Below are 124,695 nucleotides of genomic sequence, written 5' to 3'. Positions count from 1 at the left end.
ATATATATATATATATAAATTTTACTGGAAACTGATGTATTTCACTGGAATTTAAAAATTTACCAGGCTAGAATTTTAAAAGAGTATTCTTCTCCAAAGTTGTACCAGTAAGTCTCTTGGCTGTTCATAAATTTATAAATTTGTATGCATTTCTCTTTTATCATTCAATGTTCCTTTTTTGTTTTAGTAATAACAGCAACAAATAGCATTTGAGTTCATCAGCTGCACTGTTTTTGTATTTTCTGAAAATAATGAAAAAATAAAATTTTTTAAATGTTTATTCATTTTTGAGAGACAGAGCATGAGTGGGGGATGGGCAGAGAGAAGGGGAGATACAGACTCAGAAGCAGGCTCCAGGCTTTGAGCTGTCAGCACAGAGCCAGACATAGGGCTTAAACTCGTGAAAAGCAAGATCATGACCTGAGCTGAAATCAGATGCTTAACCGACTGAGCCACCCAGGCACCCCATTAACATTCATTTTTGAGGGAGAGAGAGAGCAAGGGGGACAGAGGATATGAAGCAGGCTCTTCCCTGTTAGCTCAGAGCCCAAAGTAGGCCTTGAGCTCGTGAAATGGACATTCATGACCTGAGTTGAAGTCAGGTGCTTAACAGATTTAGCCCCTCAAGCGTAGATTTTTAAATAATCCTCGTTACATAGGAGAAAATGGACATATCTAGGGACCTGGAGGGCAACATCCAGTCAGCAAGGACCCCATGGGGCACTGACTCTTTCTTCTTTTATGTACTTTTGAAAGAGAGAGCGAGCAGGGGAGGGGCAGAGGGAGAGGGGGACAGAAACTCTGAAGCACGCTCCACCCTGAAAACAGAGAGCCCCCTTTGGGGCTGGAACCCAGAAACTGCGAGATGATGACCCGAGCTGAAGTCAGATGCTTAATGGACCGAGCCACCCAGGCACCCTGGGGTGCTCTGTCTTTTAAACCACACTGATGACAAGCAGATGTGACAGGACTTCTGGCTGACAGGGGGACCTCCACCACACCTCTTGGTTATTGTGGTAGTCTTCCTGTTTAATCTTACTAGGGGCTTGTTTGATATCATCAGTCAGGGCCAGTGTAGTAATCCAGCAGCCTGAGGACAGTGAGACCCAGGGCCACGATGGCCCATTCCTGAGAGCTTTCTTGTTTGTATTACGAGACGTTGTGTACTGAAAGTTGATTTTCTCTCGGGCTCAGCCTCTATGGCAAGGACGGAACTTTCTGGTACCTTTCCAGGGCATTTGTGAGATGCCCCACTGCATCTGGGTCTGCTTCCAGTGCTGGGGTGGCCGCACTGGGTGGTCTTTTCTGAATACTCTTTGTATCCAGCAAAAACGGATCCCAGTGCTGTACTCTGGCCTACCTCCACTGTCTCATCTCCAGATGCAAATTGTGGGGCAGGTAAGTGGAAGTCTTTCACAGTCTCCTGGGATTTTTTTCCTTGGAGTATTGGTTGCAAGCTGACCTTTGAAAGCTTCCTTTAATCTTGTCCCAAGTAAACTATAGCTTGATTGTTTTTTAAAGTGTCACCATGTGGATGGTATCCTTCCTTAGTTTCCTACTGTGATGCAGACCTTTCCTATTTTCATTTCTTTGGTCATTTCTGGGCAGATCTGATAGACCATAGAGAAAGAAAGCCTTTGCTCCAGTGGTGTGTTTGGGGTGTTTTTTATTTTTCTTTTTGAACACGAGTCTGAGTCTGACTTTCTGCATTTAACGTATCTGTAGGACTTACAAAGAGAAACACTATGAAAATTAGTGGTTGAATATTTGGATTTGAGGCTTCGGGAGATGTGGGTGAAAAATACAAAGTTGCGAGACATCAGCCTGTGGTAGCAGTCAGGTCACAGAGATAGGAGAGACTGCCTAGAGCAGGTTCCAAAATCTTACAGATCATCAGTCCCCCCCCACCCCCCCCCAGATTCTAGTTTAGTAGGCCTATAGTAGTCCCCAAGAATCTACAATCTTTTTTTTTAAGCTTCCAAATAAAGATTTCTAGAATTGAGTATTAAGAAAAGAACTTGTAAGACAATGCTCCCAGAAGGGTCCTATTTAGGTAAGAAAGGTTTGTGTCTATTGCACGCAGATATGTTGTAGGGATGGTGGCAGGGTCATCAACTGAAAAAGCAATGAAGATTTTGAGAAGCCATCATGAGGAAGAAGTGGGGAGGCAGAGGAGAAACAAGACAAAGCAAGAGGACTGGGAAAGTTTGACACTGATGCAGGTGGTCCTGCACCTTTCTCCTTCCTGCTCAGAAAGTTGAGTGTAGACAGGGAGATGGGTGAGGCATGGAAGGTACAGGGCCATAAGAGCTACCACAGTCTGCTGGTGTCTGACCACTGCCCCCATCCGTTCAATTTTCTGCTGTCTTCACCTAACCTACTCTGGATCTCAAAACCTCAGTCCCTACTGCCACTTGACCATTTCTCTCCGTCCACGTACCCTTCTTTGTTAACCTGGAACCCAGGGATATCCTCACTATTTTGCCAGGAGCCCTCAGAAAATTAAACAACTAGTTTAAGGTCAAACTACTATAAATGGTGAGATGAAAATTTGAACTCAGGCCAGTCCACATTTTGTTTTGTTTTAAGACCACTATTTTATAGGACCCCTGTGATGGACATGGTCATGTCCCACCAGACCCTGCTTAATGAGGGACTTACTGCCCCAGTGGGAGTGCAGTCAGCAGGTAGACTTAGACTTCAGCTCTCAGGCCCCTCAGGGATGCCTTGGCTGCAGAGAACTGCCTCACCGAGCATCACACTCCTTCCTGGGCAGCACACGTCCAGTGATGAATCAATGCAGAAATATAAAGACCTGGCCCTTGCAGCCCTGCTTGGGACTACTCTGAAGGAACTTGCTGTCTCCAGAGCTCCCTGTGGGGTCGGCTGAGGCTGTCCTTGGGCCTGCCCCACAGCCCACCTTTTCCTTCACCCTTCTTGCTTCCTCCTGCCCCCTCCCTTCCACAGGTGTTGATCCCCAAAACACTCCTTAATAAACACGCTCCATGCCAAACGCTCTTTCAGAGTCTGTTTTCCAGGGAACCCAGGGTGCAACAGCCTCTTAAGGATACAAGTGCCAGCCTATTATTTCTCACTTTCCCCAGATACCCTTTCTGAAGTGTTTCCAAGAATTGTCAGGTCCAGATGGAGCTGCATGCTCCCACCCCTGGTCACAGGGATCCCACCTGGTACAGTCTTTGGATCTCAGGTATGTAGGGTTCAAGAGAGACAGTTAACCTGGCGCTGAGTTAGGCAAATGGTCCTGGATTTGGAGTGCGGCTAGCCTGCTGCCTAAACTTTGCTGACTGTTCCTCCCTTTTCCTCCCTAGTCATCCTCCTGAGCTGAGTATGGGCTCTGGGCTCGGAATTCCTAATCGATTCCCAGTTTCAAACAAGCTTCCGACGAGGCAAGTGGTTGAATGTTTACATTTATTTATTTTGAGAGAAAGACAGCGAGAGAGAGAGGGTGAGCTGGGGAGGGGCAGAGAGGGAGAGACAGAATCCCAAGCAGGCTCTGTGCTGTCAGTGTGGAAGTCTGATGCGGGGCTCAAACTCACCAACCCATGAGATCATGACCTGAGCCAAGACAGAGTCAGACACTCAACTGAGTAGCCAAGTACCCCACAACTGATTGAATTTTTAATGCTGACATTTGATATGCCATTGTACTGTGATCTTAGTGACTGAAAAGTAAAAACATGACCTAGGCCAGAGCAAACAAATTTCAGTGCTTTTATTTCAGGTTTCATTATTTTCCTAGTATTTTACCAGTTAGAATAAACAGTCAAAACATGTCAGAAAAAAAAAATCAAGACATCCATCAGAAAAAAAAATTATCGGGTTGTCAATGTGATTAAGTATAATAGGAATACTAACAAAAATGGAAAAAATCAACACTTGCATGTTATATACAACATACAATTTTGTTACTTTATAAGTTTGTCCACATTACATTTTTAATTGTTCTTTTTTAATCAACACAATCACTGTATGGAGTAGCTAACTATATGATTCAGGATATATTTCTTTCTAATGGTTTGAAAATTTGTATTATTTGGTTTTCAATTAGACATCTATGAAGATTTCATCAGTGCTAACCACGTAATCAGAAAAAAATATGCAACGTAATATTATGATGGAGATTTCAAAATATTTAGTAGATGAAACAATTAAAGTTTATGTATTAAAATGGAGTCTAGTTTATTTAATTGGAATATCGTTGCCTTCTAATCCAGCCAACATGCTCTTCAGTCAGCAGAAAATTGAAGCCATATGTTATCAATGATTGCTCAGATCACGGTAAGTATATAAGCTATGTTACATTAAATAACCGTATTTAGGTAACTGCTTTAAACATTTTGTAGACTCAAGTACTTCTTAAAGTCTTCAGTTATTGATTTTCAAATCTTCTTTGTAGGTATAAGTCTCTCAGAAGGCCAAGCATACTCAGGGTTCTTGCCCAGCCCGTCTTTTCCTTTGATAACTACCCATCGTTACTATGCCAGACTGTCAGTAAGCATTTAATGAAAACCTGCTGTAGGGCTGAGGCCTCCACTGGGGCCTAGAAGCAAACACAAGATTAAGTTTGCCTGGAGGAGCTAACAATCAGGTTGGAGGCTTTCATAAGCATAAGCCAGTATGGTTTCCTTGGTTTTCTTGTTTATCAACAGCAACAATAAAGATATTTTTCTAGGGGTAGCATTGTCTTGGACATGCTCTTAAGCTGACAGAAGAAAAAAAATAGCCCCCAGTAACTAAGAAAAAAAATGACATAATTTACGTGGAATCCTGTATGATTGTCTCCAGACGTTTGCATACCCATAGGTCAGATTTATAACAAAAAGTACCACAACATGTTTCTTAATTATCTGTACATTAAGTTAAGATGTATTCTTATCCTTCATGTATTAAGAGTAAAATGTCAGCACATTTTTGTGGTTTCCTCTAACTAGTAAAACAGGAGGGAGGTTCTTCGTGAGGATTTCCAACCAAGCCATGTACAACCAATCTGATATAGATCCTTTTCTTGCTACTGGAAGGCTCCTGACAGCATGGAAGAAAAATTTAAAAAGTGACAATTACTACAGGCAGTAACATCACCAGTCATCTGAGCTATTTAATAACCAGTGGCCTGAAACTTTTATAACCATCCCCCCCCCCCCAAATGAAAGCACTGACATTATTTTGAATACAGGTATTAAACTGATGTATTTTTCAGATAATACAAATATCTATAAACTGGAAAAATAGGTATCAGCATTGTAGAGTTGCAACAAAACAAAACTATAAATTTTCTCTCCTTTTTAAGTAGAAAATTTGATCAAGCAATACCTCTCCTTTTTTGATGGAAATGATATTCCCAGTAGTTTAAAGCTCTTAAATTTGGCAGAAATCTCAGAAAACAGCTATCTGAACCCTCTCACCCAACTTGGGAGACTGTTCTAGGTCTCAGGTGGATAGTTCTCCAGAGTAGACCTTCAAGTCATATTAATCTTCACACACAGGAATCAGATCATGAGGTATAAACGTAAAATAGTTGGTTTTTCATGTTTAGCTATCAATGTTTGAGTAAATACTCATATTTATAACAGGTACCCCTCTAACATTTGTGGAGTGAAGGGTAAGAGTGGAAACGGGAAAGTCCCCTGCCTTTTTCTCCCACCCTGACCTCTTCCAACATAGCAAGGAGCTTCCTGCACATGCTGTAGACTCTATATCAGGAGCACTCCCAGAGAAGAAGCCCATAAGCCTCAGGGGCTGACTTAAGGCCTGTTAGGCAGGGAGTTCCGGGGTCAGGTTCTTGGAACATGGTCTGAAGAGGGAGTTGGGGTTCCACGTGGGACCCCACAGGACCTGGCCCCATGGGTAGGGCAGGCCAGATGGAATCTCCAAGTGGGGCCCTCTAAAGCCCATGGGCTCCAGTTGGCAGGGTGTCAGGGTAGCATTTATTTTCCTTCACTGTTTAAAATCCCACACATTCTAAAGTTTTTTAAACTTTCCATCTGAATAGTGATGACTTTTTAGTTGATTAACCAATTTACTACTGAAGATTTCCCTGTAACCTTCTTACATGTCTGCAGCGATACTTACAGGACAATGAGATTAGCAGCTCTTGAGTGTTCCTGTAAGAGTTCATTCAGGCGAACTTGGCGGTAACTCTGTGGACAACATTCAGATTTTGTGGAGGGCAGTTCTACCAGAATTATGAATGAGAATATAGCTTCTTCCCTCAAATTGAGGAGAAAGACAAAAGCCTCACTTTAAAAAATTACAATTATTTCATCCATATTTGGAAACTAATGATGTTTTAAAAACTCATGAGAACTTTTGGAAATACAAAGAATAAGACAAGGTTGTCATTGTGCAATAGTGGCTTATTAACTTCTAAGGTAAAAAACAAGCAAGGAGAAGACATGGATAATAATAGTAAAGAGAAGATGAGAATGGCCAGATCTGGGAACAGGTTTGAGGTAGAAGAAAACTAACTGAATCTTGATACCTAAGAACATAAATTATATCCTCATCTACATTGTTTAGGCTCTTCGAATATTTTATCAGCACAGGGGACTAGTTTCTACTAAAAAGTCAACCAAAGTCTCACTCAGAAAAATAACTATGTTGGTGACTTTGCATTGATTAGAGTAATATTTTTTATTATATTTCATTTGTTCAGAAATCAAGGCTTAGATGTATGATTTGCTCAATTATATGAAAAACCTTTGAGGCGCCTGGTTGGCTCAGTCGGCTAAGCCTCCAACTTCAGCTAGGGTCATAATCTCATGTTCGTGGGTTCAAGCCCCGAATCGGGCTCTGTGCTGACAGCTCAGAGCCTGGAACCTGCTTCTGATTCTGTGTCTCCTTCTCTCTCTCTGCCCCTTCCCAGATCATTCTCTGTCTCTCCCTGTCTCAAAAATATATAAACATTAAAAAAAATTTTTTTAAAGAAAAATCTTTGTTAGATCTGGGCAATTTATTATATACAGTTTATAAATTTTAGCTCAGAGGCTCCTGGGTGGCTCAGTTGGTTAAGCATCTGACTTCAGCTCATGTCATGATCTCACAGTTTGTGAATTTGAGCCCAGCATTAGGCTCTGTGCTAACAGCTCAGAGCCTGAAGTCTGCTTCAGATTCTGTGTCTCCTTCTCTCTCTGTGCCCCTCCCCCAACTTGTGCTCGCTCACTCTCTCTCTCTCTCTCACATTCTCTCTCGCTCTCAAAAGTAAGTAAATAAACATTAGGGGGAAAAATAGCTCAGTATTTTTTCTACTAAATTTGAAAGGCTTTAGTATCTCTTATTCTAATTTGTTTCAAGTTCAGCTCCTAATGTAGTTTATTTAAATTCTATAGTTTAGAGGTTTCTGCAATCCTTTTCCTTGAATGTCCAATGCAATTCAAATGTCAGTTCTTCTACTTAATTCTCTTGTCCCAGCCCTTTTCACTATCCTCACTATCACAACTTCATTCAGCTCAGGCCACATGGGGTAACTTCCATCTTCTGGGTTCTGCAGAAAAGTTCTCCGCTTTATATCCATCCTACAACATATACCTGATTTAACTTTCACAATCCATGTTCCAATTATATATTTTCTCAGATCCCTTTGTTAGTTTCCATAGCCTCATCAGGTTAAAATTTCTTTCTTACTGTGTTAAATTATGAGTCAACTACCTTGATCTGCTTTGCACACATATTGACTTAAATTATTTTAGACTGATGGGTATGTCTCGTGTTCTATAAAAATGAATTTGAAAGGAGACTTTATAATATATATCAATAATCTGGGTTTTTAAAAATCTTTTTTTAAAAAGAATTGATTTCATATTAAGAATGGAAACTACTTTCTAAATTCTCGTATCTAGTAATATGATTGAAAAACACTTGAAAAATGCAGAAACCCTGGATCTTGAATAATGAAATTCTATAACAGATACTGTTACTTCTTGATCATTAAGTCAACCGCTGTTTTCTTTTTCAGCTCGTTAGACAGTAAAGCAAAAATTAAGGAAGACAAGTCCTTACCTTTTCCTTGACTGCTTCCAGTTCTGCATCTGTAATTTTCCACGGGGTTTCTCTCTTTAATTTCTCAGCAGTTGTTAAATCTTTGCAGCTTTCATGGAGACGATATGGTTCAATCATCTCTTCAAAGACTTTCCAGCTGAAATTGGAATTATAAAGGAGGGCTCACAGTGGGAAACTAACTCATTATTTCACAGATACTCCAGGTATGACTGGCTCTGCTGGCTGCAGACTCAGAGCTGAATGTCATGCAAATCTTTTAAGAATTATCTTTGCAGGGGACTTACTGTGAGGAAGGCCATGGATATGGTACTGCCTCCCTACCCCAGGCAAGGCCTCAACATGTCTGAGGCCTTGTTAGCCTACTGGGTATTAGATCCTCAATATAAACGCACCAACACACAGATAGTAATTATTCTACAAAGTTGTAATGGAGACACGTTAGCCCATAAATAAGTTTCCATCTGCTTAACTGAGTCTCCATCTGCTTATTGTACAGACCGTATGGGAGACATGTATGGATTAATGCAGGAGATGAGCCAGGTTCCTTGGGGTGGGAGTGGGCGAGGAGGCCTGCCCTCACCTTCCGTCCATGCGGCCCTCCCCCTGCTGGCAGGGGGCCGTGCACAGCTAGAAGAAGAGTAGATTTAATGGTTACAGAGCAATGTGGATGTTTGCTGCACATAATGGAGCTTTTGTCCTTCTGATGTCTGCTGTTGCTCTCTGAGATTTTTCAAGGATTATTTTTTAGGTGCATGTTAGGGAAAAGAAAACAAAAATCAATAATATTTTAATGTCTAAAAATCCAAGGCCTTTTGAGAGCAATTAAGACAATGTTATTGAGCAGAAAAGTAGCAGTGGTGTCTCACAGCTGTGGACCGTTTTAAAACTTGCTGGAAAATCTCATTCTTGGCTTTTGTAAGAACTTCATAAGATTTTTTAAAATTTTTGTAAATGTTTTATTTATTTTTGAGACAGAAAGAGATAGCATAAGAGGGGGAGGGGCTGAGAGAGAGGAGACACAGAATCGGAAGCAGGCTCCAGGCTCTGAGCTGTCAGCACAGAGCCCGATGCAGGGCTTGAACCCGCAAACGTGAGATCATGACCTGAGCTGGAGTTGGAGGCTTAACCAACTGAGCCACCCAAGGGCCCCACATAAGATTTTTTAAAACAGTAGTACAAAACAAAGCTTGTAATTTACGAGAGTAGTTGTCCTCAGGTTGCTACTTTAAGGTGATCCCTAATATAAACAATGTCTTTTGATTTTCTACAATGTAGCTCACTTATAATTTAGTACTTTTGGAATGAGGGGTAACTAAAATCAAAGTGCTATTAGGTTAAAGAATTAAAATACGAAGGGTTGAGTTCAATGATCTCATCAGTTGCCCTGATTTAGGATTTGCAGATGAAAGTGCAGAGATTACAAAGGAAAATGTACCTGTGTGCTTTTGTTAGGGATTGAAGAGCTACTTAATGTAGTAGATTTCTGACACTTTGACTTATTTAGAATGGTAGACAACAATAGAGAATGACTGATACGCCTTATTATTCTTTCAACTACACAATACTTTTATTTACTATTCCTTTCAACAGTGCCATGCCTTCAGAGAACTTTGGCAGTAAGCTGTGCAATGGAAAGATCCTGGCCTGACAGAGAAGAGTCTGAGTTCTTAGTCCCACTCTTCCATTGTCCTCCTGGACCTGGATAACCTTGCCTATAAAAGGAGGTAATGATGGCTGCCCAGAGCTGGCGAGGAGGATTGGTGTGATAGCTAGATGTGATCTAGAGGACAGTGCTCTGAAAAGTGTACAGTGCCCTGTAAAACCATGGCATTCATTTTACTGAACAGTCACAGGACTGAGGTTAGCAACTGACTCTCTGCTTACACCCTCCATTTACTTATTTTGATCAGGATAAGTTTCTTTGCATCTCAGCCCTCGTGCTTACTAGAAAGACCAGTTTCAAAATAGTTTCCTAAGAAATGGAAGTGGAGTAGAGGTTGCTTGTTATCTTCCTGGTATTCATACTATGCCTCCCCCCTTGCTCCCAAATGTAGTTTGGATGGGAGTGACTCCATCCTCTGCATCGGCTAATCAGAACAATTCTATTCCTTCTACTAGAGCATTTGGCCAGGGTAGAAACATAACCCAGGCAAGGTTGATCAAGAGGTACCTAACATTCCATTGACCAGAGTAAGTGGCTCAGTGGCCCAGGCTGGTACAATCTGAATGGAGTCTATGATCTGAGTTCAATGACTGGAGAAGAGACAAACTTTCTCTCTCACTGAACATAAATGAGCAAGTATGCAGTCCTGGTTGCTACTGGCTGTCATCCTGTTTTTATGAGCTACGTCATTTTGATTGATGATTTTATAATGGAAGGTAGAGTAGAGATTATGGAAGAGAATTTGTCCTTGATTATAAAATTAAACTTATCGATCAAACTTTTCTTGAAAGCCAAAACATAGTTGGATTTTTCACTTATGTTTGCCAATAATTTCCATTATTCAAGTCACTATATTCAAGTCATTATTCAAGTCACTTGCACTGAAACATGCTAAGTGACATAATAGGTTATAGTGGGACTATATTTGCCCATTTATTTTGTCTGAACTCTTATGGTTCTTCATCTATGTTCATCTTTGACTTCTTCATCCTAAGGGTCATCCCTGAGCTGGCCATTCCCATCCTCCTCACTAGGTGATGCAAAGGTGTCTCAAGATTTCTATTCTGATTCTCATTAAATCTAATTTCTCTTATAAATGCTTTTTTGACTCTAGAATAGGCCAAGATTTACATGCTATTGTTTGTAAATGGCAATGAATTCAATTTTAAAAATTAACTTATACCTGCCCTGCCTTCTCCATCCTATTCTTCACAATAACAAAGTTTAAAATTTTTTTAATTGCAAAAGAAAAAATGTTTCCCTAAGTTCATAGAAGATTTCTTTTCTCAAATTAATATACCAGTTGTTTTGTGACCACTCTAGTAGCTTTAAACTAAATTATCCAGTTAATTGCTTCTACTTTCTCTTTAATTTCTATATAAAGATTGTTGTCTTCTTGGTCTATGGCTTTTAATTCAGTATATTCAATAAAAAATAAATTTAACCACAAGAGATTTTCAGTTTCTCTAGGCTCAATTATTTTCTCATTAACTTTGCTTTTATTTTCCCTCTCACCCTTTCCCAGCCATATTTATAATGTTTCTATGATGAAATATTTCAATCAAGACTTACTGATCCTTTATGAGTAGTTGAAAGGTAACTTAAGGCATTGAATATTAGCTTCCACCATGGGAATCATTGAAAAACTATTTTTGACATTGTGTGTCACCTGGTGATCACAAAAGCCCAGTGATGGAGAAATGATTATTAATGGTAGATAGGGGCTGCCTAGTTAAGAAAAGCTGAAGTTGAGCTGGTGCTCTAAGTGTTGGGCCCAGGAATCAGGGCTGCATCAACCTAGAGGAAGAGTTTTCTCAGAGGAGATGCCTTTTAAAAATGACAAAGGCCTCCACAAAGTAGGTTTAGAGGAAACATACCTCAACATACTACAGGCCATAAGTGAAAAACACAACTAATCATAAACTATTGTGAAAAACTGTAAGCTTTCCCTCTAAGATCAGGAATAAGATGAGGATGTCTACTCTCACCATGCTTATGAAACACGGTACTAGACATCTTAGCCACAGCAATCAGACAAGAAAAAGGAATAAAAGGTATCCAAATTGGTAGGAAGAAGTAAACTTTACTATTTGCAGATAACATGATACTTCATATCAAAAACTATAAAGATTCCACTAAAAATGACTAGAACTGATAAATTAATTCAGTAAAGTTACAGGACACAAAATCAATGTACTGAAATCCATTGCATTTCTATACACTCATAATGAAGGAACAGAAAGAGAAGTTAAGAAAGAAATCCCATTTAAAATTACACCAAAAATAATAAAGTATCTAGGAATAAATGTAACCAGGAGGTGAAAGACTTGCACTTTGAAAACTTTTAAACCATTAATGAAAGAAATTGAAGATGACACAAACAAATAAAACAATATTCCATGCTTATAGCATAAAAATGGACACATAGATCAATGGAACAGTATAAAAAGCCCAATACAAACCTATGATTATACAGTCAATTAATCTTTAACAAAAGAGGCAAAGATATGCAAAGACTCCCTTTTCAGCAAATGGTGCTGGGAAAACTGGACAACTATATACAAAAGAATGAAACTAGACCACTTTCTTATACCATACACAAAAATAAACTCAAAATGGATTAGAGATGTATATGTGAGATCTGAAACTATAAAAATCCTAGAAGAGGGACGCCTGGGTGACTCCATCGGTTAACGGTCCAACTTCGGCTCAGGTCATGATCTCGTGGTTCATGGGTTTGAGCCCTGCATCAGGTTCTGTGCTGACAGCTCAGAGCCTGGAGCCTGTTTTGGATTCTGTGCCTCTCTCTCTCTCTGCCCCTCCCCCACTCATGCTCTGTCTCAAAAATAAATAAACTATATTAAAAACTTTTAAAAAATGCTAGAAGAAAGCACAGGCAGTAATTTCTCTGACATCAGCCATGGCAATATTTTTCTAGATATGTCTCCTGAGGCAAGGGAAATAAATGCAAAAATAAACTATTGGGACTACATCAAAATAAAAATCCTCTGCACACTGAAGGAAACAATCAACAAAATTAAATGGGAACCTAGTGAATGAAAGATGATATTTGTAAATGATATATCCGCTAAACTGTTAGTATCCAAAACATATAAAGAACTTACACAACTCCACACCCAAAAAGTAAATAATCCTGATGGGTGGAAGACATGAACAGACATTTCTCCAAAGAAGACATACAGATGGCCAATAGACACATGAAAAGATGCTCAATATAACACATCATCAAGAAAATCCAAATCAAAACTCAATGAGATATTACCTCACACCTATAAGAATGGCTAAAATAAAAAACACATGAAACAGTAAGTGTGGTGAGGACAGGGAGAAAAAGAGATGCTGTGAACTGTTGGTGGGAATTAAAACTGGTGCAGCCGCTCTGGAAACGTATGGAGATTCCCCAATAAGTTAAAAATAGAACTACTCTGTGATCTAACAATCACGCCACTGGGTATTTTACCCAAAGAATACAAAAACACTAATTTGAAAGAATATATGCATCCCTCTGTTGATTGCAGCATTATTTACAATAGTCAAATTATGGAAGCAGCCCAGTGTCCATCAACTGATGAATGGATAAAGAAGAGGTGTATATATACACAGCAACATGGATGAAGCTAGAAAGTATAATGCTAAGTGAAATAAGCCGGTCAGAGAAAGACAAATACTGTATGAATTCACTCCTATCTGGAATTTAAGAAACAAACCAAACAAAAGGAAAGAGAGAGAGAGACAAACCAATAAACTGACTCTTAACTATAGAGAATAACCTGATGACGACCAGAGGCGAGGTGGATGGGGGATGGGTGAAATAGGTGAAGGAGGCTAAAGGTACCCGTATCATGATGAGTACTGAGTAATACATAGGGTTGTTGAATTACTGTATTGTATCCCTGAAACTAATATTACACTGTTAACTATACTGGAATTAAAATAACAAATTATCACAAAGGTACCAGGTGTGCTACCAGTTGCCATCTGTGATATTTACTGGATGATCATTCTCTGTTTTAAGAGAGGGTTACCTTTATGTATTTGAACAGATTTGCCAAAACCAGATACATGACTGTTTTACAAAGCAATATGGCATCAGTTATGGTGGAAGGCTGACGAGAGGAAAACAGCACTCCCAGCACCCCTCTTTTTGGTGGTGTTTTGTCTTCATACCAAAAGACATTAGTTGCAAAGACTCTTTTATTCCAAAATAAAGTGGATTTTGGTGTTTGCATCTTCCTCAAGACCTTGAAATATCAGAGAAAAGATCTCCAAAATTGTGAAATCTAATTCCTTTTTTTTTTTTTCCTGAGAAAGGGAAATAGATCTCTTCATTGAAGGATGGTGAGGATATGTAAGAAACACCAAATTAAAATGGCATCTAAAATCAAATTTAAGATCCAGAACAAAAGCAAAAATTCCTGGTCCTTTGTGTTTTACTACTCTCCATAATGCTTGCTGTCTGAAAAGAGAAAAAACGTGGCACAAAGTTCTGGGTTTGGTAAAATAAATTGTGTCTAGACTATGATGAGTACTCGAAGAATGGAAGGCATTAGTGGGAGAGGTACATTGATATTCTTCATGGTAGGACACGTATGCAGGGGTGACCACAGCAGCTGGGCAGAGACTAGCATGAAAGAAAGGGAAAGAAATAAGAACTTGAGTAGAGAAAACCAGACTGACGGGTATAGAGGCAAAGGATGTAGGAACAAATTAACCAGTAAGCACAGATAGTCCTTAGCTATGCTAAGACAAACAACAGCAAGAGGAATTTGGCTACAAGAAATAGATGACTAATTTTTGCCCAGCATTGAGCCAGAGTCTCTGGAAAATCCAAAGGCAGTAGGGGACACTGTGACTACCCTCCAGACAAGAGTAAATGGCCCTGTGCTTGCAGAGCTCTGGCAGGCTCTGGGCTGTTGCAAAGTCGCACATGCTAGGAAATCACTGTATCTGCTGTGTTATGAAATAGAATGCATCTCCACCAATCAGAGACATAAAGTGAGCCTGTTTGATCACATCACTGCAAATGCCAAGATGCAATGACTTAGGAATTAAAATTCTTCAAATGAAATGTGGGAGGCTACCAGAGATTACTACATGACAACCCAGTTCATATCAGAAAGTTAATTATATTTACCAAGGAGAATTATAACCTCTATTCTTAATTTTTCTTAAGTATTTAAAGCTGTAGTAACATAAGATTATAAGGCATTTAGTATATATATGATATGAAGACATATTCCATGGTAATGATCAAAATGAAGTCTGTCTATTATAGCTTTCTTATCACAATTAAGACGTTTTGGGGTGGCCTGGGTGGCTCAGTCAGGTAATTGTCAGACTCTTGGTTTTGGCTTCAAGTCATGATCTCGAGATTCATGTGTTTGAGCCCCACATTGGGCTCTGTGCTGGCAGTCTAGAGCCTGCTTGGGATTCTCTCTCCCTCTCTAACTGCCCTCCCTATTTCTCTCTCTCTCTCTCTCTCTCTCTCTCTCTCTCAATCTCTCAAAAAACAATTTTTTAAAGGTATTTTGTAAAACCATTTTAATTGACCCATAACCTTGGAGGAATCATGAATAGACTCAAATAACAGGAAGTTCAAGGTTGTTGTTTAGTCAATAAGAATGCATCTTATCTCTGGATGTTTTTCTGTTTGTTATTAAGCTCATCTAGGATAACAATAAATCAAAAGAAGGGAAGGGCAATAAGACTGGAGTGCAGAACGGGAACCCATCAAGAACTGCAGGTGAATGGAGAAATGACTGATGGTCAACAGAAATGAGAAGAGGTCCAACAGGCCACCGAGAACCTAAGCTATGCTGAGATCCTTGTGTCCCTTTGTAGTCTCAACCTTGAAGGCTCCACTCTGCACCAAATCAAATGTGTCAAAGTGCATCCAAATATTGATGTTGGGGTGCCTGGGTGGCTCTGTCAGTTGAGAATCTGACTCTCGATTCTGGCTCCTGTCATGACCTTGCAGTTTGTGGGTTTAAGCCCCACATCATTGCCCTGAGCTGAGCCTGCTTGGGATTCTCTCTCTCCTCTCTCTCTCTGCCCCTCCCCTCTGTGTATGCGCATGTGCTTTCAATCTTTCTCTCTCAAAATAAATAAATAAACTTAAAAAAATTTAAGTTGCATCCAGATGTAATCATAAATATGATTTTGGACTGTGAACAGTTGAAAACTTCCTATAACTGCTGAATTATCACCAGGTAGTTTATTCAGTATCAGCTATAATTTCCAGGCAATTTTCTTGCACCTCTGGGAACTCCTGTGAGAATATAACCTACAAACTTTTCAAATCCCATGGACTTGACACATTCAACAATTAACGAGGGTTGAAATAATGTCATGATCTGAAGATATTTAAATAACTATTTCAATTTTATCATTTAAAAATTTTAGAGCCAATACATTTCCTTGCCAGGCTTAAGTTTTAGGGGACCCCCTCCCCCAACCAAATTTCAGAGCTCAATGTGTTAGATCCTTAGTGCCTAAAAGTGAAAATGGCCAGGGAGGGTCGGTTCTGTCATTGTGCCAAGAAGACTCAAACTGTTTCCATCTTTTCTATCAGAGCCCCCGCCCCCCCCCCGCAGGATGCCCCACCAGGAACTTTACACGATGAAAGCTTGCCAACGACTGCTCCATCTAAAATAGTCTGAGCCTCTGCTTCCTGCTATTCTTGCACCACAGAAAGCAAAACAGGAAGGGCAGTTCTAAAATGCTACCTGACCCGTGTTTCAATAGGTCTCCCTCTCAAGCTCAACTTTACCATAAAACCTTTTTCTTCTGTCAGAGTTTATTTGATAGTGCGGCATGATTATCTGAAGTCCTTTTTTATTATATCTTATTTGGCAGTCACCACAGTGAATAGATAACATTTCTACCCCTTAATAATCAATACAGAAGAAAATGAGAGAGTAGCAGGGGTAAACAACGGATCTTGTTAAATGTTTCATACCTCTCTTTGTTTGGCTTAATGTTGATGTCACCGATGATATGGATATCTGCAAATTTTATCCTAAATTTGCTCAGAAGGGAAGCTATTCTGAAAATATAAGAGAAAAATAGTTTAACTGTTTTCGATCAAAGACGTTTGTGTGTAAGATATCACAAGCAGTCATGTCTTATTTCAGCCTCACTTTGAGACAAAGGCTGTGGTCAGTGTTTGATTTTCAATGCAGTGTGGTAAATGTGGACCAAGCAAAGGCCAAGAGAAATTCATGCAGGTGCAAACCCTGGAAAAAGAAAATCCAACTCTGCATTCTTGTTCTAAGTACGACAACACAGAGCTGTACATGTTTCCTCATCATTTGGAAAAAAGAGGGACAAGTTTTAATATTTCTGGTTATTATCTTGCTGATTCTTATAGAGTTACTGACCATGTACCGATGAACCAACAATTATATCATGTATATTGTAGGTTCTTTCCCAGGCAACTGAAATTTTTTAAATATAATTTCAAAGTTACAGAAAAATTGTAAGGACAGCATAAAAAAATCCCAGATCCACCAGCTATTTATCTCTTGCCCTATTTTATTTAACACTTTCCCCCCCTTATATATAGCTACCTCTGTCTACAAGCTTCATTCCTTATTTCTTGCCTTCTACCCACCCACCCACCTGCCCATCGGCCATTTAGAGTAAACTGCAGCTCTCAGGTCCCTTTCCCTCTAAGTACATGGATGGGTATTTCCTAAGAATGAGGACATTCTCTTATACAAACTGAGTACAATTTTTGAAAGCAGGACATTTAACACTGATGCCAAACTATCATCTAATCCACCGACCAGTTTTAAATTTCATTACTTGTCCCAATAAGTTAGTGGAGGCTTTAAGAAATAAAAATTATTATACAGAAATTATTGTAGCTATCATGTTACTTTCCATTTTAATATGACTCTCTTTAAGAGGAATTAAGTCTATGTCTATATCTATCTCTATATCTATATAATATCCTCCCAGAATGGAGGAAAAAACATGAAAAATTACTGAATAAAAGCCCGTCACTATTTTGTGATTTCTGTAGGGGCTCAGGACATAGTCCTACCATAAGGGACCAAGGGCTGCTCAAGGTCACTCTGCAGATTTCCACCAGAGACCTTTGGATGCACCACATTCTCAATATGCTTGCTGCCTCCTCAGCCACATGGCCGCTCCCTATGACAAATTAATGACTGTGAACTTACATGGTGGGCACTTATTTGTTTTTTAATGAAAAGAGCTTTCATAATGGAGGAGGGCACTTGTGGGGAAGAGCACTGGGTGTTATATGGAAGCCAATTTGACAATAAACTATTAAAAAAATTGCCAAACTGTTTTCCAAAAATTGAAAAAATTAAAAAAATAAAGAGTTTTCAACAATTATTCATTTACACTCTTTCAAACAACAGGCAAGAAATGGGGGACCCAGATATGTGCAGTGACCGTGACAAAGTCTTGCAGCTTTCTGCTGGCAGGGCTGGGACAAGGATTGGGTTCAGTCCTTTAGTTCTATTTTAAGTGTACTGTGCTACATGACCACCACAAATCAACAGGTCTGACCCACCCCCAAAGAAACTACTGAACACAAATTCCTTCGGACTTTTCGTTTCTTGGATACGTTTATTAGTCAAACCAAAACAAACATTATACAAGATAATGATACTCTCGCTCAAGACTTGAGATGAGACTTGTGTGTCAGATTCCCTTTTGAAAGCACATGGGGGCTCTCAGCATAAATCCACTGTGCTGGTAAAGTCTGTGAGCCCAAGCCTAAACTTGCAATAAAGCCCTTTGCTTTTGCATGGGGAAAAAAAAAAAAGAAAGCATTTGTAGCGGGGGATCAAGGGACATGAAGACAGTGACTATAAAATGTATGCAATTTATTGACCAGAAAACCAAGCAGACAGGAGGCCTATCACAGTGGCTTTACCTTTAAATCTGTTGCGCCTCAAAAGCACTTAAAGTTCTTAAAATTAAAGCATTAAAACAAAAAAACACCCCTAGTGTTCTAACACAAGAGTGATGAGTTACTTACGCAATTTTTTCTTCTTCAATGCGGTTGATCTTCCCTCCAACATAGATCCTTAATTTACAGTCTTTCCATTTTTTTCTGAGAGTCAAGATATAGGGGATAAGGAGTGTTAACCCTGAAGAAAGAGTAAATTATGACAGAAAGTATGAGCATATCTCACTGAAAGGAAATGAATACCCTTACATATTTATTCATTCCCACATTTGTTCCTCCTAAATAATTTAAAGCCTCTGGAAAACACAGAAATATTATTCTTAAACTGATACCGTTTTTATATACCTTCCCATGCAGTTTGTTAAATTTATCAACACAGTAATTCTGCTCCCTACTGTATATTCTGCAACTGTTTTTACCTCCATCATCAAACAGCCACCACACATCAATTGTGCCTTTTCCTTGCTTCTTTTTGAATTGGGTGCTGGCTTCCACCAGTTTCTGGTTGAACTCTCCCACATGCATCGACTGGATTGCGCCCATGCTGCTGTCTGTCATGAAAGAAAAAGTAGTACACCTATTGGTCTTTGGAAGAAAGAAACAAAATAACTTGCCGATAAATCTGTTGAGGAAAAGAGAGAAAGGGTCATGAATATGTAAGTGTTTGTGATACTTCCGGGTAAATGGCCAGCTATGAAAAGGGGAGCTAAAGGTGAAGTCCTACAGTAATTTAGATCATCTTCAGTAGTTCAAAAAAGATGGTTTTGGTTTTATGATTACAGTTTTCATTATAAAGCAGTGGATTATTTTCAAGTTCTCAGTAATCTCCAGGGTGGAATTCATTAGACGGGGAACAATGCTAAGTTATCTGATACAATAGCCAAAAGATCCCCATTTTTCAAGATTTCGGATAGAACACAACCATATTTTCAAATTTACTTGAAAGTAGAAAATGTGGTGATTGGTTCTCTGGAGATAAGCAATAGAATCAGAAGTATTTCTTCATCAGAGCATTCAGTGAGTACAGTTGGTATAAATTCCAGGAACGTCTGCATTATGACGGTGACTAGGGACCAAATGCATCTTAACTCTGACGCTTTGGACCTAATGTCGGCCTGACTTGCTCCTCTGTTTTCAAGGAGACTTGTGAAGCTAAGGAAAAAGCCATGGAGCTCTCTGAATCTTTATGAATGAGATGAAAAGGCCAGGGAACACAGAAAGACAAAATTCCTTTACTGGAATTATAGATAAGGGTGTGCCTAAAATACTTAAAATTTTTTTGATGCACTTTCCACTCTCCCAAGGATATATTGAAAGTCTACTAGGAAGGAGGCCAGTGTTTGAGCAGGAACCTCACTCCTGTTTGCCAGGAGAGGTTTTCATTGCTACACTGTATATATTATTTCTCATTTCTACCTCTTTTAAAGTTGTGACTTTATTGCTCTCTTTCAAAGAGATGATGTCAGCCAAGTGCTTAGAGTAAGGCTGACAGCCACTTCCGAGCCTCCTCTCTGATCTGAGAGGTTCTGAAGATGCTTTGTTCTGTCTTTCACACTTCCAGGTTTGGGGCCTGTCAGTTCTGAGGCCATTATCTTACATTGCTTCTATCTCCCTAGGACTGCGGAGGAAGAAAGTAAATATCTTTACAAAATGGACCAAACTCTGCCCCCACTTACATGCAAATCAAAGCATCATACAATAGTGCCTGGAGGTAGGGTTTGTCCTGATCTAGAACTCAAAAGAGTTGTCAACCAGCAAGAGTCCAGAGCAGTGAAGGGGCCTACTTATAAGCTGCGTTTGAAATTTTAGGTGTTGGAAATAAAACATAATATTGTTTTGCTTTTCTGAGCAATGAGACATGTTGACTTTCAGAGGAGTACCTCTTTGCCAAAAGATTTGTGATGCAGAAACAGGCTGCCAGAATAAATAATAAGCCGCTTCTCATAAATAAGAACATTGATGCTTCCCTCCTCTCCCATCAGCTGAAGAATAGTATTGGGCTATGACTTTTGAATTTTCCATTGCTTTTCCAGACGGTAACTAACATTGAAAAACTGAATGGTAGAGCAGCTTCAATGAATAGTTAACACATCTCATGAATAAACCAAATAATTGAAAAGGAAAGAAGATAGCATCTGGATGGTTAGATTCAAACACAATATTTTCCTAGACAATGTCATGTGAAGGTGCACAACATATAGTAGGCTTTGCTATAGCCCATGGAATATTACAGAAACCTAAGGGTACTTCTAGTCTTTGAAGGGGGGCAATGTTTACGTTTCATGTTATTCTATGTAAATATATGAAAATATTGTGTTATGGGTAAAATTCTGTCCTTAGGCTATAGTAGGAAAACAAGCAAACAGGACCAAACTTTTTCCAGGGTATTAGGAGGCCTCATTGAAGGACCTCTTTGAAAGAGTTCAAAATAACCCACAAGCCTGCTAAGTCACAATGTGGATGTTGCTATTTGATTTGAAAAGCCTCCCAGATAAATGATTTTTTTCTGGGCCTCATACCAAGCTATTTCAGTTAAGTATACGATTATTTGTGTACGTTAACATTTTAACTTTCTACCAGCAGAGGCCGCTGTGGACCTCATTAAACTCAAACCCACAGTGTTTCTGGAAAGAAAGCAATTTTCTATTTTTAAACAAGTCATAGAGTTGGATCACCTGTTTATAAATTTTACAAAAAGCTCTCATTCTGTGGTCTTCCATTCCTGGGGTGCATACCGGACATTCAGAGGTGAGTGTACTTCTCAGCTGAAATCTACAGGTAATTGGTATATTAAGGAAGTTCCTAGCCCAGAATTCTGGTTTGTGATAAAGATAGTTGCTTTTTTGAAATTAGGGTTCTAGCTGGATCCCTCATTTACCTGTACTTGTCATCCTTCAGTCTCCTTAAATGTCTGCAAGGTGTGCGTACGTGTGCGCGCGCCTGTGTGTACGGATAAACCCATTTGCGTATTGGTTCTTAAGTTTCTCTCCTCCTTTTCATTTTAACTAAGAAACATCTATTGTATGGCACTCAAATCTGCTTCAGCACGTTAGGACTCCCAAACCAAATATTATTATTTTAAAATTAAGGTTTTACAGTTGGATGGTACAAAGGGCTTAATGTTATTGATAAAGCACAACAGCGTCTACTTTTTATATGCACTATCGTCTCAAAAGAAATGCCTTTCAATTCTTAGCTACACTCAATGCCCCCAACACCTTAGATGCTGACTTCTGACCCCTATAGATACTTAAGCAGTGGCTCATTTCATAATCTTTCATGTAAATTTTAAAAGTACTTACCTTTCTTAGGCGTTGGCTTAGTAATGTTCAACTTGCTAGCTTTTTTAAACAAGCCTCGGATGCCTCCACTTCCTTCTTCACACTCGTTATCTTTGATAGTGGCTTCCAAAGCCAGCCTCTCCTGCTCTAATTTCTCTAATTCATCTAATGAGAGAAGACAAAAATCACTTACTTCACTCAGTGACAAAGTTTCTAGGAGCAATATTATAGCTCTTTTTAGCTTATTTTAATATAAAAATAGTGTATATGCCATAAAGTTAACATCATATGATTTTCCAAATGATTATTAAAATGTAATATATATCAGTAAATTATATTCAGAGAGTAATAACTAGCTTGGAAAAATAGCTCTATGTGTTGTTATAATGCGTGAAGTCACTACGTTTTTATTTGTAAAGGCAAGGGAGGTTATTTAATGACATCTTTATTCACTTCTGGCAAAACCAAAAAGCCTGATCCACTGTACATAAGATATTGTACACTGTACACCACTGATTTACTGACCTAAACTACTGCGTCAGGTATTTTACAAGTAGAGGTGACAAAATTACCAAACTGTGCTGGTATATAGCAGGCACACGACAATGCCTCCTGAATTGCAATGTAAAACTAGACGGCAAGAGTTAAGGGAAGGTAACCAAACCCTATAAAGGCTTATATGGGCTCTGAATAGAAACTACAGTGAAAAATATCCACTAACAAGTCTTTCTGATAGGTAAAACACTTTCCGGAGTGAGTGACCAAATGAAAGAAAGAACCGCTGAAGTTTCGATGTGCCTGAGTTCAAATTGCTAAGAAGGGTCTCACAACACTCAAGTCCGGAACAGGAGTCAAGCTGTGCAGCTTCATGTCCAGGGCTTTGACCGGCTATCCAAGCTTTGATGTTGCATCTGACTGCCTTTTACCTTTTTTGGATTCTGATTGGGATGAAAAATTCCTAGCTCCCGTGTAATGCCCTGCCTCCCTCTTTGACCTCAACTTACATCAGGTCAGGGTAAGTACAACTTTAATAGCAGTCCTGGGACACAGTGCTTAAAGAATGATCAACATTCTTGCTTACAGTGGTCAAGGTGGCCTCTTGTCAGATCCGCTCATCTTCTAGCTTGCTGAGAACAGAGCCTTAGAAAATGAGCAACGTTCCGAGGAACAGAGTAGAAAACCTAGATTCGGTGTTACAAAACACTGGTAGGGCTTCTGTAAATGTCAACCCTTGGAGCCTGTTGCCTTATCTATCTGGGAAGCGAAGCTATACAAACTCTAGATTTATCAATTATGTACTAACTAAATCTGTCAGGATGGTCACATCCCTAGACGGTGCTGTTATTCAGCTACACAGAATTGTCTGGCCTCTTTCCAGGTCTTAGCAATTAATCTTTTGCCAGTGGCATGAGATTTAAGGTCAAATCACCCATGTGATTTCCCCAAAGCTTAAAAGGTTCTCAAGATCAGCAGCTATAGAAAATCTGAGAAATTAGACTGATGGTATTAAAGCTCAGACAGGAGTTGCTTACCCCTGACTTTGGAAAGGTGAACACAGGCCACATTGCACTGGAGGTCATGACCGATTACAGCTGTGCTGCTGGCTTTATGTGACATTAAGCAAGTCATTGACTTTTCCTATGCCTCTGATTTCCTATCTGTGAAATGGAAAATTGTAACCCTTCCCCTTTCCCACTCTTGCAGCTTTGTGAAAAGAATAAACAATGGTTTCTGCATGGTGCTTTGTTGCTCCTTAAAGACCAAAGCAATGAGCATGCTCTATAGGCAGTGTATTTAATGCAACTTCTGGAAATGGGCTTAGTCATGCAAAGCAAATTGAGTATTTTGAGAAGCCTGGGAGTTATTTTAGCAGTTACCATTTATTGCACAGTCTTTGGGTGCCAGGGATTGTGCTTCACATTATTCCTTCCCAAATGCCTCTTGAGATAGTTGGTGCTATTATTATCCTCGTTTTGTAAATGAAGAGACTGAGGCTCAGGAAAGTTAAGTGATTTGTCTCATGTCACCCAGAAAATAACAGGGTTCCAATTCAAAGAGGTCTGCTGGACTCCAGAAATGCATGCTTCCCTCTATGACGACCTCTTGTTTTTTGCTCATTACTATTATTTCAGACGTGTTCCTTTAACCTCCAACTCTTCATCGTCAGGCGGACCCAAACACTCTCAGGCACGTGGTGTGATGACAGGCTAACTGCCCTACGCTATCCCTCAAATGTACCATTTAAAGGGAGGACCCTGCAGATGCAGCTATAGCTGACAGGCTGCCCCAGACCAGCGGCAATGGCAGCCATCACTGCCCTGGGTCATGGCCCCCTGGCTATTGTCTGCCATTTAAGGTGCTGTAGGGGTCAGCTGCAGGGTCACCTACCCTTTGTAGTCACCCAGAAGGTGCATATTTGTGAGCATCTTTGGGGGCAACTACCCGGGCCATGCTGGGGAACGGTTTCTTTTGCTTTACTTTTTTGGCAGGCTCCAGCACACCCAGCGATTAGATGCTAGCTGCCACGTTCTTTGTCCTCTAGTTTGGACAAAGGAGGAAAGAAGATAAATCCTCCTTTGTAAGAGTCAGCTGGCTGAGTGAACTGGGAGCCGCTCCAACTATTTGCTCAAAGGTATGTACACAGCCCATCCTGGACGGAGCAAACTGCAAAATCCCAGGCCCCAGAGACAAAATCAGACTTTGCTTGAATGCATCAGATTCAGCAGTCCTCTCGAAGACAACAGAGGCCGACAGAGTCTGTTCTGAGGGCTAAAATCTGCTTGCTTGGCCATCTTGGATTTTCAGATGCACGTAGTGGTCGGCTCACTTGCATGAGTGACAGTGACTTTGCAAACTCTTATTAGAGTTAATTCTTAATTATTCACTTTGTAGGTGATCTAAGGCCGCCTCCTGTGTGGGCCATCCCTTTCTAATTTCAGTGCTAAGCAGAAGTGACAGTTTGCTTATCTGTTCTGAATTATCTATCTGGTGTACAGCTTGCCTCTGTTTGCATGCGAGTCGAAAGTTGACTTTGTCAAAACATTTTAACAAGAATACTGGCCAGCTGACTTGTGGAAGGGAACCATTGTACCATTGGCCACAAGGGAGTGAGCCAAGGGACGATGAATGGAGAGATATAAACGGATTTCCACGAGCACGACAATAAAAATTACTCCTTCCCTCACAACTGCTTCCGTCGTGTTCAGGATTCACAAAGCCCTTTCCACATTGTCTTTTATTTGATCCCAACACCAGTACGGGGATGTAGGCAGAGCTACTGGCATTCTCCCCATTTTACTGGGAGGGAAACTTGCACACAGTTCAAGTTCAAGGTTGCACACGGGTGATGTGAGCCCCCTGCTTCCAATTCTAGCTCCCTTGTTACCATCCTTCCTCAGCAACAGGCCCTGACCGCCAATAGCTGCCTGTTAAAGAAATTCACAGTCTGCGTTTTTTTAGAGAAGCCATCCCTAAATCTCTCAATTAAAGAAATTTTTATGATGCTCTATATTTCCATGATACTCTGCTTCAAACTTTATTCCAGTAGCCATAACTGTGTGACCTGGAATAGAGTTTTAAGATGCACTTGTTTTTTATGCCCTGGAGACTGCAAATTCCTGGAGGGTAGCTTATTTCATACTTCATCACCTCCATTTATTGAGGGTTTATTTTGTGCCAGGTACAATGCCAACCACAATATCCTTTAATATAAAACAATACATCTGTGAGCTAGGTGCTGTAATTATTTCCATCTGAAAATGTGAAAAGTGGGACACCGAGAAGATGAGTCATTTGACTGAGGTTACACAGCCAGAAACTGTCAAGCTGGGATCTGAACCTGAGCCCAACTGGTTTCAAAGTCTATGCTTAGACTTCCTCTACTGCCTCTCACATTCTTAGTGTGCCCAATCCTCCCTGCCAGTGCCTACCACCATGGTTTACACTCAAGAATAGTTCGCTTGAATAAAAGAACAAGTCAGTGCTATTCAACACAGTTCAATACAGCTGAAAGTGTCTCTAAATTTTTTTTACAGTTTTCCATATAACACCTAAAAAAATCTAGATCGCTTCACAAATTTGCATGTCATCCTTGCGCTGGGGCCATTCTAGTCTTCTCTGTATTGTTCCAATTTTAGTGTATGTGTTGCCGAAGCAAGCACTCTAATTTTTTTTGTTTTATTTATTTTTGAGACACAGCGTGAGCAGGGGAGGGTGAGAGAGAGAGGGAGGGAGGGAGGGAGGGAGGGAGACACAGAAACTGAAGACAGGCTCCAGGCTCTGTGCTAGCTGCCAGCACAGAGCCCGACATGGGGCTCAAACCCACGAAACATGAGATCATGACCTGAACCAAAGTCAGACACTTAACTAACTGAGCCACCCAAGCACCGCTGAAAGCATCTCTATGATGGAAGGAAAACAAGTGAATAGTGGTCAGAGATGAGCAGGTGTAAAGAACTGTTTGTGTGTGGAGGGGGCTATAAAAGACAATGTTGAAAAGAAGTGGGGTTAATGCCATATACAGAGTCACAGAAAGAGGGCCTAATAGGGGCTGTTGGCACAAACCAGGCTGGAATGTCACAGATGGTAGGGCAGGCGGGACGGATCAGAAGAATGAGAGGCAAGGAAAAGGATTTTTCCTTGGAAAGGAAGTTTCCCTGGAAACAGGATTTGAATCTCCATAATAGATAATTCTATAGTCTATTACAATTTATAAAACCATAATGTGCAGGCCCGCGTGGGCAAGAGAAAGATTAAGAGTCTGCCTTTCTAATGTTCTAATGATGTTCTAATGATGGAAGAAAAACTTAGGCCTTTCTGTTCTCTCACTTGAGTGGGTTTCTAACCAATTCCTCAGACATAGTCCCAAACAATTCTCATGGAGAGAACAAAGAGTGACCCTCTGTTCCATGTCTTCATGCAAATGTCAAAACCCCTTGAACAGTAGTTACCCATTTTCAAGTTCTTTATGAACTGATTGTATGATAACCAACCGGACAGACTGTAGTTTGAAATCCAGTTGTCAGATTCCCTCAAATGTTCTATCCCCAGTCTTTTTTTTTTATAAAAATGTTTTCAGAAATAGGCATGAGTCTACACATTATGATTCACTTTGAATCTCAAGGATGGAGAACAGTCAATTATCTGACAGCAGAAAAGGGGGCAGGGAAACCCACTAAGGAATCGCATCACCTCCCACTTTACAGCATCTTTCTCTTTATTAATTATTAAACTACGATTCTTTCCTTGGTCAATCAACTCAAAGCCGTAAATGCTCACATGAATCAACGTGACTTACCCGAGATGAGGTCTCATTGAATTGAAGGCAGGAAGCAATCCTGCAGTGGTAGTCTTCCAATCAAGTAATTATTTACTACCCTGCCATCTGTCTTTATTTTGCTTAGCTACTCCATCAGACACAGCAGAATCCCCATGCTCTGAGATGGTCATAAATCGTGTAGTACTTACATGGAGCACTTGACCGCAATATATTGTGAATCACGTTTCATCATTTTATTCCTACCAGTACAATTTGGACTCTTTGTTGTAGTTGGCAAACTTGCTAAATACCCCTGGGAAGTAGACAGTATGAAATATTGCATTTTTTTGTGTTGTCAGGCAGTAAATTAATTTATTAAGAGAAGCTATCAGCTATCAGTATTGGATGAGTTGCTGCAGTGTACACGTTGGAATGCTATGAGCATCGATCTTATTTATATAAAAAAGTTATTCTCCTCACATAAGCCTGTGACACTGTATAGAAATAATTGTCATTAGCTGGTAAATTACCTATAAAGCTGATTTCTATTCACTGCTTTATTAACTACAGTATATGGGCACTCTGAATTGCTAATATTTCCTTTAAATTATAATCTGTGATGACACTGTGGTGCCTGTGTTGGAAAAGCTATGATGATAATCATTAACATAGTGTAATGCAATACTTAAGATTTATCAGGCTCTTATTAAGCCCTATATTACAGTATAATATAATGAAACGCAAGCTTATTTCTTCCAATTCAAAATCTAATATGAGGGTGGTGTCATAAATTACATAAACTTCAAAACAATGCATGGAAATGTGGCATAAAGTTAATTTCTATCATTAGGCTGTTGTTTTTCTGCATGTTCTTCATGTATTTGTATAACACTTTTTTGTTTACCCTAGATAATTGGTACTTATAATTATTTTATTAGCATCCAACTGTATTTTTCCCTTCTTGACTAAGAAACAAATATTTCAAACATCAAAGTTGATATAATTGGATACATCCCTTGGGAAATTAAAAGGGGATGTAGTTCACTGCCAGGATTTTTTCAGAAATACTACAAAATTTGCTTGCTGTATTGCCTTACAGGACTGAATTGATGGTGCATTTTGGTGGATGCGGCAGGAAGGGATGGGAGTGATATTTTCCAGCTACATCATGTCTTTCAGCTTGAGGTGATCAACATAACATACAAAGCAGATGTGTAATCTTAGGCATTGTCCTCTCTAGATCTCCTTCTTAAAAGGTAGACTGGCAGTTTCAAACAGATACAGGTTTGAATCTTACCTCTATCAATTGACAGCCTGGTGAATCTTAAGTAAACCTCAATTTATTAGCTGTTTGGGGGCAGGGGCAAAGATAGTACTTTCTTCATAGGGTAGTGAGGATGACAAATGTTATAATACATGTGAACATGAAGCATAACATGCTAAAGATGGTTAGGGGCACCTGGCTGACTCAGTAGAGCATGCAACTCTTGATCTCAGGGTTGTGAGTTCAATCTCTATGTTGGGCATGGAGCCTACTTTTAAAAATGTTGGCTCTTATTGCTGCTAATGTATTAAATTCTACTAGAAAAAAATATATAAATTAATTATGAACACTAAGAATTAGTATATCCTTCTGCAGTAAAAGATCCATAAAAGAGAATAGGGGCATAAAAAAGGAAGCCCGAAGGCATCAAAGATCTCTCTGCTACAGTTTTGCATAGGACAGAGTCTCAGTTGTATCTTTTAAAGCTCTTCATACATAATCATAGAGTATATATATCACATAGAGGTTATCTATACTATATAAATGCTTATCTTCAACTTCTTTTTCTTTCTCCTATCCCTTCTAATACACCAGAATGGCTGCATCAGAAGTTCACCTAATCCTCTTACATTGCCTTCTGTTATGAGGAAGACAGTCATACATGGCCAAATAGAATCTGAACCATCCGGCCCTGGCACTCTCAAATCCTTTGCAGCTTTTCTTTCCTGCTGAATCAACCCAACAAAATCCTGATCCTTCTCTACCTGGAGACCAAATGTCATGAGAGAAAAATGGGACTAGAGAGCTTGCTCCACCTTCAAAGAGAATTGAAACCATGGTACACAATCTTTCTCAATTTATCACTCTACCCTTACAAATCTACATACCTAATAATCATTCCTCAACCCTGTTTACTCTAATTTTAGAAGATGAAGGTTTTTTTTGTTTTGTTTCAGACCAATTCTTCCATCCATGGCCTTCCCTTGATTCATCCTATTCCTCCAGAATCTTACTCCATGGGTCATCCCTTTTTTTCACTTCCCATTATCTTGAGCCCATTTCCTCAGTCTGAAAATAAGACCCTCTCTTCCATCGTAAGGTTGATGGGTCTTCCTCTGGTAAGTCTCAATCTCATTCCTCTCCTTCTCGAAGTGGTGGGCCACATCCATATTCTCTGCTCTGTCATCTCAGATTCTCTTCTCAACCCATTCCAACCCAGATCCTGCCAACACCACTCTACAGATATTATTTTCACTCGGATTATCTGTACTGCGACAATTGCATTTCATTCATAATCTCACTGGTATTTCCAGCTGTATTTGACAATGTTGAGGATTCTTATTTTGAGCACCCTGTTCCCATGGCCTGACACCACAGAATCCTGGTGCCTTTATCTTCCTGAGTGCTCCTTTCCTGCTTCTTCTTCAGGAGCTTTTTCCCTGTACCTCAAGGCTCTTGACTACACACACTATTTGGATATTTTTCAGTGTCACTGTTTCAAGTTCTACCTGAACTATGATGTCTCCCACATCAATCCCCTCAGGTTGCCACAACATATACCACAGACTAGTGTTTAAACAATAGACATTTACTTTCTCATAGTTCTGGAGACTAGAAGTCCAAGCTAAAGGTTTTGGCAGGGTGGTTTCATTCTGAGACCTCACTTCCTGAATTATAGATGACTGTCTTCTTCCTTTTCTCTGTGTTTGTCTGTGTCCTAATCTCTTTTCATAAGGACACCAGCCACATTGGATTAAGGCCCAACCTAGTGATCTTATTTTATCTGACTTATCTCCTATCTCTAAATGCAGTCACATCCTGAGAAATCAATTCACCACGGAACTCTGGGGGAACATAATTTGGCCCATAACATCTCCTAAATCTGCATCTCAAGCTCACACTTCTCCTTTAAAACCAGGACTATCTAACTGCCTATTGGGCATTTCTGGTAGAATTTCCCACAGGAGTGTGTTTAAAACTGAACCAGGATATTGACTTCATTAAATCCACTCTTCCTTTTGTGTTTCCCATTTCCAGAGGCAGTACCACCATGCATGCAGTCAGCCACAGGGCCACTCTTCACTCCTCCCTTTTTCACAGCCAACCAACCCCCAAATATTGCTCTCTGTGTCTTCAAAGTACTCCTGTCCTTTCCTCTCCATCCCTAGCTCCAGTTCAGGCTGTTTCCTTCTCTGCCTTTGATTATTACAAAAATCTTTTTGTTTCTGTTTCCATTCTAGCCCCTGTAACCGAAAGAATATGAGATGTAAATCCAATTTGACCACATTATTCCATCACTTAAATCTCTTCAATGGTTCTGCACTTTCTGCAGAATATTTTCACACTTTTTAATATGAAAAATGAGGCTTTTAAAATCAGGATCTTATATCAGCAGCCTCAAATTTCACTATTATCTGCTTCATACTTCCTACTTCAGTAACCTGAATCCACTTTGGGTAGCCCATATACCCCATTCTTCCAGAATCCTGTGTATTCACACCTGTAATTGATGCTCTCCTCTTTGCCAGGAATGCTGTTTCCCAAACTCACTTCTCTCTCACCCAATGTTGCCTAGTTAACTCTACTCGTCCACTAGATCTCAAATCTAAGAAAGACCTCTTGGACTAAGATGCCCCTATCTCTTCCCCATTATATTCTACTAATATACTTATTAGCACACTAATTAGTTTTGGTCTACCCAGCACATCCTTTACACCATGCCTGGTACACAAGAGACACTCACAAAGTATCTCTTTGTTTAAGTGTTGGTCATCAGTGGACTCTATTTTGAAGTTCTTCTGAAGAGATAAGTCATGAATTAGTGCCCTGTCCTAATATTTCAATGACTATGTAGATGTGCCCTTTATTTCATTCATAAGTTTAAACATAAGTTATAACATAAACAAGTTTAAACATAAGAGGGTATGTTTAACATCTTAAGCTTACACAAGTGTACTGGGGACCTGGGGACCTCAGGCAGTTGAGCGTCCACCTTCACCTCAGATCATGATCTCGTGGTTTGTGCGTTCAAGCCCTGCATCAGGCTCTGTGCTTGACAGCTCAGGGCCTGGAGCCTGTTTTGGATTCTGTGTCTCCCTCTCTCTCTCTCTGTCCTTCCCTCGGTCACACTCTGTCTCTCTCAAAAATAAATAAACATTAAAAAAAATACCAACGTATACCAAATCTTCTAAAGGGAAAAAACAGAGTTACTAATCTGAATTAGTGTTTCTGCCTCGGACTTAGATTAGTGGTTCACAGCATGATACATTCAGGCTAATTTCCATGTTGGCTGCAAACCAGATCATAGGCTCTTAAAAACAAAATACATGGTTTTTTAAGGAAAGAATTAATCTCTATTTTCTCAAACATCTTGCAGAAATTAATTCCACACTTTCTTTTACCAAAGGTGTTTATTTTCAGTGATGCTGGCTTTGTGGTTTTGGGATAAGAAGAATAATTTATGACTGCCCTGGATTATTCTATACTTCTGCTTAGCAGGACAAAGGCCATTTGTGTTAGCAATGGCAAAAACACTGGGGAAGTGTATACACCTAAAGTCAGCACAAGAACGTAAGCTCCATCATTAGGGGGTTTTGTCTGTATTTGTGCACTGCTCTACCCTCTGCACCTAGAAAAATTCCAGGCATGCCGTAGGTGCTCAATAAATATTTGTGGCTTGAATAAAGAAAGTACATACCTTGCACTTGAAGAACCTGAGAGATGTCAAACCCTTGGCTGATTCTGACTATGACCACACCAATCTCAAAATCAAACGCATCGCTGAAAGTGGAAGCAAAGTGGTTAGTGATTTAAATGACTCTTTTAATCCTGAGGTTTTGCACTAATAATAGGAGAGTCTAAGATTCTCAATTCTAAGTTTTTAACATAACTAAACTATGAAAATTCACTTTAGAATACAGACAAGAGCTGATTCATTTTCTGTTAGTTTGTTTTTCTCCCTTTATGCCTTTTATAAATGTATTCTGGATAAAGGTAACCAATCCATTTACTCTGGAACCAATTATTCAAATAATACTGTCACCTAGAATTTTGATTAAGAGCTTGTTACATGCTTTAAAAATAATTGTTTCTTTTCTAATGTAAACAAAACTGAAATATTTAGAACAGAGTTTCCAGGCTTCAAAAACCCTTTGAAATTATCAGCCAAATCCCTACTAATGGAGAAAGAATCCTACAACATTTCTGACATCACGTGCCCAGTTAAAAATATCTCCAGTTCCTCTGAGGAACTTTCACCATTGACTTTGGGGAGACTGTTTGAAGCCATGCTTTTACATGACAACCCAATGCGGTTGGCTGTTGTGACTTCTCTACACTCAATCCAGTAGAATTATATTATCTAGAAGGAAAAGAAAGGCTCTTTCTTTTATCTTTGTTCTTGTAGAATATTTTTCTTTCTACTCCTAAAAATGGACCAACCCAATTAGTACTTTGAGTTCATTAAAAATTTTCTCCTTGGGGATTCCTTTGTTCAGTCTCAAATGGATGTGAAACCTAAGACCCTTTCCGTTTATGGTCACCCTCTACCAGAAATCATGCAGTTTGTGATTGTCTTCCCATAGCAAGCAGATTTCTAATAGCCAAAGTGAACCTGAATTTTCAAAAAGTGATATGAATAAATTCATTGTAATATCAGTATCCATCCAAAATTCAATCTGTAAATGATCTTCACTTAGCAACATAGACCTGCAAAAGTTGCCACAAAATAAATTCCTGATAAATCTGGTTTCTAATTGTCCTTCATTGTAAAAAGGAGACAATGTGTTCCACAAAAAATATTTAAGTTATTTGCTAGGCAGAATAATTTTAGACACCCCTCCCTAAGGCCCCCAAGACATTCCATTCTAATCCCTGGAACCTGTGAATATGTTACATTTCATGGCAAAAGGGACTTTGTGGATATGATTAGCTTAAAGACTTTGAGATGAGAAGATTAACCTGGATTATCTGCAAGGGTCCAGTGTAATCACCAGGGTCCTTAAAGTGCATTTAAGAAGCAGAAGAGGAGGTCAAGGCAATGTGGTACAACCCATGAAGAGCTTTGAAGATGGAGGAAGAGGGCCATGAGCAGTGGACTGCTCTACAACCTAGAAAGGGCAAGGTGAGGGATTCTCTTCTAGAGCTTCCAGAAGGGAAGACAACCTAGCCTACACCTCAATTTTAGCCCAAAGAAAGTGTCAGACTTCTAGCTTACACATCTGTAGGCTATTAAATTTGTGTTATTTTAAGCCACTAAGTTTGAGGTGGTTTTTTTATGGCAGCCAATGAAAATTAATACAGATTTGTATTAAAATTAAGCCATACCTAAGAATATTATAAACATTTAAAATCTTTTATCCAAAGAAAAATGATAAAGCTCTGTATTATTGTAATAATGCCCCCCATGTTAACAATACTACTATGGCTTACTCTAACTCACAAAACCAAACAAAATAGTTAGAAAGGGAAATATAATACAATATGGCTGTCTGTCTTCCCTTCTATATTGGCCTCACTGCTGTGGTAGTAAGGTCATTTAACTTTACTAAGTCAGCTAAGTTTTATACTAGTACAAATTTGAGCCACCTTAACACCGAACTTTACTACCAAGAAGGCCAATTATTAACTTGATATAAAATCCAGAAGCCTCCTTGGCCTAATATTACTGGGTTTGATTATTTTGGTTCCTTTGGATTTCTAGAATGCTTGGGATGGTAGGTACATTGGAAGGTGACCCCAGATAATTTCATATCAATTAATAGACACTTAATGACTGATGGTTTACATATGTCTTCTATTTGCTTCAACACTTTTCTTCCCAAAGATGAAGATTAAATTTCTTTCCTCTCCATCTCCCTTTTTCCCCCAGTGGTAAAGATGAAATTTTACTTTAGAATCTGGATAACAGAAAGCAGATCTAATCTATTTCCAAGAATGGTCAGCAACTGTGTTTCTAAATATATCAAAATGCTGGTTGGTGAACATGGTAAAACTCTACCCTGATCACCTGCTTTAGCCTTAACCTACTGAACTTAGGGTAACACCAGGGGCTATGTGGCAGCATGTGGCATCCAGGCTTTATGCCTCTGGAAAACACAGTTCAGGAGAATGCATTTAATACACAAGTTCCCCATGTTAGGAGGACTGTTAAGTGAATTTGGTCAGTAAATGCATAAACATTTCAGAAGATAAAAATTATTTTCTTATGCTTCTTTTCAATACACTACAACTAGAATGCCTTTATAATGTTCCTTAAATCTCCCCCAAATAATGATAAATACAATGCTCATTCTAGCAGGGGCCAGGACATAGCCTGGTATAAGAAGCACTGTGTATATATGTGCTTGTTTTGAAGAGCTGAGGATTTTGTTCCTTTGTATTACAGACTTTTAAAGTTCAGCCAGACTTCTCAAGGCATATTCTTTACCCTGTTGCATGGAATCAGAGCAAAGTCAGACTCCAGACAGGATGTCTTCCATTTTCAAAGCTGTTGACAAAAGATGGCTGGTAGCATAGCTAACATTGCCATCCTTGAGACAAATCTGGCTAAACATTTTCAAGACTGGAAGAAAGGCTTAGGTTTCTAGCATGGTTACTAAGCATACTCTGAGCCTTTCCGTATGTGTAGAATTCATTTCACTTATGCAGAAGAAGGAACCACGCCAGGTAATCCTTCCGCTATATGTGTACTATTGAAGACAGCATAGCTTTGTGGTCATGAGCTTAAACTTTGAATTTGAATAGTCCTGGGCCGAAATTCCAGCTGTGTCACAACTGTCATTTTCTGCATGTTCCTTAATTTTTAATGTCTGCATCTCTACTTATAAAATGGGAACAGTATCAGCACTTACTTGAAATTCTTGTGGGAATTAAATGGGATAATTTGTGTTAAGGACATTAGCCTGGTGCCTACTTAGTCTTTTAAAGACTATCATTATTACCTTTGTCCCAAGACTTTTCCAATGTGTAGATATTGGATGTCAGGTCTCATTTAAAACTCACTTTTTGTCCTTAAACCAACCCAGAGACACTGATACATGAAAGTCTCATGTCAGCAAAGAGGGATCTGAGGCTCAGCGGTAGCAAACTCCTTATCCAGCGCTCAGAGGAGACAACGGCTGAACTGGACACACCAGCCAATCCAGGATTCCAGGTGTTTTGAAGGAACACTTCCTTCCTTACCTAGATGTCCTTTGCTGTTAATCTTATGAATACGTTTTAAGGCTGCAACTCTTAATAATTACCTTTTCCTTTGACACCAAGTTTCCTCCACCCTGCTTCCTCTGACCCTATTATTGGCAGTGTTTCTTTCACTTTGGTAAAGAATTCAGAATACCAGGGGAACGTCTTCTTCTCTGGCAATTTAATCTGGTACAACAGCACCTGTTATGTACTGCCCTGGTTAGTGGTTTGTAAACAAGAACACGTCCTGAAAGCCATCACTTACTGTATGATTCCCACATAGTTCTCAATCTCTGTCAAGGGAGCTTTCCTCCAGTTTTTTTTATATCCGATCACCAGAGTGTTGGGTTTCATTCTTCCTAAGCCCGAGGCCTAAACAGAGGAGATAAACACATGGGCAAGCCTTTCCATGCCAGGAAACTACCACCGCAAATGAAAAATAATGTCCAAAAGAGCACTGAAGTAATGTTCTGAAGATTCTGAAGATTAGATTACATTTTAGTGCATGTCCTTCATGCCCGTACCCAAGCATAAAATAGAAAGATTAGTTCTAAATCATCTCAGCCATAAATGGATTTTAGATGACAGAAATGTAGCTTTTCTAAATTAGCAGTCATTTGCATTTCTTCTGACATACTCATTAAAATGGTTCAATAATTTAAAATCAAGTGAGGGTCGGCTTAACTGTTGGCATGCGTGTTGTAACTTAGTGGTTCAAAGCTCATTTCCACCTGTTTTATCCATAATGTCATTAGCAATAAAATCCATGTTTGGAAAATTCTTAGGTAAAAGATCACTGAAACTTGTACTTGTATTACTTATTGAAGAGTAACGGAGCTATGTCTCCAGGACCTAATCCTCTTACATGACAGTATCATTAATAGCCATCTTCCATATCAGGTTTCACTCCCCCCCTTTAGATGACAGGATATGGCTTCCAGTTAATTAAACTTAATTTGGCAATATTATTGAGCACCTATTAATTGCAAAGTGTTATGTCAGGTGCTGTGGAAGAGCAGTGAAGCATATTCTTTGCTTTAAGGAGCTTGGAATAAGGTGAAGGAGGCAAGGTACACACAAGTAATTTTAATTCAAGTGCACACGCAGTAGGAACTCCTATGGAAGCCTAAAGGAAGAAAACTTGAATTCTAGCTGCATCTTCACGGATGGCTTCAAAGGAAAGGGACATTCATTCCAGATCTTGCAGGTCAGTTACAGGTTGACAAGCATGGAAAAGAGAGCAGTGGGAGGGAAGGAAGAACAGTCTGGGTCACAGGAAGAGTGAAATCAATGACCAGAGTGGAACACGTTAAAGGCGACAATGGTGAGTAGGAGGAGACAGGCATTGATGGAGGGTTTCTGAAATAGGCTTTGCCTCCACATCTGTTGTGTTTCTCCTAGAAATGTCCAGCTGACAGGACAACACCTTAGAGCCAACGCTTGATGCTCAGCAGATACATGGAAAGATGGAGGTTGTCTTTTCTGGGACTAGAGTTTGGGAATATGGTCACTTGTACCATAAATTCTTAGATGCAAAGAAGGCTTCATCCAAAATGGCACAATGGTCAGTGCTTTCCTTTAATACCACACTGTCTTGCCCTTTGTACCCCACTTTCCTTTAAGGAAATTTGAACAACTTTCCACATTGTCAAATGTTTTGTGGTTTCTTATAGATTAATTTAAGATTGTTTCCCAGGCCTGTATCTTTCTCTCCCTGTTTATTCCATGTCAGACCACCATTCCTTACTGAAAATTTTATTATTTCACCAATCTTCCATGATAATTTTAAGGTGCTCATTGTGGGTAATAGGTCTTTCAGAAATGGTTTCTCTGCATGTGTAGCTACTTTGCAAGAGTTCTTCCAGAATATTAGGGACAGGAATGTACCAAATAGTCCTAATCTCCAAAATAGTACAATTTTTTTTTTCCTGCCTGCGTAGGCATCAGTGTCACCTGGATGCCATCCTGAATTTTGACATTCCTGTAAATGGTAACTCTGAAAGCAAATAGATCATTTGGTACATATAGAATTAGGGCTTTTCAACCATATTAAAGCCAAAATAATTAGAGAGTCAAGCCCTACACTTTCTTAGGGTCTCTTGGATTGTTTTAAGAATACTTCACCATTCTGGTATGATCAGAACTCAGGAAAGATTCTGTGTACTTATTATGGAAAGGGAAAAAAGAAGGAATGAATAAGGGAGAAAAAGATAAGAGAACCAAGGGCTTCTGTGTTGAGCCACATAGTTTATTACATTTTATTCAACATTCTGGAAATAATTTAGGTGGATAGGGAGATTTTACGCCCAGATCAGCATGCATTTATTTAGTTGAATCTAGCAGCTTGCCCTCATGCCATTCGCAGAAGAAAAAAGGAGCAGAATGCCTGACTTGAGCACTGCTATATGCCGTATGAGATGCAAAAATAGTTTGAAGTTTTAATAGGATCCTGAATGTCGTCAACTATCAGTACAAATTTGCATTTCAATAAGTGTGGGGACAGAATGTATGCTGGTGGCCAAAGGCAACCTCATTTTCCATTTCCAGTGTATCATCCATAGTTCATTGTAATAGAACCTCTCTGCTTTTGTTTTAGTTTTGCCTCTCCTCCGGAATTCACAATGAATTCCTTAACCATCTGCATTGATCTCTGATGCTGGGTTGCTTAACTGGAGCCATTCACTTTGAGAGCCTCATTAACAGGGAGTGCTAATTGTCTTTTGCCTCTGTACTCCTCTCCTCAATGCCAGGCTTACCTGAAGGAGACTTCGGACACCGTCTCTGAAACAGTCTGCTGCTACTGCAGCATAAAAAGCCTTGATTTTGTTCTTGATAAGCCAGGCCTGCTTTTTTGCCATGCCACTGTTCATCTCTTTAACACACAGCTTGCGTGGTCCCTGTACGACATGATGAAATATTGGTTAGAAGCCTTGCTATTATCCATTGTGCTGCTGTTGTTTTCTAAAGGACAAAAATAGCCAGCAATGCCCCATTGAGTTAAGAAGTGGGAAAGAGGGAGAAACACCTCACTAAACAGGGTTCATGCAGACTCAACCTTTTGGAGCAGGCCTAAGCTGCTCCCATCATTCACTTTCCACCCAGAATGTCCAGCTGCATTAACACCTGCTTAATTAACTGCCTCATGCCAATGAAAGAAAGAGCTGAGGGCATCATGGCACAGGAGTAAAGTACTGAAAATGCGACTGAAGAAATTCAGGACAAATACATAATCAACCTCTGACTCAATAGCAGGAGGTATGTTTAGGAACATTAAGGAAATCTCGCTAGATCCTAATCTGAAGAAATGGGTAGAGCTCTTGGGAGCCAGAACATGGCGGGTGGCCGCTTTCCTAGTTTAATGGTGACATACTCCCATCCAAATAAATTATGATTTCGCCCTCACTCAATGAATTTTGTGGGAACAGAAGTTCACATACGGTGGCATACGAAGAATAGGGGAGCTTAAGGAAGAAGAAGGCAGGCACTGTGGCAGATGAAGCATTTCACAGTTTTAAGATTTGAGTTCTGGAAATTCATTTTAACTAAAACTTTATTCTTTGTCTTCTTCCTTAAAGGTGCAAGTCAAGTCTTTTCCTTGCAAGTTTCAAATCGATCCCAAAGTATTTCTGATGATCTATAATGTACCTGATAGGATATGAATCTATTTTCCTAGGAAATTCTTTCAGCCCATGGACAGATTAGGTATGTTGGTGAATCGTCTTAGGTTTCTTACAGGCCACCTAGGATCTGGATGAAGTGCAGTGTGTAGGTCCGGAATGAGGCTTAAGATTCTGCATTTCTAACCAACCCGCAGGTGACATGGTGCTGTTGGTCCTCAGGCCGTGCTTGGAGTCCCAGTCTTAGAGGGTCTTGGATTAGAGAGAAAGGACTTTGGATAGATGAAAAAGATATCAGATTTTGTGGTCTGCGGAAGTGGTTTCAAATCTAAATTTGGCCATTTGGAAGAAATTAATTATTTCTGAGTTTTACCATTTCTTTTCTGAAAACAAGACAAAATCCCTATCCTGCAAGGGTGTTTTGAGCAGTAATGATAAAGTGCCTACTCTGATGTCTGGAATATAGTAGGTGCTCATTCAAAGTTGGATGCTTTCTGTAATCTTAAATGAGTTCTCACAATCTTTTTGGAGCTCCAGACCTATTTCTACCCCTGTGTTTGTTCTAGGACAGAGTGCTGAACTGGAACCTGGCTCTGGCACTGACTGGCTGACCCTCCAGTGTGCCATGCACCCTTTCCTTGTGTGGGTCCTACATTTATAAAAATAAGGGAATTGTCTAGTTCCTCACTGTCCAGTATGATAACCCTTGCCCATTTGCTGTTGAATATATGCAATGTATCTGTTCCATATTGAGATGTGCTAAAAATGTAAAATACACACTAGATCTTGAAGCCTTAGGATGGAAAAAAAGAATGCAAAATATCTCATTAATACTTTTTATATTGTGCATACCGAAATACTAATATTTAGGATGCAGTACATTAAATGAAATATGTTAAACAACTTTTCTTGTCTCCTTTTACTTTTTTGAGGGCTACTAGAAAATTTTAAATTACATATGTGGCACATATTATGTTTCTATTATGCAATACTAGGTGACCTCCGGTCACTTCCATTTTTGGTATTCTATTTGAATTGGATCAGATTCTTTATGTACTAATTTTAGGGTTTTTTCTAGAACCTGCCAACTTCTCAGGAGACTTGTCAAGAACTTTTCAAAACGATTTGGATGACTTACATTAAAGTTAAAAAACAAGAGCCTTAAAAGATGGTGGGTAAGTAAAGATAGAGGAAGGGTAGTTTCATTAAACCAGAAGACCTGAACTACAGAAAGATACACCATTATGGATAAAATTCTGCCTAGTGTTCTAGAATGTCCATGCATTTTGAACCATTAGTTCTCCCTGAGCATTCTAGACTCCGTCAACTGCAAAGAAAGAAGAACTATTTTTTCAGGGACGCTCGATAGTAACAATATCCATGTGACAGAAGAACAACCAACAGCTAGAAAAGGTATTGGGCCATCAGTATATTGAGTTGTACCACAATGACTATGACCCCTGGGGAAAGTGGCATTGATTTAAATAAATACAGTCTAATGTATGTCTATTATTGTTACAAAAATCCAGATTAAGCATTAATTGTGACAGAAAGATTTACTTTAATGCCTAAATTTGCCATATTGAGAAGTCATAAAAATATTTCAGACAGAATCTCTCTTTGCTAAAAGCAATTATAATATCATTGTAGCACACTTACTAATGTGAGGCAAGGCTACAATACAAATGTAGTAAGGAAAAATAAGCTAACAAAGAGAGAAGACATACTGGAACATAATTATTCAATATTCCAATATGTCATAGTCACAAAAATGGATTTTACCACTCAACTAAAATATTATAGAGATTAGCTCAGTTAAGATCCAAAATATGAATGCATAAATTAATTCAGGGTTTGAACAAAGAAGCCCTAAAAGTCTTGTATATAACTTTGACATTGATTGAGAAAAGGGTAAAGAAATTCTAATTATTTAGTCTGGAGAAATAGTTGATGGGATGCTACTTCAAATAAATGAATATTAAGAAAAGAATTTGCGAATGAGTTCTAACATCATTAGGAACAAATAGGGAAATTTAGGCCAAAAGCAATGTTCTTTCCAACTTTCATTTTTCAAAACTCTGAGGGTCTTACTGCTCTGTCTTTGCTTTCATTGCCGCTCTGGTTGGAACTGTGGGAAAGAGAATTTTTCCTTTCTGATTTGGTCCATATTTCATCTCACCATGTGCCTCGTGCCCATTCTCGGGTCATTTCATTTTTCCTGCATTGTGCCATGTCACTCTCTTATGAACATCATCACAGAGACTCGATGACTAAAGAATAATAGATGCATCTATAAAAAGGCATCAGCTTGGTGGTTGTGAACGTTGAGATGAAGAAGAGGTTGAAGACACAAGAAAAAAACAAAAACTTTAGTTTCTGCTGGCTCATCTGGGCTTGAATTGCCCTTTACTGTGCCAGAGTTAGGAGTTGGTTGTGTTTCCTGAGTTTTCTGAAGAGGGTCTTTGAGTTCTAATAGAGCTTTAGGTTTTACTAAGATGTTTTCTAAATTTTAAGGGGAAAAAAAGAGAAAGGGAAACAGCAAGGGTGAAATTTTGTTAAAAGGGAATCTACATAAGGACGCTGGTCAAAAGCTATCTGTCATCTCCTTCACCATGAGAGGAGAGAACAGGACAATCAAGGTTTAAAGAATGTGAAAGAGTAGGCAAACATTCATCAAAATAGATCCACATCTTCGCATGCTTATGTGAAATGAGTATAAGAATACCAACACACCTCAAGTAACATTGCCTTTGGAGAGGGAGACAGCCATGAACTAAGTGGTTTTAAGAGGGACTTCAGATCAAGGTGTGGTTTATTTCATTTTAAAAATGAGTAGAAACATTCTTGACAAAAATGCTAACAGTCATTAATTAAAGGAAGTAGAATATGGGTGTCATTTTATTTTATATAATCTAATCATATGAAATTGTCTGTATTCCACAGTTTTGACTGACAAAAATGTAAATTTCATGTGCTTCAACCTAATATTTTTCTTAATGTTTCAAAACGAAAAATAGAAGCAATCTATAAAAAATACTTTCTTATTCAGCCACCAGAACAGCACAATGTACTTAATAAAAGATGTCACTGTACACTTGAAAGCCTTTTGCAGGTTCAAGACAAACAAAATTTAGAGAAGACCTAAGTATTGCATTTGGGGGGCATTTATCTGATTTGCATGCTAAATCCCAGATCAATTGGATCAAGTTTCCATCTTTAAAGTATATTTGTCTTGGATTTGTTTTAATAAAAAATACCCTGCCTTTAAACTAAAGTGGAGAAGTAGGAGTGAGTGACTGTTGCAGCATGCATGGTGCCTTCTCCCATATGGAAGGGAAATGTGAGCTGGCAGCATCTGATTTTTAGAACTGCACATAGTATACCCAGAGAACTACGGGTACATAAATCCAAACTAAGTTATTATAATGACTGATTCTATTATCGCTCTAACTCCTATGAATAAGTGAGGAGACTAATTGACAAAGAAGGGCAGTATGTTTTTATGTCAGGCACACAGGGTAGAATTAGTGGAGACTGCAACCCCAGACTTAATACTTGCCCATCGCTGAACTCACTGAAGTAGATTATACTTGTCAATATGAGAAGATTCTAGAAGGTGGAGTCCGACCCCCTCTGAACTTTCTTTGGTGATAAGAATGAAGCACAGAAGAAGAGAATTATTTTTGTTCAATGTAAAGCCTCCTGGGATAGAAGTATGTCAATGATTCATCACGTGGTAATTCAAAGGAGAAGAATAGCCACTATTTTAAGTTACCAAGTTGGATTCCTTAAAGTAGATGCCTATATTTGTCTTGATGAAGGTACCTCTGAAATCTTAAGTCTTCATAGGAAAGAGGCAAGAAGGAGAAGAGGCTCTAATGGATGAGTGTAAGAGTTAGTTGAGTATTTGGAAGAATACATTGGAGGCTTGGGGTCCAGCAATAAGAATAACTCTTTTGATTCAATTTCAACAGCTTTGAGGGCTATGATATCTAGTCCTTTAAAAATGTTTCTGTTGTAGGGCTGCCTGGGTGGCTGTTTTGGTTAAGTGTCACACTTCGGCTCAGGTCATGATCTCACAGTTCATGAGTTCAAGCCTGGCATCCGGCTCTGTACTGATAGCTCAGAGCCTGAAGCTGCTTTGGATTATGTGTCTTCCTCTCTCTCTGCCCCTCCCCCACTCATACTTTCTCTCTCTCAAAAATAATTAACATTAAGGAAATTAAGAATGTCTCTGTTGTAGAAAATGGCAGCTGGGACCACATGCTTTCCATCAACCCACCGGCATCAAAATACCAGTAAGCTTTGAGTCTTGCTCCTTCCTTGTAGTATAAGTAACCACATTTCAAGTTAACTCTTAAATAACTGAAGGCCAGCAGAGGGATGGAGCACAGAGCCCACTGTCCTATGATTAGCCGGAGGGAATACATACCTCACTGTTCTATCATGTCATGTTGGATACCTAAAAAATCCAAAAACTCAGTGTCTGGATCTGGTTCCCCTAAGAAAGGATGCTTCCAGTTTTTTTTGAAAGGGATATATTTTTGGAATGAAATGGCAACTATGGTATACCAAAAATAATGATGATGAAAATAACAATACCAACAGTAACAATTACAGTTAATTGAGTATTTACTATTTGACAGACGCTGAGCTGAGCACTGGAAAGCTCATCTGATAGAATTCTCACAACAGCTCTGCAACATGGGTGCTAGGTGCTATTATTTTTATTATTATTCTCATTTTCTACAAAAAGAGAACATCGAGGCACTGTAAGACTAAATTATGCACCTAAGGGACTCATAGCTAAGAGGTGGCAAAACAATAATTCAGAACTTGACCATGTGTCTCAATAGCCCATGAGCACCACCTTCCTATTTGACCAACATCATCTTTCCTATTTGACCTTTCCCATAGGCTGGCCTAACCGCCAATAATTGTGCTTTTGGAAGACGTTTTGTAATGGTATGCTGACTTCCCCCATACCCCCTTCAGTCTGTTTCTTGCAAAGATGATCGACGACTGAGTCTAGAGTTGAAAAATGCTGACAGCATCAGCAGCCCCAGGAGCTCACAGAGAGTAACTAACTGGAAAGTCATTAGCTGATGCAGTAATTATTTTCTGTCCCTGAGAGAAACTCAGGACCTAGGAGCCTGACATCCCGGGCCCTCCTCAGAGAGACCAGCACAGTGATACATAATGTGGTCCAATATACCTGTCAGACAACAAGGCCATTGGAGGCGCAGACATGGGTGCCTGCTTCGCATGATGCTCCACATTCACATTCATTTATTAGTGTGAAAGCAGCAAAGGGTTAATTAAAAGCAATATCTTTCGTCTCTATTAGAAGACCTTTCCTCCCTTGCCACTATAGGACTGTTTATACTCTCAGTTCATTTCTCCTGTCCTCAAGATATTTTATTGCCTGCTAAACGAAGTTTTCTCGAAATTGCTGGAGAAGAGAAACACCCCAAACTGCTTATTCCATCAAAACCAGTGCCTGTATTATATTGAACAAAATGGAATTCAGTAATCCAGAGCACCAAAGTTGATAATATGAGAGAAGGGTGCTTGATAAGATTTTTTTAAAGTCCTCTGGAGTCACAGTTGGTCATTACTTAATCTGTCAATCTTCTGTAATCGGTAGGGTACCTTCCATTCCCCTTCTGGATAATTGCATTGAGTTATATTGTGTCAGTTACTAGCATATGAGCACTTAGAGGGAGGAGAATGTGACCAACTGGCTTCATATAGCAAGTACTAGAGTATTGCAGGTATAAAAAGATGCCTAAGTGCTGGTCATCATGGCATGTGGTAAATTTGTCCCTGCATCATGGCACAGCCGTCTGGCCTCAGAGTGACACAGCTTCCTGACAGTCCTATTCCCTGGCAAGTCCTGGAGGTTTGGGTAGTGGCACTTGATTCTATCAGCACTTCCAGGGACACGAGTCTATTAAGGCTTTGTCCTCATGAGGTAACACAGAGCACGATCAGGTGGCCTGGACTGACACCCTGGTTCTGCCACTTTGTCATGTGACCCTATGCAATAATTCCGTTTTCTTGAATCTCACTTTTCCAACCAATAAAATGAAAACAGGGATTCTTTTTTCCTATCCACCTCACTAGGCTGTTATATAGATCAAATAAGAAAAACTGTAGGAAAATGTTAAGTAGCTAAGAATTTTGAGTGGGGTGGGGTGTGTGTGTGTGTGTGTGTGTGTGTGTGTGTGAGAGAGAGAGAGGGAGAGAGAGAAGAAGAGAGAGAGAGAGAATAGAAGGTATGAGATTGTTATGGGAACACAACTAGAGATAGGCTGGTTTGGAGAACTTAGACTTATCATTTTGTTTTGATTTTCATGCTTTCTCTTCATTTTAGAGATTGATAAGTAGTCAAGAATTATGGCTAAATTTTTAGCGTCCACTTTTAATACCTCCTGGGAAAACCATCGTAAGTTATCATTAGTCTACCACATACTTCCTGAACAAAAAGTAACTCATTCAGCTCTGAATGTTTATCTAAGGCATGGGAAACTTGGTTTAATTCCCTAGATATCTGTAGTGTCATCAATTTTATCCAAATATTTAATCTAAATTCTATATGCTGGCGTTTCAGGACATTATGTCTGGTTTTCTTCTCATCAGTTAATCTATATAATAGCACTCTCTGGCTCATCCCAGGCTTTCGTTACCACCCCAAATGCCTTCATTTTATTTCTGAGCCAGTTCTCTTTTTCTTGTCTCAAAGGCCATCATTTGGAAATATTTATCACTGTTAGTTGGTCTCCTATGAAATCTGAAACACTTTTTATCCACCCGTTTAAATTCAGGATCATGGCCCTTGCCAGCCCTTGCTCTATGAATCAAGGAAAAGGGCTCTTGTCGAAACTGCCTTGCCATTTTCTTATCGCTGCCTGCACCCGCCTGGCTCACTTAAAACAACACAAGGCGAGCCGGGAAGGGAGGCACCGTCCTGGGGTAAAGTGGCTCTTACCACAAACACTTCACAGCAGATGCAAAGGCCACTGTTCTTTGTAAAGGCGTGTGTGATGTCCAAGAGAGCAGGTCTTGTCATAGGTCCCCCTGTTAGGACAATGCACTGGGGCCTGGAAATGGAGAAAAGAAGATGTGAGAATTGGACATTTCAAGAAGCCTGGGAGCCAGAACAACCCCGGTGGACATGGCAGGAACAGAGGGTTTGGCAAAATGGGATGGCCTCTTGCCTAAATATTTCCTGAGTTTCTCATCAGAACTCTTGTATCATCCTACCCATTCATCTTGCCACCTTTGTATTCTTGGTTCATTAGTGATGGCAAAATGTGAAATACAAAAAAAGGCGGTCTTGGGTTCCCCGTTTTGTTTTTTTTTTAACCTCCAGGCACTATCCTATCCTAAATCCCCAATATAACCTGTTACTCTCCAGCTAGGATTTTCATGCTGCTTTCCCTCATCTTCTTTGCAAAGCACATTTTTTATGGTTCCATTCAAAATAATATATAACTAATGAGGAGTTTAAAATGTTACTTTGGGGCACCTGGGTGGCTCAGTGGGTTAGGTGTCCAACCAGCTCAGGTCATGACCTCACAGCTTGTGAGTTCAAGCCTCATGTCAGACTCTGTGCTGACAGCTCGGAGCCTGGAGCCTGCTTCAGACTGTGTGTCTCCTTCTCTCTCTGCCCCTCCCGACTCACACTCTCTCTCAAAACTAAATAAACATTAATAAAATTAAAAATAAGTACATAAAATAAAATGTTACGTTTCCTAATAGAATTCAGTAAGCCTCAAAGCCTTAAGTTGAATGAAGACAACACCAATGATTAAGGTTTCGGGGATTTGGGAATATCTCTCTGAAATCACACCCTTAGATCACCTCTTTATTTCTGTGCATGGAAGGCGACACCCAGCCTTATGACAGTTTATAGTTGGGAGTGGGCATAGCTCAGGGTGGAAGAGAAGAAACACTCCTTCATAGAGGTGTTGTTGTGAAAACGAGGCCTTTCTGTATGACTGCCTCTTCTTAGGATATGTCCCTAAAGTGTATCACTCCTCCAATGCATTTGTCTCCCATAAAGGAAAACAGCTTCAAATGTGGAGCACCACGAGAATGCCTGAGAAGTTAATTTTACCTGAAATTTTTCACATGGTCTTCCACAGTCGTTAACTCCAGGGCGTTGTCTAATGCGCTCACGTAGGAAAGAGCCTGTGTGGAGGAGCCCCAGTTCACGTCTGTGGAGAACGGAAGACTTGACATTAAAACCATTGGCCTTCCCTCTGTGTAAGCTGTTTGTTGCCTTCCATGATTCTCCTTGGCTATATGTATCACCAGTGAGGAGTGCCCAAATTAGAGAAAACACTGTAGTATGTCCTGGAGAGAGCGTTGTGTTCTTTGATGCACACTTTGTGAACTCTTAGAAGTGAGATCTCTCTTTCCAGCTAAGAATCAGATTTTAAAGATTCAGCCCCAGAAATTTTGCTTGGTGAGAGAGGCTATGTGATAACCACATTGCAAGTGGATAGACTTGGAAAAATGGTTAGCCCCTAAGTAAATTCAAAAGGTCTTTGGGGCGCCTGGGTGGCTCAGTCAGTTGGGCGTCCGACTTAGACTCAGGTTATGATCTCATGGTTTATGGGTTCAAGCCCAACATTGGGTTCTGTGCTGACAGCTCAGAGTCTGGAGCCTGTTTCAGATTCTGTGTCTCCCTCTCTCTCTGTCCCTCCCTTGTTTGCACTCTGTCTCTGTCTCAAAAATAAATAAACATTAAAAAAAAAGTCTTCACAAATTCTTGAACTGAAAAGAGGCATTTCTGTGAACACATATAGTGTGCAGCAATATTTATATTTTGAATAGTAAAACTGAGTAGCTCAGGGATTCTTCCTTTTGGGTATCCATAAAGAGAGTTTGGCAAGCATTTTAATTTTATCTTTTAGGGTCTAATCTTCGTAATAAGGGAGGTAAGTGCTACCATCTCCTACTATTTAAAATGTAATCAATTAGATATTAGATCGGACCTCTAAACTTTCTAAGAGGTAGTCCTGATGGGAATGTATAGATTTACTCCAGATGGCAGATAGAGTCAGCTCCCTAGTCTTGCTTGGAAGAGGCAGGGAGATGGTGGGGAATAATTTTCTGGAGAAAAAAAAGTTTAATATTGATTTAGTGTTGATTATGCACGAGGCATTTAGCAAACAGATTTCTTATAAAAATCCTACTAGTCAACTGGATATTTATAAGCAAAAAGTGAACCTTGACCCATTCCTCATACTATGTATAAAAATTAACTCAAACTGGATAATGGGCATAGATTTAAGATCTGAAGCATTAAAACTTTTAGAAGTTTGTGACCTTAGATTAGGGAAAGATATCTTAGATTAGAAGCAAAAAGTCAAATCGTAAAAGAAAAAAAAGATAAATCAGACTTTATAGAAATAAAGAGGGGCACCTGGGTGGCTCAGTCGGTTAAGTGTCCAACTTTGACTCAGGTCCTGATCTCACAGTTAGTGCATTAGAGCCCTGTGTTGGGGTCTGGGCTGACAGCTCAGAGCCTGGAGCCTGCTTCAGATTCTGTGTGTGTGTGTGTGTGTGTGTGTGTGTGTGTGTGTGTGTGTGTCTGCTCCTTCCATGCTAGTACTCTGTCTCTCTGTCTCTCAAATATAAGCATACATTAAAAAAATTAAAGCAATAGCAGCAACAACAACAAGGTAAGGTGACTTGGTTAAAAGGAGGGAGTGGACTAGAGTTTGGAATCAGGCTCTGTGCTGGCAGCACAAAACCTGCTTCAGATTCTCTGGCTCTGGCTCTTTCCCTCTGCCCTTCCCCAGCTTGTGCTCTCTCTCTCTCTCTCTCAAAAACAAATAAACAAATTTTTTTTTCAAAAAGAAATTAAGACTATCTCCTCTTGAAAACAAACTGTAAGGAAAATGAAAAGGCAAGTTGTAGCCCTGTAGAAAATATTTGCAAAACATGTACCACTAAAGGATTTGCATCTGGAATATATAAAGAACTCTCGCAGCTGAATAATAAGAAAACAAACAACTCAAAAAAATGGGCACATGATTTAAATAGGCATTTGACCGAATAAGATAGGTGGATGGCAAATAAGATGTTCAACATCATTAGTCATTAGGAGAGTGCAAAGCAAAGCAAAATGATAGGACTCTACATCTATTAGAATGCTTTTTTTTTTTTTTTAAATCAACTGACAATATTAAGTGCTGTCAAGGATGTGGAGCAGCAAGGACTTTATCCCTTGCCGGTAGGAATAGAAGATGATACTGCTTCTTTAGAAAACACTTTGGCAGTTTCTTATGAAGAAAATATATATACACACTCTTACTATATAATCAGAAATCCCACTCTTAGATATTCCACTCCTAGATAAATGAAAACAGAGGTCCACATCAAGTCCTGTGTATGCATGTTTATACCAGCTTTACATATAATCATCCCAAGCTGGAAACAACCCAAATGTCCATCAGCTGGTAGATACAGTTTTTAAATTTTTCAGATATATTCATACAACAAAATACTACTCAACATATATGAACAATCCACTTACACATGTAATAACATGGATGAATCTAAAAACATCCTGCCAAGTGAAAGGAAGCACATGCAAAGGCTCATTCTACATGATTCTATGTAATAGTCTGTAAAGGCAAAGCTATAGCAACTGAAATCAGAACAGTGGTTGCTAGCGGTTGAGTCAGGAAGGAAGAGATCATATACATCAGAGTGCAAAGGAACTTTTGGTGATGATGGAAATGTCCTCTGTCTTGATCATGGTGGTGGTTACAAGATTGTGTAAATTTCTCAAAAGCTATAGACTGTGCATCTAAAGGGGTTATCTTTTACCATGTGTAAATTATGCCTGGTGCATAAAGTAATAAAGACAAACAGCAAACAAACCCCTTTGCAGTAGTTACTGCCTCTCTACTTTCCTTGTGCAGTACAGATAGGGACATAGGAGGGTGACTGGGGGCTGTCTGGCTCCTGAGACTGGGCCTCTCTGTACCACACTCTGGTCTCTAGCTTCTCCCAGCTTCCGCCTATCTTCCTCATTGATTCAAAAGTTAACACCCAAAGTTTAGATCTAATTGAATGATTGATCACAGCCTCTTGTTGGCCACAGAATCCTTAGCATGACATTACATTTTGTATTTATTTTGCCCAATCTACTCTTTCTGCCCCCTCTCCTCAGCACCCAAGAATCCCATCTATGTCATAGGCCTTGAAGCTTCTCCATATGCCATGTCCCTGCATGCCTCTTGACTTCACTCATGCTTTTCCTTCTGCCCAGAACAATCCTCCCTGGCTCTATCTGATATATTCATTCAACAAATATTTATTAAGCGCCTACTGAGTGTTGGCCCTGGGAATGCAAGCCATGAACCAGAAGAGTCTTCCTGGACAAGTCTAACCACAGTTAATCACTCCCTCTCCTTTTCTCAGCAGTTTGCTCATGGCATTGCATGGTACTTACTATACTGTATTATGGCTAGTTGCTTGTAGAAGGGTCTGTGAACTCCTTGAGGATAAGGACTATATCTTATTTCTCAGGATTTTTAGAAGTTGATATAGCGGGGTTTAGTATCACACACTCTACTTAAAATGTCAGCTCCATCTCATCCTGTCACCTTGATAAATGGTCAGCTCTTTTAACTTCAGTTTCTTCATCTGTCAAGTGGGTTTAATGATACCTAATATATAGCATCATTGGGAGAATTCAAAGAGTGCACAGCATATACATAGTTAACTATTATGTTACGCTATATTTTTAATATCCACTCTTCACATAGCACAGCTAAGCACATAGGAGGTATTCAAAAAACCATTGATTGAATGAATGGTTAGTTAGGAGTGCTTTCAAAACCCCCTCCTATACAGTCCTTATCCTACCTGGCTTCTTATAAGTCACGTAGATATAGAGGAAGAACTCAATGACATAGGTGATGACAGCTGCCCACCAGTTGATGACAAACATAACTGCACAGCACAAGACAGCTCCAAAAAGAGATACCCACATGTTGTAAATTCCATATGCAGGTCTCCAACCTGAAAAAAAAAATCTCAGTGCATAAGAAACACTTTTCACACTATTACTTTATATTACTACGTATGATTAGAATGCAGGTTGGGGGGCCTGGGTAGCTTCAGTTGGTTGCATGTCCGACTTTGGTTCAGGTGATGATCTCACAGTTCATGGGTTTGGGCCCCACATTAGGCTTTGCACTGACAATGCAGAGCCTATTTCAGATTCCGTCTTTCACTCTCTCTTTGCCCCTCCCCTACCCAAGCTTGTTCTCTCTCTCTCTCAAAAATAAACTTAAAAAAAAAATCTTTAGATGCAGCCAACAGTTTTTCCTAGCATAAAAATCAGAACTTTAAGGTCAAGTTCCCAATTCTGTTGTTAGTTTTCTGTGACCTTGGGTCCCTGGCCTACAAAGTTATACCAAATAAGAAATGCTATAAATATAGAAAATATGTTACCTATGGCCTCTTTGTATTTCCAGCAAGCCCCAATTGTTTTCCCAAACTATGAAAACATTAGCCTCTGATATATATGCCATCGGGAGTTAAAAGGAGGCAGGAGAGATGAAAAGAGTGAGGTCTAGTCAGAGAGGAGGGGGAGACACCACTTAGTGGCCCAAGAAAGAGGAGGTTAAGACAATGGGCTTATTGTTGTTCCTATGCAGAAGGTAGAACTTCATCAAGAGTCAAGCCAGTAACTTCCTGCTAGCTCTGTCTTTACCTTCTTTATGTTAAGAGGATAGTGCTTGCCCTTTCAGAAATAATCATCTATGGGGTTTTTTTAAACCTGATGCATTAATGGTTTACATTTTACAGTTAAAATATTTCTCATGGTTCATATATGCATGGGAGTTTCCCATGTTCCTTGCAGTGAAGACGCTGGGAGACAGTATGGTCAGGCTGGGGAAGTTCTGATTTAAAAGGCATTTGGTCTATGGGTGCAGTACAGTCTAAATGTGGAGTTGCCAAAACACAACAGAGCGTTCAAGGTCTTCAGGAGCAATTTCTGAAATGGCCACCAGATGGAAATAGCACTTTGAGAACATCACTGGAAATGCTTTTATTTTTCCCAATCTGGCTGTGTGTGTGTGTGTGTGTGTGTGGCAGAGGCAGTGGGTGTGTCATTTTGTGGGTTTGTGTGTCTTTTTTATTTTTCCTCTTTTTCTCTCTTCCTCTTTCACTCCTTTCTTTCTATTCTTTCTCCTTCCCACCTCTATGATTTCACCTTGCTTTTCAAAGATGACCATAACATGGCATGGAGGCATACATTTCTATACTTGTATTCACTGACTAGAACCTTCTATTCTCTGCTTAAACGAAGACAATGCCATAGAAACAAAAGTTACTCAGTTGTCCTCTGGAGCCTCGTGGCCTTGGGTGGATGAAGGCTCCCCTTCTGTACATATTTGGTCTTGTTGGCAGTGGGTTTTCCAAAGGCAGCTTGAGACCACTGCGGGCTCTTATAGAGTAGAAATGTGTTTACATCTCTGATAAAGGCTCTCATGGTGAAGAACTTTCTGAAGGTCAACAGTGCCGAGTGTCTATTCTGGTGGAAAGGTAGAAGGAATTCTAATAGCCAATGAAAGCAAGGAAGAGGTGAGAGGTGACTAGACAGGGAAGGTTCTTTGGGGTGAAATTTTGCACCACTTTCAACCACAGTTGGAGGAGGGCAGCGATGCCACTGGTTTCAGTGCGAATCTGCATCGACTCTACTCAGCAGGTAATTATGGGAACTACTCATCCTTCTCTTCTGCACCATGGGCAGGAAACAAATTGATAGTAAGGAAGTTTCAAATATATACATTTATTCCACTTCTGTGGTCACTTTCACCCTGGAAATAAATAGTGGTGTTTTTCTACTGCTGAAATAAATGTGGTTTCTCTTGCAATGAATAATTTATTGCCGCAGGAGAAAATTGACTTTACGGTTGGTCAAAAAGGCCATTGCTCAAATGATTCTTTTTCTATTTCAGAAGTCACCCCCCAACTCACCAAAATAAAGTGGATTACGCTACCCACTAGGATATAAGGAAATATACAAACACAGATTGAGCACTTTTCACTGACTTATTTCATCTTATTGAGACAAACTAACTGCCTTCTTAGGCTTATTTTAGTTACAAAAAGTCAACTTACCCGGAGATTTGGCATAAGAGGCATGGAAGCAGGAGAAATTAATAAGTGCATATGAGGCCAGGAAAAAGTTGGAGATGATGGGGGCGATGGTGTTCAGTTCCGCTGCGAACGAAGCAGAAGTGAGCATGTACATATGAGTGATGAGACCAGGGGCTGAACAGCTGTCACAGCCTGGGAGCTTGACTTTATTTGGAAATTGAAAACATAGCTAGCATCTGTCAAAGTTTAAGAAGTTAGTGATTTTTCTTTGGGGTTGCATTCACTTAAAAATACAGTCTCAGCTGGAGTTTCCACAAAGTAAGATGCAAGGAAACCTACCAATGGGAAAACAGACAATAGGCAAGACCTCTATCTAGCAAACATTCAGGTGGATGGGTAGAGGGTGTGGGGACTGGGCAGGTGATAATTTCCTCTGTAGGTATCCCAGAGGTACCGAATCTTGCATTCTTTCTCTGCTGTGGATACAAGCATTGTTTTTCTGCTGTGTCACCAAGTTCTGCAGTGTGACAGATTAAATACCAGGGCACCAGCAATGCCCAATTGGAAATCTCTATACCCAACCTTCTCTTCCTGACTCTCAAAACTCCTGCTAGTCATTTGAGCCCCTCCTTTTCTGAACATTTCTAGAGTTCTACCTCTGAAGGTTTGCCAGAATATTTTTACCCCAGTACCTAAATATCCAGCGTGATTTAATCCTAGCTGAATTGTTTACTGTATGATAGAGGAACTATTTCAGAGACATTATCACTTATCGATCAACCTCAGTGATGCAAATGCAGATGGCAGTTGGGTGTGATTTTAGACCACAGATGCCAGCAAGAAATAGGCACAAAATGGTAGCCATGAAGCTTGTGCCCCGAAGCTCGTCTGCATTGTTTTGAGTGATTTTTAAGGATATTATTTAATTTATACAATTGTTTAACACTAAGGCTATTCGATCACATATATAGGGCAATGATTTGAGGTCTTATGCTTAAGTTACATAATGGAAATTTACTGTAAGTAATCGCTTTTTATTTAATCTTTCAAAAATCTAACAAACACAGATAGTCATATTTTCCACCTCTTCAACCTTGTAGAAATCTTATCAGAATTCAGGAGTTCCAGTCACTTCCTGAGTTATGTGATGATGAGGAGCCTTTATTGTGTAGGGGCCCCTGTGCCAAGGAAGGCTCGGCCCTTCTAGGCAGTTATCATGGCCTTGCTTTTTTCTTCATTTCCTCGGATACACTCACCAGCAAAGGTGGCACCTTAGGGAGGAACGAGAACCATGCAGGCTAAGATTGATGGATGTGCCTCGCCAAGATGATGCAGCTGTTCCTGTACTGCTTAGGAGAGGAAGCCGAGATTATAGGCTGGGTAAGTGGTTCTTAAACCTTAGTGGTCTACAAATCTCCTGAGGAACTTGTAAACATGTAGATTCCTTCTCCCTGGAGACTCTGATTCTAACTCTGGGGTTGGGTCTTAAAAATCGGCACATTAAGAAACCCCACATGATCCTGATTCTGATATAGGAGGTCAATGGACCAGATTTTACCAAAAAGACACTTCATCTCTCCTGCTAGCTGCCAAGCCAAGAGATGTAGAGACAGGTGGTAGCTGGGGAAGGCTCTGGAATTACACTGTGTCAGGGAGCTTGGAGGGAGGATTCACTTGCATTTGGTTGAATGGATTTCCAAAATTCAGATTCAAAGAGGATTCAAAGTCTACCTCAAGTCCTCAAAGGCTCTCTACACACAAGGATTCCTTGGATTCGACAGACTCTAATATTCTCTATTGGGATATTAAACATAAAACAGGCAATTCGTCAAACTAAAAAGAAAACCCTATCAGTAATCAGAAGAATTCCCTGGCTTTCAGGAAGCAAGAGAAAATTACACACCAATAAGAATGAACGCCATGGCTATAACAAAAGTGAGAAAATATCCTCTCAGGGGTTCATTGTTTTTCCCGTATCCCTTTGCAAAGAACTGCAGGGCTTTGTAGATGTTGTCCTTGCACAGCGCCTAATGGAAAAGAAGAGGGGAGATTTGTCATTTATATCTATGCACAGTCATTTTCCCTAGGTGATTCAAACAAGAAGATTTGGGGAAAGATGAAGTGGTACACGATATGGGCACAAGTTAACACTGCAGTTTATCATTCTTTATATTATTTGAATCGATCTTGACTATGTGGCAGACAGCATTTGAGCCAGATGCAAACGTTAAACTGTTTCAGAAAATGATGGAAGATGATTGCTGGCAAGAATGAGTATTTCAGCTTGATCCACGTTCTGTGGAAACAGACATGTAGGGAGAGGCACGTGCTCTTGTGCTCATGTCACCTGGAACACCTTGGGTGCGCTGACGAGGGAGGCCAGGGCTGAGGACAGCGTTGCAGAAAAGATGCCAGCAGTGATGAGGGGGCCGAACCCTGACACCATGCTCATAACCTTGAGAAAAGAGGTTCCAGTAAGGAGACTTATCCATCATACAATTTTTTAAAAAGTCAAAATTTTATGCAAATGCTTTCACTTCTACTTTCTGTGATTTGGAAACTCCTTTATAAATTAAGTGCTTCTAACCAGAGTGCCCACCCCCTGCTTCATTGTCAAGTTTCTTAATATTTGTTTTTTTCAAAATGGACATGGTCATTTTTTGTCATTGTTTATAATAATAAGAAGTGCTCACTGCAATATATCCAGAAGACATTGGAAAGAATAAAAAAGGAAAGGATTTCAAGGACTTTGAGAACATTACCCCGGTCTTTTGTGGTCATATGTCTCCTTGATGATGGGAAATCCTATCCAGCAAAAAGTGGTATTCTAATAAGTTTTGGGGAGGGCTCAGTTGTTTACTGGTCTTCTGAAACACTTTAGACTTTCTTGTTGTTCCCGCACATAGTGGCTTTTGAAACCTTTGCTCTCTTTGTGTTCATTAAATATAATTTTAGATCTGAGACTTGAGGAGAGTCTATCAATTTAAGTCATATTTTGGAATAATGACTTCAGCTGAGTTAATTGCTTTGTTGGTTGTTAAAATGGATGAATGCAGCCTTCACGACAAATTTGTCTCTCCCTCTGCTCACCAATCATTCAGACAAACTGATGTTTCAAGTTCTACAGCTTCCCCAACTTCCCTTGTTCCTTCCCCCTCATTTACCTCCCCTTCTGGCACTCACAGTTTCCCTCTTGGCCTTGTTTTCCAGGCACCCCAGAACCACATTGGGGCCCTTTGCTAAACTGAAGTCCATGCACAAGATGCATTCCAAGTCCTAACTATCTAAGCCTCTCCTTCTCCCCACCACGAAATCTTTCACAATTGTTTGGAAGATGCATAATGTCAGGTGATAATCTTTCTCTGGTGATGCAATTCATACAAGGGCCCATTCACTCCTCACCAGAGTAAATATAACGACAGGATTTGCCACCACATAATGCCTATAAGGTTCCCTTCCCTCACACATGATTTGCTCCTTGCTGAATTCAAATGGATCCACAATTAAAAGTTGCAAAGTCAGAAGTTTCATTGTACTCCACGACATTCTACAAATGAAAACAATAGCAGTCAACATGGCGGGGGGGGGCTTTCAAACCTGGAAATTGTTCATCAGCCCATATTCACATCGTTCATGTCGACACCTTGAGAAGTCGTAGCCCAGCCCACAGGCCGCTGAACCATTGCAGTTCATCCCGGAAATGATGGTGTCATTCATGCTTCCGGTGGCGTCTCGGACCACACAGGCCCCTGGGGAAACAACCATGGCTCGTCATTGCTTTTAAGTGTCCCCATAGGGTTTTCTTCTGAAATCATAGTTTACTTTGAGTCTGAGCAGGTCCATTGCCATCCTCTCTAGTCATTCTGGGACTAGGTACCTGGAGGATCCCATCCTCAGAGGCTTGAGAGCACCCCCTGTCTCTAACAAGCTGCCACTTCTAGTGCCTTGGGTGCTTTAAGTCCAAGCTCTCACCTATAGCTCTGTAAGACCCTCGGGGTCGGAGCTCTCTTACTTTCTGAAATGCACATGGCAGTGCTTGCACATAATATGTCTTCAATTCGTATATCTGGTTTGGTGCTACTGATTAGGTGTTTTGCAGGTAGTAAGATTTATTTCCTCATCTGTGAGAGAACCAAGGGGAGGACTGTAATTAATTATGGGGTAATTAAGAAAACTGAGCTCTTGTTTTCAACTAATGATAGTCCTTTCATAGTTATTTAAACATACATATAATTCTACTTTATATAGAATTTTAATGGTTTAATGAGATAAAATATTAAGATTTCCTTAGTACTATTAATAATCAAATAATATTCTATCAAATAGCAGTGTATTCCATTATTTTTATTTTGGTATTTCTGTTGTTTTCTACTATAAACATTCTATGATGAAGCATCTTTGTGCACAAAATTTTCCTTCCGTACCCCAAAATGTTTCCCTAGGACAGATTCCTAGAAATGGAATTATGAACTTTTTAAAGATCCTTGATATTTTAATCACTGACTTTCCTTATGAGTTTTATAACTATAATCTCTGCCACTATGTATTTGATAGGATTATTGAAATATATTAATATATCTGGGAAATATGTAGAAACTTTCCTGAACGACCAAATCCCAACCAATGAAACTGTTCGTTCTGTTCTCCAGCTCTAGCCAGTATACGTTGTCATCCCCTCCCAAGAACTTCAAGAGAGGTCCCAGTGACAGGTACTAATGGGAACCCTCAATTTTATCCATGGAATTCATATCCTGTGAATGTGCGAAAGATGTAAAAATACTAGAATCTTCAAGTTGAGTCACTGAAAATAATAGTATGGGAATCCTGTTGATGTAGCTTGCTTAAACTGTTGAAATCTTGAATGCTGGTTACCAAGCAAAACTATCCATTCCAGATTTTTCCTTTTTGCTTTTTTTATGTTAAGCTGGCTTTTATGAATCATATATTTTGGCTTCTGCATTACACAACTCCCCAAATTTCAATGAAGCCAAGCCATGAACCATAACTAATGACAGGTTATAGACTTCATGACTATCCTCCTCTCCAGGGAAAAGTATGGAAACAGATTCTTCCCCCGGGCAAAAACTGGAAGAATCTCTGAAATCAGGTCTATAACTTTACTCATTTCTTCATTTTTACTTTGTGTGAGATAGAAAACCATTTGGGAAATTTAACTTAAGGTGATTTCAATGTCATTTAAAAATGTGTCAGTTTTCTAAAGGATTGGAATAAAATCTCTTTACGTGTAACTAAACTTGAAAATGCCATGGCAATATAGCTAACATTATCCAATTTCCTCAAATAAGAGACAGTGAGAGGAGCAAGAATCTAAGTTAACTGTTTTGCTTTTTTCTCCAGAAATCAATGTAAGATAAATGCATTTCCTCAATGCAGGACTACTGGGATGTGTCCTTCGGTAAAACAGTCGTCTGGGCTGCTCCAGTGGGGAACTGTATTCCCTAGTGTGCACAGAAGAGTTTGTTCCACATTTCTTCCTATCCTACTATGGTATGAGCATGAGGTGACCCCCAACCAGGAGGAGGTGTGGCTGCAGGCGCCAGGTGCAATGAAAGTCAGTTTAGGAACAGCAGGTGCATCCACATATTTTCTGCTCACTGAGCAATCTGGGGGCTGGCCACCCACACTGCTGGCAGCTGGGTCTTGTTCTGATCTCCCGCCAGCTAGTGACAGTGACATTTCCATATTAGGGACAGTTAATGCAAGGAAGAGTCATGACTACATAGAATAGTCATCAATTCTATATCTTTCCTATTTTCCAAAGCCTTTTTGTTTTCGTCTTGTTTTACTTTTGGCTTTTTTTCTCTAGCTCTGTTTCTCACCTGCCTCCCAAGGCAAGGGAGGTGGGTGCTAGGGGCGGTGATTTCTTTGGCAGTGGGATTATCACCTCAAGTAGCTAAATGGGATTCTCTTTGTGTTTGGGTAGAATAACAATCTGATTAACTCTCTCCTAGCCTTGACTCAGAGAAACCTACATTATAGCTTAATTGCATTCAAACCTCTAGAGCATTCAGGAGAGGAATAAAATTGTTGTCTTTTAAAAAACTTTCTACTTACGACGCATGAAGAATAACTAGACTTTTTATAATTCTGGCATTCTGACACCAGAGACACAACTTACCTACACAAATCGCAACTCCTAAGTAGGCAACGGTGGTGATAAAAATGGCCAGCATGGTTCCTCTGGGGATGGCATCTTGGGGATCCTTTGAAAAAATAATGTGGTGGGATGAAGAGACAGAATGTAATAAGAAACAGAAATGACTTAAGAGTTATTACTGTATTTCAAATTTTTCATTTACCCTTCTTGAGGCACATTGTAAAGAAAAGATCAACCAAATGGCAAAATGGTGAGCTTGAGTTTTTTCTGGCGGCGTTCAGGTGTTCAGAGTGAAAAAAGAAATCTCTAGAACTTTGTGCTGAGTTAAAGAGATCTCTAACTGTCCAGGATAGAGTTTTTATAGAAAAGCAAATTAGTTAGCTCACTCACTACTGCATCTCTCTCCCCTTTATCCCCTGTGAATTCCATGCAGATGTATCAGACCTTAAAATATTAAAGACCCCGAACGCAAGCACCCTGCACATTGATACACATTGACTCTGTGTGTGTGTGTGTGTGTGTGTGTGTGTGTGTGTGTTAGTTTTGTACCAAGCTTAGGCTTGCTTTTAAAAAAATAATATTTAAGCAAAAAGGATGATCTACTAAATTCTCTAATCCCTCAAATTTCCCACTTGGAATCTAGTTTAGGAATGACTACAATGGGAGATATTTGATTTCCATAAGCAAGCATAAAGAAAGAGGCAAATTTAAGCTTATATCAGAAAATGGGCTTTTCTCTTGCTTATGAATGTATATAAATTCACTGAGCTGAGTTCACATCATATATAATATACCATTTTATATCCCATTTTGGGGGCTAAATCATATCATAATCAATTTCCCCACAGCATAACTTCTAAATAATTGAATTCACCTTAACAGGGATGATTAAATAGAGATTTTAATGTATTCGTTGCTTATACAGGACAGTACCTGGCATATAGGAGGAGTCAATAAATATTGAATTGAGGGAGGCACAATCTCAGTAGATATTAGTTCCTCCACCAAAGGATCTGAGATTTATCAATACAAATAAGCAACAAATGCAGTCAAAATTTTAGATTTTTTGGTTTTGTTTTTAACTTAAATCTGCTGATCAAATCCATCAGAGAGAAAAAAGGAAAAAAAAGTTGGGGGGATGCCTGGGTGGCTCAGTCAGTTAGGCATCGACTTTGGCTCAGGTCATAATCTCACAGTCTGGGTTCAAGCCCTGCATCAGGCTCTGGGCTGGCAGGTTGGAGCCTGGATCCTGCTTCTGATTCTGTGTCTCCCTCTCTCTCTGCCCCTACCCCATGCATGCTCTGTCTGTCTGTCTGTCTCTCTGTCTCTGTCTCTCTCAAAAAATAAACAAACATTAAAGAGAAAATCCATCAGAGAGGCCAAGTCGTGGTAAATGTAGACCCAACCTGACAGCTGGAAATAAATATATAAGCAAATTTTCCCCTACTGAGAGTATGCCAGTCCTGTGGAGCCCCTATGTGATTATTAATTCCTTCTCATTCTTTTAGGAATGTGTGCACAGGGGAGTTAAGGTGGCAGAGTAGTCTGGGGACCCTGAGTTCGTCTCATCCCTGAAATGCAGCTAGATCAGCATCAAGCCATTTTGAACACCCAGGAAACTGATCTGAGGATTAAGGCAACAACCTGTATAACTGGAGCCAGTGAACATGGCAGGTGCACGGTGTGGAGAGGTGCACTGGGGGAGAGAGGAGTGGTAGAGCCACAGAGGGTAGGGAGTCATTTTCACAGAGAAATGACAGAGAAAGCAAAAGGGGGAGAGTCCAGCACATGGAGGTTTCACCAGAAAAGCACTCCCCCTGAAAGTAACTGGATAGAGAGAGAGAGAGAAAAAGTGAAAACACTTACAGGGGATTGAACAAGTAACCTGTTCCCCAAAACCATTGACAGAGAGAAAGGAGAGGGTTTCAATATCACCAAGATTGTATTAACAGTGGAGCTCAGAGTCTGAAGTTTCAAGCTCAGTGCCTGGCAGAGCTCCGGTGAAGTAGTAGGGTGAATCCCTGGGAGCAGGCTACATGGTCTCATATGGGTTCCAAGGGAAAGGTCCCAGCAGACCCCAGGGAGTGGCCACGTTTACCGATATTAGAACAAAGATTCCAGAGGGCAGCAAAATCTGGCACCAGCTGTGTGTTGTGATTTGCTATAAACTCTGGGCCTCTGCCACTGCACGATGGCAGGAACGTCTTCTGGTGCAAGCCAGCACCTGGTCATTGCTCAGTGAGACCCTCCCCAAGAGTCCTTCTGAAAGCCATGGGGGTTTCTGAAGTGTGGGGTTTTGAAACACAGCCCCATTTGTGATAAAACTCTGGAGGGAAGTGCCACCTGGCAGGCAGGCAGCTTGGACATGGACAGGGTAGAGGCAAGGATCAGATGGAAGCCTGAGACAAAGGAGAGTGTTTGACTGAGGATCGGTGAGGGCATGGGCTTCCTGTGCCAGAGACAAAGGAGCTATTTGAAGCCATTTTCTGGCGTGCCCACATGTATCAACCTCAGTAAACTAAGCAGCACCACTGAGTGAAGAACAGAGCTATGACACCAAGCCCTGCCCATCCGCACCCTCCAGGATATACCCAGAGACCAACACAAATACCTTCTACCTGTTTATTAATTTACGAACTACAATGTGCTGCCAAGTTTCAGTTCTAGGGGAAGCTGGATGTTACTTCATTTGTATTTCATTCTGTTTGCTGGTTTGTTTATTTGTTTCATTTTTAATTTTTTTCCTTGTCTTTTTCCAGACAAACAAAAAATAAGAGTTCATGACCACTAAACTAGCCCTGCAAGATATTTTAAGAGGGACCCTGAATGGAGAAAAGAAAAAGACAAAACAAAAAAGATTAAAAGCAGTGAAGACTAGAAAGCACCAGAAAACATCACCAGAAACACCAAATGTACAAGCAACACAATGGCAATAAATTCATAACTTTAAATAATCACTCTAAATGTAAATGAACTAAGTGATCCAATAAAAAGATATAGGGCATCAGAATAGATAAAAAAAAAATAAGACACATCTATATGCTGCCTCCAAGAGACTCATTTTAGACCTAAAGACATCTGCAGATTGAAAGTAAGGGGATGGAGAACCATCTATCATGATAATGGAAGTCAAAAGAAAACCAGAGTAGCCATACTTCTATCAGACAAACTAGACTTTAAAACAAAGACTGAAACAAAAGATGAAGAAGGGCATTATATCATATTTAAGGAGTCTACCCATGAAGAAGATCTAAGAACTATAAATATTTATGCCCCAAACCTGAAACACCCAAATATATAAATCAACTCATTACAAACATAAAGAAACTCATTGACAATAATACCATAATAGTAGGGGACTTCAACACCCCACTTATAGCAATGGAAAGTTCATCTAAGCAAAAAATCAACAAAGAAACAGTGGCTTTGAATGATATATTGGACTGCATGGACTTAACAGGTATATTCAGAACATTTCATCCTAAAGCAGTAGAATACACATTCTTTTTGAATTCACAAGGAACATTCTCCCAAACAGATGACATCCTGGGTCAGGAATCAGCCCTCAACAAGCACAAAAATATTGATATGCATATTTTCAGACTATGCTATGAAACTTGAAATTAACTATAAGGAAAAATTTGAAAAGACCATGAATACTTGAAGATTAAAGAACATCCTACCAAAGAATGAATGGGTTAACCAAAAAATTAAAGAAGAAATTAAAAAGTACATTGAAGCCAATGAAGAGGAAAACACGACCATCTAAAACCTTTCGGATGCAGCAAAGGCAGTCATAAGATGGAAGCATACAGCAATCCAGAGCTTCCTAAAGATGGAATAAAGGTCTCAGGCACACGACCTAACCTGAACAGCAAATACAGCCCAAAACCAGCAGAAGAGGGAAATAATAAGGATTAGAGCAGAAATCATTGATTCCAAAACAAAAAAATAAATAGTAGAACAGATCAACAAAACCAGGAGCTGGTTCTTTGAAAGAATTAACAGAATTGATAAACTCCCAGCTAGATTTATCAAGAAGAAAAAGGAAAGGACCCAAGTAAATAAAATCATGAATGAAAAAGACGACGGGTGGCTGGGTGGTACAGTTGATTAAGTGTACAACTCTTGGTCTCAGCTCAGGCCATAATCTCACAGTTTATGAGTTCGAGCCCCATGTTTGAGCCCCACGTCCGGGCCCCACGTCAGGCTCTGTGCTGATGATGTGGAGCCTGCTTGGAAAACTGTCTCTCCTTCTCTCTCCTCCTCCTCTTTCTCCTCCTTCTCTCTCTCTCTCTCAAAATAAATAAATTTTTTTAAAAAGCAGAGATCACAACCAACACCATTGAAATACAAGCAGTAATAAGAGAATATTATGAACAATTATATGTCAACAAACTGGCAATCTGGAAGAAAAGGACAAATTCCTAGACATACAAACTACTAAAACTGAAACAAGAAGAAGTAGAAAATTTAAACAGACCCATAACTAGTAAAGAAATTGAATCAGTAATCAAAAATCTCCCAACAAACAAGGCTCCAGGACCAGATGGCTTTCCAGGGGCATTCTAACAAACATTTAAGGAAGAGTTAACACTTATTCTCTTGAAGCTGTTCCAAAAAAACAGAAATGGAAGGAAAACTTACAAAGTCATTCTTTGAGACCAAAGACTCCAGTAAAATGGAGAATTACAGGCCAATCTCCTTGATGGACATGTATGCGAAATTTCTCAAAAGTATACTAGCAAATGGAATTTAACAATACACTGAAAGCAATATTCATGATCCAGTGAGGTTTATTCCTGGGCTTCAGGGGTAGTTCAACATCCACAAGTCAATACATCACATTAATAAAAGAAAGAACAAGAATCACATGATCCTCTCAATAGACGCAAAAATGTATTTGACAAAATACAGCATCCTTTCTTAATAAAAACCCTCAAGAAATTAGGGATAGAAGGAACATACCTCAAGATCATAAAGGCCATTTATGAAAGACCTGCAGCTAATATCATCCTCAATGGGGGAAAACTGAGAGCTTTCCCTGTAAGGTCAGGAACACAATAGGGATGTCTATTCTCACCAAGGTTCTTCAACATAGTGTTGAAAGTCTTAGCCTCAGCAATCAAACAACAAACAATAATAGAAGATATCCAAATTGGAAGGATTTTCTCTTTGCAGAGACATTATATTCTATGTGGAAAACCCAAAGGACTCCACCAAACAACTTCTAGAACTATTACATGACTTCAGCAATGTCACAGGATAGAAAATCAACAGTTGCATTTCTATACACCAATAATGAAGGAGCAGAAAGAGAAATCAAGGATTGATCCCATTTACAATTGCTCTGAAAACCACAGAATACCTAGGAAGAAACCTAACCAAAGAGATAAAAGATCTATACATTGAAAACTATAAAAAGCTTATGAAAGAAACTGAAGAAAACACAAAGAAATGGAAAAATATTCCATGTTCATGGATCAGAAGATATAGTTAAAATGTTAATACTGTCCACAGCAATCTACACATTCAATGCAATCCCTATCAAAATAACACCAGCATTCTTCACAGAGCTAGAACAAACAATTCTAAAATTTGTATCAAATCAGGAAAGACCCTGTATAGTTAAAATCATGTTGCAAAAGAAAATGAAAGCTGGAGGTATCACAATTCTGGATTTCAATCTGTATTACAAAGCTGTAATCACTAAGACAGTATAGTGCACACAGATCAATTGAACAGAATAGAGAATCCAGAATTGGACCCATAAATATATGGCCAATTAATCTTCGACAAAGCAAGAAAGAATATCCAATGGAAAAACGAGTCTCTTCAGCCAGTGATGTTGGGAAAACTGACAGCAACATGCAGAAGAATGAGCCTGGACCACTTCCTTTCATGACACACAAAAATAAATTCAAAATAGATGAAAGACCTAAGACAGGAAACCATCAAAATTCTAGAGGAGAAAACAGGCAGCAACCTCTTTGACCTTGGCCACAGCAACTTCTTACTAGACTTGTCTTTGAAGGCAAGGGAAACAAAAGCAAAAATAAACTGTTGGGACCTCATCAAGATAAAAAGCTGCTGCACAGTGAAGGAAACAATAAAACTAAAAGGCAACCAACAGAATGGGAAAAGACACTTGAAATTGACATATCTGATAAAGGGTTAGTATCCAAAATCTATAAAGAATTTATCCAATTCAACACCACAAAACAAATATACCAGTGAAGAAATGGACAGAAGACATGAATAGGCACTTTTCCAAAGAAGACATCCAGATGGCTAACAGACACCTGAAAAGATGCTCAACATCACTCATCATCAGGGAAATACAAATCAAAACAATATTGAGATAGCACCTCGCAATGGTCAGAGGGACTAAAATTAACAACTCGGGAAACAACAGAGGTTGGTGAGGATGTAGAGAAAGGGGAACACTTTTGCGTTATTGGTGGGAATACAAACTGGTGCAGCCACTCTGGAAAACAGTATGAAAGTTCTTCAAAAAATTAAAAATAGGCTACCCTACAATCCAGCAGTTGCACTATGAGGTATTTACCCAAAGACACAAAAATGATGATTTGAAGGGGCACATGCACCCCAATGTTTATAGCAGCACTATCAACAATAGCCAAATTGTGGAAAGAGCCCAAATGTCCATTGACTAATGAATGGATAAAGAAGAGATGGTATATATATGGTGTGTGTGTGTGTGTGTGTGTGTGTGTGTGTGTGTGTGTATATAATGGTATGGTGTTTATATATATATATGTATACACACACACACACACACACAATGGAGTATTACTCAGCAATCAAAAAGAATGAAATCTTACAATTTGCAAAACAATGTGGATGGAACCAGAATGTATTATACTAAGTGAAATAAGTCAATCAGAGAATAATAAATATAATGATTATTATTTAAGAAACAAAAGAGATGAATAAAGGGATACGAAATGAAAAATAAGATAAAAACACAGAGGGAGACAAATCATAAAAGACTCCTAAATATAGATAAAAAACTGAGGGCTGCTGGAGGGGAGTTGGGTGGGGGATATGCCAGATGGGTATCACCATCACTTGTTGGCACTTGTTGGGGTGAGCACTGGGTGTTATATGTAAGTGATGAATCATTAAATTCTACTTCTGAAACCATTATTACACTATATGTTAATTAACTTGGATTTAAATAAAGTTAACAAATTAAAAATAAAAACTTAGTATTTGCACATAGGTTGCTTCTTCTACATATATACCCAGGCTTCTCCTTCCCAACTATTACCTTTATAAGTGATTTCAGCTAATAGATGCAGTTGAGCAGCACATCAGAAGAAGATAATTGTGGCTGAAAGGGGTCGCTCTCAATTTCCCAATTCATGTTATATTTCAAGTTTTATTTTATTGATTAACTATTTCTTATGATCGGAGTGGAATGTGAAAATTAATTTAAGTGAATAAGGGCAATATTAATTTAAGTGGGAATAAAAGAAATATATATATAAGGATAAGAGGTGTAACGGTAGGAGGTAGTCATGTACCTAAAACATGAAAACTTAGTTCTTAGGTAGTTTGCATCTGCTACAAAATCTGAAATCAGAACATACATCAGGGTTTGGCTTGACCCAATATAAACCAGGATGCCAGCATCTTAGTAAGCATACGTTCACATTGTCTGTTCTGGCTCTTTTTCCCCTAGACAGGGACAGGACTTTGACAAATTCTTGGTTTTTACTTTAATGTTAGTTTCCATCTCCCCAGCAGTTACCTAAAAATATAACCTTCTTTAGCCTTTTTAAAAAAATTAAATAGTATATATTTTTGTTAAGATAGAAAACACGAGCAATCCACTAGACTGCTGCTTTTTGTGTGTCAACCACATCTTAATCTTTCATCTTTAAAACCACATCTTAACTATCTTGATTAGATTTGGGTACTTCCCAAATCTCCTAGGAGCTTATTTACAGATTATCAATTAGTGGGTTAAGAAATGGAAAGTTCAGGGTGGGAACTTTGTAGCACCTCCTTGGGCCTTGTTGACTTGACTGTCTCTTGTTGACTGTCACTGGAAGCCTGAAGAGCCATCCTATAAAGGAGTCTGAGGCTCTGAACAGAGGTAACATCTTATATATCCCTATAGTGTGTAAATAATACATGTTTACTAATTTGAAATAAATCTGTTATGTTGTGATTATTTCTGATTTCACTCAGAGAAATACAGACCACTCTGGCTTTTGGCCATGTTAACTATTACTTCTCAAAGTGTCCTACTTTCTAGACTTTCATGACCCCATCCTCTAGAGTTCCCTTACCTCTTATTTGGCTCTTTCTTTCTTCTTCAGGGACAAGGATTTTCTACCATTAATATTTTGAGAGTGCCCTGAGACTGTCTTGGTTCTTTTCTCTCCTCCCTTTTGCACAGACCTGGATGAACTCATCCATGCCATGGCTCCCAGTCCTGTCTTAGATCCTTTCCAGAGCTCCAGACTCATGAATCTAGTGACATTCTAGATGTCTCCACTCTGATGTCCTTTTGCTACTGCAGCCTCAATGGCCAAGTCTGAGCTTCTTTTTCTTCATCAATTATAGCATGGAATCAATCTGTAGATTGCACCCACTGCTCAAAGAATACAGTAGTAAAGAACTGATGTGACAATATCCGAAGACCTCACTTTTAACAAAGTTTAGAACTAACTGTTTGAGGAAAAATTTTTATGTGTGCACTTGATTTGATGTATCATGTATCATTTTCTGACTGCAGATCATATTAGAAACACCCTTTCTATTTCCTCTCCTAACCCTAACAAAAGCTGACCCTTTTGATCCATTGCCCCTGCAATGGCCTTAATTTAGACTCATGCCATCTCTTGTCCAGAGTTGTGATATCCTCGACTGGTCTTCCTGCCTCCAATCTTCCTACCTATCACCCCCTACCTTTTAACCCATCCTTACAGTCTGCTAGCAGGCTCTAAGACACATGTTACTTCCTGATCTACATTCATTAGTGTCTCTAGCTAGTTTTGGGATAATACACAAACTCTCTTTACTGTAGTTTAAAAAATCTGAGTTCTACTTAACAGTATACAGTCATGTATGTGTTGAAAGGTAAGCTTAATTACAACATCACTAAATAATTTTTAAGCAGAAAGAATGCAATGTTTTACAATACTATGACCACAAGTGCCCTGCAAATCATGACAGAACATTCTCTGCAGACATTCTCTGGTTCTCTGCTCACTCTCAGAGTGTCAGGACACACAGAAGGTGCCTTATAAATACGTTTATTAAAATGATGATAAAACCATTTTACTTGCATACTGCACCACACATATAAACTAATTTTCAGCAGTATCATCTTTCTCTGTGCCTTTCTATATTCCATGCCTTCTATTCCAAATGTCCTTCTCTTCTTTGTTCTGTTGATGAGCCCCTATTTGTTCCCCTGAAATCTGGATCGAATGCCTCCCTCCTCTGAAAGCCTTCCATTTTTTTTCAGGGGTAGAAAATTACAGTTTCCTCCTCCCTTTGCATAGAATTCTGTTCTTGCTTCTCATGACTCATATATAGTAAGTCTGTCTTGACCTTAGACCATAGGCAACTTGAAGGAAGGATCAAATTCCACTTTGCTTCCCAGTGCCTTGGGTCAGTGGGCACTCTTTAAGTGTTGGCTGAGCTGAACTGACTACTAAGTATCTAATACAAACTTGTTTAAGAAAGTACAATATTCTTTAATTTAAAGGTGTGCTGGATATGAGGAGTAGCACAATATGTACAACCTGAACTGCAGAACTCAGCAGATATGGGGAGCAGAGATATGAACTGGGGGAGAGAGAAGTCGTGGAGGGCAGGAAGCTGTTTTTGCTTGTGGAGAGAGGACAGAGATGGGGGGAGAGTATGGAAAAAGCACCTCCCTCAAAAGCAGCTGGAGAGAAAGTGGAAAAGTGGAAACAGCCGCAGGAACTGAACAGGCAAGGGCACAGGGGCAAAGGCCTAGTGGACCCCAGAGAACAACCACATTCGTTGGTGCTGGAATAAGGATGTTAAGGATGAAGCCTGCTGCCAGGTGTGTGTTGTGATTTAACATAGTCCCTGAAACGCTCCTACATGATCACATGAACTTTTCTGAGGTGGGCTGGCACCCAGCACAGTCTCTGGGCATTGGTAGCAGCACTGTCTTGCAGACGTCTTTGGGTGCAGCGGCACCCAGCCATTGCTTGGTGAGACCCTCCTCCAGAAGATCTGAGTGGGTCAATGGCACAATCCCTCAGAAGTGAGGAGTCCGGAAACACAGCCGCCTGTGAGATAAAACTCAGGAGGGAGGTGCCGCCTGGCAGCTTGATGGCTTAGTCAGAACAGTGTAAAAGTGGGGAGTGGGTGGAAGCCAGAGACAAAGGATGGGTGCATAATTGCTTGTGGGGACAACAGAGTTATGATACTAAAGACGGGGTAGCTGGGTGACTACATTTTCACCCCTCCCGCCCATGCGCATACACACCTAGGAGCACAGTAACAATCCTGCCCAGTATGCTAAGCAGCGCCATCTAGTGGAGAACAGAGCCATTACACTAGGCGTGCTCACTGGGCGGACCTTGCCCTTCAGGAACATCACAAGTCTCCTCACCTGCTTAGTTTACAGACTTAGTTTACACCTGCTTAGTTTACAGTGCTTCATAGTTTGACTTCTAGGGGAAAATGATGTAATTTCACTTGTATATCAGACTGTTGGCTGATCCATCTATTCAACTTTTTTTTTCCCCTTTTCCTTGAATACAGGAAGAGAAAAAAATTATTTTTATTTTCAATTTTTATTAAAAATACTTTTGTTTAATTTTTTCTACTCTATTTTTACTTTTTGTAAATATTTCAAATTCTATTTTACTTCCATTATTGCATTTTATTTTACTGTTAATTGTTTTTTCAAATTTTCAAATGTTTTCTTTTTTTTAATTGTCCCTTTTTCTCCAATCTATCAAATTCCTTTCAGCAACCAGACTAAAAAGCACCTAGGATCTAACATAATTTATTTGATTTGTGCATGTGTGTTGTTTTTAATTTTAATTTTTTACCTTATTATTTCCTTTTCTTCCTTCAAAATGACAAAACAAAGGAATTCACCCCAAAAGAAAGAGCAGGAAGCACAGAGGACTCCCACTGGATTCAACAAAAACTGACCATCAACAAGGCATATCATAGTCAAATCCAAAAACACTCAGGCAAAAAAAGAATCATGAAAAGCAGCAAGGGAAAATGATGACAATAAATTCATATCTTTCAGTACTCACTCTAAACGTCAATGGACTAAATGCTCCAATCAGAAGACATAGGGTGACAGAATGGATGAGAAAACAAGAGCCATCTATATGCTATTTACAAGAGACCCACTTTAGACCTAAAGACACCTTCAATTTGAAAGTAAGGGGAAGGAGAACCATCCATCATGTTAATGGTCTGAAAAATAAAGTCAGAGTAGCCATACATATAGCAGATAATTTAGACTTGAAAATAAAGACTGTAACAAGAGATGAAGAAGGGCATTATATCATAATCAAGGGGTCTATCTACCAAGAAGACCTAACAATTGTAAACATTTATGCTCCATATATCTAAGTACCCAAATATGTAAATCAATTAATCACAAACATAAAGAAACTCATTGATAATAATACCATAATAGTAGGGGAGTTTAACACTCCACTTACAGCAATGGACAGATCATCTAAACAGAAAATCAACAACAACAAAAAAAACATGACTCTGAATGACACACTGGATCAAATGTGCTTAACAGATATATTCAGAACATTTCATACTAAAGCAGCAGAATATATATTCTTCTCCAGTGCACATGGAACATTCTCCAGAAAAGATCACATACCAGGACACAAATCAGTCCTCAAAAAAGGACAAAAAGATTGAGATTATACCGTGTATAGTTTCAGACCACAGGGCTATGAAACTTGAAATCAACCACAAGAAAAAATTTGGAAAGGTAACAAATACTTGGAGATAGAAGATCATCCTACTAAAGAATGAATGGGCTAACCAAGAAGTTAAAGAGGAAATTAAAAGTTATGAAGCCAATCAAAATGATAACACCACAGCCCAAAACCTCTGGGATGCAGCAAAGACAGTCATAAGAGAGAAGTATATAGCAATCAAGGCCTTCCTAGAAAAGGAAGTAAGGTCTCAGACATACAACCTAACCGTACACCTTAAAGAGCTGGGGAAAGAACAGCAAATAAAATACAAAACCAGCAGAAGACAAGAAATAATAAAGATTTAAGCAGAAATCAATGCTATCAAAACAACAACAACAAAAAAGGTAAAACAGATCAATGAAAACAAGCTAATTCTTTGAAAGAATTGACAAAATTGATAAAGACAGTTTGATCAAAAAGAAAAAGGAAAGGACCCAAATAAATAAAATCAAGTATGAAAGAGGAGAGATCACAACCAACACAGCTGAAATACAAACAATAATAAGAGAATATTATGAGCAATTACATGCCAATAAAATGGGCCATCTGGAAGAAATGGACAAATTCCTAGATATATATATATATAAACTTCCAAAACTGAAACCGGAAGAAACACAAAACCAGTAATGAAATCGAATTAGTAATCAAAAATCTCCCAAAAAACAAGTCCAGGGCCAGACGGCTTTCCATGGGAATTCTACCAAACATTTAAACAAGAGTTAACACCTATTCTCTTGAAGCTGTTCCAAAAAATAGAAATGGAAGGAAAATTTCCAAACTCTTTCTATGAAACCACCATTACCTTGATTCCAAAACCAAAGACCCCACTGAAAAGGAGAACTATAGACAAATTTCCCTGATGAACACGGTGCAAAAATCCTCAACAAGATATTAGCCAACTGGATCCAACAATACATTAAAGATATTATTCACCACAACCAAGTGGGATTTATACCTGGGATGCCGGGCTGGTTCAATATTCACAAAACAATCAATGTGATTCATCATATCAATAAAAGAAAGGACAAGGGCCCCATGATTGTCTCACTGGATGCAGAGAAAGCATTTGACAAAATACAGCATCCTTTCTTGATAAAAACCCTCAAGACAGTAGGGGTAGAAGGATCACACCTCGAAATCATAAAAGCCTTATATGAAAGTCCCAACGCTAACATCATCCTCAGTGGGGAATAACTGAGAGCTCCCCCCTAAGGTCAGGAACAACACAGGGATGTCCACTCTCACCACTGTTATTCAACATAGTACGGGAAGTCCTAGCCTCAGCAATAGACAAGGCAAAGAAATACAAGCATCCAAGTTGGACAGGAGGAGGTCAAACTTTCACTCTTTGCAGATGACATGATACTCTATATAGAAAACCCAAAGACTCCACCAAAAAACTGCTAGAACTGATCCAGGAATTTAGTATAGTGGCAGGATTTAAAAAAAAAAAATCAATGCACAGAAATCGTTTGCATTCCTATACATCAATAATGAAGCAACAGAAAGAGAAATCAAGGAATTGGTCCCATTTCCAACTGCATGAAAAACCATAAAATACCTAGGAATAAATCTAAACAAAGCAGTGGAAAAGCTATATACTGAACACTAGAGAAAGCTTATGAAAGAAATTGAAGAAGACACACACACACACAAAAGAAAAAATATTCCATGCTCCTGGATAGGAAGAACAAGTATTGTTAAAATGTCAATAGTACTCAAAGCAATCTACATATCCAACAAAATACTTATCAAATTAAAACCAGCATTCTTCACGGAGCTAGAACAAACAATCCTAAAATATGTATGGAACCAGAAAAGACCCCAAATAGCCAAAGCAATCCTGAAAAATAAAACCAAACCAGAAACATCACAATTTCGCATTTCAAGCTGTATTACAAAGCTGTAATCATCAAGACAGTATGGTACTTGCATAAAAACAGACACTCAGATCAATGGACAGAATAGAGAACTCAGAAATGGACCCACAAATATATGGCCAACTGATCTCTGACAAAGCAGGAAAGAATATCCAATGGAATAAAGACAGTCTCTTCAGGAAGTGGTGCTGGTAAAATGGAAAGCAACATGCAGAAAAAAGAACCTGGACCACTTTCTTACACCATACACAAAATAAACTCAAAAGGAATGAAAGGCCTAAGTGTGAGACAGAAAGCCACCAAAATCCTTGAGGAGGAAGCAGTCAAATACCTCTTTGTTCTCGGCCGTAGCAACTTCTTAATCAACACGTCTCCAGAGGCAAGGCAAACAGAAGCAAAAATGAACTGTTGGGACCTCATCAAAATAAAAAGCTTCACAGGGAAGGCAACAATCAGCAAAACTAAAAGGCAACCAATGGAATGGAAGAAGATTTTTGCCAAGGACACATCAGATAAAGGGTTAGTATCTGAAATCTATAAATAACTCATCAAACAATCCAAAAAGCAAATATTTTAGTGAAGAAATGGGCAAAAGACATGAATAGACACTTCTCCAAAGAAAACATCCAACAGATGGCCAATAGACATGAATAAATGCTCAATGTCACCCATCATCAGGGAAATACAGATCAAAACTACAATGAGATACTACCTCACACTTGTCAGAACGGCTAACATTAACAACTCAGGCATCAACAGATGTTGGCAAGAATGTGGAGAAAGAGAATCTCTTTTGCATTGCTGGTGGGAATGCAAACTGGTGTAGCCACTCTGAAAAATAGTACAGAGGCCCTCAAAAAATTAAATATAGAACTATCCTACGACCCAGCAATTGCACCATGAGGTATTTATCCAAGGGATACAGGTGTGCTGTTTCAAAGGGTCACATGCTCCCCAATGTCTATAGCAGCACAATGAACAATAGCCAAAGTATGGGAAGAGTTGAAATGTCCATTGATGAATGAATGGATAAAGAAGATGTGATACACACACACACACACACACACACACACTGGAGTATTACTTGGCAATCAAAAAGAATGAAATCTTGCCTTTTGCAACTACGTGGATGGAATTAGAGGGTATTATGCTAAGCAAAATTAGTCAAAGAAAGACAAATATCATATGACTTCACTCATATGAAGACTTTAAGATACAAAACAGATGAACATAAGGGAGGGGAAGCAAAAAATAATATAAAAACAGAGAAGGGGACAAAACATAAGAGACTCTTAAATATGGAGAACAAATAGAAGGTTATTGGAGGGGTTGTGGGATGGGGAAGAGGCTAAATGAGTAAGGGGCATTAAGGAATCTACTCCTGAATTCATTGTTGCACTATATGCCTATTAACTTGGATGTAAATTTTAAAATAAATAAATAAAAATATGTGCTTTCAGGGGTCCCTAGGTGGCACAGTTGGGTAAGCCTCCAACTCTTGATATGGGCTCAGCTCATGATCTCACAGTCTGTGAGTTCAAGCCCTGCTTTGGGCTCTGTAAGTTTGAGATTCTCTCTCCCTCTTTCTCTCCCTCTCCTCCGCTTGCATTCATTCATTCATTCTCTCTCTCTCAAAATAAATAAACTTAAGAAAACATATGTGCTTATAGTTGCAGAATTTTACGTTAGTAATCTCTGATACTTTTCCACATCTGAGAAACTGGAATCTCAACATCTATTGCTCAACTTCTTTAAGAGTGATACTACTTGAATCATTTTGAACAAGTTTCTTAATTTTCTGAGCCTCGGCCTATCTATTTTATGCCTTTTCTCAGTTCAAGAACTGACCATGACACTGTGGTCCCTAATATGATAAATCTAAATGCCCTTATTCATTCACTCAATAAACATTTATTGAAACCTGAGGATACAGCAATAAATATAACCAAAGGCAAGGTCCCCATTATCACATAGTTATATTCTAGGGCAAACACCTCTTGCTTAGGTTCCACCAACAGCCACGTCCTCTTGCATTATAAGGCCATTTGGCCTCATCTGAGCTTCTCCAGTCAAACTGTGAAAGACTCCTTACTGTTTCCATTTTCTCCAGGCCTGACTGTTATTTGTCTTGTCTACCTGGAATACCCTTACATTTTCTCACCAATAGTAACTATTTAGCTTTTGCTCTAAGTTGACACTTAAAAGTTATATCCTTAAGGAAACCATACTGGACTTAATAATTATTTGATTACTATGTCTTTTTCACAATTTATTTAGACAATATATATGGTTTTCATTTATACATATCTCTTGATGGCTCTTGCAAATACTTCTTGCCTTCCAAAGTTGAATTAAAACTAATTGAGTTAAAACCTGTGTTGTCTTCTTTTTTGTATTGGTAGAAACTGTTTACTATCCCCCTAACATCCATTCTCATCTTCCTCCTTTGAATACTAGAAGTCCCTAAAATTCCAAGCACATGGCTGCCCAGCTAGAGACTACATTTCCCAGCCTTCCTTGCAGGTGGGTAAGGTCACAGAGACTAAATTCTGACCAATGAAATGTCAGCAGAGGTAATACATGCAAGGTCCAGGAAATGCTTGCCCTCTACTTCCTTACTTCTCTTCCTATGGGCTGGAACAAGATCTTCGAAGTGACCAGTCATCTTGGATTTTGCCGCTGAGAGCAAAGCCTGATGAAATGTTAAAAACAGGAGAGACCATCTGGGGTCCTGGGCTACCTTTTGGAGAAGATTTTTCTTATTCCACTGCATGACCTATGAGCTCACATTTTTATCCACTAGAAAAAATAACTCCTATATTGTTTAGGTCACTGCTATCAGTATTTTATAAAACATTCAAACCAATATTCTAACATAATGCTCCTTATGGTACTTGACATAAAATAATATGAATGGAGTGCTAAATAAATACTGATTAAATGAATGAATATATAGATCATGGAATTTAATAAATAAATCTTCGTTAATAAAGTGATTTGGTGGGGGTAGGTGCTTTTTCCTGAATGTTATGTGTTGTTTGTCATTACATGCTTAAAAGAGAAGGGCTGGTTCTGATATCTTTTTCCCTGAGCTATATTCATTTTGTTGGAAATGTTAGAGATATCAATATACTCAAGCCTTCTGATGTCATTAAGACTTTTGGCAGGAGTATCTGAAATAGGATGGTCTGGCATTAAATTTTGGCACTAAAAGAGAAGTTTTAAATAACTGGGGACCCTTACAGAAATTTTGGTTTTAAAATTTTTGGAGAACTATGGTCACTTTGACCTCTATAGCTCATGCTGCTCACCAATGTCACCACCACTTCCCAGGACCACAAAAGCAGAGGACGCAACATACCTCCAAATCTCCTGAGATATTGGCACCAGCAAGAATCCCAGTAGCTGCCGGGAAAAAAATGGCAAAGACAGAGAAGAAGCCTTGACCTTTTGTGAAGCTTGGCCCAAAGTTTTCCGCAAATATTGATGCTGCAACACAAGTAAAGAAAATTATCATGTAGACTTTCTTTACAGAGTAGGAGATTGGTTACCTTTAGCTTCTATCTATGTCTCATGTAAATGTTTCCCTCCATTTTAAATGGAATGAACTTGGAGATGTTGGAGTACTCCTGCCAAACCTCATGTTCATATTTGCCAAGAGTCAAGGTTGTAGATCTCTAGAACATAGATATCTCTGATAAACTTCTGTGCCAAAAGAGACCCAAGCCTCCTGACTTTTGAATCTAGAAGATTGGAAAAGGGGGAAATGGAGAATTTTTCTCATGACTATACTGGCATATTTGCAACTATACCACACAGTACACTGCCCTACATACACAACTACTTTCTTCCATGCATTAACACTCTAATCAACACACAGCTTTTCTGTGCTTTTTTTTTAATTGTAGGAGAGCCTCTGGGTGAAACTAGCTTATGATTTTGCTACTTATGTTTACCTTCCCCATTCCCTCCTCCCAGAAATTAGATCTTAAATTTTTAAATTTTTTTAATGTTTTTATTTATTTTTGAGAGACTGAGAGAGATAGCATGAGCAGGGGAGGGTCAGAGAGAGAGGGAGGTACAGAATCTGAAGCAGGCTCCAGGCTGAGCTAGCTGTCAGCACAGAACCTGACGTGGGGCTCGAACCCACAAACTGTGAGATCATGACCTGAGCTGAAGTCGGATGCTCAACCGAGTCACCCAGGTGCCCCTAGATCTTAAATTCTTATATACAGAAGAATAATATAGTGGAGAGTCTTGGTTATAACATAGTATATCCCATGAGGTATCAGCAAATTATTTAAATGAGAAAGAAACAATGCAGGAGAAAAACAGAAAAAGGAAGGAGGAAGAAGGTGAACAAAAGAATCTGGCCTGATGGAAAAACAAGGAAAGAGAATTTGAGTCGTCAGAAAAAATACAGCAGGAGCTAGAAGGACTCAGAAAATATACAGCAGGTTCTAGAAGGAGGGAAAGGAATAGAAAGGAAAGGATGTTAACAGGCAAAGCAAACAAGACAAACTTTAGAAAGAAACAGAATCAGGAAGAAAGAGGTGATGTGACACCTAAAGGAAACAAATACTGGTAAATAATGAAAAGAAGTATTTTTTTAAATCTCAGTGGTGGGTTCTTGAGTAAGTTAGCATAGAAAGCTAGGAAGATGTGCATAGGTGGAGTAGAATTTCATGCTTAGTGGAATTCCCTCAGGATGATACACCAACTCCTATAATCTTTTATGCTTGAAAATCTCACAGGGATGCTTAATTAGATAATACTAGAGATAAGCAAGGTACAAAAAAGTTTAGAAGGGGGCACCTGGCTGGCTCAGTCCATGAAACATGTGACGTTTGATCTCAGGGTTGTGAGTTCAAGCCCCATGTTGGGCATAGAGATTGCGTGAAAATAAAATCTTACAAGGCACCTGGGTAGCTCAGTCCATTGGGCGTCCAACTTCAGCTCAGGTCATGTTCTCACAGTCTGTGAGTTCAAGTCCTGTGTCAGATTCTGTGCTGACACTTCAGTGCCTGGAGTCTGCTCAGGATTCTAGTTCCCTCTCTCTCTGCCCCTCCCCCACTCATGCTCTGTCTCTGTCTCTTTCTCTCTCAAAAATAAACATTTACAAAGTTTAAAAGGATAAAATATTTTTAAAAAGTATAGCAGAAGAAAGACTATGTTTGACTTTAGTGCTCTCAGTGGTTGAGCAAACTGTCTGAATGATGTCCTCTTTCCTTGCTTATACAATTCTTTTTCTATTTGATAGTGACAACAATTTGTCCAACACTTGAAGGCTTTCAAAGCACTTTTGCCTCCACTACCTTATTTACTTCTCAAAAATCCCCTCAGGAAGTTATTGTTATCAGCCCCACTAGAGCAGGGAAATTTGAGACCCAAACATACTAGGTGTCCGGTCTAGCTGTCAAGTAGCAGGGTTGAGACTCACTGTGAATTTCTTGAATCCAACCCCAGGCTCTTCCCTGGATTGCACTGGGATTCTAATGGCTGAAGTGGGGAACGCAAGGATGGTGATGGAGCTGGGCAGGGGAGAATCACAGATTGCAAAGCAACTACTTTGTCACACGTACCTTGGTAGTTAAAGAAACCTCTGGACTTCTTCTCATTGTTGGATGGGATGACAGTTCCAATAAAGAAGTTTGCAATAGCAATGAGAAGAATGACCAGAAGTATCACTTGAGCCTGGAACGGCAAAGTAAAAGGAGGCCAACTTAGATTCATTTAACTTTTTACGTAATTATAAATGTAATGCCCACTGAAGAAAGACCCTATTTGGTTATTTTGATGAACACAATAGACAATAGTTTATCCTTATTGGAAACACTACATTGGACCTGGGTGTAGCCGTTACATTTTCAATAGGCACATGTGCTTGGGCACTTGAAGGTGACATTTCAAAAATATTACAAGTACTATGTGGTAACTTGCTGCAGTGTCCTTGGGAATATAAATGGAGCCCAAAGTTTTATCACCGAGAGAGTTTATTTCTTTTCTAGACAGTATGCCTATGGATTCCTCCTGCCCTTTCCCAGGGCTAAATGCAACAGGAGTATGACAACATAATGCTTCATGGAGTTCCTGTGATGCCACATGCCTCTGATGTTAGGTCACCAGTGTATGCTCAGCACAAGCAATTTGCAAGGCTGACCAATCAAATTGTCTTTCTTTATCCCCCTCTCCCCCTGCTGACATTTCAAGAGTCTTGGCTTGGCATTCCCATATGCGGTTCCCTCTGCAGGGAATTCTTTGCATAACTATTTCTGTCTTCTCATCCTTTAAGTCTTAGTTACCTCTTTGGATAAGACTTTCTTGATCACTGAATCTAAATAATAACAGCTAACATTCACTGAGGGCTTACAATACAGAGATAGATTTAATTTTACCCATATTCTTTCAGATAGCTAATACCACCAATAACTGTATGAAGTATGTAATCCTTTTATCATCATTTTAAAGATAAAGAAACTGAGGCACAGAGAAGGTCACACAGATGTAAACCATTTTCAAATCCAAGTGCTCTGACAACAGAGCTAGAGCTTTAAATCTACCCTCCACTGCTATGAAACTACATTGCCTCCCTCAGGGAATAAAGTCATTGTAAGTAGATTCCCTTATTTTCTATCTCAGTGCCCTGTTTAGTTCCTTTATAGCACTTTCACAACTTACCTTTTTGTATTTACTCCTATCCCCACAGACCATATGCTCAATTAGGCCCACGACTGTGCCTGTTTTGGTCACAACAAAACATTCCAGCCTAGCAGAATGCCCAGCATTAATAAGCCCAGCACACAATAAGCATTTAATTAATTTTTGCTTGATATGTGAATGCATAACCTACAAATAAATGCCATATGGGAACATTTCCTATTGCCTTATTGTAGGGGGGTGACTTTGGCCACCTTTCTATCTCTGGTGACTTCTTGAGGTCTGCATATTGCATTTCCAGGCACTTCTGACCAGTTTCAATTATACCAGTCACTGTAGAGATTTAGAAATCAGGTAAAATACATGCTCCTGTCATTCAGAAATTTACTACCGGTATTACTACTAGTTAAATCCAGATATTCTCTAGTTCAAGGGCCTATGATGCCCTCAAATTTGCTCCTGTACTACTGTGTCTCTGAGGAGAATGGTAGTTTCTGCCTCTATTACCTTCTCCCATCACACTTGCCATTTCCTTTGGGCTTCAGCCCCAGTAAGCTTGAAATGCCAGCTGGGATACCAGCGGTGTGACTAGGAGACACAGCTTTCCCGCATGTACCATTGCTATGATCATAAGGGGTCTGTGGTGAAAATGGCAGCTACGTTGGTATCTATGTCCATGACAACAGTATAAAGATGGACAAAGTGCAGGCCCAATCATGTGACACATGAGCTGTGAGTTGTGACGGCCCGGACCTCATGTTCCGAGGGCTCGGTGCTCTTCCCAGTGTTAACCCGCAGTTTTTTCCATAGCAAGTAATAATGGCAATTCCTTTTGAATATGGGGTTTGTTCTATTCCCGCAATTTGGCCAAGACCTGAGCGGCAGTAGTTGATAACACGATTTTTGAGAAAATCACCTTTGCTTCCCATTCCATTCCAGCTACTGAAATTCCTAAAAGAATCACCACTGTGATGGAGCCTATTATCCGGATGTCATTGGTTGGATCCACCATCATTGAATTGCTCTCCTGGAACAACAACAAAAATCACTAAAATGGTTAGAAATGGAGCTTTTTTGGCTTGTATGTCTTATTATAGAAGAGCTACTGTCCAGTCATGTCTGGAGCCATATAGGATAATAGAAAAATGAAGCGCTCCTAGATCTGAGATTAGCATTATTTTGTCCTATAATAATAGGCTGGTGGTAGCCAAGTTTGGAAATTCTAGATGCTCACTCTAGTCACAGCTTGCAAAGCAATTGTAGCACTAAGATAAGTATGGGCACATATAAATATAATGTTTTCTTTCAAAAGAACAACTGGTTATTTTTGTGTATCAAGGGGAATCTTAGAGAAATAAAAATGAGTGGTTTACAATGTGAATATTAGAAAATAAGTTTCATTAGGGGTGCCTGGGTGGCTCAGTCAGTTGAGCGTCCAGCTTTGGCTCAGGTCATGAGCTCACGGTTCGTGGGTTCAAGCCCCGCATCAGGCTCTGTGCTGACAGCTAGCTCAGAGCCTGGAGCCTGTCTTTGGATTCTGTGTCTCCCTCTCTCTCTCTGACCCTCCCCTGCTCACACTGTCTCTTTCTCTCTCTCAAAAATAAATTTATTAAAAACATTAAAAAAAAGGAGTTTCATTCAATTAAATAACTACAGAAACCAGATAATGCACTTCTTGAAGATCACATACCTTATGAACTATATAATGCACTCATTTATTCATTTAATTTTCAGATAAAGGTCCTGTTATTAACTGAATTCAGTGAATGCTATCACTTCCATAAAAGGAGGACTAGAAGTTAGTTCACATACCAGTAATTAACATGCTCATGTACATATTGTCTAGATCGAGCACCTAAACTAGGAAATGCTTCGTTTTCTGCAGTGAGTTGTTCAAATATTTGAACTTTCTTTCCCTTTTGGAGATCTATAACCATAATAGTAATATTGCTACTGATAGTGATGCTTATCATTTAACTTCTGTTTCATATTTTACACAGTATTTCACGTATATAATGTCATTTGTTCTGTACATTTTTATTAAAGACATAGAACAGTATTATTTAGCCCATATGACAGATTTGAGATACCAGGTTTAGATCAATAGAGGGACCAGCCCAGAATCTCTCAGCCGATAAATCAGAGAGCCGGGATTCCAAGCCAGTTCTGATGCCAAGCCTAGAGCTCCATCCTCTATATCCAACTTCCACATTCTACAGAATAAATCTATTTCCTCTCATCTTGCCATAACAATATCCCCTAGTGCCCTGAAAAGGCAAATTGAACCGAATTATCTTACTTGGCTGAAGAAAAGAAAAACTTTTAATTACCTTAAGAAGATCTACCACTGTTTCAGCAAATCCCACCACATACATAGCAACAGCCACTGCATTGGCAAAAGCAAAGATCAAGCCTATAGATCCACCGAACTCGGGCCCTAAGCTTCTGGAAATAAGATAGTAGGCCCCACCTAAAATAAAAAATGAACATGCTTTACTTTGAGGAACTGCTAAGGGATTTAGAGTATATGACCACATAATTTTGACTAATTTTTATTCTAATGAAAATATTGCATCTTCTTAATAATTGTAGGAATCTTGTATCACTTTAATGAATAATTTAGCCTTTTCTTGTATTCTGAGAACTGTACTAGAACATAGTAGAATATCCTTACTAGGTAAATTCTGATTTATTGAAATCTAATTGTATACAAATGTCACAAATAAGAATACAGCAAACTTTACTAAAATAAAATGCTTTGCCTTTAAAAAATATTCACTGGTGAGTTCAAATCAATAATGTAACCAAGGTAAAATGTTATATTTGGAATTTCCAGGAACAGGCAGCCCTAGGCAGAAAATGATGCAGGAGAAGTTTATCATTGCTATGCTAACTTCCTTTCTGGTATAATTTTCTGGTATGTATTTGCTGCATTAAAAAAAACTACCTTTATAGTATTTGTATTATCTACTCTATAATGTATAGCTTTGTATTATCTACTCTATAAATCAGAATTGACTCTCTGTGTGTTTAGTTCAAGAAGGCATGATTATTGCCAAATACCCACATGTGTATGGAGTGGCAAATGGGAGGACAGATAGAGAGGGCCTGGAATAATGGCTTTTTCTTTGGACCTTGAATAAGGTAGTTCTATATATGGCCATGAACCTATGTGCGCGGGAAAGCCTGAGCTGGACTGGCTAACTTCCAGAGGGTACTGAGAGCAGGTAAAAAAGACGAGATGTTGAGAGGCCTAGATAGCTAGGTGTTACCACAGATCATAGTAAATCAATGGCTTCCTACAGTAAGGTAGTCATAGAGGTGGAGAGGATTGGGAGGGGGATGACACTGAACAAACATATCTCAAAACAAAACACAACTATCTTTTGCAGAAAAGGAATTTCCTCCGCTGTGGTAACTCCTTTGAGTTAAAGGGTCAAAGCTCTTTTCAGAAATGTAACCAGTTATCTGGGTGCAGCATTATTTCCTTTGTCCAGATTACATTAGATGAGTTAGCTGGCCGGGCACGTAGGCTTGGTTAAAGCGACAGACTAGCAGGGGAAGCTGTGAGAGCAGGTGTATTTGTGGGAGGGAGGGGGCTCTTAGAGGGCCCTGCAAGGAACACCTGGATAAGGTGCCCAAGCAGAGGTCCCCGGAGCCAAACAGAATGGGAGGGGGAAGGCAGGAATTAGAACAGCAATAAGCCTCACTGCTTCATCTTCTGCCTCAGCCTGCATATTCCTGGATGGTTTAAAAGTAACTCCTTGTTGTGTTTGTTAGTTTCTATCTTCTTTTTAATGATCTTCTCAGGCCTGTTGGCCCCTGGGAGCGTAGTGTGGGGGTGACGACTGAGGGCTAAGTGGGGAGTGTCAGCTGGGGTGCTGAGCGGGCCTGACAGCGCCCGCTGGGCTCGTCCAAGGCACAAAGCGACCGCGTGTTTTACTGTAACTATCTATGCCTTCTTTCTAGAGCATAGAAAGAAGCCACTCTCTGTAAACATGTTTAATCACAGGAAATGGGTGAAAGAAAACCTTCTTCCAGAGGTCTCTTAATTTCAGTTGAGAGAACTTTGCCTTGATGTTCAAATTTGGGCTAGTTCGTTTTGTTTTCACCCTTTGGGGATTAATTATTTAGATGCAGATTTTACTTCCAGCATTAAACCGACTCTGGACATTACTCTGTAACCGAGCTTGCCGTCATAAGTAAAGGAATTGGCTTACCTCCTCTTACTACTCCATTTGTGCAAATGGCAGACATAGAAATACCTGTGAGTGTCGTCACTACCACACTCAGGCCAATGATGATGACTCCAAGACCTGCAAAATCCCCCAAGAAATGTGTTTGGCTCCAGTACTTCTGGAGGGAGCAGTCTGAATCTTGTCACAGAATGATCCGTCTCCCCACGAAAACCCTGAAATGTTCTAGAAGATCCCATTCCGTGAAGGTCTAGGAAGCACCTGAAATGTACTAAACTTTAAGTTGAAGCCGTGTCCAGGAATCATTTCCCAGGAGACCCCAGCCAGACGTACGGCAGCCTAGCCTGAAAAAGAAAACATTCACCCACAGAATTCTGAGCATCTGGAAACCATGAGCTGCAATGTGCCAGAGAGATCCGTTAGAGACGATCCCACCACGGACCAGCGTGCACCAGGACTGCACTCACAGCACCTTATGTTTCCTTCGGCATCCAGCTGACTTAGTCCACCAGCCATCAAGAGCGCTGGGCTACTTGCTTGTTTCAGTCAAAAAGGAGTATACACACATTTTGCCTACCCGGAGCAAGTGATGAGGGCTTAGATAGCTTAGACACGTTACCTCCACGAACAAACCCGTTAGTTGCTATTGCAGAAGTCGACAACCCAGTAATAGAAGTTACCATGGTGGAAAGAAGAATAATGAGAACTCCAAGACCTGTTAGCAATGAAAGATAGAAGATGTTACATTTTACTTCTCTGACTTGGATTCCCTGTTGCTGCAAACTACAAACGGCCTTGAATTTAAGTTTGCACGTCCACGCCTGGGCCCCAGTGGAGTTCCTCTGTGCTCAGGAGATCCTGGTTGGCCTGGCATAAAGATCAAGTCGGAGGCCTGCTCATTATGATGAAGGATGGTTTCCAAAAGTGAACACAATCTAAAATGCGGCCCCGGAAAGGAAAAGGGGACTTCTGCTGGCGTCCTGGGAGAGAAACTACCCTGGCTGTGAAACGAGAAAACATGACATTTGACCTTCTCTCTTGCTTGAGAGGAACCTGAATGAGAAAGTTGGGGGGTTGACAAAGGTTAAATCCTTCCTCATTTTTCTCGCATCTCTCTTGCCTGGAGGAGAAAAAAAAAGAAGCCAACTTGGATTACCTTTGCCAACACTCCAGAAAGGTCAGTGGTGAACTATCTGAGCCCGTGTTGCCTTTACCTTACAAACGATCGTGCGGGTCACAAGCTTAATTACCTCCTCTGACATATCCATTTGTGGCAATAGCAGAGGTGGATAAACCAGTGATACCAGTCACTGTCACGGCTAAGCCGATGATAATCACACCAAGACCTCAGTTGAGAGAGGAAAAATAAAGGCAATTAAACAGTGCAACAATCCATTAGATCGTTTACATAAAAGCCAGCAAATCTAGGGTAATCAACAGAGGACCACATCTGAATTAACAAGTCGGCCTGGAAATCACCAGAGTACATGCTTAGCTTATAAGTTTTCTGCCTGTAGTAAAAAGAGAGCCTAGAAACGGAAGAGCTCAGATGTGCAGTGAGAACTGCCCGCAAAGGAACAACAATGGCGGGTCAACATTTAGGGTGAACCCCACTTCTTGTGCAGTTCTAGACAGCTCGTAACATAATAATTGGCCGATGAGTCCAAGCTGCCTTTATAACTAGAGAGTAAATGTTCACCTCTGCAGATAATTGTCTTTTTATATACGTTTTGTTGTGTAGGAGTGGAAAATTACATGCAATGTAGCAAACTGTTTATTTGGCAGATAAGTAAAGTAGAAAGAAGCAAACTGAACTATGTTCACTTACTGGCAAGGCACTTATTTTCTGAGCTAAAACCGGCAATGAGATTTGAAAGAATCATGTGCAAGGTGGCAAACATAGCGCATAGAACACAGCATGTGATCAGTAGCACTGCCTTTCGATTGTGTCCGCGATACTTATAGCAGCTGTTGCTTACTGCAAGCCCACTATACATCCAACCATGGATCAAGTAGCATGAGAAACGCAAGGAACAAATAAAATGAAATGAAAAATCTGTCCTGAAGGATCTTATGGTGCAGAAGGTCAGTGATTATAAGGAGGAGAGAGAAATAAACCAGAATCCAGAGAAAGACAAGTCTGCCTTCAGCTTCAGGAAGCACAGTCAGGAGGATACTGAAGGGTAGCAGAATATGCCACCCCCAATTGTACCACTTTCGAATAAAGAATATTTTGAGCTAAAGGCAACAGAGGAAAAAAGCGGCTACCTCCCCCTATTTGCCTGAAAACAAGACATAAATCTGTAAAGGTGTCTCTACTTTCCTCTATACAAGGAAGGACAGAAGTTCATCATCAGAGATAATTTTAGATCCGTACCAACTGGAACCGCACTGTTAAGTCCCTATATAACAGCCTTGACTTAATTTCCATTAGTTCCCTCATGTATCTGCCTTTCCACAGCCTGCTACCCTAGAAGCTCAGTCCTTTTCCTTTGTCTCGTCACTTCTCTAAGAACATATCGTTCTCTTGTTAAGATGCTATGTATGCCAGGGGCATCTGGGTGGCTCAGTCGGTTAAGCATCCAACTTCAGCTCAGGTCATGATCTCACGGTTTGTGAGTTTGAACCCCGAGTCGGGCTCTGTGCTGACAGCTCAGAACCTGGAGCCTGCTTCGGATTCTGTGTCTCCCTCTCTCTCTGCCCCTCCCCCACTCACACTCTGTCTCTTCCTCTTGAAAATAAATAAACATTAATAAAGCTTTTTTAAAAAGATGCTATGTAGGCCCAAGTTCTAACCACTCCATTGAGTTACTCATTGCTGAGTATTCTTATGTGGACCCATGATGCACATGTTAATAAATTTTTGATTGTTTTTCTCTTGCCGCTGTTAAGAAAGAAGTTTAGGGTCACAGGCACCGAAATCACCCTGGCTCTAGTGAGAATGTTCTTGCCTACATATGCTCCCCTACGTAAAATGGATACTTCATAATTGTTGTTGGCAAGCACTCTTGTTCCAGAGATAATTAGAACAGTAGTCATCTGAGAGAGACTGTGATCTCTCTGGCCAGGCCCTGGGAAAAGCGGAAGTGGAAGGAAATGAAGGACAGAAAATGAAGGACAGATAGAAATGGAAACAAGGTATTGAAGGTTGCCTCTCTTGATGCTCCCAGCTGTATCCTAGCTCTAAAAAAAGTGTGTAGGCTATTTTACAGTTTGAAGTGCAGTAGGAGGAGGCTAACTATAGGCATGAGATACAAACTTGGACCATATTGCTTTGGCCCCTACAGATTCTTTAAGGTTTGGAGTTGCATGAAATAGTTGCACTAAATTCTTTCAATCTATTGCAGGGATCCTTTAGTACATATTACCTCTACATCACCATGTGGCCTCAGTTCTTTGCACTCCTACAAGTAACTTTTTCCTATCTTGTGCACAGTATTTTGCTTTTGATTTTGTTTTGAAGGTATTTGATATCAAATGTTTAACTCACCCCAGCAACTGTACAGAACTAAATAGTTTGCACTTCAGGACATTAAACCTACTTCCACTATTATCTTTGTACCCTTATTTTACCTTTGCTTCTATTTTCCCAATAATTATAGAATAGTCAGTCAGTAGTTTTCTCAAAATGCAGTCCTTGAACCACCTACTTCAGGAAATACCTGAAGTGTTTACTAAAAATGCCCAGACCTACTGAGCTGGAATCTTTCAAAGTGAATCCCAGGATTCTGTGGTTTTGGAAACTAACTTCCTAGGTAATTCCTATGTACCCCTCAGTCTGAAGCCTATTACACTGTCCCAGCCTACCTCAAGTTGTGTCTGCCTAGACAGCAAGGTTACTTAGCTTTATCTTCACAGAATTGATTGGGAAACAATTAATTCAGGTCCCTAATTTTCAGATGAGAAAATGAAACTCATGGAGTATATGTGACTTGCTTCAGGTCATACCTTTTTCACTCCCTTATTCCATGCCTAATGTTTCAGTTTATTAGAAGCCATCTTGCCCCTGCCAAAGTCTCCTAGACAGAGAAGAACAAATTTATGGCATTTTTGGCTTAGTCTACCCTTTGGTTTTGGGGGAAAAGACAGCTAAAACTCATGGCCCTAGAAGGGTTACCGGAAGGCTGTAGTTACTGTCACTCTTGGTGCCAGCTTTTTTCTGTCTTTGTTCCCAGGGTCTCCTCTTCAAAAGATCTTCCCCAAACTATCCCAAATCAAGGAGAAACTTGTATTTGCTTCTTTTCTTACTCAATAAAGGGAATCCAAATGGGACCCAGAAGATGACTCAATCAACTCATTTAGCTTTAAGTTCATAGCAAAGGCCAGTAAAACTGAGTGAGGGTGGTCATAAGTTTCTATGACTCACTGAAGTCTACTTTCTGAGAACTAAAACAACAACAACAAACAAACCTCCATTCAAAGGAAAACCCACTAGACACCCATTTAAAGTGGATATGACTACTTAAAGGGAAGGTCCTTATTAAAACAATACTGATGTCTGAAAGTATAATACACAGTTTAGCAGAAGATAGGATTCTTCATGTTTTTCGATTTTGCACAAAGCATGAAACTGGATTGACTGTGAAGAGTAATGAAAGATCTGATTAAGGTTCAGATTATCGCCGAACACATGGATGTTAAATAAGCTGCATTAGAGAGAATTACTCTTGCCCTTGGCTATGCTCACACCTCCAAACAAAGTAATGCTGCTTGATGATCTCAATAAGTTACTAAACTGCCCTTAAAAAACTAATTTTGCATGAAACCCTGGAGCAAACACTTGGCAATATTAAGATGCAGATTTTCCATGGAACAGCATCGACTTATTTTGGACCCTGCGGCTATAAGCGTTCATTTGAGATGCATCATAAAGCTGGCAAGCAGCCCTTAGTCAGGAGCCCAGCAGTTGCCAAACATGAAACATGGAAAAACTACGGGAACCGGTTCCAGGGTTTCCATTTACAGCTCAGCCCTTTCTTTGTGCGAGTTAGACTTCTGGTTAAACTCAGTAGGTTTTGAGGACCGAAGGCAATCAATAATGACCGAGCGCCTTTGAATGTGAATTGGAATACGTTCTGGAGTAGTAAGTATCCAAAAGCACATCTGCACTTTCTTGTTCTTGACACTAATGACTTACAGGTCTTCTCCAAAAGTGGATTTGTAATGCATTTCCCATACATAGAGTAGAACGTCATTAATTTTTATCACATTAAATCAGGAACTTTGATAAAATTTAAATACGTTTTTCATATAAATTTTATCTACATACTCTTTATAAAAACGATTTGCCACAGGAAATGATATTTTAAGGAAGATATAATCTTTAAAAATATCAAAGAATCACTCAAAATAATCTCAACACCATGCATTTTCTGTTAGAAAAATTAGTAGTGCTCATATATGTTATCTCGGTCATTTCATCTATCACTGTGAAGCCCCTACCTGGCATATTTTATCAACCTTTGTTTTCTTATCCCTGGTACCTGAAAGTAACACAATTATTTTCTTTGGCAAATGTTCAACAATTCAGCATTTCTATTAGTCAGGTCACATTGTTCCCACTTTTCCCACAAGCTGTTTTGGTTGAGGGAAATTTTGCCAATAAGCATAATGGGGATGCACAAACGTCGGTATGTCTCAAACGATGAATAGTAGTATTTAAAATATGTGTCTCTGTAGATCTGTACACTTAAAACTCTAAGAACAGACAGAAATATTTACTTGAGCATTTATCTGGTTGGTAAGCTGGAAAATTCCAGTCTCCCAAAAGTTTACGCTACACCTTTTCTCTCTCACAAACATGGTTAAAGAGGCAAAGTAGAAAATCTCGAGTGCAGATTATTTCTGTGACCTCCATCTCACATTCAGCATTAATGGTGAAAACAAGTTGCTTATTGAGTTTATAACTGGCACTGAAAAGGGTATATGGGGCATGGGGAAATGCGCTTACCAATCCCAGCTTCTCCAACGATCCAGGAGAGGCGAATGAAGAGCATGACCCCCCAGATATTCAGCATGCATCTCACCTGTGGGTTGAAGGAGCATTGAAAGGGATGTGAGAAGTGAGAGTGGGGCAGAACCCAGCCATCTCTGTAACTCTGGTGTCCAACTTTGCTAACACTTAGTCCACGAAGACACGGAATAAACAGATTTCATTTGGAAACATAGGAGCTTTCTCACCAGCACACCTTTCACCCATCCGAACTTCACAACGCCAGCTTTATCCTCCTCTTCCTTGTTTTCAGCTTCTTCGTCTCCAGGTATCCCATCTCCGTTAGCAACCCTGTCGGCTGACCCCGGTGCAACTGTTACGTTCTGCATTTATACAGGTAGCAAAAATACAGTATTTGGTCAACAGAAGGCTCCAGAAAACTTTCAAAGGCAAATCAAAATAAATGTCATGAAATTTTAGACACACCAAAAGAAGGAAACATATTCTAGCATGTGTATAAGGTAAGTATTTTTTTGCCCTGGGAGCAGATGGATTCATTTTGTGAGTAATTTCAAGTACAGTAGAACTGCAAAGGAGCTTGGGCAGTTCTATGGGTGAGAATATTACCTTAGGGGAAAATGGGTAGATTTAGGTAAATTTAGAATACAGAAAGAACAAATAACAGAAAAAGAAACAAAGGCAGCCTTAAAGTCTATCAGAAGTGAGGCATAGTAGGAGGTTAATGTCTTTGATGCAGACTACATGGACCTCTTTCTGTTAAACTCCTTGGGCTTCATTTTATTCACCTAAAATAATGACAACAACACTTCTCTAAACATGTCACAGTATCTTTAAGAAGATTGGATGAAAGAACACATAAAAGCATTTTATTTTGTTGATTTATATATTTGGTTTTTTCTAACTTATTTTATATAGAGAGAGTTCAGGAACAGGGGAGAGGGAGAGATAGAGAGAGAGAGAGAGAGAGAGAGAGAGAGAGAGAGAGAGAGAGAGATCGAGAGATCAAGTAGGCTCCATAACTCAGCCAGGAGCCCAACGCAGGGATTCATCCCAACTACCCTGAGATCACAACCTGAGCTGAAATCAAGAGTTGGACAGTTATCTGACTGCATCACTCAGGTGCTCCTATAAGCATTTTCTTTAAAAACAAAAAGAAAAAAGATTTAAGGGCACTGTTTGGCTACAAGGATGCTATTCCTGTAGAGGAACTTTCTTTCAGATTCGATATGCCTTTGCCTGAGAATTGCTGGATGTGCTGATAGCATTGTACAAAGGGTAAGAAGTCTTATCACTACTAGAAAGGCAAACTGAGTACAAACAAGAAGTAGGTAGTATAAAAAAAATGTCAAAACTTAATTTTGTGTGTGTGATCTAATTTTGAAGAATAACTTCCTTATCAATAGGATAGTCTCTGAATTCAATGGGGTAGGAAAATAGCTCTGTTTCTCTCAAATGAAAAATAACTCTAACTTCTCTTTTAGATAGGACCTTGAATAATTTCAGATGCACCCATTTCATTTAGTCTATCGTGCACCTACCTAACTACAATGGTTAGACTATACCCCACTGAGTTCCTCCAAAGCAACCTTTTCCAGTAAGGGTTTGAAACCATTGAGGAAGTCTCTTACAATCAGCATTCAATCACCATTATTAAAGAACAACTTTATCTTATTTAAGTGGTCTAAATTAGTTTAAGGCTAGGATGATGTGCTCCCCTATTACTAGCTGACATGTCTCAGACAAGGGATATTTTTTCTCCTCTAAAATAAGACTGGCATGAAATACATATTCAGTGTTTACTATAAGGACTTTATTGGAAGGCAATCAAAGTTTTTGTCCTTGCCATGTTTAAGAGTTATTGCTCTTTGGGCTTTGGTGTATCATTAGCCTACCCACTATAAACTGACTCCTTTAAAAAAATTTTTTTTAATGTTTATTTATTTTTGAGAGAGAGAGAGACACAGAGCATGAGTGGGGGACAGTCAGAGTGAGAGGAAGACACAGAATCTGAAGCCGGCTCCAGGCTCTGAGCAAATAAATAAATGGTCAGCACAGGGCCTGACGCAGGGGTCGAACCCACAAACTGTGAGATCATGACCTGAGCAGAAGTTGGCTGCTTAACCAACTGAGCCACCCTGGCGCCCCTATAAACTGACTAATTTGGGCTGTTAGCTCCAGGAAACTTTGACCTCTTGTCTCCATGTTCTTCTGCTTCTCTATGTCAATAAGAATTTCTTCCAACTTTGTCCTCCCACAATATTCTTTTCATCAAACTAGTGGGACACTTGGGTAACCAACGAAACACAATGTGGTAAGTCATTAATTGGAGGAGGTGGGTTACTTCTCCTCGATGCCAACAAAGAGCCTACCATACAGCAGGTCCTCAATAAACATTACTGAATCCATAAAGGGACCTGAAGGCCACCTGATCTCTGCCACTTAAGAGAAGATGACCTAGTTTCTTATCCATTCTTGCCTCCTATTTGTTTTCTCTTCCATCCCTATTGACTATTCCATTTTTCAGTGCTTCCTCTGTGTAACCCGCATTAAAGAAGGGAGAGGAAGAGAATGAATCTCAAGTGAGATAATCTCACTATCTTCCAACAGCATTGTGGGGGCTGGGGTTAAAATTTAATGACAAAGGAAGCTAAAATTAATAGTTAAAATTTAGTTTTGAGTTGCCCGAAGAGTATCTTCGTCGTAAGCACCCTCTATCCCTACGTGCAGATAATTGAAAGCTGACATGTGTTCGTATTAAAGTAAAATATGGATAAACGAGGTCCACAGAAATTGAAGCTGAACTAGCAGGGCAGAAACTGGTAATCTATACTGGGTAGAAACGCAAGTCATGTATGTAATTCAAAAATTTCTAGTAGTTCTTCTTTAAGACGTAAAAGGAAATCCGTGAAATTACTTAGGTTCAGATCTGAACCTTCACTTTTAAAAATGTACTTAACTTTTGTACAATATCACATTTTTAATCTTTGCAATGTAATATTCATCAGCTAAAGTGGCAACCCACCTTGGAGGAGGGACCCGACTCATGGGCTGGTTTAATATGTTTTACCTAATAGATCTACATCAACTATTATCATTTCAACATATAACCAATAGAAAAATAGTAATGAGATATTTTACATTTTTCACACTATGTTTTTGAAATCTGGCCTGCAGTGTATACTGACCGCACATCTCAGTTTGCACTAGCACGTTTCAAGTGCTCAATTGCCACACGTGGATGGGGCTGTCATGTTGGAGCACACATGTCTATACACTGCAGTCAATTACAGATGGATGGAACATTGGAGGTTTTTCTCCAAGCAGTTAAAAGTCCTATTTTTAGTCTGAACGGATTCTACACTCATAAGGCAGCTGCGTGGTTCAAATGTAACTTTAACTTTCTGTAACTAGAAAATCAATGAGAGCAGAGAATTGAGAAATGTGATAAAATGCCCATGAATGTTGAAGAGATTATTTGGTTAAGAAATTCATTTATTTGACTTGATTTGGGAAAAACTTTTAAAATTGACAATATTCTAGTTAATCAAGATCTCACAGCCGGAGCATCAGCTGCTACTCATTCAGGGAGAAGGCAATTTCCTTTTCCCTGCTTAATTGGGGATCCCATGAGACAGAGCCTTAGTCAAGTGACTTTTTAAAGACAATCTTGGGAATAAAACCTGTATTTTCTGGTCAAACGTGAACTTGAGGGTTTAGTCCAGGAAATTGCTTTGCTCTCACCTGAACTCCAATGATAACTGTGACCCTTACATCTAGATTAATGAGAATACCAATGACTGTAAAAAACATCTTACAAAATAGGCAAAAGGATGAATAAGATACTTAAATTTTCCCCTTATATGGACATTTCTATCTGGTGGATGTCCTTCTGTGCACAGTTTAACAGGTCTTCACTTTATCACAAGGACATCACACCATGAAGCAAAAGGAATATTCTATGTGGGCATGTCAGGGAAATCATCATATATGGAAGTTAGTAGGGAAATAATTTTCTAAAGCTACTCAAAAATAGAATCAATGTAGGGCATTCATCTCTTTCTTAGGTCAATATGTTCAACCTGCTAGAGTTTTCACATTTTTAATATATTTATGTCATAGAGAGGAAAAAAACCTTTAAATGTACATTTCTTGCCTTGACTCCATAGGCCTACTCATACTTTACAGAATCCATTTCCATTGCTTACGTTCTTATAGGAGCTTAAACCTCGCTGCCCCATACAAACTGGGAGGCGTGGAATCTAGTTTCAGCTGTGCAATTAACTCAGGGTGTGTCCTCCAGCAAGTGACTTGACCTTTCCTGGATAGTGCCAAGGAGAGTAGATACCGATGAATTTTCTGCAAATCTTACTTTGAAGTAATTTACTCGAAGGCAAAATCATTTTTCTATGTTTGTCATCTTCGTCTTCTAACATGGAAAAACAAAACTTGGTTTCACTCTTTGATAATTGCCTCTTTTGTGAGCCTACACAGCAATTACAAAGTCAACTTATCATCAAAGTACTGAAAAGACTTTGGGTTGAGGGTTGTGGGCATTTGATGGGTGTGAGCTTATACCAGCAGCTGGCAGCCTCCTCGCTGGTGCATTTTCTTGGGACCAAAGCCTCCAAGACTAAAAGTTTTATGATTGTTGCCTGAAACCAGTCCCCCCCCCCATACTTTGAATTAATGTTTTGTTCACACTCCATTACCATAAACGATGACCCACCACCTTTTGTAAATGCATTTCAAACTGCATAGCTTTAGGGAATGATTATTTATTTACCAAAAGTTTTACCTGTGCATTAAGTATTCAGAAAAGGTAAAATTAAGTGCATTGGGAAGAAAGACAGAAAAAAAGACAGAAAGACAGAAAGGCAGACAGACAGAAAGAAAGAAAAAGAAAAGAAAGGTCAGATACTTCTCCCTTCCAGTATTGATAAACTAGTAAAGCTTCAATAACATGCAGTTTAAGGGGTAAATTCCTAATGGGTTTTGCTAGATGATAAAAGATTAAATTATTTTATGTAATATAAAATGTGATTTTTTTTCAGACCCCAGAAAAATTATAAATGCATTTCTAGCTATCATCAAAGAAGAAAAAAATCAGTGTATTTATTCTTTAAATTCTAACTAGAGGGTCACCTGGGTGGCTCAGTTAGTTAAGCTTCTGACTTCGGCTCAGGTCATAATCTCACGGGTCATGAGTTCAAGCCCTTCATCTAGCTCACTGCTGTCAGCATAGAGCCCTCTTTAGATCCTCTGTCTCCCTCTCTCCCTCTGCCTCTTCCTGGCTGTCAAGGCTTGCTCTCTCTCTCTCTCTCTCTCTCTCTCTCTCTCAAAAATAAGTAAACATTAAAAAAATTATTAAATAAATTCTAACTAGATGATATTTGCTAGTATACACATTTTTAGGTTTTTCACCCTTTAATCTCAGGATGGTAGAAATCTTAGCCCATCTTTGAGAAATATCTCCATAAATATTTACGACTCTGTGATCCCTTCCCAGTACTTTTGAACTTTCGAACTTTCTTTTATTACTGAAATATTTAAATATATGCAATAGTAGGGAGAATAAACAGGTCTCACGTGCCTACCACTCAGCTTCAACAATTATCAACATACGGCCAATATTATTACACTTAAACCCCTCACACCCCTGCCACTGGATTTTATTATATATTTTTAAATTTTTACATTTATTTTTTAGAGAGAGAGCGAGCGAGGGAGCGCGAGCAGGGGAGGAGCAGGGAGACAGGGAGACACAGAATCTGAAGCAGGCTCCAGGCTCCCAGCTGTCAGCGCAGAGCTGGATGCAGGGCTCTAATCCACGAGGGTGAGATATGACCTGAGCTGAAGTCAGACACTTAACGGACTGAGCTACCCAGATACCCCATCACTGGATTATTTTAAAACTAATTCCAGCAAGGATCAGATAACTCCTAGGTTTCATTTCAGCATGAAAAGATGATTCTTTTTTAAACGTTTTTAAATGTTTATTTTTGAAAGAGAGACAAAGTGTGAGTGGGGAGGGCAGAGAGAAAGATGGAGACACAGAATATGAAGCAGGCTTCAGGCTCTGAGCGGTGAGCACAGAGCCCATCACGGAGCTCGAACTCACAACCAACAAGATCATGATCAGATACGAAGTCAGACGCTTAACTTACTGAGCCACCTGGGCACCCCAAAAAACACGACTCTAACCACATTTCTATATTACTAGTCTATGTTATTATGTTTCTATAATGTTTCTATAACAAACTCTTGGTAATAAATGAAAATATTTTAAATTATGAAAATGAGAGGGTTTTTTTTGTTTCAAAAATTTTTATAAACCAGGCCTGTAAATCACTACCAATGGTCACAATTTATTATAGTATTTTTACTGTATCTGAAAACATATAGCTCATACACAAATTAACTTATATTTTTGATAACTTAGGCCAAAAGGTAGCTATGTGTGTAACAAGCAGTGTAAATAAAATCAAGGGGTGCCAGCATGACTTAGTTAAGTGTCGAACTCTTGATTTAGGCTCAGGTCATGATCCCAGGGTCATGGGATCAAGCCCAGTGGTGGACTCTATGCTGAGCATGAAGCCTGCTTAGGATTCTCTCCCCCCACCCTTCGCCTCTCCCCTATCACACTCGCTCTCAAGTAAAAACAAGGCAAAAGATTCTTTTTATTTTCTGCATATACAAAAGAACTCTTAGTCTATTCACATCTATCATTGCACTAAAAACTAAAATTTCTGATCAGTATTAAAATGAGTATTTGGTTTGCAGATTTTCACTCCAGCAAGTATTTTAGGGGTGACCACTGATCTTTACTGGCCTTCAAGGCATTTATTGCCTCAATTTTCATGTCTATTTTATTTGGCTTGGTGATATTTCTAATTTTGGATAGCCCCAAGTTAAATGGTAAAGTTCCAAATTTGAACTTTAAAACACTTTAGAAAATACTATTTCCCAGAGAATGTATTTGTAAACCTTTGTCTCTTTTAAAGAAGATAAACACTTATACCTTAGTTTATGCACTTTAATTTTGCTAACCTGACTACATGCCCTTTATTTCTACCCATAATAATGCCATTTGACATATAAAATCCTAGAGAGTAGAGATCAAATCTCTTTAACTCACTTTATATAGCAGCTCTTGTATATAAAAGGCTAATAAATGCTTTTGATGATGACAAAGAAAATTCTGTAGGAGAAAAAAAAATACAGACAATGTTTCTGTCAGAATATGATCTTTTGGCACAGTCCCCCAAACAAGAAAGGAATCGAATATCCTGTTCTACCCATCAAGACTGAGATGGAATTCTTTGTGCCTGAGTTGCACTGTCCTCTGTAGCTGTCAAAATGAACTGAGACAAAGTGATATGGGAGAGTAGGCTGAGGATGGAAAGTATCAATAGAGAGCATGGACTCTGGGGGCAGCTGCGTGACTCAGTGGGTTAAGCACCCAACCTCAGCTCAGATCATGATCTTGAGGTTTGATCATTTGAGCCCCATTGGGCACTCTTCTGTCAGTGTGGAGCTTGCTTCAGATCCTTGTCCCTCTCTTTCTGCCCCTCCCCTGCTTGTGTTCTCTCTCTCAAAAAGAACAGACATTAAAAAAAAATAAATAAAAAGAACATAGACTCTGGAGTCATGCAGACATGGGTTCAACTTATTAGACACATGACCTTGGAAGTTTGTTGACTTAAGTTATTGCTTTCTCTTGTAAAAGTTCCATAGGATATTATAAAAACTTCACAGTTTGTAAAATAGCAATAACAACAGTACCTACATTGAAGGTTTGTTATAAGGATTGAACGGGAATTTGCCAAGTGTGAGCACCTTGTCTGATACATTAAAAAGTCAATAAAAAGTTTGTTTTTGCATAAGTGTGTGTAATGCTTCTCATTCACAAATTACTTTTCCTAATGCTTTTTATTCACAAATTACTTTTTGTCACTAACACTCTAATGGACCAAGTGTGAAGTCATTCTGTTGCTTTTGTTTTGAAACATTCTCTAATGGTTGGTTTCCTTAAAAATATTTCTATATTAATTTTTATGTATTTTATTCTTTGCATAGACAGTTTATTTCAATGACATCAGAATGCTGACTTTGATAGAAAGGCTATATATTTTCCTGATTCCTATATAACTATATTTTTCTGAAATGCTAACAACAATAGTGGTAGTAAGGCTGAAAAGGGGTTCCATTTTGGTTAGCCCTGTAGTTAGGAATTGTGTATAAAAAGATGGCCACAGATCTGCAATAACGTGGATGGAACAAGAGTGTATGATGCTAAGTGAAATAAGTCATTTGTTAGAGAAAGACAAATATCATATGATTTCACTCATGTGTGGAATTTAAGAAATAAAACAGATGAACATAAGGGAAGGAAAAATAAAAATAACATAATAAACAGAAGGAAGCAAACCACAAAAGACCCTTAAATACAGAGAACAAACTGAGGGTTGCTGGAAGGGAGGTGAGTGGGGGGATGGGCTAAATGGGTAATGGGCTTTAAGGGAGCTGATTGCCGGGATGAGCACTGGGTATTGTATGTAAGTGGTGAATCACCAAATTCTACTCCTGAAGCCAATACTACCCTACATGTCAACTAACTTGAATTTAAATTTTTTAAAAATTAGGAATGAAAGATAATCCCATGATCGCTTAATAAAGTATTTCACTAATCAAAAAAAAAAAAAGGTGGTTACAGGATTATGCTGGACAGTAACAGTAGAATTATTTTTACGAAGTAAAAATACTAGGTTAATCTTGATCAGATGTCTAATAATCATTACATGTTTTGATACAGAAAGAATGCCAATGTGCATTATTTAGTGAAAACAGAGCACAGAACAATGTGTAAAATATGTTTCAATATGTGTTTGTGTTTGAAAAAATATACAGACAGAAAATTAGGTAGCTATATATATATATATGTATGCTTGTAAAGCATAGAAAATTTCTGGGAGGATTTATAAGAAATTTCCAGTAATAATTGCCTTGGAGAGAATAACTGTAGATTTATATTAGATAAGAGACATTTCATTATATACTTTTTAGTACTTGTTAAATATTTTGTTAGGGTATATTTTACATTTTAAGCAAAAATCAGTGAATACAGAAACTGCCATCATCACTATCAACAATGATTTATTCAGTTCCTACTCATTGCAGAAGGCAATGTGCTAGACTTTATATGTATATAAGCTAGTATTCACAAACATGCTACAATATCAGTTGAAGTTACATAGCTTATATAATATTGCAGAGCAGGTAAAGGATGGAGTCATTTTTTCCCTGCTTTTAACTAGGGTTTTTGGAAATCTATAATTCCTAGCCACCTGTGTAGGCATTTAGCTATTTACTACAGAGAAAATGAAAAGGATTTCTTCACCTGTGATCTCAAATCATTGGGATTACAAACTTTGTCAATATGTATCACTCTTAGAGTTTCAGTGAAGGTAAGAAACTTAAAATAATGCCTTCCAAACCTATTTTTCATTTCAACTATTAGCACAACCTTGTCATATAATTATTTTCTGACTTGGAAGTTACAGCCAGGATTCTGCACAAAATCCAACTGGCTTCTGCCTAAATATGTTGTCATTTAATATAAATGTACAATTTTTCTGTGGCTTTTTAAAGCATTATGATCATAAGTCCAAAAAAGATCACCTAACCTGTAGTATGTAAATTGTTTTCCACTTTTAAATTGTTTAAGTAAACATCATTTATAATTTTTTGCATACAAAATTGGTGGTATGTCTGAGTATTATTTTGTAAGGTTTGTTCTATTGATCATTTCTAGTTGTGATTTGAGGAACTACCATAAAAGTGTCAAGGGCCACAAGGAGGTAGCAGCATAGGTCATTACACTACAGGTCTTCTTCTTTTATGGGGGGAGGGTAAGTAGGGGGAAAAAGAATCAAATTCACTAACAAAGAAGAAAGGGATAAATTGATGAAGCCTCAGATCGCTCATGTCTGATAGTGAAGGATAGCACGGAGGTAGAACATGTGGAGAGGTGGGCTGGGCCCTACAACTTTAGAAACACCAGAATGCAGATTCATGGTTGTATTAGAATTCTGCTCCCAATTTGTCTATGTGGATACTTCTGTGAGATTTAATCATTAAGTGTCTTGATAAGTGAGGATCAAATTAAAAAAAAAAAGAGTAACTTATTACTATACTCATTTGGAATGATTAAAAATTAGGTTCAGACCCAATGCCCTGAAAAAACTATTTAATTTGCTACGCTTTTGTATCTGAGAAAAAGAGCTATACATCAAGGTTAAGTCTTTGTGTCATTTTCAAAAAGAATATGATACCCCAAACAGCTATGAAACCTGTCAAATGCATCTACTGCATTTCGACTACGGTCGTTCAGATGACTTTTGAACAACCCACCACTCCCGAGAGTTTCCTCCCCTTACGTAAAGGCTTACAATAAGCTGCGTTTCTTTCTCCAGAAGATCAATCCAATGTGAGTTTACTCCATTTCCTTATTAATGGAAATAGAATTTTATTTTGTTTTATTGCAAACTGAGGGACAAATAGGAGAATATTTAAATTTTGATGATGACAAGTTTACAAAGGAGGAGCTTTAAGAGTTATGTGGAATGAGGTAGAGTGGGTGGGAGAGAATTTCAGGTCTTTTTAAAGAGAACTTTGGCTCATTTTACTTCTTCAGAATAATCTGAAATCCCTTTATAATGCCCTAAGTTTCCTTTTCTGTCCTTCTTAAAAACTCCTTGTGCCCTCTTCTGGCAACCAATTTTTCCTTCTCTTCCCTCTCCCCTTTCTTTCTTCTTTCCACTTTCCCACACAAAGCAAAGTGACACCTTAGTCTGATTTTTGGAGCTTCAAATCAATTCCCCTCTGAAAAATCTTAATGGGGGTTGCCATTTTTTTTTCCTGACATTGTCACATTGCTAACTTCTTTTGATCAAAGCACTGAATATTCCAGATAAAGTCTAACTCTTCTATCTGTAAAGAAACCGGCCATTCACCAGAGTGTTGCAAATATAGTACATGGGACAAGTAAAGCTTGCTGAGGAGAAAGAATAAGGGTACAGAATTCAGATCATGGGCTCTGCTCAGGAAGTCACTCAGTCCCTCGTGGTAGGATGCAGAGTCAGGGATCCTGAGTGGCCAAGGGGAATGGGTTTTAGAGATGGGTTTCCTTGTGGAAAGAAGAATGAAAACTAAAAGGAAATTTTCACCCTTATTAGCATCTTTTGTGAGAGCAATATTCCTAGATTCCCTAGCATGGGTAATCATTTGACAAAAATAACGGTGAATGAATGGATATGAAAAGAATTTTTCCAATCAATTTTTTCTTTTACCTCAAAACCTGGGCAAAAGTAAACTACATTTGGATACATGACAGCTAATTATTCTTTTTAGCAAGGAATTGCATCCATAAAGAATGATATTCATTCCAAACTGTGTTCAGGGGTGCAGAAAGATAAAGTGCATCAATATATTTTAGAGCAAGTTATAGAAGAAATCTCTGAAGTCTATCAATGATTTGCTACAAGATTAGAAAAAATGCTACCTGGTGCTTCTAGCAGATTTGGGAACCCATTATTTATTTTCATTAAATAATGAAAAGTTTAGCCATTTCTTAAATTTCATTCAGTTACTTTTATATGCTTAAGAGCATTCAGGAGCCTTAGGCAAAGTTTTGAGGAGGAAGGGATAAAATGCCGAATCTTATAAATCTTGGCTTTCCCTTTAAAGACTATAAAGTACCCGCACGGCTCTGAAGGCTGGTAGCACAGTATTAACTACAGCAAGCACCAGTGATGGCTTTTTTCTTACAACTATTGTGGAGGCATTCATAGTAAGGTGAAATCAGCCTAGTATTTGGTTTGGCATGCTTAACCAAGGGTGGGTAAACTATAACTTTAAACAAAATAAAACACACTGCCTAACTTTCAGAGCTAATGCTTTAGTTCTCTGTGCTCAGTCAATAAACATTCGTGGAACACCTCTGTGTATTGTCTAATTTTGGGGAACTAGGGACAGTTGTGTAAGGAAGGAGGGTGGTTTGCAGCAGATCTCTCCACCAGACACTCTGGCATTCACAGCATTATTAAAGAGCAGAAGATCACCTGAAGGAGCAAGGGAGGATACTTGCCTGTGCTCTGAAGCTTACCTTTGCAAGTTGTTCATGAATCTCAAGCAGGCTGGGTCGGTTGACCTTGGGCCCGCTGATGCTCCCGGTGTTGCGATAGTACTCAATCTTGGGGACGGCATCCATAGTGTTGTGGCCAAAGGTTTGCAGGTAGTATGTGTTTGTGTGAGAATCGTGAGCATGAAAACTGGCATCTGTTTTCGCCGTTTCTCCATTTTGGAGGAACCTGTCATAGCACTCCTGATTTCCAGGCCTAAAGCTGATTCTGAATCTGTTCTGGGTTTCATCCCTGAAGGAGGTTTCCTCATAATGTGGAGGGTCGCTGTTATTATCCACAGCTGCGCTGCTCTCGTGGCTCTCATTTATTACATTAACCTGAAAGCGATTGCTATTACTGGGTGCTGCATCCAGAAACACACTGGAAGAGTTGTTCAGTGACATCTTCCAAAAGGACTTTCTTTTTGGACTAAGCTGTCTACTTTACAGTTGTTAAAAAATATCGATGTATTTCCTCCTCAAAATAAACTTTAATGTGTTTACATAAGGGAGCTCCTGGCATTTGTTCTACAAGGACTCAGTAAATAGATTCTTGGTGTATTGTCTCCTATACAATCTTCAGAATGTTCTTCGAAGCTGCCATTGAAAAAGAAAATTAAACTTGTTTCAAGTAATATAAATACATTTAAGTAGGGAGAGGGGTATGAGGAAACCGTTTTCTGTCACAAAGACATATAATCTTAAATTTGTCTCATTAAAAAATTACCCATCCAGGAATTCTAGTCACCGAGCAATTACATCCTGTAATAAATAACTAAGGGACTCGTTTCAGCAAACAGAATTTTCAATGGAGTCATTAAAATGTTATCTGTGTTTGTAGCATTTGCTTGGACTCAGTGCAGTTTGATTCAATACGATTTTAGAAAAGATCTAACTCTACCAGTGAGTGCAGTAAAAGCTGATGAGAATATTCTCAGTCTGAAACACAGTTCATTGACAGTACTAAATATTGAAACTACAAAGTATTTTATCATTATCATGAATTCATATTAACTGATAATGATTATATGCCATGATTATAAAATATAAAATATTTTTAGAAATTTCTAAAAAGCATGTGCTTGTTAATTTATAAAAATACATCCTGTGAAGAAGATAGCTCTGTAAATTTTTGGATCTTTTACTAGCCTTTTATTTGCTCATACAGTTGTATCTTTTACAAAAGCTATCATGGAATCTTTAAAAATGTATGAGTACTCAGTGTAAGGACATTAATCTCAGTCCTTAATAAAGGTGCACATTATATTTAGGTAAAATAATCATGCCCTGTTAATTCCCTTTAATGAAATAGTCTCAAATTCACTAAGATGCTTATAATTTGACTCAGAAGTAAATAAACTACATAATCACTTCTTTTGCAATCCATGATCTGAGCTCATCTTAGAACCTTTTTTCATGAGATTAATATTTCCTTATGATAACTTAAATTCTGGCTTTTTAGAAAAGCAGATAAATGCAGACAAAATTGCGCCTCTCTCCTGAAGTTACTGGGTTATTTCTTTGAATTTAAAAATATTTTAACTTCAACTTGCAAAACACATTTTTGGGGTGAAATTACAAGTGAAGCCGTTATCTCTTTAGTTTCATAGGCCACCCCATTTCTCTTCAGAGTCCTCGACATCCTCGCCTTCACTCCGCTCCTCGGAATCTACTTTATGACATAATATTAAGTGCGCTTTTTACCCCATCCAGGAATGTTTAACTTACCATCAGAAGAAGGAGCATTCCTCTCAGGAAGCTTTACCTGTTTCCACATCACCCATGCATATATGGGGCAGCTCGCTTTCCCCGCAAAACCTTTGGCTCTTTCTTATTGGCTAGACCCTTCCTTGAAAGAGATGACTGAGCAGTGATTGGCCGGGAATAAAAATGTGGGCCCTGCCCAGTCATTAGCCCTGAGGAACCTTAAGTGCTTCATCAACTAGTAAACAGTGGTAAATCATTAATCCGTTTAGACAGGAAGTCACACAAAGTTTCTTTAATTCATAAGGGGAGTTGGATTCCTCCACAGTAATAATCCACCAAAATACAAGCAGTGCTTCAGTTTGGGGTTAAATAAATTAAATCCCATTGTCTTCATGATTCCTGGTGACCTCCTGTTGTTTAGCATGATCAGCAACATCTAGGCCTCCAGAGATAATTTCTATACTTTGTAACTAGAAAATGGTATTTGAGATGATTTTCTTTTTTATAGCAGATATTGGCTTAATTCTTCTGTGCATGGAAAGTGAGCAGATTGAATGTAGAATCAGTGATTTATTGAAAATATCTCTACCTAGTGAGAAAACTGTTTTAAGCAGGAATGAAATCCTGGATAAGATTCCCAGTGGCATTGCTAAATGACCTTTTTGTCTCTACCTGGCAAAACGTTCATATGAAACCTGTTTTTTTAGTGTTGTTGGGGCACAGGTTTTGCTCCAATCTGTGAGGTGGTGATTATTAAGACAGCACAAACAGTTCCTCCACGCAGGTCCTGTCACTGGTTTTCAATCAGGTTGATTGTGTTTTATAAGAAACTATCCATGTGCTTTCCAGCTGCCTGAGCAGCAAGATTGTGGCAAAACCCAGTGGTTAGGAGCAAGACTCTGAAGTTAGTACACTCAATTCGCATCCCAGCTGTGCCATTCCTAGCTCTGTGAGCTCTGGCAAATTGTGCAATCTCTCTGGGCTTTAAGTTTCTCACCTGTAAAATGCCATTGTGGGTAATAATGTTACCTACCTTGTTGTGAAGTTATTGTGAAGATTAAATGAGCTAAAGATAGGATTTAGAGTAGCACTGATTTTTATCTAGCACTTACTTTTACTATTTTGGCAATGTTCACAATTGACTGCTGACTTTTACTTAGTCCTATCTAAGACTCCAAAGTGAATCGCTAGAGATTGGGATAGGTATTATGCTTATTAAAATAGGAGGAAAGGTAAGTTGGTGAACAGATGCCGATTGTAGAAAAGGGTCTGGAGATACCTAAGTAAATTTCCTTAGACGCTTTTAGGTAAATGTCATGCTAATCAGCCAGGCTAATGCCAGAGGCCTTTTCGGAAACAGAGACAGAATTACTTACAACTATGTACCACTAACTCATTCTGCTCTTAAGTAGGCATTACCTGTTCAACAAGGGTTCTGACTCCCCACACAGAAGGCATGGGAATTATGCCTTTTGGATTCAGATTCATTTCAGATTCATCTGGATGTTGCTATTATTTAGAACAGCTAAGATGGGCCTGGGGCTCAAAACAAGTCCTATTCGATGGCTCTGGACAGAAGCTGTGAATTTGCTTGCAGTTATTTCTGCCACCTCTGGTCACCTTTTCCTTCAACCATTTTCTCAGCCCCATCCCTCTTTCAGGAGCCCACCTATTTATTCCTTAACCTTTTTCCTCTGCCAAAGACTGTGAATGCATCTGATAGTGGTCAATTTCCTTTTTCCTTGCTGTCTGCCTGTCTGACTGCAGTGTGTGAATTAGTTTTAGTCTTGGCCTTACATCAACCAGACATTTTCATTCTAAGCCTTTTATCTTAACTGTGAAATGAAAGTCTTTGTTTTCTATTAAGGGGATTCAGATGTTCTGGAGCAGATGGGAGATGATTTGAGGGATACGGATGAAATTACACCATCCATAAAGCCAACCTTGAAAGGTAAACTCAATTAAGGCCTTTCAGACACAGGGGTAAGGTAACAGGAGGAAACTGTATGGAGGTATGCTCCTCTATTTCTTCTCTTGTCTTCCCTGATGGGGATCTAGGAAAGGGAAGCTGGAGGATAATCTGACTATGACAGTGGACTTTCCTAGAATTAGCATTTCATGAAGATTCCATGATGTGTCCATACTATACCCATCCTTTGTATTTTTTATACTGTTTCTTGCTTTATAAATACAGACACTGACCACTCTTTCTGCACCCCTCCCTCCAAAAAGTCTGAGATGAACAATAGATCATGAATAAATGCCATGGATAAAGACATTTTTGGTTAAGAGAATTTCTGTTTAGTGGGATTGAAAATAATACTATGGTGGAGTTGATGATATATGAAAAGCTTGTGAGTGTTGAAATTCCAGAAATAATGCTCATACTTCATAAATTTTCTTGTATTTTGGGTTTTGGTCTTTCTTGTTTTTGAAATAAAAATCTGGCTTTGCTGTGTTCTAGTCACCAAAATGGAGGGTTTTGTTGAGTGTCTTCCCTGGAAGACAAATGGTGTATCTCGTACTTGGCTATATGTCTTAGCAAGTACTTTAAAATCCTGGTTCACAAAGGAGGCGCTTACTGTCCTGGGCAAATACAACTTTCAGTATGTTCAGCTGACTTGGCTCAATGAGGTGTTCTTGGACCAGACTACTAACCAGCTACCAGGTATCCCAGGCCAACATTCCTATACCTACTGAGATTCAAAGAGCCTCCTTGAGGTGTGGGTTTGGTTGAGAAGATCAACAGCCAATGCAGAAGTGTTCTAAGTCTACTAGGAGATGGAAAGTATCAGGGAATCATAACTGAGACAACTGGTTTTGGAGTAACCTGAGCACTAACCATATTTCTAAGATATACAGAAATGTTGAGGATAGTCTCTGGGTGTACAGGATGATGTTTACAGACAATGACTCTGACATTAGACTACCCACGTTCAATTCCTAACACAACCACTCTCTAGCTTGATGACCCTGGGAAGTTACTTAATCTCTCTCAGCTTCAGTTCCTCATCTATGACACTGAGATAATAAAATGCAAACAGTAATGTTGAACTCAAAGGATTCATAAGGGAATCAAATCACCTCATGAATGGAAAGCCTCCCATTTAGTGTTAACTCTTAGTAAATATTAGTCATTCTTTTTTCTGTGTGTTTGGCAGTTCTGTGTTCTCAAGTGACAAGAATAGTTTTGTATTTATTTATCTCCTACTATATTCCTCCATTTGGTAACCATAAGGAGTCAACAATTTGTAGCTGTTAAGAATTTTATAATAATATAATCCTACCTTTTCATTTGTCAAATGAAGACAATGAAGATTGATTAGGGAATAACTTACACTAAGCCATTGCTTCTTTAGGTTTGAGAATCCCTATTACTGTCACCAATGAGGATAATAAATAATGATTGCAAAGTATGTTTCAACAATATTTTATGGCTTTCAAATTGCTTTCACATTCATTACACATCACTTGGTCCTCTCAATACTCCTGAAAGATATGCAGGATAAGTTTCTTTATCCTTGTTTTTGCAGATGTGGAAAGGTTCCCCTTAGACAGCTTTCTGAGTCATAAGGATTCTTGGCTAAGTCAATATTAGAATTCAAATCGCAGAATTTGGACTCCTAAACTGAAAAACTTTTCATGACGTCTTAAATCCTCATTCATTTCATATCTCTGGGTTTCCAGATATGTTCACAGACTTCACAGGGTACTAGAATTGAAAGGGGCATTAAAAATCCTCTGGTTAACTTCCTCACTGAAGTCCATAGAGATTAGATGACTTGGCCAACCACACATGTTTATTGAATTTAGTGAATGAAATGAGGCTCTTCCAGCATGCTTGAGGAAATTACAATGATATCTTCCATGGGTCCCGGTGGCATTACCCTAAAAACCATAAAGGTGGTAGAACTCTCACGCAAGTGCATATTCAAATGTCCCTTTATCAAATTCTTCAACTTCATCTTCCCATGTAGAGGAAGGCATGCTACTGTATGGGTCTAACAGGATTTTGAAGCATCGAATAATAAGAAGTCCCAAGAAGATGCACAAAATCCCAACAAAAGCAAAGCCAGTTTTTTGCTCCAGAGTCAATGAAAAAGCTGATACTTCGTTGACACTCATCTTAGCTGAAGAGTTGCCACAGTAGGTACTACTCATTATTCACTGTCACATCATTATGGCTCTTCAGAATTCTTGCTGGAGTCACCTCTTGGCCTAGATACAAAATTGGACTTAGTTTAGTGTTATTCATATATGGTATAGAGCAGGTAATTATTTTATAAAATCTGGCAGTTTTCAAACCCTCTTGACTTAACTCACAAAACACGTGTGAAAACATCATCAGGTATGGATCAGGATCAAATTAGCATTGGAGATGCTACTTCTATTGTAGTAATTACTGAATTGCCTCTGTGGACACATGAAACTGTACCTACATGCACTAAGTATAAGATCAGATATGAAAGTGAATATTCAAATAATTAACCCCAGAAGCCTTTGATTCATTGTGAGATGGTTAAGTCACTGCTTCTTTGAACTGAATTTTCATCTAATTTTTACTTCATTTTTTCAGGTGTAGACACCATAAATAACTATTGTGTGTGAGCTGGTCAAGCTCTTGAAGGTACATGTCCTAAGGTCTATCTCCAGTACCACTTTGTCTGATACAGATTCTGATCCTTTTAAGTAGGTATAAAGTCTTCTCTCTTTTCATTCCCTTCACTTTTAGACATATGCATTTGTGTTTTCTTCCCCCACTACCACTCCGTATGCTAGTTGTTACTTTCTTAAAGAGATAAATTGTGTTTTTAAAATTATTTTAGTAACAGCAGTACCTAACAGGGCATTTTGCAAGTAGCAGGCAGCAGTAGCTGTGGATCATTAGCCATGGCCCCACCATCCCCATTAGCTTTCAGAATATCCTAACTGGACATAAAATCCAAGTCAAACAGCATGCTTTCTATAAACATTCATCTCATGATAAGCTCCTTGGTTCTCTTCCCAACCACAATTCTACTCCTAACCTCGTACTCTACTGAGATTTTAAAACTATAGCAAAAGTCTTCAGAGGGTATGTGTTTGATTGAAGCAAAATAGATTTTCCCATTTGATATGTTACTGATAATTAAATTAATTAATTAAAATTAAGATGAGTTACTTAGATCAAAAGTTACTAACTCATAGCCACCCTTCTTGAGAGGACTGTCATCAAATACCTTGTCATCCAATAACTGAGAATAATAGATTGTTAGTGTTTGCATTTTTATTATTGCTTTCTCTAATAATTTTTAAGAATTATTTATTAAAATGACTGACCCTTCAGTTTTCAGAGAACCACTGAGAGAGAACAGGGATGGGAGGTAAGGAATAAAGAAAGGTAATTAAGAACAACAAAACTTGTAGCTTTCAAAGTTATTCATCAATGAATAAACCAATTAATATTTAATGATATTCTTTTTTATTATGGTTTGGATTACAAAACAGCTTTATCTTCATCTTCAAACCTTCAGTATCAGGAATATTTAATACATTTGGGGGTATGCTGTTATTTGAGTTTTTTGTTTGATAAAAGGAAAAGTATTGTTTCCAACTTGTCTGTTAAACCTCTTTTCATCAAATCATTTTTTCTGCCCTAATACATATTGGTAGAGACTATACTCTAATTGTTTTTTTTTAATTTGGTATCACTTAAGTGGCTCAGAGTGACTTTACTGATTGAACGCTTGTATCTACTCTTTATCTTGTAGAAGACATGAGACCAGACTGAATATCTAATGACCTTGGGACTTAGCTGAACTTTTTTCTGATGAAATCTCTACTTTTATTGCTTTTGTTAGTTAGAGGTCTTTTGCTGGGATCCATACATCCTCTGGTTCATTTGTTTAACACGTGGAGAAACTGAAAAGCAGTATGTTTCTACATGGAGATGCTGAACCAAACATTTGTCATGTGGCAGACTGATTCAGTCGAGTAACAAGTCTGAATTCATTCTTCACTATAGCCATGACCTTTCTAGACTATATCATTCGAATATTTCAGAGGGCATGTGTGTAAGAGGAAGTAATAAACCTGGTTTACTGGTGGACACTGTGGTGTGTACAACAGGCTCCCTTCAGTGAAGGATTTATTGCCCAGCAGCCCTGAGTATTGTAACCAGATAGTCTTCGGCCGTAGTCTCTTTCAAGGAGAGCTGCCTCACCCAAGGTCACTTCAATTCCTAAGGCAGACCATTTTTTACAGACATTTAAAAAATGTTTTTAGGAGCGGCTGGGTGGCTCAGTTGGTTGAGTGACCAGCTTTAGTGCAGGTCATGATCTCGTGGTTCGTGGGTTTGAGCCCCCCGTCTGGCTCTCTGCTGACACTTGCTCAGAGCCTGGAGCCTGTCTTCGGATTCTGTGTGTGTGTCTCTCTCTCTCTCAAAAATAAATAAAAACCAAATTTATTTTATTTTATTTTATTTTATTTTATTTTATGTTTGAGAGAGATAGAACATGAGTGGGGGAGGGGCAGAGAGAGAGAGGCAGGCACAGAATCCGAAGCAGGCTCCGAGCTCTGAGCTGTCAGCACAAACCCAACGCAGGGCTCTAACCCATGAACCTGAGCTGAAGTTGGAGGCTTAACCAACTGAGCCACCCAGGAGCCGCAACTGATAGGGCAGACCATTTGTAATGACTGACTAATGCGAGAGCAAAAGGCCTAATCATCTTTACACAGGTAGCACAATTCTAAAAATCACTCTAGCTCTAGAGTTGTTTATGGTATAAACCAAGACTGTCACTGGTTCCACATCAAAGCTCAACTTGTGCCTACTCCTGCCTACTTTCTCGCTCTTCCACAGAGTTGAACTCAAGAGCACTACTTAACTCACACTAAACTCTCTCCAGAGACTGGTTTCTGAGGAACCAAACTTGTAACAATTGGTAGCACAGAAGTTAAAACATTTGGGCAGTTTTCATAACCTGTACTTTTTTAAAAATTTTAATGTTTTATTTATTTTTGAGAGAGAGAGAGAGAGAGAGAGAGAGAGAGGGACAGTGTGAGCAGGCAAGGGTCAAAGAGAGAGAGGGAGACACAGAATAGGAAGTCAGGCTCCAGGTTCTGAGCTAGCAGTCAACACAGAGCCCGACACGGGCCGGAAGCCACGAACCATGAGATCATGACCTGACTCGAAGTCAGATGCTTAACTGACTGAGCCACCCAGGAGCCCTCATAACCTGCACAGTTTTTGCCGAGTTCATTTTGCCATTATGTAGAAACAACCTAGACTACGTATAGTTATGATATTGGTTAACTTTATTTATATGTTTTAAAAAATCATAACGTAGAAAGAGACACAGGGTCATAGCTGATCATTAAAAGAGGTAAGTCAGTTGGCTCTTAATGATTAACCCACTAGACTGTGTTATTCTTATTAGACAAGATCGGGCGTGTTCAGGGTGGTATGGCCATAGACTGTGTTATTCTTATTAAAACCCATCGACTGACCAAACAGACAAAAAAAAAAAAAAGAGGCATTTACTAGTTGCAGCAATAAAGCACTCAATTCATTTGTCATTATTAAATTAAAACATGGTATCTTCCTAGTTAGAAATATAAAATCCTTTATACTTTATATTGCAATCATCTAACATACCAGATAATGCTTTGTTCTGAGAGTCTCAGACAATCTGTGAATTGGGTTACTTTTCTTTTTAAAGGAAAACTCCTTACTTCTCAAGTGCTAGTTACAGTTTCCAGCATATTCTAGGTATCTAACAAGTATTTTAATTGAATCAAAGAAAATTTATTGAAAAATATAACTTTTTAAGAACCAAGTTCTGGTGTCTAAAAATCTAACTTTTAAATATCCAGAAAACATTTTTAAAAACATTCAACATTTAGTTAAAATGAAATGAATAAAAAAACTTGTATTTGATTTTTAAAAAATTGGCCTCAAAGATAAATATCAAAATTGAGCAGCTCATTCAGAGTTCAATGTTTCTTCTTGTTTTTATCAGATTGACTAATAAGAACTTTCCCAGGAAGATTCACCTGATTTGTACTTGAAGTGATTCTAGCCTGTGAGGGAAAGGATCCATGCACAAACAGGAAGAAAATGGTATAGGCTTCTACAAAGACCACAAAAGGGAAGGAGGAACAAACACGTATTTGACATACACTATATAACAAACACTGCTTTACATATGTTATGCTATTTAATCCCCTAATAATCATGCAGGGTTAGTTGTATTATCTTCAACATATTGATGAAAAAAAAGATTCAAAAATCAACAAATTAAGAGGGAATAGAGATTTCACCCATTTAGGGATCAGGAAAGTTTTTCTTGTAAAAGATTGTATTTGAGATGAGTCTTGAAAAAAGACCAAAGACTTAGATAAGCAAGGAAGGAAACAGCATAACAATAAATATGAAGGCAGAAAAGTGCTGAATTTGTCCAGAGGGGCAGTTTATTCAGAGCAATTTGACACAAGCAAAGAGGAGTATGGGAAACAAAACATTGGAAAGGTAGGTTGAGCCAAAATGTGAAATCTCTTGACTGTCAGGCTAAGAGTTTGCAATATATTTGCCTAAAGGCTGACTGGCTTGATGATGAGACAAAACAGACATAGATTTCAGGGGGCGGAAATCATGGGCGAGACATCGTCCAGGTGAGAAGTAATGAGGGCTTGGATTATGAAGTAGATGTATGGGAGAGGAAATGGGTTCAAAAGATGTTTATAAAGATATCAGGGATCGTTTTGGCAAATAATGGAAGGTAGTGGGCCATGGATAGAGGTATCAAAGATGACCCCACTCTGTTAAGCCTGGACAAGTGTAAAGGCAATGTTTTCATTAACCAAAATAAAGAAAATATAAGCAAAGTGTAAATTTAGTAAACGAAAGATTTAGTTCTTAGGATTTAGTGAATTTGTGGTGGTTATACCTGGCACATAGTAGACATCAATCAAGAGTCAGTTTCTTTTTAACTTTATTTATTTATTTTGAGACACAGAGAGAGATGTGCACACCTGTGGGGGAGGGGCAGAGAGAATCGCAAGCAGGCTCTGCACTGTCAGCGCAGATTGACACAAGGGCTGTATCTCAAGAACCCATGAGATCATTACCCGAGCCCAAATCAAGAGTCCGACCCTTAACTGACTGAGCCACTCAGGTGCCCGTCAATGAACAGTTTTAAATAAATTAATCCAGCTCATGTTGTCCAGCATGACAACTGGTGGGGAAAATATCTTAAGGATAATGCTATTGAATAAAGTTTGTGTGGAAGAATGCCTCCAGGACACAGAGAGTTTAATACATAGAAGCATTTACAGATCAAAACTTAAGAGAAGGAAAGAATTGCTGAGTTTTGCAGAAAAGGATAGACCAAGGAAGATGACAGGTGCATTCTAATATTTGAAGTGTTATCCTGTAGGAAGCCAGATCCATTTGTTCTGGATTGATCCAGAAAGCAATTTTGATGTCATCCCATTAAGGATTGAAAATGAAAGAAGCCTAGCAATGAGCCTCAAAGAATCCCTCTCTTGCAAGAAGAAAACAGGATCTTCTAGCAGAGTTGTATAAGGAATGTATAAGAAAGTATAAGATGTATAAATATGTATAAGTTGTATAAGGAATGAGTCCTAAGTGAATCTGCAGTAGGAATGTCACTTGGAACACAGGAAACTAGAGTTTCTGAAGGTGTTGGTAAACAGTGTCAAATTCTGCAGTGGTGATGGAAACCAGTGCTGAAGAACAGGACTTTGGGGTTGGCATTCAGAATTTTTTCATCAATTTTAAAGCTTCAGTTGAATGTCCAGGCAGGACAATAACTGAAGAGGATTTTGGAGTGATGGGTAGTGAATAAATGAAATCCAATGGTAAAAGAAACGACAAAAAGGAAGTTTTACTTGTACAGAAGTTGAAGTGCAGAAGTTTAGATCGCTGGACTACCTATTTCCAATAATAAGAACATGATTGTATCTTCAGCTTTTAAAAGTAGAGCCAAGTAAATATACTTGGGGTTCAATAAACTAGGAAATTTCCATTTTAAACCCAAAATTGGGTGATAAAGAACAGAGGTTTTATTAATATCTTAAAAAGAATAACTTGGACTTTATATTCATTTGAAAATTCTGCCTTATGCTAAAGATGAAAACCAAATACAAGTCAAGAAAAACAATTAAAAGCATAATATTTTAGGCTTGAAAAAAAGCCTGACCATTGTTGCAGTCTGTTCAGACAAGCAAATTAGTAAAAAGGTAAGCAATTGTCTAACTATATGTTCAGCAAATAGATGCTCTTGGTAATTTAAGCCATATGTGTAGCAACTGAAATTCCAGTATTTTCAGGCCTCAATTTTTCAACATTTTCCCAAACTTTCCATTTTACTTGCTCTTTAAAGTGAATAACTTATACTTTCAACAGCAAGTATAAAATTTTTGAGCATATACTGCTAAGTGCAATGAGCTTTGTACATTTCTATTGATATAGAGCGTAATTAGATTAAAATGTATTGTTAGTAACAAAATATTGTTAAAAATAAACAGAAGTCTCCAGTTACAACACTGAATTCTTCATAATTAATAAGATACCCAAAATTACTCAACAAATGTGAATAAAAAGTACATTTTGACTTTCTCTAGCCAATGGAAGAGATGGAAAAGTAAAACAAATCAGTATGTTCTGTAAAACAGACATTTTAATGCCTACCTCAGAGGGAAAACATCATCTTAATATCTTGTTTACCGGGAAATAGAAAAATGAGAGACATTTAGACCATGAAGTACAAAACCATGACAAATAAACCCTGTTGAGAAAAAAGAAATGAATTTTCAAAAAAAGAGTAGATGTAAAATTATGTGGTAAGAGTCATTCTAAATATCCTACACCACAAAATATGGGCAAAAAGATCAATATTTAAGTACCCTAGAAAGAGCAATTTAGTTGAAAATACATCATTTCCTTCATGGCAATTGTCAGGAACTAGGATTTCTAAGTCCTGATGAGTCATAGGACCAGGCCAACAGTATACTGGTACACCAAAAGGCCAAAATCTCAGTTAATGGCTTTCTAGTTAGTAACCAATAAACAACGTCTTTCTTTGGTCAGTCCTACAAATCATACCATTGTGAGTAGTCAGGCAAACAGTATTTTTCTACCTAATATATATATAGCCTTTCATACATGTGAGTGTTGTATGACTTTTTTCTTCTATGAATAACTGATTAAAAAGATAAAATTTCACTTTATAGAAACATATAGTTTGCATGCAACAATGTGTAACTACAGAAACTGATATTTAAAAGTATATGCCCATTATAAAAAGAACCTCCAGTATTTTATTTTAATCAACAGGTTTTTTCCTTTGGTTTATTTATCTATCAATGATAGTCCAACAGTATATCTGAAATAATAACTATTATAGTGGAGTATGGTGTTCTTGGTAAAAAGTATTTTGATACTGGTTATCAGCTATAGGAACCTTAATGCTCATAATATGACTATTCATGATTTCATGAAATGAGAACTGTAAGAAATATCCAGCTTAAAAAATCATAAATCCTCTCACACACACATAGACAAATCCCCCCACCCTATATTAAGGTTATTAAATCCTATTCAAAGTAAACAGGGAAAAGAAGCGTTGTTCAATCTACTTCTGCACAGAGCTAGTTAATCATTAGGAATAGAATGTGTTGGAATTAAAGGAAAACCTTAAATTACAAACCCAGATGTCTTCATGATGAAGTGCAAACATTTCAGGCCTTCCCAGAGATCCAAACCCTTGGCATCTGCCAGAATTGCACCCCCCACCACAATCTTTCAGATTTCAACCTTAAGAGAACTTCCCTCTTAAGAGAATCTTCGCATAGCTCCCCAAGGACTCTGACATTTGATCTATTCAAAGCACTGGAAATCTGTTCTGAAAATTTTCAAAATGTCTCACTAGAGAAACCTAGACTGTCATTATCATTCTGCCTTTTTTGTCTCCAGTTCTCTTTGGACATATTTAACTAAAGAAGCATAGCATCAGCAAGCTAACTGCACACACACATTTATGTATATATATATGTATGTATGTATGCATGTATTTATTGGCAGCAGCACCAGCAGCAGAAATATCAGGGTCCTTTTCTCCTTTAGAATTTGAACTGACTAGACCCACAGGATCTATTCCCGCACCGCCCCCCACCTCCCAGCCCCACGTCACCCCCCTGCCTCCTTTCCTGCTCCCTAGCTTCAGGAATACAAGAGAATGAGAATATTGTTCTCATCAGGACCTGCACTGGAACCCTGTCAGTTAATGCGGAGGGGAGGGAGAGAAAGTTACTTCGCAGGCAGCGATGTCTCACCTTCCATGCTTGTTGTCATGGAGATGAAATCCAGCCAGTAGATTTAAGTGTTGGCAGGTTTGTGTTCGCTGGTCGGTTCAGTAACAATGTAAAAGGCGTGTCCTGGGAACCTGCGTGGAGTCACAGGACCGTGGTTAGCGCTCTCCTGGCCTACGTGTGTAAATGTCTGTATCTGTCGGTGTGAGATAGAGGACGTGGGCGCCCGTGAAGTACGTGTGCGCGCGCGAGAGTATTTGCAGGAAAATGCACCTGATGTATTCGATGTGGCGGTGTAAATATTGGCGCGCGCGCACATATGTGAAGGCGTCTGACCGTGTGTGTTTGTGAGACGAGGAGAGTTGGGAAATGAAAAGGGGGAAGGGAATCAGCTACTGCAGCAACAGGCTCTATCTATTCTCAGTTTTGCTAAAAAGAAAAAACACACTGCTCATTTTCACTCATATCACACTGCAGGTTAGCAATCGTAGTTCATCGCCAGTTTGACTTCCTAAGGCAGTGGGGGCTGGCTAATTAATTTATCGTTAAAAGCCTGTTTTCTTCTTTTCTGTATCAGCATCTGTGCCACGGGCAGTTGTTGTGCTCATTGACCGCAGTCTCAGGGAGTAGACGCTAAATTCTTCTTTCTTCTCATCCGATTAAAGAAAGACGAGAATGAAAGTGTATTGGTTTAACTGGGGACTGCATGCGTCATTTGGAGTTGTTTTCTCCTACTCTTCACCTTTTCTTTTCTACGCAAACTCAGCCGGATCCTTCACCATAAGCTCCCCACCGACCCTGCCGCGCCACCCCCTCGTTTTAGGGTAGGAGTCTGGGCGCTGTCCGTAGTGCTGAAAAATTGCATAGTAAGACCTACCTAGGAGCTAGAACACACCAAGACAGGAATGCTCCATAAAAGCCCATATGTAGTTGCAAGGCACGTTTTCTAAACAGTGTTAAATACATGGAATCTAAACCTAAACCTCACTGAAAGCAAACCCAAACAAACACAAAGGAAAAACAACAATAATAAAACCTCTCCCCTTATCCTTACTTAGGGGTGTAGTCCAACTCAGTTATAAGCCTCCATTCTATTTATGTTTGGATACTATGTCCAGAACCTTCAAGTTGCAAACACCTGTAGATTCTCTAAAAAATTGATTATTGGCCTTGTAAATTATTAAATTATCAGCGACTGGGGAAAATGTAGGTGCAGAATTAGATCATTGTTCATGTAAAAAATACTGAAAACACATCGTGTAAAGATGTGTTAGATTTCAATAATAAAGTGAAGACAATGTAATGTACATTCAGAATATTTACATATTTAGGAAATTTCATGGTCTTATAAAATGGACAATGTATAACTTGGAGTTAATATAAGACTATACTAAAAAAAATTATTCTTTTTTTATTTAAAATCATTAAACATCCTATAATATGGGTTAACTAACCAATAAGGAGAGTGGAAAAAGTTCTTTCAGTAACATATTCCTATCCACAGTTTTACTGACTTTTTTAAAAAGCTTGCTAAGGGCCACATCTTATTTTGGTACTATGCCAAAGCAGTGCTTCTTCAAATTTAATATGCATGTGAATCATCTCAGGATCTTGCTAAAATGCAAGTTTTCATTCAGCAAGTGTGAGTTTGGGTCTCAGATTTTACATTTCTAACAATATCCCAGATGCTGCCAGACATTGCTAGTTCAGGAACCACACTTCAAGTAGCAAGTTCTAGAAATACCGTATTCTGGCAATGCAGTCACTCATAGAGTATGGGAAAGGAGGTTGTTTTCTTCCATCTGTTCTATATATGTTTCTAGATTGCTGCAAGAATATTCTATTCACATAAGTTCAGAAGTTAACCATTTTATTTACACAATATTAACAACTATAGTTCAAACTGCTTATAAATTTAATCATTTGATCTTGATTTTGACATTATCTGGACACATACCATGTTTACTTCACTCTATATTTTTACAGCATAACCTGCAATTACCCATTTGCAATCCAAGCTCATGCAAAGAAGCTAAATTATATGATTTTACTGCTTATGTATGGGCCTCAGTCTGAGGATTTGTTGCTATGATTTTATGCTCATGATACTGATCTTACCAATCTGAATGTTACATATCTAATTCTTACCCATTTAGAAAAGTGGGATAGGGCCATTGTTTCATAGATCATTTGAGTAAATGCTGATCTGTCATGTCCATGACATGACGCATGTGTACTTAGATTTTGAAGATTCATCTGGATGATTAAGGCCTTTAAATCGATGCCAAAGGAAAGTTTTGACTATATATTGGGTTTCTTGGTGTGTGTTAGTGCACAATCTTGACCTTTTTCAAGCTATATGAATGGTGGTGATGTTCTGGAAACACTGCAAAGTGGCTCATTCAGGAAAACATAATGGATTAGAAATTCATTATGTTCCACTTTCTTTGCTAGATGCTGGGATATAAAGACAGATGATCTTTGGTCTCTGACCTTGTTGAGATACACTGCAAAACAACATGGCAAGTTTCACCAAGTTTTATAGAAGCACAGAGATTAATAATATATATTTTATTCTCCATTGCCAAAGAAGTGATAAAGAATAGCAAAATAGATACAGCCCAGAACATCTGCATTTCAGCTCCTTGCAGCATTAGCTGCTGCTCAATTTTTATTTTAAAAAATTATTGAAAGATACGAAACACATGAATGCTTTCTTTTCTAAAGCACACATGGTTAATCCATGCTTCTGGATAGTCTATGATTTATTTTCAGAACAATCCGAATTATTAGAAAGGTAAATATGTGGGTGGCATTGTTTAGACCTCCCCCAAGCAGAATTGTGTTTACTATGCTTTGACATTACACTTTCAGCTTATATGCAAACATTCTGTATAAAACAGTCTTCAGTACATATGCTCTGTTCTATGTGTACCATAGGGTTGCTAATAAAGACTTGGACTTGCCAACATATCACTTGTTATTCCTTATATAATTTCTCTCTAACAACATTTCTTTTAATGCCAGTCTCATGAACTGAACCTTCATACTTCTCCTCTTCACTTAAACCATCCCAAGATAAGTGGTATGTTATCCTCTTATACACAATGTATATCATGTAAGTGATCTCATTTGCCTTTTCTTTTAGTTACAAGGGATGTCAAAGTGAAATTAACAACTAAAAATTAGTACCTGTATAAAATATCAAGGCCTTTATATTTGTGTTCTTTCTCTATTGCCTTGACTATTGCAGTTTTGTTTTCTCAGGTATTAGTATGTTATTTTTCTTTAATTGCTTGTTGTAATGTGTGTCCGCATATAACAACCTCACAAAATCAGAAATGAAGTAAAGAAATTAAAAATGAGTAAATAAATACATTTATTTTTCTACTTTTTGGCCCAAAATATTCAGCGCCTTTTAGGTATATATGGTTATTCTATAAATTTGTTGTTTTTTAAAATAATTTTTAATGTTTATTTTTGAAAGAGACAGAGTGTGAGTGGGGGAGGGGCAGAGAGAGACAGAGGGAGACACAGAATCCAAAGCAGGCTCCAGGCTCTGAGCTGTCAGCACAGAACCCAATGCAGGGCTCGAACCCACAAACTGTGAGATCATGACATGAGCCGAAGTTGGACGCTTAACTGACTGAGCCACCCAGATGCCCCTAAGCTAAACTGTCTTAATGTAGCTAGGTCTTTTTATTCAAAATATTGTTATTTACTCAAATATTGGACACTACAACTTTTGAATGCAGAACTCTAAAAAATGTATTAAAGACAAATATAAATTATTTTTGTGATAGGCATTAAAAATTTAACATAAATGCCATTTTGCTTTAGATGGTATTAGATAATTAGCTATATTAAAAAGTCACCCTTTTCTGGGTGCCTGGGTGGACTTCATCTCAGGTCATGATCTTGCACTCTGTGAGTTCCAGCCCTGCCTTGAGGTCTGTACTGACAGCTCAGAGCCTGGAGCCTGCTTCAGATTTTGTCTCCCTCTTTCTTTGCCTTTTTCTGCTCACACTCTGTCTCTCTCTCTTTCTCTCAAAAATAAATACATAAACATTTAAAAAATATCTTTAAAAAAGAAATACATTTCTACCTATCCTGAGTGTTATTTTTTAGCTACCCATGCTTTTTTTCTGTATGAGTGGTTTTAATTTTTTTGGAGGGTTAAGATTGATTGAAATTACAATAAAAAATGTATGCCCTCTACCTAAAAATACATATAAGCAGATAATTCTGCTCATAACCCAAAGCATTTACAGGCCCTTGGAAGTCCATTTCTATTATTCCCACGTAATCCAAGGAACAATTTAAAATTTTCAGCTATAAATGAATGATCCATCGTCTTGTTCTCAGTTTTGCAACTAAGTATTGACTGGCTTAAAGTGCTGTATTTTTTTTTTTAACCACTCTATTAGTTTTCTATTTTCTTTTCTTGGAGTTCTTCCTCTAGGTCATTTTACCATCTGATCTCTGGAGAATACCAATGCTGAATACACTGAAATAGGATTAGACAGTACAGTAATAGGATGATTAGATTTGATTAGAAAATGACTATGGGATTTTTGTCAACAGTGAAGAAATCATCTAAAGTGAGTGGACTCCTAAATGAATTGAGCATGATGACACTTTAGTGTGATAATGATCTAATGTTAGTCTGTTTGATGACTACCATTGAAAATGAGATGTTATGTTTTGATGGTAAAATTTTCTGCAAGGAAAAAATGCACTAAATGTTTCAGTTCAGAATGATCTATTTAAATGAAGTTTCATTTAATTGGCTTTAATTTACAGCCCATAAGCCTTAAATTGTTTCATTTAAAGTGTACTTCAAGCCCTCTACTATATTTACTCTTGAAGCTAATGAGTATAGTAGGATACCTTGGGCACAATCTCCACAAATATGGGAGCCATAACATGGTATAATATATTTAATTGGTTTAAGTTATTTTACTGGGTTAAAGAAAGAAAGGAACAAAAGCAGTTTATTTTGCTGCATTTTATGTTTCTCTAATATGAACCAGTTAATACAAAATTGGCAAATAACTATGTCAATAGAATGTGGAAATCAATCAGTTTATACACAGTTTCCCTTTATACATTTAAGGTTGACTTTATACATTTAAGGTTGACAAGTGAAATCGGTTTAACTCAAAGTTCACACTAACATAGCTGAATGCAGTAAACTATGGAGGAAAGCAGTCCTACACACATGCCCATTCACTCCTGCTTCCTCCTGGCTCAATTTAGCCACATGCTCTGTCTTGAAAAGGCATACTAATGGTTCTTCCTGATATTTGTGCATTTGTCCCTGTTTTCATAATTCAAACTTCCCTTATACTTTTCTATATCATTTGTTGAAGATACCATCTTTTTTCCATTGAATTTTCTTTCCTGCTTTGTTGAGGATTAGTTGACCATACAGTTGTGGGTCCATCTCTGGGTTTTCTATTCCGTTCCATTGACCTTTGTGTCTGTTTTTGTGCCAGTACCCATGCTGTCTTGATGACGACAGCTTTGTAATACAGCTTGAAGTCTGGAATCATGATGCCTTCAGCTTTTCTTTTCTTTTTCAGGATTGCTTTGACTATTTGGGGTCTTTCATGGTTCCATACAAATTTTAGGATTATTTGTTGTAGCTCTGTGAAAAATGCTGGTGGTTTTTTGATAGGGATTGCATTGAATGTGTAGATTGCTTTGGGCAGTATAGACATTTTAACAATGTTTGTTCTTCCAGTCCATGAGTATGGAATGTTTTTTCCATTTCTTTGTGTCCTCTTCAATTTCTTTCATAAGTGTTCTATAGTTTTCAGAGTGCAGACATTTTACACCTTTGGTTAGGTTTATTCCTAGTTATGTTTTTGGTGCAATTGTAAATAGTATAGATTTCTTGAGTTATTTATCTGCTTCTCCATTATTGGTGTATAGAAATGCAACAAGATTTCTTTACATTGACATTATATCCTGTTACTGCTAAATTCATGATTAGATCTTGCAATATTTTGGTGGAGTCTTTTGGGCTTTCTACACAGAGTATCATGTCATCTGCAGATAGTGAAAGTTTGACTTCTTCCTTGCCAATTTGGATGCTTTTTATTTCTTTTTGTTGTCTGATAGCTGAGGCTAAGACTTCTGTGCTATGTAAATAGTATTGGTATAGTCTTGTTCCTGACTATAGAGGAAAAGGTCTCAGTTTTTTCCCCGTTGAGGATGATATTAGCTGTGGGCTTTTCATATGTGGCCTTTAGCATGTTGAGGTGTGTTCCATCTATCCCTCCTTGGTTGAGGGTTTTTGTCAAGAATGGATGCTGTATTTTGCCAAATACTTTTTCTGCATATACTGAGAGGATTTTCTGGTTCTTGTCCATTCTTTTATTAATGCCATGTATTGATTAATTAATTAATTAGTTAATGTTGATTGATTTGCAAATATTGAACCACCCCTGCAGCCCAGGAATAAATCCCACTTGATTGTAATGAATAATTCTCTTAATACATTGTTGGATTCAATTTGCTAGTATCTTTTAGAGAATTTTTGTATCCGTGTTCATGAGGGAGACTGATCTGTAATGGTCCTTTTTAGTGAGGCCTTTTTCTGGTTTTGGAACAAGGTGCAGGCCTTATTGAAGGAGTTTGGAAGTTTTCTTTCCATTTCTGTTTTTTGGAAATGTTTGAGAAGAATAAGTATTAACTTTTCTTTAATTTTATGGTAGAATTCCCCTGGGATGCCATCTGGCCCAGGACTTTCGTTTGTTGGATTTTGGATTACTGATTCAATTTTTTTTTTTTTTGCTGATTATGAGTCTGTTCAAATTTTCTATTTCTTCCTGTTTCAGTTTTGTATGTATTTGTAAGTTTCTAGGAATTTGTCCATTTCTTTCAGATTGCCCAGTTTGTTGGCATATAATTTTTCATAATATTCTCTTATAATTAGTTGTATTTCTGCTGTGTTGCTTGTGATTTCTCCTCTTTCATTTGTGATTTTATTTATTTGGGTTCTTTTTCTTTTCTTTTTGGTAAGTCTGGCCAGCGGTTTATAATTTTTAGTTTTTTATTATTTTTATGTTTATTTATTTTTGAGAGAGGAGGAGAGAGAGAGAGAGGCAGAGTGGGGCAGGGGCAGACTGAGAGGGAGACACAAGATCTGAAGCAGGCTCCAGGCTCCAAGTTGTTAGCACAGAGCCCGATGCAGGGCTTGAGCCCAAGAACTGTGAGATCATGACCTGAGCAGAAGAGGATACTTAACTGACTGAGCCAACCAGATGTCCCAATTTATCATTTTTATTAATTCGTTCAAAGTACCAGCTCTTAGTTTCACTGTTCTACTGTTCTTTGTTTCTATATTGTTTATTTCTTCTAGAATCTTTATTATTTCCCCTTTTTGCTGCCTTTAGGCTTTATTTGCTATTTCTTTTCTAACTCCTTTAGATGTAAAGTTAGGTTATATATTTGAGACTTTTCTGGCTTCTTGAGGTAAGCCTGTATACGTTGTATATTTTTAACTTGTATTTTTAACTGTGCTAGTATTTTCATTGTAAATGTTTTTGTGGTGCTCTGGTTGTGAAGTTGCATGGGTTTTACATTGTTTTCCAACCTCTCCAACCCTGCATGGTTTTTTTCTCCTAAATATTATCAGTTATCTTTTCTATTGAGTGGGCTTTATTTTTTAGAGCAGTTTAGGATTACAGAAAAATTGACCAGAAAGTACAGAAAGATACCATATACCTTCTTCCACCCTTGCCCCACAGTTTTATCTATTATTAACACATTGCATTAGTGTGGTGCATTTGTTATAATTGGTGAACAGTTGTAATTGTTGATTACAATTGTAATTTTTTTAAATATTTATTTGAGAGAGACAGAGAGAGTATGAGCAGGGGTGGAGCAGAAAAAGAGGGAGATACAGAACTTGAAGCAGGCTCCAGCCTCTGAGCTGCCAGCACAGAGCCTGATGTGGGGCTCAAACTCACAAACCTGGAGATCATGACCTGAGCTAAAGTCAAACATTTAACCAACTGAGCCATCCAGGCACTCCTGTAATTGTAATTGTAGTTGCTACATTATTATTAATTAAAGTTCATAGTTTACATTAGAATTTATCTTTGTGTTGTTCAACGACTCTGTGGGTTTTGACAAATGCTTAATGTCACATATTCATTGTTGTAGTATAATAACAAAATAGTTTTACTTCTCTAAATATCTGGTGGCATACTTACTTACTTTCTCCCATTACCCCCACATGCATCATGAACTCTTGGAAGCCATTGGTCTTTTTACTTTTCTATAGTCTTGTCTTTTCCAGAATTGTATA

At 38.8% G+C, this 124,695-nt stretch overlaps 2 protein-coding genes and 1 non-coding gene across 6 annotated transcripts; all 3 read right to left on the bottom strand.

The window, feature by feature from the left end:
* Positions 1-3,707: 3,707 nt before the first annotated feature.
* On the bottom strand, positions 3,708-102,761 carry SLC12A1 (solute carrier family 12 member 1). 2 transcript variants are annotated; one of them, XM_029950992.1, is made up of 26 exons: positions 102,342-102,761; positions 90,406-90,540; positions 90,176-90,251; positions 84,845-84,940; positions 82,360-82,499; positions 80,946-81,056; positions 78,955-79,066; positions 76,734-76,861; positions 59,527-59,611; positions 56,985-57,136; positions 55,735-55,842; positions 55,291-55,414; positions 53,409-53,510; positions 51,141-51,296; positions 47,371-47,470; positions 46,240-46,351; positions 38,388-38,528; positions 35,897-36,003; positions 32,147-32,229; positions 21,950-22,093; positions 19,067-19,198; positions 18,717-18,828; positions 16,659-16,745; positions 8,017-8,152; positions 6,091-6,158; positions 3,708-5,043 (listed from the first exon to the last, which is right to left on the bottom strand). In XM_029950992.1, the coding sequence occupies exons 1-26, from the start codon at positions 102,759-102,761 to the stop codon at positions 4,908-4,910; spliced, it is 3,303 nt and encodes a 1,100-aa protein (XP_029806852.1). In that variant the 3' UTR covers positions 3,708-4,907. The 2 variants fall into 2 exon arrangements, with proteins under 2 accessions (XP_029806852.1, XP_029806851.1); XM_029950991.1 differs by lacking the exon at positions 84,845-84,940 and adding an exon at positions 84,250-84,345.
* On the bottom strand, positions 25,982-26,088 carry LOC115303098. Its single transcript, XR_003913814.1, has one exon. It is a non-coding gene; the product is annotated as a U6 spliceosomal RNA (small nuclear RNA).
* Positions 102,762-107,477: 4,716 nt separating the features above from the next.
* CTXN2 (cortexin 2) lies at positions 107,478-116,727 on the bottom strand. 3 transcript variants are annotated; one of them, XM_029952144.1, is made up of 3 exons: positions 116,649-116,727; positions 116,400-116,509; positions 107,478-108,281 (listed from the first exon to the last, which is right to left on the bottom strand). In XM_029952144.1, exon 3 carries the CDS (start codon positions 108,222-108,224, stop codon positions 107,979-107,981), a length of 246 nt encoding a protein of 81 aa, XP_029808004.1. In that variant the 5' UTR covers positions 108,225-108,281; positions 116,400-116,509; positions 116,649-116,727; the 3' UTR covers positions 107,478-107,978. The 3 variants fall into 3 exon arrangements, with proteins under 3 accessions (XP_029808004.1, XP_029808005.1, XP_029808006.1); XM_029952145.1 differs by lacking the exon at positions 116,649-116,727 and adding an exon at positions 114,757-114,853 and having other exon boundaries at positions 116,400-116,589; XM_029952146.1 differs by lacking the exons at positions 116,400-116,509; positions 116,649-116,727 and adding an exon at positions 115,775-115,901.
* Between the last annotated feature and the right edge of the window lie 7,968 nt (positions 116,728-124,695).

This window comes from Suricata suricatta, chromosome 9, assembly GCF_006229205.1.
Source record: "Suricata suricatta isolate VVHF042 chromosome 9, meerkat_22Aug2017_6uvM2_HiC, whole genome shotgun sequence".
Taxonomy (NCBI): domain Eukaryota; kingdom Metazoa; phylum Chordata; class Mammalia; order Carnivora; family Herpestidae; genus Suricata; species Suricata suricatta.
Note: the sequence above shows the minus strand (reverse complement) of the source record. Positions and strands in the feature narration are given on the sequence as shown.

What these genes read in the sequence shown, in the direction of transcription:
- SLC12A1 (XM_029950992.1), bottom strand. Translation starts at nt 102,761, where the DNA reads ATGTCACTGAACAACTCTTCCAGTGTGTTTCTGGATGCAGCACCCAGT. An exon ending in CGTGACTTATAAGAAGCCAG is followed by an intron (nt 47,471 to 51,140) that starts GTAGGATAAGGA and finishes CGTTCTCCACAG; the next exon opens with ACGTGAACTGGGGCTCCTCC. An exon ending in TCAGGTTCTTCAAGTGCAAG is followed by an intron (nt 22,094 to 32,146) that starts GTATGTACTTTC and finishes TTCTCTCATTAG; the next exon opens with ATGAATTAGAGAAATTAGAG.
- CTXN2 (XM_029952144.1), bottom strand. Translation starts at nt 108,224, where the DNA reads ATGAGTAGTACCTACTGTGGCAACTCTTCAGCTAAGATGAGTGTCAAC.